Raw genomic sequence first — 141,430 nt, 5'->3', positions numbered from 1 at the left:
ACCTCCTGTCGTCTTCATTTTTGATTGAATCACTGCACTTTCTGGTTCAGGTTACAATCCTGTTACAGAAACAGGGGAGTCCAAAAACAAACCCCAGAGTTTGCGGCTGGGAGATAGGCAACAGGAAGCAGCTTTCAGAATGCCCTTGCATGCCTGGGGCTAGTGGCTAGAAACATTGTTGCACAAAGATCCGCTTTACTTCCAAGGCTCAGGAAGATGGGAGGGATCTTGGACTGTGGGATGGCACGGAAGAAGCCTACAGAGCCTGCGTAGGGTTCTGTGAATGGTGAGAACTGTTTGCAACACCCACTAGGTCAGAGGACACAGTGAGGGATAGAGAAGCAGCTGTGGACATTTTTGGCTGGCGCTCTGGGGCTGGCTCTCTCTCTCGCTGGGGCTGGCTCTCTCTCTCTCTGGCTCTGGCTCTCTGGCTCTCGTGTGCTCCCTCCATGTGGGTTGGAGAAGGGGTCTCCAGGCTGCTTTAAGAGGCTCTTGCCATGCGGTTTTGAGAAGGAGAGGAGATCCATGTGGTTTGCAGGAAGAAGGCAGTTTACAAGGAGGCTGAGAATCTCGGCGGTTCTGCATTGAGAGCTGCAGGGCATCATAGCACAGGAAGGACCTCCCCAATCAGAATTGAGTGATTGGCAGCTGCTGGTAAAGCTGAACTGTGTTTGGAAAGTAGGGAAACAGTGTTTCTGACTTTCCTAAGACTGGCCAGGTTTGGTAGGGGGGAGGCAAGGATATGTGTTTATAGGTGTTTTAAAGAACATAAGACAACTGCAGAAATCCTCAAATATCTAAATCTATATAACTGTTAAATAATTCTTTTTCTTTTCACTAAACTCTGGTATTGAGAATTATAATTCTGGCGGTGGGCAATCGGACCCCTAACTAAAGACCCTGTGGGTTTGTTTTCAATTGGAGCAACCCAGGGGTTCTGTAACAATCGCAGGTCATGACTTAGAATGTTAGGAATTAAGGTGCCATCTGATTTACAGAGGTCTGTCTGGTAGAAAGGCATCTTAAGGTGCTGTCTGGTATTTGTGATACTACAGAGCTCTGTCTGGTAGAATGGGGGGAGAAGCCTCCATTCCAGGAAACAGAACTTTGGGGCAAATTTTGGCTGTCTGGTCAACCTATGCTTATAAACCCATGACTAAAAAGAAAGTTATTTTTATTATAATGCTGTTTGGCTTATATATTATATAATCTAGACTCAGGAGAGTGCTGGATACTGAATGGGTCTTTAAATTACTATATTATACTGTATCTAGAGTTGTTTTTGTCAAAGATCGGGGAAGTGGGACAAAATGTCAGGGTCAGAGTTCCCATGGCCCCTCTAGCCCGGGGGGACCTTCCTCCTTACTTAGCTGAAGGAACTGAGTAAAGTGAGCCTGAACTGGTCTTGCCATCTCAAACCCATTAGGAAACCAAATTCAGGGGAGGAAGAGCCCCTACCAAGTCAGGGCAATACCTTTTGTGAAAACTTCCAGTGGCAATAGGGCCAGAGAGCAGCCCCCTGGATATTATTGGGCACATACTTTGTTTTGTAAATCAGATCTGTTAAACTGGAAAAACTCTAAAAGGACACTAGTATATCCTTTTAGAATAGATGAAGGCAGGCACCCAGGCTTTTGAGTCCCTGAAGGTGCACCTGACTTCTACAACAGCCTTGGGGCTTCCAAATGTATGAAAGCCCTCTGTTATACCTTCATGAAAGGCAGAGAATTCCCTAGAAGTCCTCACCCAAATGCCTAGTGACATTTTTCAACCCATTACTTGTCAAAGAACTAGATCACATTGTCCAGGGGTAGCCAGCCTACTTGAGAGCTGTAACTGCCACCTGCAAGCTCTTACAGGAAGCTGAAAATCTTCCTTGGGACAGCCTATTACTCCACCAAGTGAGGTGGATGTGCCTCGTACACCCTAGGCTCAGTTGGAAGTCGCTCTGTCCAGCAGAGGCTTCGTGACCACAGCGAAACAAACTTTTGCCCAGGACATTTCATTATGTCTGGGGGAAGGAAGGTGGCTGCCTCTCTAGTGGAGAACAGCCATTAGACCTTCCCTCATGCCTTTTATTGAGGAGCATACACATGAGAGATACAAGGTCAAGATTCATGAATCATCAATAGTTTGGAGGCGTTAGGATTACAGTTGACAGTAACAGATTACATGTACTAGTACAGAGGGTACAGTGACCAGTCTGCGTCAGGGTCTATTAAACATCTTGATGCCACACTGGCATTAGGTGCAAGGTTTCATACATTCCAATCTAGAGACTGTTTATGTTATACTACAGATAAAGAAAGCAGAGCAAGTTCTAAAGCATAAAAATATAATAAGCATTTTTCAAATCTAATTCCCATGGCAACCCTCTGGGTGGTTTTTAGTCATATTCCACACACAGCCTTATGTTGAGACTTAAAGACAGGCATGGCCAGAATGCTGGTGGCAGTCATGCTCAGGCCGGGGCTACAATTCCCTAAACCACAAGGAGCAGTTCCCTATAACCAAGTGTTGAGACTACTGGAACAAAAGGGAAATTTGTGGCTCACTGCAGGAAGAATGGGCACATACCGAGCCATTCTTCTTGACCTTCACAACGTCTCCCTGAAAATAGTGAGTTAAATCCTGCCTCTCTTCTCCCAGAGCCTGATTTGGCTGCACTCATACATGACTGTGTTGAGAAAATTGATGAAGTTTATTCTAGCAGAATTGATTTATAGGACCATCCTGTAGGAGAGGCGGATTGGACTCTACATGCAGATGGAAGCAGTTATATGGATGAAGGAAACAAAAAGGCTGGGTATACAGTTGTGATTCTTGAAGGAGTAGTAGAGGTCAAGGCCTTGCCACCAGGAACCTCTGCTCGGAAAACTGAACTGATTGCACTGTCAAGGGCATTGAAATTGTCACATAAAAGAAAGGGGATGTGTATATTGACTCAAGATAAGCTTTCCTAATTTTGCAATTACGTGGTTCTGTCTGGAAAAAAGAACTGATAACCTTCAATAAAAAGGAGATTAAGTATGCCTCAGAAATTTTAAAATTATTAAAAGCTGTTCAGATACCTTTACAGGTGGAAGGCATTCACTGCCCCAGGCATCAGAAAAAGGACACTAAAGTGACTAGGGAAAATAATCTGTCTGATCGAGTAGCAAAAGAGGCTGCTAGAAGAATGTTTATAATGCCTTTGGTTCCTGTTCTAGACTTGTCACAATTTGAACCTGAATATTTAACTGTAGACTTAGAGAAAGCTGAGAGCTGGGGTTTTGATGAAGAAGGAGCTGATAGTGGAGAGAGAAAGAATAAGAAAGGAGTTATACTGCTCCCTGAACATTTAGTAGAGTCAGTCATGGATCATTTGTACGAGGCCATTCACTATGGAAGGGATTCCTTAACCACATATATTAAACTGTGGCTCACAGGTCCTGGAATTTCTACAGCCATATGAAAAGTAATTCCTAAATGTGTTGTGTGCCAGGAGAATGACCCCAAAACAGATCCCCATCAAAACAAAAAAGGGAAATAATACCAAGGGCAGTGCCCACTTGAGGACTGGCAAGTAGACTTTACTCACAGGCCAAGGGACCAAGGGTGGAAATAGTTGCTAGTCTTTGTCGACACCTTTTCAGGATGGGTAGAAGCCTATCCTACTAGAACTGAGAAATCCTAAGAGATAGTGAAAGCCATACTAAAGGAAATAATCCTTCGCTTTGGCCTACCCAGCAGCATCCAGAGTGATAATGAACCTGCTTTTGTTTCAGATATTACACAGGTTGGTAAATTTTTAGGAATCAAGTGGAGACTCCACACAACATGGATACCTCAGGCTTCTGGGAGAGTAGAGATGAATTACGCCTTGAAGAAAAATATAGCCAAGGTTTTCCAAGAAACTCTTCTCCATTGGGATCAAATTTTACCTATTGCCCTGCTCAGGATAAGGGTAGCACCTCAAAGTGGGTATCAATTGAGATGTTATGAATTTGAGTATGGGTGACCATTTCAGGCTATGACTGGGGTGGGAGACATGTATACATATAGATCAAGAAGTGAATGTAGGGATTTCCGGCCAAGATCGAAGCCTAGACAGACAGGCTGTGTCTCCCTCCACAACTAAGAAGGAATACAACTACCTCAAAACTAGAGACAACCAGAAGTTCCAGAAAATCAAGCTGTATGGTAGTCCAACAAACAAAGATATAAAGAAGAAATACTAATCCAGACAGGTAGGAGGGGTGGAGCCGGGGTGGAAAAAATGTGGTGTGGCAGCAGCAGTGGCAGCAGCGGCAGCAGTGGCAGGCCAGCAGAAAGCACAGTCCACCTGCGGAGCGTTCCCGGCTCGTGACCAGAGCACGCAGCTCACAGTTCCAGTGCAAGGGGAAATCAAGCCTTGTTGCTTCTGACTGTGCAAAATAGTGGGGGTTGGGGCAGAGGAAGAAACTGCCGGTCTCTCAGCAGAGACCGCACATTTAAAGGGCCCTCAGAGCCCTAGAATGTCCACAGACCCTCCCACTCTGGGAACGACGGCCAGGGCAACAGCTAGAGAGGTACCAATCCCATACAAAAGTGGGAGAAGTGCCTGGAAAAGGGGCAAGTGCTGAGCAAGTGACATTGTTCCCTCTCTGACCCCTCCCCCACATCCAGCACCACAACCTGGTGAAACGGGTTGCCCTGTACTGACGAATGCCTAAGTCTCTGCCCCTTCCAATATAACAGGTGCAACAGCTCTACCTAAGACACAGAGGCAAACAAACACAGGAGCCTGTCAATATGAGGATACAGAGAAGTATGGCCCGAAGTGGGTAACAGATCAAGGTTCCAGTGGGAGAACTAAGTGACGAGGAGATAGCCAACCTAACAGACACAGAGTTCAAAACACTGGTGATAAGGATGCTCACAGACTTAAGTATGGCAAACACATAAGGGAAGAAGCGAAGGCTATGCTAAGTGAAATGAAGGAAAATCCACATGAAACAGTGATGGAAGGAAGAAAACTGGGGTTCAAATCAATGATTTAGAACATAAGGAAGAAAAAAGTCAACAGTACAGAATGAGGAAACAAGAATTGAAAAAAATGAGGAGAGGTTTAGGAACCTCTGGGATAACTTTAAATATACCAACATCTGAAACATAAGGGTGCCAGAAGGAGAAGAGGAAGAGCAAAAATTGCAAGTTTATATGAAAAAATAATGAAAGAAAACTTCCCATATTTGGTGAAGGAAATAGACATACAAGTCCAGGAAGCACAGAGAGTCCCAAACAAGCTAGACCCCAAAAATACCACACCAAGACACTTCATAATTAAAATGTCAAAGGATCAAAATAAAGAGAATCTTAAAAGCAGCAAGAGAAAAGCAGAGAGTTATGTACAAAGGGATGCCTATAAGACTATCAGCTGAATTCTCAAAAGAAACTTTGCAGGCAAGAAGGGACTGGCAAGAAATATTCAATGTGATGAAAAATAAGGGCCTACAACCAAGATTACCCTATCCAGCAAAGTTATCATTTAGAATGGAAAGGCAGATGATGTGCTTCCCAGAAAAGGTAAAGCTAAAAGAATTCATCATCACCAAGCCATTATTATGTAAAATGTTAAAGGGACTTATTTAAGAAAAAGAAGATCAAAACTCTGAACACTAAAATGACAACAAACTCATGACTATCAACGACTGAATCTGAAAAATAAAATGAAAGTCCAACTAAGCAAATCAGAATAGGAACAGAATCATAGGTATAAGGATCATTTTGGAGGGTTATCAGCTGGAGGAGAAATGGGGAAATGGTGCAAGGGTTAAGAAGCATATTGGTAAATACAAAGTGGACAGGGGGCAGTTAAGAATAATATAAGAAAGGGTGAAGCCAAAGAACTTATATGGATGACCCATGGACATGAACTAAGGGGGGTGGGATTGCTGGAGGTAGCGGGGTACTGGACAGAGGGGAGCAAAGGGGAAAAAAATGGGACTACTGCAACAAGATAATCAATAAAGTATACTTTTTAAAAAAAAAGAAGAGAAGGTAAAGAAAATATACAATATTTAAGTCAGACCTAAGCTGTAATTGATGACCTTGCTTGTATTAAAGGCCTCTCCCCTATAGGTTTGCTGTATTCCTTTGAACCTGGAGATAAGGTGCTACTCAAGACTTGGAAGACAGGATATTCAGAAAGCCAACTAGAAGAAAAGTGGACTGAATCTTGGAACATACTCCTCATCACCCCCACCATGGTGAAGTTGGCAAAAATAAAACCTTGAATTCATCACACCAGAGTAAAGAAAGCACCGGAGGAACAATGGACGACCGAGCCTCAAGAAGACCTTAAAAGTCATCTTTCAAAAACAACAATATAGTCTCATTTTTTAAATTGTTTTTCCATTGCAGTTGTCCCTTTTCCCCCCATTGCTCTCCCCTACCCTGACATATTTTTTTCATCACTTTTGTTCAACCTCATGTTATGGAGAACTTGTTCCTTTCAAATGTGTTGAAAATATTTTGGCATATTTAGCAAAAATGTTCTAAACATCTCTGAATTTTGTCTTGCAGGATAAACTCAGTTGAATAAACTTTCACTACATGTTGTTAGGGATAAAGAAGCAAGCCAGTGACTCTCAAACCAGAAGGAGATAATTAACAGATGAATCATGGAAAAGGGGTGAGGAAATGACATTCCGCAGCTCCTCACACATATCTCTGGGATCAAAAGGAGGAAGATTGTCATCACCAAACACAGAGAAATGGGAAGATGTAGCTAGATAACTCTGCAAATAAGTTGGAGATAGACCTATAACTAGATTAGCCTTAGTTAATCACACCCTGAGTTAAGTAGTTAATCATGTTAGATTGTGAACCCGGATTAAACAGTAATGGAGAAACAGGGGAGAAGGAGAGGGGAGGGGGAGCTAATCAGGTTAGGGAGGGGGAGCTAATCGCATTACTATAAACCAGTTTTCTTTGTCTAGTTCTTGTGCACATGTTCCTAGATGGTGGTGCGCCCAACTCTGCAGACTCGTGAATAAACACCTCATTTTGCTGCTCAAGTCCTGTGTCCCAGTGTTTTGTTGCGAGCGTTTCTCACAATCTGGGGGCTCCTTCAGGATCCTCCACCTGTGTGTGGGAATGGGATCTGAGGTCAGGTGGGGAGATGCATCCTACCCGCTTTTGGGTAGCCCACTCAACCCAGGGCCCACCTGCCTCACATTGTCTGGAAACAGACCTGATACCTCTTGTTGGAACAGCAGTGGAACCGACGCAGGGGGGAAACAAAAGCAAACACTGTAGTAACCAGGCAAACTTGTGCATGGGCCAATGTAAGAAAATTGAGTTAATTACTGCCTTGGTGGTTGGGCATCCTCGGAGATTGAATGTGTGTGTGTGGCTCAGGGCTGTGAGCAAGAAACTTCCAATACAGGGGGTGTTGAGCTTACAGGTTTGTGTGCAAGAAATCTCTAGTACAGGGGGTTGAGCACACAAGGCATGGACAAGAAACCTCCAATAAGGGAGTTGAGTTCACGGGCTGTAGGCAAGAAACCTCCAATAAGGGGGGGGGGGGGTGTTGAGCTCATGGCGTTTCCGTACACAAGAAATCTCCAGTAAGGGGGTTCAGTATTTGGGGGTCTGTATACAAGAAACTTCCAGTATGGGGGGTTGAGTATACAAGGTATAAGCAAGAAACTTCCAATATGGGGGTGAGGTTTGATCTCACGGGTTCATGTTCAAGAAATCTCCAGTAAGGGGGGTTGAGGACACAACCAGATTCAGCCACAGCCACAGGAATAGAATGAGCATGGGAAATAAAAATTCTAAGCCTAGGGAAACTAAAGAATTAGGGGAAATGTTAGAGCATTGGGGAGAAGATCCCCGGACCCAGAATAAGAAAAAACAGAAAATGGTAAAATATTGCTATCTCCTTTGGCCAAAGGAACCCAATAAGGGGCAATCTGTTTTCTGGCCCCAATTTGGGTCTGATGAAACTTGGGTTTGTCAAGCTCTGATCTTATATGTGAGTGATCAGGAATCAGCTAAGGAAGAGAAGGAATATGCTCTCTGCTGGTTATAACCCACCAGCAGGTCTACAGGTCTCTTCCCTCTAAAAGAAAAAGAAGATAAAGCCTGGGACCCTCTGTCCTGTCTCCCGCTGCCTTACAGCCCTGGCCAGCCGGCGGCCAACTGGGCACAGGCACCGAGGACAAACAGTATAGATGGATCAGGCCAAGGATACCTCACAGCTGCCCAACTGGTAGCCGTGCCCACGACACCCACAGCACTGGTGGGAACTTACTCTAGATTAAGAAAAGAACTAGAACAATGTAAAAAAGACATGAAGAACTTTCCCATCCCCTCAGAGGAGCTGACGTTTCCCCTTAGGGAGGTCTCCATGGCCCCAGGACAAATTGGATATGTCAAATGCTCCTTTAACAAGCACTGAAGTTAGAAACTTCAAGTGCGATATGAAGAGCTTGGTTGAGGACCTCTTTGTATTGGCAGAACAATTAGATTGGTTCCTTGGACCCAGCATATACACATGGACAGAATTAATGTCTATACTAGACATCTTCAGATGGGAAGAGAGGGGAATGATCAGACGGGCTGCTATGAGGATATGGGAAAGGGGACATCCTCTTGGTCAGGGAATTGTCCTGGCCGAACAGAAGTTTCCCAATATAGACCCTGAATGGGATAATAACAGGCTAGAAGATAGGGCTCAGATGAGAGACCTTAGGAGCCTCATCATCAGGGGAATCAAGGAGTCTGTTCCCCAAGCACAGAATGTCTCCAAGGCATTCGTGATACAGCAAGAAATAGGCGAAACTCCATCAGCATTCCTACAGAAGCTCAAGTACCAGATGGGAAAGTATTCTGGTCAAAATCCAAAGAATACTGTAGGGCAGGGACTCTTAAAAGTCACTGTTGTAACAGAAGCTAGCCAGATATTTGTAAGAAATTGCAGAAAGTAGATGAATGGGCCAGATAGAACAATTGAAAAACTCCTCGGGAATGCTCAGAAAGTGTGCATTAGAAAAGAGGAGGAGAAGCAGGAACTTCAAAAACTGCAGGTTATCTCTGCAAATCTAGGAACTTTTAGCTGCCAGATAACTGAGTTTGAGTATAGTCCTTCACAGTATGGAAAAGAACAAGGATTGGAAGCATGTTATGGTAAAATCTAAAGAAGTAAAGAGTATTTAGAAAGTTTGTGAATGTTGCAGAAGGTCTGTGGAAAGTCATAATGATAAAAAAGAAACAGTTATGGAATTTCAAACCCTGGAAAAGGAAACCTCAGCTGCTTGTGTTCTGATTTTGTAAAAGTGTGCTTTGGTCTGTTGTGGAATTCTCTGTATCTGTTTTTGACCAGTGAGACCTAGGAAAGGTCATCTGTAAACTGGTTAGCAAAAATTTCTTTTGCCACCCAGGACCCAGGAAGGATCATTCAGGGCTGATGAGCGTTCCAGCCTGGGCAAGTGAACATGTCCCTGCTAAGGGCATGTCTCTCTAGGAGGCCAGTGGATATACTGGAGAGAGAGGGCCTAGCTATCTGTATTTTGAATTATTGCTCTGTTTATGCTCTGAAAGGAAAAATTGAGGTTTCCCAGGGAAAGTTAAAATTTCACATGAAAGAAAGGGAACCAAGGAAAGTGTAAGGCATGAAAATGAAAAGATTTGTTAGAAGTTTATAAAGGTTTTGAAAAGAAATTGCATGGTTTTAGTAATGGAAGGTATAAATGCATGGAAATGCAGTTTTGAAGGACAAGGATTTTCCTTCACACTTTTATATTTTTCTCCCTACCTGAACCCTCCAATATTTGACATTCTATAGAAGTAAGCAATGACGTAATGTTTTTTTGCATAAAACTAATAAGACTAGTTGCTAATGGTGGTTTTGTCAGCTGAGGCTTTGACAGGGATGTCATGCCTGAAGGAGGCATGCCTAGGCTCTGGTTGTTACCAATAAGCCCTGAGGAATGGGAGTTGACTTTCATGGCTAATGAAAGCCAAAGAGGAAAAAGCCCAATACCTTGGCTGGTTGTGCGGTTCGTGGCAATCTTTCTAGGGAAGGAACAAAGGTTGCTTTCCTGATAGATGGCTAGAAGAAACCTTAAGGCACAATGAAAAACCTGAAGGACTTGTAAAAAGCATGGGTTTTACAGGCAAGGCCTGATGGCAGGTGTGTGGCTCAGCTTCTGTGCCCAGAGGTCAGACTGAAGGTCAACCTGGAGGTTCTTTGTGTGAGTTCCAGCAAAGCAGACTTAAAAGATTATATGTGATCAATTGCTGCTTTTTTCGTGTCTATGGAAATGAACAGGATAAGTTAAAACTGGACTTAATGCAGTCCCTTTAAGAACAAGGAGGGTAATCTTAAGTAGAAAAATCATGATTTGAGGAAAATCAGAATGCTCAGTGGTAGACTATAAACTAGTGCAGTTAATGTCTTTAAAAGTTTGTTTTCATTTAGAAGTTAAAAGTAGGTTTGTAACATCATTAAAAATGTTCAATCTACAGGCAAGGAGGACCTGTCAAATTGCCACTGTTAAATATCATTCTAGCAAAGGCCCTGTGGCTGGATGTCTCTACAGTCTTACAGATTCAGAGACTGGTTTGTGGCTTATGTTGTGTGAATTAACATGTATACTCTTCCTCCTGTTTGCATAGGGCCTAAGCCTATAATCTCATCACCTGAGTAATTGTCTGTACATATAGGCCTCACTTAAGAAGCCCATCTGCATGCTGCCTCCTGAAACTCAATGGTTTGGAAGCACTAAGTGGTTGGGTTGGTAAAGTGTGGGGCAGTCTGTGGGATTCACATTAAAACTGGTTTCTCTTTTTCTGTCCCACAGCTTGGACAGAAAGGGCCCAGCCTTCTGAGAAAGGGGAAATCCTAAAATATTCCCCTCGGCCCAAACTAAGTTTGGTGCGCAAAAGGGCTTTGAACACGTGTGACATGCCTTGCACACCTTCTGTCAAAGAAGCCAATTTTTTTTCCTAATGTAGGACATTAAACATTAATCCTTGCCTGTTGTCATCTAGTGGTTATAGTTTTAGTTACGCCTTTTAACTCTGTTGCCAAATCTGTTGCCCCCAGAACACGACAAAGATGCCAGTTTGTTCAGCAGTGCCAGCCCGTGGAAACCAACCATGCTGCTGCCCAGGAACAGCCAATTGACCTGACCTGGACTTTACAAAATCCTTACCCATGTGGGAAGGCCACCCCCGCTCCTCATTCTCATTCTATTAGGGATGTTTAGGCCCAAGGGTAGGTAGGACGATGGCCATGTCCAGCTCGAAGCAGCTAGAGGAGCATGAGACCTTCGCCCATTGCCCTTTATAAGATTATAAAAGGTCTTAAGTCTGAGAGGAAGGAATTGTTACAGAGTAAGATCCCAGAATAATTTCCCAGAGCCTGCAGTTGGAGGGTGGTAGAAGAAGACAGCTTTCAAGATGCCATTGTATGGCTATGGCTGATAGCTAGTAACTCAGTTATACAAATGGATTTGGTTCTTCCAAGGCCCCAAGGAGGCGGAAGGGATTTTAACTATAAAATGGTGATGAAAAAGAGGTCAATGGCCCCTGGTGGATCATTTGATCCTCACATCTCTATAGATGCCACTGGGGTCCCTAAAGGAGTTCCAAATTAGTTTAAGGCTAGAAATCAAATAACGGCAGGTTTTGAGTCAGTCCTCTTCTGGTGGTCAACAATTAATAAGAATGTTGATTGGGTAAACTATATTTATTATAATCAGCAGAGATTTATTAATTATACCAGGGATGTTATAGAAGAAAGAGCTCAACAGTTAGATGCCACCAGTTGAATGAACTTGGAGAATAGGATGGCACTGGATATGATGCTAGCAGGAAAAGGAGGTGTATATATAACCCTGGCTGGTTTGGCTCAGTGGATTGAGCGTCAGCCTGCGAGCTAAGTGTCGCTGGTTCGATCTTCCAGTCAGGGCACATCAGAGAAGGAAAACTCTGACTCCAAAAAACCTCCGCTGCCTTGCGGCATACCTCTTCAGGGGAAAGGCTAAGGGAGTAAACCCCGACAGAAAATCCGGAGCCGGAGTCCCTAAGGCGGTTTGACGTTGTAGTCAACACCGGCAACTCCTGCGGCGCACCTGAAGCCAAGCTGTATTGACTCCGTCTTTCCCTTGGACCCTTCAGCTGCGAAGAGAGGGGGGGTCTGCTGCATGGGCAACAGCAGACCCTCCATATTACCCTGCCCAGGCTCTGTAGCTTCAGCTTCACTGGAGAGGACACTCCAGCGTCATCGCAAGATGTCGATTCAACACGGGAGGAGACAGATACCGTGTCACTCCCGAGTCGGACTGCACAGCCATTCTCGGCGGTGCAGATAGACTCTTAAGAAGCTACACCATCGTCTCTCGAGACGGACGGCTGCCGACGACGGATATAATGCTTGGGGGACAGTGTTGCACTTTTATCCCCAATAATACAGCTCCTGATGGGACTATCACTGAGGCTCTACAGGGACTGACCACCCTCACAAATGAAATAGCAGAAAACTCAGGCATCAACAATCCTATAACAGGATGGTTAGAAAACTGTTTTGGCAATTAGGCAGGAATGATCACGTCATCTCTTGTCTCCCCTCCCTCATTGTAGTAGCAGGCGTCCTTACTGCATTAGGCTGTTTTATTATTCCCTGCATCAGGGGTTTAGTTCAGAGACTAATTGAGACTGTACTAACTAAACAGATGCCAGTAATTTACCAACAGGATAATCTCCTCCTCCTGGAGGCTGAAGAAAATCCTTGCTATGAGACAGAGAATCTAGAATCCTCATGAGTTTTGAAGGAACAAATTAGAGGTTTGAGTAGTCAATTTTCCAAAAGAGACAGAAGGAATTGTTAGGGATAAAGAAGCAAGCCAGTGACTCTCAAACCAGTAGGAGCTGATTAACAGATGAATCATGAAAAAGAGGCCAGAAAATGACATTCCACAACTCCTTACACACATCTCTGGGATCAAAAGGAGGAAGATTGTTGTCACCAAACACAGAGAAATGGAAAGATGTAGCTAGATAACTTTGCAAATAAGTTAGAGATAGACCAATAACTAGATTAGCCTTAGTTAATCACACCCTGAGTTAAGTAGTTAATCGTGTTAGATTGTGAACCCAGATTAACCAGTAATGGAGAAATAGGGGAGAAGGAGAGGGGAGGGGGAGCTAATCAGGTTAGATGGGGGGGAGCTAATTGCATTACTATAAAACCAGTTTACTTTGTCTGCTTTGTACGCACATTCTCCTGGCTGGAGGTGCGCCTGACTCTGCAGACTTGTGAATAAACACCTGGCTTTGCTGCTCAAGTCCTGTGTCTTGGTTTTTATTGCGAGCGTTTCACACCCTAATATAGCCCCAGATGGAGAGTGTGAAGCTTTTGTCAACTGCTAAAAACTGTTTTGTGTCCTATCATAGTTTGTTGTTGCATACAATGTGCCCCCATGTGTGGATCTGCAATTAAATGTATTCTTAATCGTAAGATATGTGCTCAACAACAAAATGAGCACTTCCATATGAAACTGATCTCATAGAAATAAAATAGTTTAAACTCGTCGTCATCGGCAGCCGTCCATCTCGAGAGACGATGGCGTAGCTTCTCAAGAAGCTACTCTCAAGAAGCTAGTTTAAACTAACAGTGAGGGAATGATGGAGGACTCAAATGTGGAAAATTTTTAGTTTCAGGTAATATCTAATATGCTTAGTAATACATTTATGTAAACAGCTATTGTTTCAGGAACTGAAGGTATGACCCACCTTGATTCAAGACCATAAGCAGTTCCACTTTTGTGCCTCAGGAGGACTGCAAGCAACCAAGTAGGTATCTGAGCCGTTGTACTCCAGGGTGGGACCACTAACCATCACCCAAGGCACAGATGAAAGAATGCTGCAGCTTTTATCTGATTAACTTTTTCCCTGAATTCCAAACCCCTTACCTACACTTTTCTTCTCCTTATAGAAAGGGTCAGTTAAAAAAATGGAATTTATGATGGTGTGATAGGGTACAAACTAGCCATCTTCTCAGATCTCAGACCATCTGAAGAAAGTGCCCATAAAGATTCAACCCCTGTCTCTGCTTACTGGGTCTGGTAGATGACAGGCAGCACAGACACCAGCTTTTCCAGTTTCATAATAATGCATTTCTCAGAACATATCCCTAGTTAAGTGGTACATGACTGTAATATTTTCAGAGTGATTACATGTTGAAATGATACCATATGATCTCGCCTAATACAAGAACCTAATGAATAAAACAAACAAATGAACAAAATAGAACCAGAGGCATGGAAACAAGGAACAGACTGATAGTGACCAGAGGGGAGGGGGAGAAGGGGGTAAGAAGGGGAAGGGTCTAGTCAAGAAACTAGTATAAATGACCCATAGACATGGACAGTAAGGTGGTGGGGATTCTCAAAAACAGGACCTAGAAGTCTAATTGGCTCCAGCCAGACTGATATGTCAAAATTAAGCAGAACAGTCAGAAACCCAGAGGCACTGACAATAGGGTGTGCAGATCTTGACACTCAGCATTGGTTATGGGAGCAACAAGAAAACAAAGTACATGCTGCTCAATGGCTTTTGGAAGTTCCTTATCCACAATGTCAAGGGACTTGAAGTGCTCCTAATGTGTGACAAACCTTATTGTGCTGAGATTGCTCACAATATCTCCTCAAAGAAGTACAAAGCCATTGTGGAAAGAGCTACCCAGCTATCCATCAGAGTCATCAATCCCAAGCCAGACTGCACAGTGAAGAAAATGAATGAACAAATTCTGTATACATTGTATTTGTGTTAATAAAACCATAATATTCTGCCAAAAAATAAACCCACTGTTATTTTCCAGAGCATTTGAGAGATCTTGCTGTTACTGTACAGTGTCTGGGCCCACAGTGGGTCTGCCTCGGGTCCACCAGTAGTATGTGGGTTCTTGACTTCATGCAGGAAAGATTTCACAATGCAAATCCAGGTGACTTTGAAAGTATGTTTATTAAAGCTGGAGACAGTGAAATAAAGGAAGGGCTTCAGGTAGAGGAAACAACAGGAGAGGGAAAGAGCTAAAGAGGGCCTTGGAGACTGGTTCAGGTGATAAGCCCAGGACAAGCTGCTGATGCCTGCTGCTCTTCCTGTTGCAGGTCTCCTAGGGACCCTTAGAGTTTATGAGGAAGAGAGCAGATATACAAGGCATAGGCAGGCATGCTGTAGTGAGAGCAATGCATGAATCCTTTGTCTTGAGGCTTTTTATCTTTCTTTAGACAGCTGGAATCCAGGAGGAGGCTTCAGGGGAGGGCCTTAACAGAATATTTATTAGTTTGTCAGGTTTTTCCTTTAATATATTGATTCACTAAGATGTGCATAGAGAGGGTTCAGGGGTTATTTTCTGATGAGTTTTACTTGTATTGACAAAGAACATCATCAAGAATGTCATTGAAGAGGGACCAGATCTGAGGCAGTTCTGTCCTGGGACAGTCTGGAATGTGTAACCCATTTGTTCCCAAGTGTTCTTGCTTAGGGAAGATAAAACCTTGTAATTTGTTAGCTGGCTGTAAATTGCTCAAATAATTTGGCCTTGTTTAATTATTTTGCCTCAGTTTCCCTTACTCCACCTCCCAAGAAATTTCCCTAGCTTCTTACTATCCTGCCTCATTGCTCCCTGGCATATGTTGTCAGTTTGGCTCAAATAAACTCATCAAAATCCTCTACAGGTTTGGATGTTTCTTCCATCAATAGAAATATATGTATTTGCACTAACTGGCACCCCCTGCAGCTTCTGGTCCCCACCATTATACTTTTTGTTTTTATCAAATGAATATATTCTTTTCTTCAAAGATTTTATTTATTTTTAGAGTGAGGAAAAATGAGGGAGAGAGAGAGGGAGAGAGACATCAATCAGTTGCCTCTCTCATGCTCCCAACCGGGGACCTGGCCCATAACCCAGGCATGTGCCCTGACCAGGGATTGAACTGGCAACCTTTAAGTCTGTAGGCCAGGGCTCAGATGAATATATTCTTAAAAATAATTTCACTTGTTTCCTTTTTACTTTTTATAAAGAAATTTTTTTTTTTACAAGAACATTTAAAATTACTTATATGGCTTGCATCATGTTTCTATTGGATGGTGCTGATAGTGTGGCCTGAAGCAGGTTAAAAATAGTCATGGTTTATAAAATTCTAAGTCCAGCCCTGGCTGGTAGGACTCAGTGGATTGAGTGCTGGCCTGTGAACTGAAAGGTCACCAGTTTGATTCCCAGTCAGGGCACATGCCTGGGTTGTAGACCAGGTCCCCAGCTGGGGATGTGGGAGAGGCAAGTGATTGATGTATCTCTTGTACACCGATGTTTCTCTCCCTCTCTTTCTCCCTTCCTTTCACTTAAAAAATTAAATAAATAAACCTTAAAAAATTATAAATCCAGTTATAAAATCAAATGTCAAATTTGATAAAAATATAGTGTATTGATAACTATATGAACCATAAGCCTTAAATTATATTTTTAAAAAGAAAGAAATGGGGAAGGGCATAACAATGATGAAATATATGTTAGATTCTTTCTAACAGATGAGGCTCAAAAATGCCATTTCAATCTTAACTTAGACAATTTGAAAAGTACTATCAGTTTTTGATTTCAAGATACATGTTTCACAACCTAATATTCTGGATCAGAATTTGATGTACAGTGGATGGGGTGGGGACAGAGGTCCTGGCAGGGTCTGGAACAGTGGTGTTAAGTGTCAGGTCAACCTGGGACACAGGGCAGAAATACCAGCCAAAGTGAGTTGGGAAGAGGAGGGAAAATTACCGAAGTTGACTCTTGATCACTGGGTCCCCTTCTCCCAGCCACCTGTCTAGCAGCTGAAGGCAGGGGTCAAATCTGTAACAGGAAATGTCAGAGCCAGAGTTCCAGCCCTTCTCTTCCAGCTCCTCCATCAGTGCCAAGTACTGACTCATCCTTCCATTTATTCCAGTCACAGTAACAAATTGGAAGAGACACGTCAAGTGCAGAGAACACAGGAGCAGAGGATATGACTAAGGAGAAAGGAAGTGAGGGGAATGGAATAAGAGTGGCTTCTGTTTCTCACCTCCACTCATCCAGTTTATTTTACCCCATTCCCCAAGGAGCACAGGCTTAGTAGGCAGGAGTGCTCTGGGAAAAATGGTGGCTCTTTTAGCAGCTTGGTCAAAACCTATGTCTCAGTCCCCCTGTAGCCAGAGCTATAAATCAGGTCCCATGCACAGCATGAGACCACTCGCTGCCTGCTCCATTGGGTTGGAAGGATGAAGACAGAGTGCCCGTTCCTACTTCGAAAAAGATGCCAAGTTTGTCCTCCCACACCCACTTGGGGAGCATTGGGTCCAAGCTGAATTCAAATTCCTCACCTGCCATCCTGGGCCCGATATACTCAAGTGGAATTAATTTCACAGGGTCATAGCCTGAGCAGTGCCTGCACAAAACTATAAACTATATTATACACTTTGAAATTTTAAAATGTCTTTTAAAATATGGCTTATTAAAAAAACTTCCTTGTCAGTTTGACTATATTTTAACTTAGACTGGTGGCCATTTAGTGTGTATTGTAGTCCCCAAAGATGTATCAAACACAAGATGTGTACCCAGCACATGTTACCTGTTTGTTTTTTTTTTTTGGTTTTTTTTTTTGTTTTGTTTTTTTAACCTCAATCTCATCTATTACGCCAAAGCCTCTGAGCCCACAGTGACACACCAGGTGCTCTGCACTCCCTATTAGGGCTCAGGCACACAGATTGCCCTCAACAGCATCAGCAATGTGAGGAGGATTTGGGAATGGAAAGTTGCCTTGTTTGTCTGATACATAAACCTATGGGAAAAATTACAGTTACCGGGAAACTGTAAAATGAGGCCAAGATATCTATGCTTCTAATGCCGCCAGGCATGGATAGATTCCTTCGATTCATTGGAGCAGTTGAGAGATTCTTAAGTATTTTGAGCAGAGAAATATTAAGAGATTATTTCAAGAAGCCTATGGAGTAAGAATTGGGGTTTGGTGTATGTGTGTGTGGTGAGGGATCTTAGGGATAAGGAATATCTGGGAACAGGGGGAGGGGAGCAGAGAACTTCAGGTTTCAGAGATGTGTAGGATCTACACTCAAAAGAGCCTGGGAAACTGCTGATATGGTGTCACTGATGAGCACTTGTGTGCCCAACTCAAGCCCTGAGCAGACTCCCCCTCCTGCCCAGCCACAGCCCCCAGTGCAGCTTGCTTCTTTTAGTTGTAGAAAGAGAAGGCTGCATTTCATTTTAGAACGAATGTATACATACCATATAAATGTGAAAGGTATGGAAAAGCATCGCCATACCTGTAGAGAACCATGATTCATAAGGGTAGTTTTTGTTGTCATTCCTTTTCTGTGTGTAGTTAACATTTTTACATAGAGATCCATGTGTAGCTTGCATTTTTCACTTCATTATTATGTGAAAATCATTTCCCATGACGTCACACTGTCTTGATAAACCATATTTTAAATGGTTTCATATTTCTAGAGAGACCATCTACTCTGGTTTCCTTAATTTATTATTCCCCAACTGGTATTTCCAATGCTTCCTTTTTCACAAATTAAGCTTGGATAAATATCTTTAACATACACACACACCCTCTATCATCCAGCAAATGGTGAATATGGACAAGAAAATGGTGAACACAGACGAGAAGATGGAGGATGTTGGGCAGGAGCGGGTTGAAGGGAGGAGGGCTACTCTTCCACGTTAAGGACAGCTCCGAGCCGGGGTAGGGGGCGGAGCCTAGAGTGAGTAGAGCTGTCACCAATGCAGTGGTTGTGGAACGGGGCGGAGCAGCCCCCAATCGGAAGGTGAAGGCCAGCCCTCCATACTGCGGAGAACCTGATAGCTGCTTTACTGCCGTGGCGCTGGGCCTTGGCCTCAAGCGGTCTCTGGTGCCTCCTGCCGTTCACACTGTAAACCTACAAGGAGCGGCTGCTCTTAGTTCTCTTCCCCCTCGCCGCCGCTTCCTGTATCTTGCTTGTTCGTTGCTTTTCCCTCACCCTTCCCTCCCCAGTCCCTTTCTAGTCGTCAGTTTAGGGGTCTCAGCCGGAGAAGCCCCTTCCAGAACTAGCAGCTGTCATTAGACCCAGGGAAATGAGCAGGTCGAAGGGGGGCCTGGACGGGCGGGGACGGCTGGCGACTTGGCCAGGGTCCAGAGCCCTCTTGGCGCTGCGATACGAGAGGGGCTAATCTTGCGCTGGGACCGCTTGCCGCACAGGCTCCGAGCCCCTTCTTGCAGTTATTGGTCTCTCATTCTCTGGTCCTAGGAGGAGGTGCCAGAAAGGACTGAACTTGAGGTGCGATGGAGACTGCAAATCCACGGCGTCTTGTAGTCCCCTCCTGCGGGCACAGGGCAGAGGAAGTGAGACGAGGTACTGGGCCTGGGGTTTCTGGGACTGAGACCTGACATTGTCAAAGAAAATCGGAGCTCAGCAGTAGCTAAAGTGGTAAACCAGATTTTATTCAGGACTATTGCAATAGGGGAAAACAGACCTCAGTATAGAACAGAGTTCAATTCTGAATACAACATGGGAAGGTGGTAATTTATAGCGGGGCGTAGGTGGTAATTTATAGCGGGACGTGGGAAGGCAGTGTCAGTGGATGGAAAATTACAAAGAGGGAACATCAGGGTTAAAGGAGATTCTGGCTAAACCGACTAAAAGGGATTCTTGCTGAAGACAGGCCAGGGTAATCAGACATCACCTGAGGTTGTGGAGAAGAAACCCAATCAAATATGGAGGATGGGGGTTCTAGCTAAACTGACTTAGCAGGATTCTTGCCAAAATTGGGCAATGCAGAGAGGAACTCAGAAGCTCAAAAGTCAAGACCTAGTTGAGAAGTTCAGGGGAGCCGGAGTAGAGCTTGGTCAAGGAGAGAATCTTTGTCACTACACCCTAGCCAAGGATTCTAGGAATGGCTAATGGTGACACTTTAAGACAACAGGACAGTTGTTCAGAAGTGGGCAGAGGGGCTTGTGGAGTCCAGTAAGCAGCCAACTCTCTGTGCTGTTTGCAGTTCTCTAGAACTCGGGCTGCCTGGGATCAACACTCCCCTTCCCTAATTCAGAATCACCTCAGATCTGACCCTGGCTCCTGGCCTGAGGGCCTTCTCTTGGTTCAGCTCTCAGGCTGTCATTGCAAGTGGGGCCATGAAGGACCTCAGTGACCTTACACAAACCCAGTGTCAAATCACCCCAAATGGGGTTCATTTAGCATCCTCTTTCTGAGAATCCCCACTTACATGTTTCTGTGCACCTTTTGTGGTTAGACCAAGCTATCTGTCCTGCTGTCCCAGACCAGGGACCAGATAGCCTCACCCAAGACACCTAGGAATAGTTTCCAGGCAAGGGATGACTCCAATCACCCAGACATGAAGATTTATTCCAGAATCTAGCCAGCTGCTGCCCCAAGAACTCCAAAAGACTGCCCAAATGCAGATAGTTCATCAGGAGGGCTGCCTGGAGGAGAAGGAGAGCTACAAACACTAGAACCCAGTGATCCTAGTCTGGACACTGATTCATTCACACAACACATATCTTACAGCTTAGATATGTAACATAAATCTCACCTTTGTCCATTTATTCTTCTATCTGCACATTCACCAAGTATAAGTAGAGCTCTCAGGCAGTTGGGGTGCAAAGGGGAATAAGAAGGAGCTCAGGGTGACCCAAAGGTAGGTAGGATGACGACCATGCCCAGCTTGAAGCAGCTAGAGGAGCACTACCCCTTTGCCCATTGTCCTTTAGATTATAAAGGGTCTTAAGTCTGAGGGAGGGGGTTGTTATTTTTTATTGTTATAAAAATTAATTAATTAATTAATTATTTAAAAAATACTATGGGAAAGGGTGAAGTTGGAGAGCTTGCATGCACAACCCATGGACATGAACTGGGGGTGGGTGGGTTTGCTGGAGGAAGGGGGTACTGGGCAGAGGGGAGCAAAGGGGAAAAATTTAAACTATTGTAACAATATAATCAATAAAATATACTTAAAAAAAAAAGAAGGAGCTCAGGGGAGCAAAGAAGAAAGGTGGCATTATGGCCAAGTGCAGTCAGGGAGTATGTGGAGGGGGAGCTGGGAAGAATTGCTCAGGAAGGGGCCAGAAAATGCTTCTCCCATGAAGTTACCTTAGAACTAAGCTGTGGGAGGTAAGAAAGAATTTATCAAGTTGACAAAGAAGGTGCGGGCTCTCTTGGCAAAGAGAACAGGTGCCCAGTGGACCCAAGTTCCAGCTCTTACAGCCCAAGGCTGCCCCACAGCAGGGTAGGTGGCTGAGGCAGGCAGCAGCCACAGTATGGAAGACAATGTGAGGAGAGGAATTGTGTCAGACTATTGTTGGACACATGTCTGACCACTGGCAGTGTGGAGGGGGTATCTGGGGGGAGCAAGAATGGAAGCAGGGAGTTAGGAATGGTATTGGGCCCTGAACCCAGTGACCTGAGAAACAGAGATATTTTTGCCTTTAAAAGACTGGTTTTCATCAAGTTTCCCCCTTCACTGCAACCAACGACAATTTTTAAGTATTCCAGCGCTCCCGGAATCTGAGGATGAGTCATTTGCTAGGGTTTCTGAAGAAGTATTTGACTCAAGCCATGTGTGAATCAAGTTGATGTTCTTTCTTTAAAAATGTCTTTCTCCAGAACAGGCTGGTAACTCTTCAGAATTCTGCCTGTTGGTTTGGGGGTCTCATTTGGTCAGTGACCCACAATCTCTCCAGCTTCCCAATACTGCTAAATGGAGAGTATCTTCCTCACTTTTTCTCTGCCCCCAGGTCCCAGCCAGGTCCTGGGTAACTTGGACTGCAGATGGGGCAGGCAAGTGTAGGGAACAAGGTGACATCTCCAGTCTCTGCTTTTCCTCAGAACTGGAGGCACTTCTTGGTAATGAGATGGAGCCCAGTTTTATTGAAAGTCACTTCCTTTCCTGCATGTGTTTAGCTGATGTCGAAGGTCACAGCAAGCCCTAACTGGTATGGTCCCTTGACTGGTGTGGCTCAGTAGGTTGGGCGTCATCCTGCAAACTGGAAGGTTGCAGGTTCAATTCCCAGTCAGGGCACATACCTGTTGGGGGCATGTGAGAGGTGAGCTCATCAATGTTTGTGTCACATTGATGTTTCTCTCCCTCTCTTTCTCCCTCCCTTCCCTTATCGCTAAAAATAAATCAATAAAATATTTTTAAAAGATGACAGCAAGGTTTAAGGGACGAAGGAATAGTAATACTGAAGGAGCAGGGACTGACAGGCACTCAAGAGCTCCCTCATGGCCTTAGATCTAGATGTTAGATACCATGCCTGTCACATGTCAGTGGTTTTTGTTATCATTGCTGTGTTTGACTAAAGTTTGAAATATTTTTACTTTGTCTATACAGACAATTAAACAAAATAAAACAAGTCTGGAAGCATAGAGAATAGTTTAGGAAGTGAAAATCATAATCCAGGTGAGAGGGGATGAAGACTTGAATTAAGGCAAGAAGTCTGCGGAGGCAGATATACATACTCCCTTTGCAAGCTTCCTGTGAAGTTGAAATTAGATTAGCTAGATTAAAATAGCCAGCATGTAGCTTGGTATACAGCATGTAGCTTGGTATAAATGCTGGGTTGCTACCCTTTCCCTCCTTGGGGCATATTCTGTCAAAAAGCAGGCCTGGGAGTGCTCTCTGCAGGTGCAGGCCAGGACATAAGCCTGGTTTTGGTTCCTGATACTTCAGCAAGGCTTCAGAAGGGTGCCATGCTCTTGTCAGCCTCTGGAAGAGAGGGAAAACAAGAGGTGAACTAGTTAGCCAGGCTGACACATCCTTCCCAAGAAGCCTTCCTTTCAAGCTAGTCATGTCATTTGTCTCTGCCATTCAAAGGCTCCTTCTTAAGGTGAGGATTGATGTGAGGACCTCTTCCTGTCCTCTGAGAGGTTTTCGGATTCCCACCATCCTGTGCCCATGGCCCCTCACCCTACCTTGGCAACTTCCCAACCACTCGTTCATCTTGAATTCAGTCAACCAACCACCTGGTCTTCCCAGAAAAAGTCTTGCTTTGGTCTCAGGGTTTACAACACAGAGTGAAGTGAACATCAGGAAGGAGGCAGAGACTGTAATATCCCACAAGTCAAGCATTGTCCTCCCAACCTGGCTATGGTCTTTCACACAGCAACTCAACCTTGAGCTATTTATAGGGAATAAGGAGAGATGTATCTCTTCATTTAGAAAGGACAGAAGGAGGGAAGGAAGGAAGGAAAGGATAAAGAAGGGGAAAGAATGAGACCTAAAGTCAAGATTTGGAAGGAAGAGAGAGAGAAGAAGGAGGAGAAGAAGGAGGAGGAAAGGGGGGAAGTGGGAAGATGAAAAGTGGGGAGGAGGAGAGGAAAGGGAGGGGAAAGGGAGGGTAGAGAAAGTGAAAGAATGAGGTTTAGAGACAAAGTATAAAAGGAATGAAGAAACAGAAAGGGGAGAGAAAGGAAAGAGAGAGAGATGGAGGGAAGAAGGGGGATAGAGAATGAGGGACAAGAGGAATCAGAGAAGGAGGAGGGAAGACAAAGAGAGGGAGATATTTCAGGGAGTTCCCAGAGGAGAGAGAGGCTGACCGTGGTTCTTAGGTCTTTGACCCAACTCTCCCTTTTGAACTTACCCACATGCCTCAGTAACCTCAGCATCTCTTCAGTGAGGTGTAAGTGCAGGAGTACCAGAAATTGTCTGAGACCCACCATAATGCCCCCCCACCCCACGCACACACACTTTCCAGTCCAGGGCATCTACCACTTCAAAATTATAGCTTACAATGTAAGAGGGAATGTTCAAGGGTCAAGGTGCATATCTCAGAGATATTTTTAAAAATCTTCCCCCCATGATATGTTTATTGATTTTAGAGACAGAGGAAGGGAGGGGGGAATAGAGAGAGAGAGAAGGATTGATGTGAAATAGAAACATCAGTTGGGTGCCTCTTGTATGTGCCCCGACCAGGGATCAAACCCCGCAACCTAGGTATGTGCCCTGACCAGGAATTGAACCCACAATGCTTTGGTACACAGAATGCCACTCCAACCAACTGAGCCACCGAGCCAGGGCTAAACTACTCATCTCTTATAAACTTAAGATGAAGCCAATGAAAGCACTTTTCTGCCTCACCAGCTTGGAGATTTTAATTCCAAAATAGCATGTATCAGAATTTCCAAGTGCTGTGGCTTTTCCCTATTCAAGTAACATCCTGACACAACTCTATTTTTGGTAGTGATTAGTTTAATTGCTTGTTCTATGGTGCTTTCTTCCTCTATATCTCACTACTTATAAAACGTAGAGATTTAAATTTTTCTTCCATTAAACGTTCTTACCATTTTCCTGACAAACCCACATAATTTTCAAATATTTCTGAGCCATCCAGTAGGTATTTTGGGGAAAAAAACCTTACTCCTTACACCAAAACAAAATTAATCTGGATAGAAGCTTTAAATGTTAAAAAATAAATAAACTAAAAAACAAACAAACAAAAAAAACAACAAAAAAACAAAAAAAAAAAACACCTTGGAAGTATGAAATTAAAACAAGGGTGAATATTTTTATTTATTTCTAAACATTTAAAAAAATTTATTTTTAGAGTGAGAGGAAGGGAGGGAGAAAGAGAAGGAAAGAAACATTGATGTGAGAGGGTAACATCACTTGCTCACCTCTCCTTGCATGGGCCCCGACTGGGACCAAATCCGCAACCTAGGCATGTGCCTTAACGGGGAACAAAACTGTTACCATTCTCTTTGCAGGATGACACCCAACCAACTGAGCCACACCGGTCAGGGCAAGGGTGAATATTTTTATAAGTAACAAATCAGATGTCATTAAAGAAAAAAAAAACATTGGTAGCTTATGCCTCTGAAAATATAATTATGTGTACTTCTGAACATTTTTCTATTCTTATAACAACAAAATTTTTAACAAAAAGATAAGTGAATGCTTATTATTCTGCAACTTAATTGTATTCACTTGTCAATAAAATAATGGCATCTTTCCAAGTCAGTCTCTTCATTTTAATGGACATATAAGTATCTCATTATTTGCAAATCCTTTGTAGTCTTCTCTTTTGCTAATATTTTAACTAAGTGGAAGAAGCAGAGAGTAAGCCTACACCAAAACTTATAATGCCTAGAGATTCTTATCAAAGGATTTCCAAGCACCTAATCCAATGGTTTCTTTGTCACTGCTCCATTGTGTGGCTGGAGCTAAGTGATTTTGAAAAAAAACCCCACTGAGTCATAGGTTGATATGAAGTTTAATATATTTTTTAATAATAGTAATTAAGATTATGAAGACAATAAAGTTATGGATATTGAAAATTACATAGTTTTGCTTCCCAGAGTGATGATAAAAATGCATCATTTTAGTAATTAACTATATTTATTTATTGATTATTTTTTGTAATTAATTTGAAAAATTAAGCTTAGCAGATCAGATATTGCTAATAAAGGGGAGAGGAAACATAAGCTTTCTATTGTCATGATCTAAGTATTGTTTCTTCCAAGCAGTTTCCAGATTGTATACAAAATCAAATGAATTCTTAATTATTTTCTTTGGTTCTCACATTTCCCCCCATACATTCTCCATGGGTTGTTTCTTTCCAGAAAAATTCCCTGAATGGAATTTTGCACACAGCACAGCAGAGGGCCCTGTGTTCTGAGCCACAATCAGGCATACAAAGAAGACACCACAGACACCAGTTAGGAAATGGGAACGAGGGCTCCTAACCTCCCACACTCCGCCCACAAGGCTATCAGGTTCCAGTTACAGCTGTTCAACTAACAACAGATGGTGTCTGCGCTTCCTTTTAATCTAGGAGGCAGAATAAATGGTTTCTAAGAATAATTAGCAGCTTGGGAAAATATCCCATTATGTAATTACCATGCAAGTATTTTATACTTCAGCTTTTATTCCCCTAAGATTCTATTCTCATTTAAAAGTGTATTTCAAAGATATACAGACATATAACATAAATGCTCAGGAAAAATACATTAAAAAGAAATACATCACAATATAGTAATAAACAATGGTTGTTACTAAAGAGATTATGGCTGATTTTGCTACATTCTTTTTACTTCCCAGATTTTACAGTTAGGACAGTTCTTTCGTTTTTAATATTCCTTTGTTTGTTTGTTTTATTTCCTGAGCATTCCATTTTCAAAAAAGAATCTAGAACAAAAAGGCAAGAGACAGGAAGTAAATACATGCTTATCAAAAAGTTTCAAGACATTTGGACCAACTTTTAAAAATCTTTACTAAAGGAATTTTTAGAATGGTATAGAATAACGTACATGACAATGACTCATTTTAACCTTTATATAATTGGCCATTTTTATCCTTTCTGAAAAAAAGTGGAGGAATCCACTTATGTGCAGAAGGCATGGATCTCTTTCCCAGAAACAAATTTTTAAAACTGCACCATGAAATGCTGTTGTTTTTACCTGGATTTCAAGAAGAGAGAAAAAAACCCTCTCTGATGACTTTCTGTCATTAAAGTACATTTTTAATTAAAGGATTATTACTCATTTATTCCACAAATATTTAGATTCCTTTAATGCGCCAGGTACTTTTCACACCATTAACCCTCACCCCCACCCTCACCCCCACCCCCGCTTCCCAAAAAGGTTTGCCCACCTAATCTAGATCACTAGAGGCTTCTACACTGTTACTAACTTCATCCCCTCTTAAGTAGATCTCTATTTCCCAACACCAGCTGTCACTTGGCTAAACCCCACTTCATTCTTTAGTTCTCTAGCTATTCTTCAGGGGCACCTTCTCATCTCCCCCTACCGCAACTCGCTCCTGCTCTCTGGGCATTTGCTTTTTCAGTGACCATGGATGGGCACCCTCATCAAACCCTTCGCAGACACCAGGTCTTCTGCTGAACTGTGGCACCAGGAAGGGAGGGCCAGGAAACTTTAGAGTGAAACTTGCTGGCCTAGAAGTCCCGTGTGTGCGTAAGTGGACTGTACTTCTAGAATAATCACATCCCATGCATATAACTTTTTTAGTAAAAGGGTTGTCTTTGCCTTAAGCAGCCCCTGTCCATTGTTTTTGTGCATCTAGGTTAACACACCTTTAAAATAACTATAACCAATCTCAGAAAAGCACATAATCTTGTTAACTATCCTGTAATCCAATTCCCACTTTGCTTTCCTCCACCCTCATATACTCTTCCTTACATTCCCTTCTTAATTTCAAATGCATACAAGAAACTGCAAAACTCTCATTCTTGAAAATATCTGAGATCTTTCTTCCAGGCAATTTAAATCAGTTTGGCTTAAATAAAATCTTATAAAGATTCTTTACAGGTTTGGACATTTTAAAGAGTGATTAGATAATAGGAGACCATAGGAAGAAATTTACCACCCCAAAGGTATGTGTTTACATTTCAAAGTGAGATGGAACCCAGAGCCAGTTATTTACATTCCAGAAGATTTTAAAGGACTAAGATCAAGTGCAATGAGCTCTCTCTCCCTCTCTCCCTCTCTCTCTTTCTCTCAGAAGGGAAGAAGGCAGACAGCTGTCCTATTTCAGTATAAACACCCAGAATCCTAATTTTAGCGCTCCTCTCTTGTAGTTCAACCCCTGACACACAGGCCTGTCTGGCTCTTACTGAATTGCCCCAGAAGGAGAAAGAATTGGGGGAAAGGAAAACTAATGTAGTTATTCCTATAAGTAATAATAACTTACTTTGAAATATTATGTTTACTTTTAGTACAATATGAGTAAGTACAGATATTAAAAGTTTATCAGCTAGCCTTGACTGGTGTGACTCAGTTGGTTGGGCATCGTCCCACAAAGCAAAAGATTGCCAGTTCGATTCCTGGTCAGAGCACATGCCTGGGTTGTGGGTCCTGGTAGGTAGATCGGGGCTTTAATAAGAGGCAACTGATGGAAGTTCCTCTCTCACATTGATGTTTTTCTCCCTCTCTTTCTCCTTCTCTTCCCCTTTCTCTAAAAATAATAATAAAATTAATAAAATCTTATTTTAAAAGTTTATCAACTACATCAGAGTGTATCTCCTACTAACAAGGATATCTCTCACAAAATCACGATTCAGTTATCAAATTCAAGAATTATTTTGCAGTTTTGTATGCATTTGAAATTAAGGGAATGTAAGGAAGATCACATGAGGGTGGAAGAAAGCAAGGTGGGAATTGGATTACAGGGTAGTTAACAAGATTATGTGCTTTTCTGAGATTGGTGATAGTTATTTTAAAGGTGTATTAACCTAGATGCACAAAAACAATGGATAGGGGCTGCTTAAGGCAAAGACAAACCTTTTACTAAAAGAGTTATATGCATGGGATTTCTCCCATGCACCAAGTGGAGCCCCCCCACCAAGAAGGCAGCCACTGCCACAGAGGATGATGAGGATGATGACATCGACCTGTTTGGGAGTGACAAGGAGGATGACAAAAAGGCCGTCAAGCTGCCGAAGGAGCAGCTGTGGCAGTACGCAGAGAAGGCCAAGAAGCCGGTGCTGGTGGCCAAGGTCTCCATCCTGGGATGATGAGACGGACATGGTCCAGGTGGGGGCCTTGCATGTACTCCATTCAGCTGGACGGGCTGACTTGGGGTGCCCGTGGGCTATGGCATCCCCAAGTTTCAGATCTTCAGATCCAGTGTGTGGTGGAGGATGACAAAGTAGGGATCAACCTGCTGGAAGAGGAGATTACCAAGTTCTAGGAGCACGTGCAGAGTGTCGACGTTGCTGCTTTCAACAAGGTCTAAGCCCTAGCACTGGTTCTGCGCTCAAGTCCCTGGAACCATTAAAGACTGAGATTCCCACAAAAAATAAATATTTTTATACTTCAGTTTTGTTTTATATTTCTAAGAAATAATAACACCCACCAAAGGATTTCTTCATCAGAGGATCACAGGACTGTTATCTGGTTTAATTTTTTTCCCTCTGCCCTCCTCCCTGACTCTTACTGAGAAATAACTGATAATTATATATTTTTTAAATCAGAAAAAAATCAGAATTATTATTGTGATTCTTGAGCTTGGAAGTTGGAAATGTAGAAACCTGCACATTTGTTTAATTTTTATGAAAATATGGAAGTACCATATATAGCATATAATAACCTTTAAAACAATTAATTGGAAAAAAACCCTATTTGTTGGTTTAATGGTGTGTTTTTCACCAATTTGGGTTAAGGGATAACAAATTCAAATTCCATTCAATACATTTTGTTAGAAATGACTTTAGCTCTGGCTGGTGTGGCTCAGTGGGCTGGGCATCAGACTGCAAAGCCCACATGCCTGGGCTTTGGGCCAGACCCTGATCTCTCTCATTCTCCCTCCTTTCCCTCTCTCTAAAAATAAATAAATAAATAAGTAAAATTTTTTGAACGTAATGTTTAGGGTTACTTGTAAATTTCCCACACTCTGACCCCAGGGTCGTATATTAAAAATCTCTTCAAGGAATGTTCAAGAGTGGAAACTTACACACTCTGCTGTATATGGAAAAATTATAGCTGCATTGCCACTCATTTAAAAAGTATCTTTATTTAGCCCTGGCCAGGTAGCTCAGTTGGTTATAACGCCATCCTCCATGGGTTGGATCCCCATTCCGGTCAAGGCACAAACAGGAATCAACGAATGAGTGCATAAGTAAGTGAAACAACAAATCAATGTTTATCTTTCCCTTCCTCTTTCTCTCTTTCTCCAAAATGAATAGATAAAAGTACCTTTATTTTTTCACTTACAATTTACTTTCAATATTATTTTGTTAAAAGTAACTTTCAGTTGCTGGTTTGTAGCTAGTCTCAGGCTCACACAGCCTCCCATTGGCTGGGACCGCCTGAAACCCACCTCCTGTGCGTAGCTATTGATCTGTCAGTGGTCCCTGTGAATCTGAAGTCCGCTCTCTTCTCACTCTAACGCAGGGATCAATTAAAGCCTATCAGTGCGCAGTGGTATTCCAAAGCTCGCCCTCCACTGCATTTCCATCGGCTGATCTCGCTGCCTGTTGGGGGCCTGGAGCATAGAGTGGCGCCGGGCAGACCGCATCCGGTGGCCTAGCGGAGCGGGGTACTTGAGACCGATGAGTCAGGCCAGTGGGGCCCGCAGCTTTTTTCGGTCTGTGCGGGCCCGTTTCTCCCAAAATGAGTACCTGAGAGGGAGTCTATGTGATGGGTTCTCAGAGGGGGCGCTCTCCAGGCGGCGGCAGGAGCGGGCGAGGGCGGTGGCTTTGGGGAAATAGGAGTGGTAGGTTTTACAGGAGAGCCTCAGGCACACGGGACTGCCGGGGTGGATCCAAGATTTCTTAAGGAGGTGCCCTTGGCCTGCACCCTGTTCGGACTTCTTTTTTTTTAAAGCAAACTTACATTGCCAGAACTCTTTCTTCTTTGTCCCTCCGGTTAGAGGAGCCTGAACCTCAGTTTGCTCAGCTGTAAAATGGATGGGATTACAACCAAAGTCGGCAAACACTTCAGATCTTGTTTGTTTTCCAGATATGTTTCTAAGAATTTAAAATCGACAATAATAAAAGCTAACAACCACTTCAAAATCTTTTGAAACTTCTAGAAGCATAATTTCTAAGGGGATGTCAGAAAATAATTAACTAGTTCAGGTTTTAATATTTTTTATGATTTTATTTATTTATTTTTAGAGAGAGGGGAAGGGAGAGAGAAAGAGAGAGAGAGAAACAGCAATGTGTGGTTGCCTCTAGCTTGTCCCCAACCGGGGACCTGGCCTACAACCAAGGTATGTACCCTAACTGGGAATCAAACTGACGACCCTTTGGTTCGCAGGCTGGCGCTCAAATCCACTGAGCCACACCAGCCAGGACTAATTTTTGTTTTAATTTTTTTTTAAATGTATTCATTTTAGAGAGAGAGAAACTGATTTGTTGTTCCACTTATTTTTGCATTCATTGGTTGATTCCTTTTTCTTTCTTTTTTTTTTTTGGTTTTATTTATTTTTAGGGAGAGTGGAAGGGAGGGAGAAAGAGAGCAAGGGAAACATTGATGTGTGAGATACGTTGATCAGTTGCCTCTCACACACCTCCCAGCCAGGGACCTGGCCTGCAACCCAGGCATGTGTCCCAACTGGGAATTGAACCAGCAACCTTTTGGTTCACAGCTCAGCACTCAACTCCCTGTGACACACCAGCCAGGGCTGTTCTAATTTTTGGTGTGCCTGATGGTTTTAATGTGATGATGATGATGATGATGATGATGATGATGATAAAAACCCAGATCACTTTAACAACCTTCATGGCTTATCAGGTACCCGTAAGGAACTACGTGGCTGAAGTTGTGCCAGTTGGATGGGTTTGGAGGGAGTCTTTGAGAGAGAAAGCATTGCCCTTCAGTGATCCCTGCCCCCTCTTCTGTTCAGGACATTGAAGTTTGTTCATCTTTTTCTTAAAAAATATTTAATTTATTTTTTAGAGAGAGTGGAAGGGAGGAGAAAGAGAGAGAGGGAGAGAAACATTCATGTGGGAGAGAAATATTGATCAGTTGATTCTCCTACGCCCCCAGCAGAGCACCTGGCCCCCAACTCAGGCATGTGCCCTGAACGGGAATTGATCAGGCGACCTTTTAGTTCACAGGCTGGCGCTCACACCACCGAGCCATACCAACCAGGGCAGCTTATCTTCTTGTAAACATTGTGCAACAGAGCCTGAAATCTATCTTCAAACACTGTCTAGAATTGAAGTTTTTAAACAAATTAATATTTAAATGAATTGAAATTTAAAATGCACTATGCTGACCCCAAAATTAATCTTCCTTTTGGTAAGCATTTTGGAGCCCCTCACTGAGCTCTAACTGGAGTTATTCCTGACCCCATGTGGTGCCATGGTTCTTGCACTGGAAGATGGCGTGAGGTCCAGGGATTCAATTTCAGAAGATAATTTTTTAAAATTATCTAGCCAATAAGAATTTGTAAGCAATCAAAATGTTTAGAATTATGTTTGAAGCAAAATTTTTGCCATGCACTTTTAAATTGAGGTATATTTTTACATACAATGAAATGTACCTATTTCTACTGTAGAGTTTGATGAATTTTGACAAATGCGTACTGGACTATCTAGTCACCTCCCATAATTCCTTCATATCCTTCTAAGTCATTCTCCTGCAATACAACTAGTCTGATTTCTTTCACTATAGATTAGTTTTGCCTGGCTTAGAATTTCATACAAATGGAATAATACAGTATTTCTCTTTTGTGTCTGGTTTCTTTCACTCGACCTTATGCCTATAAGATTCACAGATACATGAAGTAGTTTGTTCCCTTTTGTTGCTCAGTAGTGTGAAAAAAATAATATAAATGGAGCCACCTTAAAATGGAGTCAGAGCTGCCATCCTGGAGGAACTGTCTTGCATGTCTTATTCCTCAAACCCTTGGAATGTGTAAACTGGGAAAAACAGCCTTTGGACTAGACCTAAAGCAGCATTGTATCCGAAACAACCATTTGCAAGGATAACAAGAAAGCAAATATTATGACTAATGGACTGAAAATTAAAAACATTCTTTAGAATTAACATCACTATGTTAGCTTATCTGCACTTATAAAAATGCCTTCTTTGATTGATGTAATTGTTCCCCTTCCCTTTCTCATAAATACCCCTTGCCTCCTAATCTGAATATTATTTGAGTTTCTGCCTGAATCAGTGCTTTCTAAAGAGCTATTCTTTGGATCTCAAATAAATGCTTGTTGCCTCTCACTTTGGCCTTTTAATTTTAGGTTAACACTAGTATTCCATGACCCCACTCACATTAGCAATCCACAAAAGTTCCAGTTGCTCCACATTCTCATCAATATGTGCTATTTATTGTCAGTCTTTTTAATTTTAGCCATTGAATGGTGAAGATCTGAATAGAAAAGGGGCGATGGGAAATTGAGGTTATATGGCAGCCCAGTAAGCAGAACTTTCGTCTCCCTCCTTACAGGCAAAGAAAGCACTTTATAAATACAAGTTGAAGCATGTTGAGGCCCCCTCACCTAGTGAATTTTCTCTAATCCTTCCCACTTTATCACAGAGGGATGCTGAGGCTCCAAACAGGAGACTGTAGTTCTTCTTCAAACACAACAGGCCATTCATACTTTTGGGTAAAGAATTAAAATCTAGTGCTAACCTGGTGAATCCTCTCCACAGAGGTAGAAAGAATGAAATAGTTTTATTATTGAAAAGCGTTAAAACAGACTGTGATGCACATCATACGCAATTCGCTAAAGAGATTGTGAAGACAGAACACCTCCACCTTTTTATACAGCCAGGGAGATACATACAACCCATTATATGCATGTTCTCAATAACTTGTCCTTAAGTAAGAGAACTTTACAGCACCATTTGCTGCACATAGTTCATCTCAAATTCACCTGGTAATTGGGGTGGCCATCTGCCTTTATCCAAAGAAAAAATAAAATACCTGTTTTAGACAAGCAGCTAACTTGGAGCCAGCCTCCTAGATCAAATTCCCACTGAGACTTAGATAGGGACGGTATCTTCTTGATGTTTACATTTCAAACGAGATTACTTCTAGGCCCTTAAGAACAATACCTTTGGGTCATAAAACTGTCAGGAGGCTTACTTAGATTTTCAAAAGATTTACTTACGTCTTAAAGGGGCAGGAAAGACTATTTCAAATTGTTTTCTCTTTTTTTTTTTTTTTAAGGAAATGCTCTAAGAAAAGGGAGGGTGAAAAGTCTGTTCCACTTTGACACCAGGTAAGTCATCCTTTAAAACATTGTATTTACCTTTCAATTCCTCCACACATTTCCCTGTGCTTGTGCCCTATTCCAGGTCCACAGTTTTCTCCCCTCTTCACCTAGCCATCTATGACTACGCTTTCAAAATCCTTATCAACTTCATTCCTAATGGAAACTTCTCAGAACAGCAGGCTGCCCCTTCTAGGTAGGGCCAGATCCTCAGCCTGGCCACACTAGAGAACAGCTATTATGAAAGACTATTACTGTCAGAATTGGAAAACGTTGCAGATATTTGGTCTTTTTCCCCACCCGTTTCAAAGACCGTAAAACTGAGATTCAGGAAAATCCCAAATGGCTGCTTAGGGCTCCGAGTCACTGGAGCAAAAAGGGCACTTAAGGATTCCCCGCCCAGACTCAGGAACTCCTAAAGTCAGCCCCAAAGTGACCAAAAAACAGGCTTGCTTTACTCTGCCACAGCATGATTGGGGTTAAAGCCCGTGGCACTCATGACTCCTCCTCACTGAGCCTGCACAAGTCAGAACCTGTGCATTTACCCCACATCCTGACGTTTCAGGCAGCCGCTCCTAATCCGGAACACGAGCTACATCCCGTTGGTCCTGCCTTGACAGGCGTGACCCTGCTCCAATAAGGATAGAGGGCTGAGTCCTGTGGCGCCAATGGTGAAAGTCTGAGGGGCGGTGGAGGCGGGGTTTACGAGGAAACAAGAAGACAGGCTCAAGATGGAGGCGGTGGCGGCCGTTGCGGCCTGACAGGTGAGGGCGGGCCCGGTAGGGTTAGGTTTCTGGACCGACCGCCGGGCTGGGGCAGAGAACTGGGACTGAAAGTTTACCCACGGGGTGGTGGCGCCTGGGACTCAGCGCCCCTAGCCCGGAACCGGAGGAGTGGTTTGACCTGGGGCAAGACCATCGTCGACAGCGGGGGTAGTGGTGGGTAGACAGCAGTACGGGTCTAAAGCTTCAGGGGATGGTTTCGCCCGCCGCAGGTGGTAGCACGCCTGCGCAGAGCTGTAAGGCCCTCGGTAGGCGGGGCCGGGCCGAATGATTCTTGGGCTGTACGTGTTGTACGGGGAACCCTGTAAATCTCTTTAAGGTATTTGCTGACCCTTCCTCACCGACAACGGGAAGTGCCTGGAGATGCGTCTCACTGCTTGCTTTCTTGTTCTGGATCCGTGCCTGACCCACTAGGAAAATGTTTGAGGATTCCCCCCATTACTCTTCCTTAACCTTCTCTAGCTTCCTTCCATTATCAGCAGAAATAGGTGTATGGCCCCTTCATTAGTTGACATGGATAATTTGGGAGTCTCCCAGCTTTACCCCAATTCATTTCACCTCAACAATGACTGGGGATGCATAATTACCCTCCTTTTCCACCTAACAGTGTCTGGTGACCACCATTATTCAGTCTTCTCCCCATTACAGTCTCCAGTTGCATCTCCCTTTGTTACATCTCCCTTCAGCACAATGTCTGCTGAGCCTCTACAAAACCCCCCATCACAGTCTAGTGACTCCCTTTAGTCACCCAACAGTGTCTGTGAATCTACCATCATGACAGTCCAGGGCTTACGGTTGCCCACATGGCCCTTAAGAACACACTGGTACAATTCCCATTTCTCCCAAATTAAGGACAATAGCTGATGATCATCCATTTGTTCCCCTTCACTCTGTCTGTGACTCTTCGTTCCGCATGGCATCTGGTAACCTCTTTGTCCATTAAAAAGGCAGGACAGCCTTTTCATGTACATTACGTACCTGACACACCCCAGTGCAATGTGTGCTGACTTCCCCATTAGCCCCGAGCAGAAACTTGTGTACTCCTGTGCCCTCCAGGACAGTGTGTGTTGTCTCTCATTGTGTTATCACACCCCTACCTAACCCCATGTGGAGATCCAGGCAGAGCTGAGAAGAGGAACTGAATCTACTTCAAGGTGTTAACAAGTTCCCTTGGACTGCTGTGTGGAAATTAGGCTACTGAGGGTGACGTGGAGCCTGGAGATTGAACTTCTTTTTGGTCTCTTGCCACTGTGATTCCAGATTATCATTACTGGACCTCTGAATTCCTCCTTTGTCTTTTAGGAGCCCCATGGCACCTTCCCAGCCCCACTTCAGCCCATCTTGACAAAGTACTAGGCTCCATGGAGCCATCACGGGGCCCCCCTGCCAACGGGGCCGAGCCGTACCGGGCAGTGGGCACTGTTAAAGTGTACCTGCCAAACAAGCAACGTACAGTGGTGAGTCTGATGGGAGCAAAACTGGCAGGGGTATGGATGGGCCTAGTTGTAAATTTTGATCAGAAGGGTATCTGTGCTGGGAGGAGGCTTTTGCCGAGGGATGGGAGAATCGGGTGGGGCCCCTGTTGTGCTCTGAACCCCCCTCCCACATCTGCACAGGTGACTGTCCGCGATGGCATGAGTGTCTACGACTCTCTAGACAAGGCTCTCAAAGTGCGGGGTCTCAATCAGGATTGCTGCGTGGTCTACCGGCTCATCAAGGGGTAAATGTGACATACACCTCGTTCCCCGCTTCCTTTCCCCCACCTGGTTGCCTAGTCCCCTCCTCAGAGTCTTCTGACTCCTACATCCTGTTGTGGAATCTCCATTAGTCTTCCCTTAGTTCAGGGAATCCATGAGTCCAACCACCTTTTGTTTCATTATTTTGTTAGTTCATTGTTCTGTAAGGTCAGCAACACTCTCTCTCCTTGGTCCCCCAGTCTCCACTCTGCTCCATCTGTTTTGTTCATTTATTTTGTTCTTTCACTATTCCATCAATTTGTCAGCTCTCTCCTACCTCTGCTTTCCCCATTCTCTGTCTGCTGAGTTGGGACTTGCTAACTTTCCATTTATTCTTTTTATATAGGGCTCTTTAATATTTGATTCAATTCACATGTTGCTTTTAATTTGTTGTTTCAGTGCCTTATCAGCTGTTTTTTTCAGGGGCTTGCTTAGCACTTCTGAGATTTAGTTATCTATTCACCATCTCATTTGCTCCTCACCTTGTGGTTGAGAGCATGGACTCTTCACACTGTCCTGCCACCCACAATCCCTTGTGGCCTTGGACAAGTAAGTCACTCTATCCGTCTGAGCCCCAGCTTCCCCATCTGTAAAGTGGGACAATGACTGTTTCTAGTTCCTAGGGTTGCCATGGTGAGAATGAAACATGCCAGATGTTACTCCATGAATGGAAGACTTGGAGGGACTTTCAAGGGTTCCTGCCTTCGCAGGGCCCCTGTCTACCCTCCCACTCACTCCTTTCCATGCCTCCTGCAGGCGAAAGACAGTCACTGCCTGGGATACAGCCATTGCCCCCCTGGATGGTGAGGAGCTCATTGTGGAGGTCCTCGAAGATGTGCCACTGACCATGCATAATTTTGTGAGTGCAGGGTAGATAGCGGGGGCAGACCCTGGGTGTGGGAGGAGGGTCCTTGACCAGTCCTCAATTTTCTCTGCTCTGTGGCAGCAGGTACGGAAGACGTTCTTCAGCTTGGCGTTCTGTGACTTCTGCCTTAAGTTTCTGTTCCATGGCTTCCGCTGCCAAACCTGTGGCTACAAGTTCCACCAGCATTGTTCCTCTAAGGTCCCCACAGTCTGTGTTGACATGAGTACCAACTGCCGACAGTGAGCCTGGCCTGGGGTGGGTGGGGGTATGGCGAGGACAGATACCCAGCCACAAGACTCTTATAGACAACTGACCCTTGTCCCCTCGCTCTATACTCTTAATGCCCTCAAGGTTCTACCATAGTGTCCAGGATTTGTCCGGAGGCTCCAGACAGCATGAGGCTCCCTCAAACCGCCATCCAAATGAGCCACTAACCCCTCAGGGTTCCAGGTAGGGGATTCCTGGGCTGAAGGGCTGCTGTCCGGAGAAAAAGATGTGGACCCCTGTAGACCACAAGCCATTCTTTTTTCCAAATACAAGGGAATGTTTATTTAGAAAGTCACAGAGATAGAGAAAGCGAGGCAGGTGGGCTGCATGGGCTCAGGAAACAAGCACTCCAGAGAGAGAGCATGCCTTGGGGAAAGAGGGGCTTGGAGAAGGTTCAGGTGTGTGTGTGTGTGTGTGTGTGAGTGTGTGAGTGAGAGAGAAAGAGAGAGAGAGAGAGAGAGCACGCCTACCACACGCCATTCTTCATTCATTTACTTGACAAACATTTATTGAGCACCTACAAGTGTGAGTAAGGGCATAGAGCTGTGGGACCTTGAGCGAGACATATAATCTTTCTGTGCCTCAGTTTTCTCATCTGTAAAGAGGCGATAATGATACTTTTTAGCACATAGGGTTCTGGTGAGGATTAAATGAATTAAGACATGTCCAGTGTTTAGAGGAAGACCTGGTACAGAGTATAAGTTCTTATTAATTATAAATTGTCTGTGTGTGTGTGTGTATGTGTGTGTGTATATACATCTAACTTCTAACTACTTTATTCTTCCAGTATAATCATGCTCGAGCCTTTCCATTTTGAAATACATATTATTTTATTATAAATTCCCTTTTATTCCTCCTTTATGCTAAGTATTTAATACTATAGTATTTCTATATTAAAATACATTATTGCTTTAATATATCAAAAGTTTATAAAATATGCATTTTATATGTCTTATTACATATTTATAATGTCTACATATATGTGGTATATGTTGTTTCATGTGTTATATTTATAATATATATATATATTTTTTATCCTGACCCTGACCCTGTCAGATTTATAATGTTTTTATATAATGTAGAACATTTTTACATATAAAATTAAATAAAGTTAGGGCATTATGTTATTTTTAATTATGGGTGTATATGGATGAATTATATATGAATTTCATTTCAGGATAGTGGAAGGGAACATTAAGAAATACTTTCTTGCCCTGGCCAGGTGGCTCAGTTAATTAGAGCATTGTACCATACACCAGAAAGGTTGTGAGTTTGATCCTTGGTCGGGGCACATACAAAAGGTAGCTGATTGATGTTTCTCTCTCACATCCATGTTTTTCTCCCTTTCTCCCTCCTTTTTTTTTCTCTTTAAAATCAATAAACATATCCTCAGGTGAGGATTTAAAATATATGTGTATTTTTTGTAATATAATTTATATAACATATATGTATAATGTATACATAACATATATGACATAATTTGTATATTTTGAAACCTTGCCATTTTAATATAGATAATCTATATTATATAACACATGATATATTTGAGTAGTACATATAGTTATAAAGTATTATATATTATTCTTTCCCTCACTATCTGTGTGGCTCACTGTCCCTTTTTTTAAAAGGTTTTATTTATTTATTTTATAGAGGGGGAAGGAAAGGAGAAAGAGAAGGAGAGAAACATGAATGTGTGGTTGCCTCTTACATGCCCCCAACTGGGGACCCGGCCCACAACCCAGGCATGTGCCCTGACTGGGAATTGAAGTGGCAACCCTTTGGTTCACAGGCCAGCACTCAACCCACTGAGTCACACCAGCCAGGGCTCACTATTCCTTCTTTAGGTCTTTCCTCAAATGTCACCTCCTCAGAGAAGCATTTCCTGACATCACCAGTGATACTTTCTGTCTCTCTGCTTTATTTTTTCTTATTGCACCTATTACCATCAGATAGATTAAGTATACTTTTTTTATTTTCTCTCTCCCTACGGGAACATCAGCCTCATGAGGGCAAAAACTTTTGTTTGTTTTGCCCACAGTTTTATTTTCACCACCTAGCATGGTATCTGGCACATGGCAGGCACTCCATAAATGTTTCTTGAACAAATGAATAATAGTACTAACTGGACATTTACTCTGTGTGAGCTTATGCACATGTTTACGATGGGACAGGGCGGGGGCAGCTTGACTTGTTCTCCCACTCATTTGACAGTGATTTCACAGACTTTCCCCTGGCAGCTCCTGCACCCAGCACCGAGACCCTGAGCACTTCCCTTTTCCTGCCCCGACCAATGCACCCCTCCAGCGCATCCGCTCTACATCTACCCCCAACGTCCATATGGTCAGCACCACACCCCCCATGGACTCTAGCCTCATTCAGGTTGGTATGAAGGGGGCAGTCACAGGGGACCATCAGGCAGAGGGGAGAGCCATTCCTGTTGGCCTCCACACCCTCTCTCTGACTCCTGTCCCTCTTCTTCCAGCTCACTGCCCAGAGTTTCAGCACTGATGGTGAGCCCCCACTACCTGCACCCTGAGCGCCCCCTTCACCCTACTTGCCTCCACTCACATCCTCTTCACAACCACAGCTGCTGGTAGTAGAGGTGGTGGTGATGGAGCCCCCCGGGGGAGCCCCAGCCTGACCAGTGTGTCCTCGGGGAGGAAGTCCCCACATTCCAAGTCCCTGTCAGAACAGCGGGAGAGGAAGTCCTTGGCTGATGACAAGAAGAAAGTGGTAAGCTCCAGGGGAAGCCTGTGGGGGGCACCACAGGCTGAGTGATAAGGGATGTGGGCAGGCCCCTAAGATGCTGCCTGTGTGGCCCACAGAAGAATCTGGGGTACCGGGACTCGAGCTATTACTGGGAGGTGCCACCCAGTGAGGTGCAGCTGCTGAAGAGGATCGGGACGGGCTCATTTGGCACCGTGTTTCGCGGGCGGTGGCATGGCGATGTGGCTGTGAAGGTGCTCAAGGTGGCCCAACCCACAGCTGAGCAGGCCCAGGCCTTCAAGAACGAGATGCAGGTGCTCAGGTGAGATTGCATGTGTGTGTGGAAGTGGGGAGAGGGCAGTGGGCACGGCCTTGGCGCCTCTGGGGAAAGGCCATGCTCAGGTGCTTCTGCGCATCACCTGTGTTTATGTCATTACAACCATAAACATTAGGTTGTATCAAAAGTGTCCTTTTCCCCTCTGGGAAACAGGTATGTTTAGAGGACCTCTGATGATGTTATTGTTTGTGTTTGGGTTAATATTGACATTAATTAACCACTCTGGCTCTGAAATGTGGGACTTGTTTGCCTGCTGTGAAATGGGTATGGCTGTACGACATCATTAACGTCATCTTGTGCACTTACATTAATAGCATAATGCTAGTCAACTGCATTGCCAGGAAGGCTTGCATCCTTCCTTCTCCTCTGTTATGTACTGTGTCGTTAGTATTATGTTTATTGTGTTGCATTCTTGTCATTAATTAATTATAATAATTCCATTGTTTAATGAACAGTATTACAGTTGACCCTTGAACAGCATGGGTCCACTTATATGTGGATTTTGTTTAATAATACTGTGAATGTATTTTCTCTTATGATTTTCTTTTTTTTTAAAAAATAAGATATTATTTACTTTTTTTTTTTTTTTTAGAGAGAAGGGAAGGGAGAGAGAAAGGGAGAGAGAGAAATATCATTATGTTTGAGATACATTGATTGGTTGCCTCTTGCATGCTCCCAGTTGGGGACCTGGCCTGCAGCTCAGGCATGTGCCCTGACCGGAAATCGAACCAGCGACCCTTCGGCTGGTTCGCAGGTCGGTGCTCAATCCACTGAGTTACAGCAGTCAGGGCTCTCATGGTTTTCTTAATAACATTTTCTCTAGCTTATTTTATTGTAAGAATACAGTATATGATAATGTAACATAAAATACGTATTAATCAACTGTTTATGTTATCACCAAGGCTTCTGGTCAACAGCAGGCTATTAGTAGTTAAGTTTTGGGGGAGTTGGAATTGTATGTGAACTTTCAACTGTATAGGGGATCAGCGCCCCTAACTCATGTGTTGTTCAGAGGTCAACTGTCTTAATTATAATCCTAACCATGATTTAATCATTGTTTAATTAATGACTGTAGTTGCTCTACTTAATATATCATTAATACTATATTAATTCATTTGTGCTGAGAAACAAATGTGGTGTTCCCTTTTTGCCATTCTGATTACTACCACTTCTAGGGTTGCTATCATGTGCTTTCCTGTCTGACAGATGGACACAATTATGATACAGAGTTGATGTTATCATAACTCCTTATGCTATTTTAATATTTATCCTCATAATGGATGCCACAGTAAGAGAACTTTCTCTGTGAAAATAGCAATGATTTGAGCATGTTGTTCATTTGCATTATATTACTATTTCAGCCATAACACAACTGCTGTGAAGAATGCTTATGTGATGTGTTACCCGCTGCAACATGGGAAAATTGTAGAGCATCATTGATGTTACAGTTGACCCCTGTACAATGTGGGGGTAGAGAGTGGCCATGTCCCTGCACAGTCAAAAATTTGTATGTAACTTTTGACTCCCCCCAAACCTAGTTGTCCCTCCATATCTACTGGGGATCGGTTCCAGGACACCCCCCATCACAGATCTGCAGATGGTCAACTCCCTTATATAAAATGGTACAGATCAGTACATGGAGTCAGACCTCAGTCCACAGACTCCCAGTCTCAGATAGAAAACCGTATAGGTATTTATTGAAAAAAATTCATGTATAAGTGGACCCATGCAGCTCAAACCCATGTTGTTCAAGGGTCAGCTGTGTTTGCATTTGTGTTACCATAGCTGTAGTTGGTACTTCTATAAGGAATGAACAAGGTTTTCATCTAAATTAGGGCTGATCTATTCATATGTGACAGAGTTTCCATGAGGTAGAGCCAGGTACCTAGGAGCAGTAACAACAAGGATAGTGGAATTTTCAGAGGGCTTACGTGTGTTCAGTGCTGTTCTGTGTACCTTACAGATTTTTAATCACTCCTCCCAGTATCTCCATAAGGTAGCTAATATAATTATCACAGTTGAGGAAAATGAGACACAAGTTAAGTGTCCTCCCGAGGTTGCACAGTGAGTATCTGGGGAAGCCTGGATTGGAACATAAGCTCAAACTTGAGTCTAGACCTCTAAGCCTCTTGTGGTGATTAACAGGATATAATAACATCCCTAATATTTTTACATGGCATTATTACACTGATATAGTGTAATATTGATAAATTGCCATTCTACTTTCCAATCTGTAAAATGGTCACAGGACCAGGTAATGGTCAGGGTCAGAGGTATGGCAGGTGCTGATAATTAAGACACTACTGGATGACAGAGGGGTGGGGGCAGTAATACTCCCTCTTGCTTTTGTTGGGAGACTGGGATGAAGAAGCTCAAAACATAAGCTGCAGCTCCAGATAAGCCCAGCAAAGATATCTCACAAATTTATTGACTCTAGCTACAGTCTGGCCCTGAGCTTCCTGAAAGGTGAAGTAGAAATGATGACAGGAGGCGGCAGTGAACGGCACCATTTCTGATATTCAGAAAGTGAGTGAAAGTTGCTGTTGTTCTTCCCTTCCCTAATACTGTCCTCTCTGCCTGCAGGAAGACACGTCACGTCAATATCTTGCTGTTCATGGGCTTCATGACCCGTCCAGGGTTCGCCATCATCACCCAGTGGTGCGAGGGCTCCAGCCTCTACCACCACCTGCATGTGGCTGAAACACGCTTTGACATGGTCCAGCTCATTGACGTGGCCCGGCAGACTGCCCAGGGCATGGAGTGAGCCTCCTGGCCCGGGGACTATTAAGGGGGCTAGGGGAGGGAGATGAGGTAGCCCCCAGCCAATTTGCCGCCTACTTCCACCCCCACAGCTACCTCCATGCCAAGAACATCATCCACCGAGATCTCAAGTCTAACAGTATCTACCTGTCCCTGTCTAAGGCCTGGGGTGGGGTGAGGGACTTAGAGGGATGTCTCTTGATGGGGGCTTCTGGGGATGAATTGGGAGGGGCATGTGTCGCATGGCCTTTGCCATGTGGCAAAGCTGTGGCTGGTGTGGATCCTCTAATGGCGTCGTCTCCTGGTCGGGAGTCAGAGTTGTGGCATATTCAGATGCTATTTTTGGGGACTCTGATCAGAGTCTAAGGTCTGGTGTGGCAGTTATGGAAGGCAATACAGAGAGTTCCTGATCAGGGTCATGGGCATGGTGGGCATGGGTGCCCTTAGAAGGGCTTCCTGAGCAGGAGTCACAAGAGGGGACAAGTGTAGGGGGCATTAATTGGAGTTCCCCACCCAAGTCAAGATTGTGATTGGTTTGCGTTATACTGGAGGACTTCTGGTCAGGGTTAGAGGTGTGACTGATATGGTGGTGTTAATGAAAGCTTCCCAGTGAGTGTGAGAGGCATGGCTATTTGCAGTCCTTGTAGTGGTCCTTGACCCCAGTGGACATCTTCCTACACGAGGGACTCACAGTGAAGATCGGTGACTTTGGCCTGGCCACGGTGAAGACACGGTGGAGTGGGGCTCAGCCCTTGGAGCAACCCTCAGGTTCTGTGCTGTGGATGGTGAGTTGGGCCAGGCTGGGCCAGGCTCTGGATCCAGTGGCATATAGGGACATGGGCTGCAGGGCTGGGTCAGGGGGTGCTGAGTGCGGATGGGGATGTCTATTTGTCTGAACTCTTCATGTTTCACCTTGTGTGGGTGGCTCTGAGTTGTACCCAGTTTGGTTAGTGGGATCTGGGACTATGGGCCAGCCATTTGCTGACCTCCTTGGTTCCCTTGCCTGGTCTGGCCTATCAAAGGCGGCTGAGGTGATCCGTATGCAGGACCCGAACCCCTACAGCTTCCAGTCGGATGTCTACGCCTATGGGGTTGTGCTCTACGAGCTCATGACCGGCTCCTTGCCTTATAGCCACATTGGCAGTCGTGACCAGGTGAGCTGCACACCTTACCTGCAATCTCCCAAGCTAAGGGATCCCCTCAGCTTCTGAAGCCCAGATCTCCTTTGCACAGACCAAGAATGCCACACTTCCTCCAGAAAGCCCATATTTTCTGGGTTTAGAACTCCCAGAATCCTTTGGGTCCCCTATACCCAGAATCCCTTTCTTCCCCCATAGCCATAATCCTCTGGGTCTTCAAAGTCCAGAACCTCCTGAATCCCCTTTGCCCAGAATCTCCCTAGGCTCTCAAACACCCAGAAGCCCTCTGGACCTCTTGACAACTACTAGTCCTCTGGCCTGGGAACTCAAAATTCTGTAGGTCCCCCAAACCCAGAATCTGATTTCTCCAAGAAACAGAATCCCTTTGTGCTTCTGGAATATTCAGATACCCACAATTATTCAGGCCTTGGGTGTTTGGTAAGCTTGGGATCCTGGCACCCACACTAATCTAGGCCCCAGACTCTCACAGGTCTCCAGGTTCAAGAACTGTAATCTCCCAGGTCCTCAGAAACCAAGGATCCTCTAGACTCTGATACCAGTAGTTCTACAGGCTACATGGTCCTTAGGCCCCCTACCCCCACAGAAATACAAGCTGCAGTGGGCTAGAATCCTTTAGCTACCTTCAGACCCAGAAGTTCACATTTCCTGCAGACTCAGTACTCTCAGCCTCCGAGTCCCCTAGAAACCTATGGACCCACAATCCTGTGGGCCCCAGACACCTATAGTCTTTGACTTTCCCCAAGCTTAAATTCCAGTGTTCTGCAAGCAGAAATACTTCGAAGGCCTCAGACCCCCCAGAATCCTTGGATTCACAAAATACCACAATCTTCAGAGCCCCATTACCCAGAATACCCCAGTTCCTCAAAAGGAACCTCCCAAGTTTTGAGACACAAAATTTCCTGGGCCTCATAATCCAGATCCCCAGATCATCCATTCCTGTACCCCCTCCCACAGATTATCTTTATGGTGGGCCGTGGCTATCTGTCCCCGGACCTCAGCAAAATCTCCAGCAACTGCCCCAAGGCCATGCGGCGCCTGCTGTCTGACTGCCTCAAGTTCCAGCGGGAGGAGCGGCCCCTCTTCCCCCAGGTGGGTTGGGTAGCAGGGCTGGATACCCTGGGGAGGGGACTCTGAGAAGGAAGACTCCAAGCTGTGAATGTGAACCATGTGTTTTCAAGGCTCAGAGGTGTACAATGAGTGTATATGCTTCCCTGTAAGGCTGGGGTCTGGTGGTGGTTTGGGTGTCTGTGTCGCCCTGGACACCCTTCCTCATGCAACCCTGCCCCCAGATCCTGGCCACGATTGAGCTGCTGCAGCGGTCACTCCCCAAGATTGAGCGGAGTGCCTCCGAACCCTCCTTGCACCGCACCCAGGCTGATGAGTTACCTGCCTGTCTACTCAGCGCAGCCCGCCTTGTGCCTTAGGCCCCACCCCCAGCCACCAGGGAACCAATCTCAGCCTTCTGCATCAAGGATCCCTGCCCACCAACCAGTCGATGTTCCATCTCTGCCCTGATACTGCCTTGGGATACCCCATCCCTACCCTGGGAGATGAGGGTGTTCCCATGTACTTTCTCAGTTTTTCTGGAATTGGGGGACCCTCCAAGACAGACCACAGCCGCCTCCGTAGTTTGGTTTCCTCTTGCCTTTGGTGATGCTTCTAAATTTGGGACCGCCCCCTCCATCTCCAATGGCTGGGATTTGTAGCAGGGATTTCACTCAGAACCTCTCTGGAATTTGTGCCTGATGTACCTTCCACTGGATTTTGGGGTTCCCAGCACCCAATGTGGATTTGGGGGTCCCTTCTGTGTCTCCCCTGCCATTCAAGGACTCCCCTCTTTCTTTACCAAGAAGCACAGAATTCTGCTGGGCCTTTGCTTGTTTATTTTGCTTCCCGACTCTTCTCACGGGGTTCGGAGCTGCTGAGGGGTGGGGGTGAGTCCAGGCAAGGAGTGGAGGTTGTGGGGAGGTGCGGACCACATAAACAGCGCCACTGCACGCATCACCACAGGCGGCACGATGAACGAGTACCACATATGCCAAGCACGGCACAAGAGGAGGCCACATCAGTCACAGACACAGACATCACGCAAAGGTGGGGAAGTGGAGGACCACTGGCCTTCCATGTGCAAAGGATTCTGGGAAGATGGGTGGAGTTTGCATATTTAAAGACAGCTGTCAGAGGCAGGAAAGTGGGGCAGGGGTCCCTGGGGAACTGAGGGGTCCTAGCAGTGGGAGGAGCTCCCAATGTATTAAATGGAGTTGGGGGTAAAGGTGAAGAAATCTTTGTGGGGCTAGGTGGTGGCATTTGAAGAGGTGGATCTCCAGAAATGGGAGATCCATGTAAGGGGACTCAAAGGTAGGTTTTTTTTTTTTTTTTTTTAAGGATTTCGGAAATTTTGGTGGGGAACAAAGTGTGCTTGAGAGATCTGGGATCAGGAGTACGTTTACCATGAGTTTTGGGTCTCTAGGAGGGGACTCCGTGGTGTTAGGGCCAGAATGGGCTACCTGATGTTTGGGAGCTTATGGGAAGGAAAACACACTCTGGGGGACCAGGAGTGGAGGTCTTCAGGAACTGGTCCAGGCTGGGATCACTTTGGGGAACCAGGAGTGGAGGTTCTAAAACTGAGAAGTAGGTCCTGAGGTGACCAGGAGTAGGCTTCCCATGGACTTGGGAATTCCAAACATGAGAAATGGGTTTAAGACCAGGAGCAAAGTTTCTCTAGGGACTTGGGCATTCTGAGGAGTGAGAAGAGGAATCTTGGTGAATCAGAAGAGGGCTTCTCAAGGAGTTGGAGATTTCAGAAGTGGGAAGTGGATTCAGGGCCCAGAGAGGGGTTGCCCAGGGATTTTGGGGGTTCTCAGGGTAGGGTGTCAGTCGGAGAAGAGGCTGGCGAAAGACTTCCTCAGGCTGCGGATGGTCTCAGCTTTCACCTCGTCCTGGCTAAGGCTGGGCCTGGGCGGGGCTGGCTCTGGAAGGTTGAAGGCATTGGTCAGAGACTGGGATTTGCTAGAGAGAGACAAGGTGGAGGCGTGGGAGGAAGAGGGGAGAGGAAGGGAGGAGGAGGAGAGAAACACATCGTTACCCCAGGCCCGGCCCCAGCCCTGCCCCTCTGGTCCTGGGGCGTGCCTGTAACCCTCCCACCCATCAGCATGGGCCTGGACCCTGATGGGTTCTCAGGTGGGATTTGGGGAGCCCTGGTCCAGGCTGGGAGCACTTGGATCCAAGGTGAAGAAGACTGGGATTAATGGGAAGAGCCCTGGGCTGAATCTTCTTCAAATCTGGGCTAAACTGGAAGGAGTTTGATAGAAAGGTGATACGCAGGGAGGTTTCCAGTCTAAAGGTAAGGAGTCTAGGAGGGAGTAGGGGGAAGCTTGGACCATGGACAGGCTGGGAGGAGCAAATCTAAGGGGCAGCAGTTGGGTGGGGGCAGTGAGGACTTTTAAACTGAGACAGGGGCAGGTCTGGAATGGGCCAGAAAAGGCAGAGAGGATGCTGTGATGATTTGGGAGGAGACTAGAGATGGACAAGAAGGATTTGGGGATAGACCAGAAAGGAGCCTAGAATAGCAATTTTCAACCGTGTGCTGCAAAAAGCACAGTGGTGTGCCGCAAGAATGTTTAAAACATGCAATACCTGACTATTTAGTGAGGGGCACTTGACCTCCTTTCCCTTAGGTTGTCAAATTAAAAAATGACTGGCAAACACAACAGTAGCTGTCCTGTGTGAATGAATCAAAGTTATACCCATGTTTTTGTCAGATTAGCAAACTATAGTTTTTGGTGTGCCTCAGAATTTTAGTAATTTATGTGTGCCATGAGATGAAAAAGGTTGAAAGTCGCGGGCCTAGGCTGTAAGGGAAGTATGAGGATGACTGGAAGGAGTATGAAATGACAAAGGACTGAATTGGGGGTGGAGTTTGGGGCACTGGCTGGGAGGAGTCAGGGAGGATGAGTTAGGGCAGGCTCTGAGATGTGAGGAGGACTTGGTGGGTGGGGAGATACTGAAGGAGGGTCAGCAAGTTTCCTGGGCTGTAGGAGGGGACTTTCCCAGACTGAGAGGGGTGATGGTTTGGAGGAGGGGTCTGGACTAGACTGGAGAGAGAGCTTTCAGGATCCCTGGATAGGATATGGATCTGAGGAGCTCAGGAGCTGGGGCTGCCCTCCTCGCGCAGGAGCATGTTTTGTAAGGAGCAAGGCAAAGGCCGCTGTGGGGTCCCCTTACTTGAGCTGGGGGTGTGGGGGTCCCCCGACAGCAGTGGTGGCAGGTGGCGGCACATCCTGGCTAGGTTTCTGGGCTAGCTGCGGCTTGGTAGGACGTCCAGCAGGGCCGGGGCCACTGGGCCGTGGTTGCTGTGTGGTGGGTGGCCCAGTGCGGGGCATGGGACCTGCCTGGCTGGCCTGGCGGGTGGGGCCAGCAGGGCCTGGTGGTTTCTGGGGTGGACCCTGGCGCTGCTGACCACCTGGTGGAGCCCCTGAGGCCTTTGGCGGAGCCTGACCAGAGACAGATGTCTGACGGGTAGCCTGTGGGGGGCCTGCCTGGCGCTGAGGAGATGGGGAGGCAGGTGGGCGGGCTGCTGGAGGTGCCCCAGGTCCTCCTGCCACTGGCCGGGACTGGCGACCTTGACCCTGGGTCAGTGGTGGGGCCTGGGACACGGGCTGCTGGGATGCTGATGTGGGACTTGGTAGGCGCTGGGGCAGGGGGCTGCCAGCTGGGGGTCCAAGGCCTGAAAGGTGCTGCTGGCCCTGTGGGGGCGGGCGCTGCTGCAATGGGGGTCCCTGGCGTTGTGGGCCTGGGCCCGGCTGTGGAGGGCCACCTGAGGGACAGAGAGAAAGAGTTCACATATGAGAGGTGGGGAGGGGGGGCTGCCAGATGCCAGGTGCCCAAGAAGTTGGCCCCTCACTTACCCTGTGGTGGGGGTCGTTGCTGAGCTGGGGGCCCTGAGGGCTGCTGTAAGGTCTGGCGGCTCAAGGGCAGGGATCCTGGGGATGGAGTCTGTGGCGGAGGAGTGGAGCAGGAGAGGTTAAAAATAGTTACCAGCCAGTGGAGCATCAGCCAGTCAGAATAACACAGGTTCCCTGTGTGCTGGGTGTTGCCTGTGTTTGTGGCTGAGCTGAGGGGGTGTCTGGTTTCTGGGTGGGGACCCCCAGTGGAGGGGTCAGGAGGCACTCAGGGAAGTCAGGGTAGCAGCTATTTGTCAATTTTTAAGACAACTGGTTGATTGCCACCACATGTATAATGGTAACGCCCTTAGCCTGCTGACAATTAGCTCTATGGCACACAGCAGGACCAAGGGCTGCCCTGCCCAGCACCAGCTGACCTGGCTGTGGGAACCCCTGCCAGGGGACGCATCCCGCTGCCGCGGCAGGGCCTGGGCCATCTTGTTGACCACGAGCTCGACGATGAGCTGCTTGTCTTCATCCTGGTGGTCACCAATGAGTGGCATGGAGGAGCCCACCACCTGGGGGAGGAAAACAGACCCAGTGAGGAGAGAGGCAGAAAGTGCATATGAGTGTGACAGTGACAAAGTGCTTTAAGTTGGCAGAAGGCATGGTGACTGCCAAGGAAATCAGCTTCAGTTTGAGAGGCACTGATTTGCTGTGTGAGGAAGGCTTGTCTCCTACAAGGTAATGAGCAACTTATGAGGTACTAGGAAATTAGGACCCGTGGGCCAAATCTGGTCCAGCACCTGTTTTTGTACAGCCCCTGAACTAAGGATGGGTTTGACATTTTTTAATGGTTGAAAAAAGTCAAAAGAAGACTTCATGACGGGTGAAAATTATGTCAATAAACAAAGTTTTATTGGAACACAGCCACACATATTTTTTAACATGTTGTCTATGGCTGCTTTTGCAGAGTTGTTGTAGCTTCAATGATATTATATATAGCCCACAAAGCCTAAAATGTGCACTGTCTGGCCCTTGACACAAAACGCTTGCTGATCTCTGCTTTATAGTTTGCTAGGAACTCTGTCCTTTACAAAGAACTTTGTGGTTTACGTGGTACTTCACAGTTTACAAAGCCCCTTGCTCTTTACAAAGGACTATGGGGTATATGGTGTGTTTGGACTTTAGAAAGTGCTTTGGAAATGGCACCAGTGTTTACAAAATGCTTTATCATGTATGAGGTGCTACTGTTTACCAAGCACTCCAAATTTTCAAGGCATTTTACAGTTTACAAATTACTTCACTGTTTACCAGGGGCACCACTGTTTACCAAGAGCTTTAGAATTTTGGAAGTGTTTTGCTTCAATAACAAGGACTTCCCAGTTTACAGAGCTCCTTTCTATAGTGTTATAAAGCACTTTGCTATTCACCAAGCACATCCTAATTTATAAGGTACTTCCCAGTGTACAGAATGCTGTAGTATCAACCAGTACTCTTTACAAAGTTCTTTATAGTTTACAAAGTGCTTTGCTGTTTGCCAAGGACCTGTCAGTTCACAGAACACTTTAAAAGTTAAGTGCTTTGTCATTCACCAAGAAGGCTCAGTTCACAGAGCACTTTATAGTGTAACAAGTGTTTTGTTATTCACTAAGGATGTCCAAGTTCACAAAGCAGTTGAGAGTTTACTAAGTATTTTGCCATTTGCCAGAGTGTCCCAGTTCACAAACACTTTACAGTTTACTAAACATTTTGCCATTTGCTGAGGACTTTCTGGGCCATGGAGTGCTTCACAGTTTATGGAGTGTTGCTGTCGTGCACCTGCTCCTCCCTCTGTGCCCCCACCAATCCCTGGGTGCTCCCACCTCAATGATGTGATCCCTTCCGTCCTTGCCATGCAGCGCTTCCACTGCGCAGATGTCCAGTCCCCCAAAAATCTCTGAGCATGTATCCACCCACAGCTTGTACCTGGCCACACATGGGGCAAGAAAGCCTGTCAGTGCCTTGCCTGGGCAGCCACGCTCCCACCCTCACTTCAAGTCCCCCATGAGTTCAGGCCACCTACCTGTCAGACATGGCAATCTGCTCAAGCATTGCAGAGCCGGTATTGGTCTTCCAGTTTCCTGATACTGATGTCCTCCTGAGAGACGAGAGAGGAGAGATTCTCGGGGACCTGAACTGCATAGAGCAGAGCAGACGACCCCTACCTAGGCCTCGATTTTTCCACTCACATATAGGCCTTGTAGTTCTGCCCAATCTTCTGGACACGCACATCATATTTGGCATCAATGAAGGGTTCGGCAGTGGCATACGTCTTGGTCAGTGCCACAACACTTGCAATGTCCTGGAAGTCATGCTGGTTGTCCACCTTGACCTGTGGGTGGGGTAGGGATCAGGGCTTTGGCAGGATGGGGCAGCAATGGAGGTGCCTCGGGAGGGCACGCACACAAATGACACAGGTGAACTGAGTACACAAAAATTCGGTGCACATACCAAGGTACTCATGCATGCATAATTCTGGGCCTCCTGGCTTTTACATGTACAGACAGACACGAAGTTGGGTGTATATGACTCTGAACATACTAAAAATTATTGAATTGTCCACCTTAAATGTGCAAGTTGTATGGTATGTGAATTATATCTCAATAAAGCTATGGGAAAGTTGTGTGTATATACCATATATGTGTACAGACACAAAATCAGCTGTATACATAATATACAAACAAAAGCACAGACACACTCCAACATACAAGTTACAAATCTTATTTCTACATATACAAAGAAGTCAGATGGATGGAAAGCATGCAGGGCCTCCCAAACCCCTGAATGTAAAAGATTATGTACTGTGGGTTCAACACAGAGGCATGCAAACACACAGATACAATGCTGTAAAAATAACAGGACACATACAACTAGCTGAGTGCATGATAGAAAACTGGGCCAACAAAATCTAAGAATGTGGGGGAAAAGATACAAATAGATTAAAAAACAACCCAGGACATACAATCATACAGAATTTCTGGTGTGCGCTGAATACAGAATATACATCTACATACATAAGCACAGTGCCAGGAGTGTACACCATTTACAGACACACACAACCCAGAGACTCACCTTGCCCATCCCAGAGTGTGCATGCCCCATCTTCACAACCACAGGGTACGTTGTGCTGCTGAGCTGGTAGGGTGGAAAGCAGAGCATGGTCAGGGCAGGAGGGCTGATTGCCAGGGATAGGGGTGGTGCTGAGGGGAGCCCATCCAGCAGGAGCCACATGAGGAGCCATTTCTCAGAAGAGGCTGGTCAGAGACAGGCAGCAGCTGGGGGTCACACAGCACCTCTGAGCTCACAATCGAACCCAGAGCCCTGTCTGCCTGTCCCTCCCTCCCCCACACCCAGACTTCCCGCCTCTGCTTTCCCAGGCAGAGGCAAGGGTGGGGGCCTTTTCCGGAAAAGGGAAAGTTTGTTTATACAGTGACTGGATGATAGAGAAGTGAGTGTGTGCATGTGCGTGCATAGGGGTGTGGTGGTGAGCATGTAGCAACTGGACCCCTCAGCCAGGCCTTGTATGTAAGCCTTGTCCACACACATTTACAACCTAGAAACACACACACACACTCTCAAAATTCAGATCTACACAACCAAACCCAGAGATGCCTACGCATGTTGAGACCCACAAGATGGAGAGACCTGCAACCAACACAGGCTCTGGAGCGCATTCCACTCCAACTGCATAGACACCCAGTCAGTCATTCAGCTAGCCCGGTGTTCACCATGTGGGAAAAGAACCAACTGGCACTTCTGACCAGCCTCCTTGCCCAGCAGCAAGCATTCAACATTCCTGAGTGAAGACACACAGAGCCCCCTCCCATCACCCAAATCTACACAACAGTTAGAGGGACACACACACAACACAGAATATTACCCATGCAATTAATACAAAGACAACCCTAAGGGCACAATCATAGAAGGCAGAGGCATACACACCCTGAGAGGCACACACGACAGAACTGGGCACATAGTCATCAGACACACATGCAACACTCCTACGCATACCCATAACAAACAGAAAGACACACCACATATGAAAAAAGCTAAACACACATTTAGGTACTCACAGAAACCACTGAGACCTATAACACAGACCTACACCACACTCCTGGGCACACAAGTGTATCTAGGGACACAACATGCCTTGCCATATGTATAAAAAGAGAGGCACACACACAACCAGAGACACCACAACCCTTCTAAGCATCCAGACAACACTCCTGAGTGTGTACATGCATGCACACACACAACTCACATGCTCACACATTCAGGTGCAGGCATACATCAAGTTTCCCCGACCCTGAGTAGGATCCAAGGGACCAGGTTGGGCGACCCCAGCCCCACCATAGTATGGATGCATGCCGGGCCACACCCTCCATCTGCTGTGCAGACAGCTGCCCCACAGGGTAGAGACAGCATTCCCGGAGGGGTGGCTGGGACAGGCAGTGGTTCCGGTTCCCGACAGGCACAGGAAGCCTGTAGGCTAGGGTGACCGACTGACCTTCAGGCATTGCCCTCCCTCTGCACTCCCACCTTCCTCATTTCCCAAATGACTGGCGTCATTTCGAGGCACTGAGAGGCACCGTGTTGGACGGGGCTTATGGGGATCCTGTAGGTAGAGTTACAGGGAAACACTGCAGAGGCGGCGGGTGATGTAACACTCAGGCACACTCACAGCTCACAGGGGGCAGAAACATCCACAATTACATGTGCAACCTACACCTGCTTTACAGAGGCAGACACACAACTCCCAGAAACATCACAAAACACTCAGGCCCGCACATACACCACACATACACAGCAACCTGAAAGGCACACAGGCAACTGTGAGGGACAAAGTGCAGCGGAGAGCTGTTTAAGCACACACACACACCCCAGATTTTCTAGGCTCCTCTTTTTATAAACCCTGCTTATTTCCTCTGGACCTGGGCTTGGACACAACACTCTGGACATGTGTATGTGTGCCTGCACATGTGTGCATGAGTGGCGCTCTGTACTCTGGGACTCTCTGGAGAGACTCAGCTTTGAATCTTGGCCTCTCCTCTTTCTAAAACCATGTGGAACCTCAGGCAGTTCACTTAACCCTCCCTGGGCCTTAGTTTCCTGATCTGTACAAAAGGCACAATCAGGCCCAAGCACTTGGTGTGCTGTGGAGATTGCTAGGTGTCTGTTCTGCACACCCAGTTGGTCCCCATGGCCCCCTACCATCAACCAGCTCCCCAGATGGTCAGACACCCAGACACCCTTCCAATGAAACCCCACCAGTTTTTCAAAACCTGCACAATAAGTCAGATCTACACAACCCCTTATATGTAGACAGTCAGCAAAACTGTGTGCTGACTCAGGTTTCAGAGTCACAGAGCTGGCATGAGAAGTGAGGGGCTGCAGCAGAACTTTCCCTTCCCTCACTTCTCCCTTTGGCCCCCGCCACTAACTTACTCAGTCTGTCTCATTCACTTTCACTCCCCCACTTTCACAATCAACGTCTCCAAATTTCTGGTTTACGTCTCCCCCCTTTTTTGTCTCCCCAGAAGTCATTTCATCACTCTCATTCCTGGGCAGGTCACTCAATCCTTTGTGCGTCTCAGTTTCCTCATCTGCATAATCAGAATATGAACAGTCTCTAACTCACAGGGATATTGTGAGGAACAGATCAGTTATGTCGGGAAAAATGCTTAGCACAATATCTGTAGCACAGGAAGTCTGCATCCTCCAAAAGTGTTGGGTACTATTAAATTATTGGTTTAACATCTCTTGGTTAGCCAACATTAACAAGAAGGCAATCTGGAGTGACTGAGAGATAAAGTACTTACAAAGATTTTAGAATAGTGCTTGATGCCCATTAAGCACTCCATAAGTGCTGGTAGTTTTTGTTGTGGTGATGGTGTTGATTAGGCTAACCTTCCTGAGTTAATCCATCTTAATTAGAAAGAGGGCAATGGGGAGTGAATAAGAGAATTTACACAAAGACTTCAGAGCACAATACACAGTAAGTGCTCAGTAAGTGACTGCTATCATCACTACCATCATTATTATTATTGGTCTGTCCTCCCTGAACTGAAGGACGTTAATCAGTCCTCAGAGCCCTTTCCCAGGACCCTAGGGAAGATTAAGGTAGCATCCGGAAGCTGGCAGGCAGGGACTATCTCACCCCACCCCCAACCAGGGGCATCGTAGGGGAGGGGTTGGCAGGAAAGGGGCAAGGCAGGATGGGAGGGTATCAGTTTTCTCCTGACTCACTGGTCTCTTTCACCACCATTTAACTCCCCCACCCCAATGCTCATTAATCCAACAGCACCTTTCCCAGTCTGCCAAGCCTGGGTTAAGATCCTGAGGTCCGGATGGCCTAAATTCAAATCCCAGTCATGCCCTGTGATCCTGGGAAAGTTCTTCAATTCCTCTATCTATGCTTCATATTTCCTCATCTGTAAAATGGGAAAAAAACTGATACCCATTTCAGAGGCTTATAATGAGTTTTTTAATTGAATTATAGTTGACATACAATAAATATTACTTTTGGGTGTACAAAATAGTGGTTCGGTATTTTTATACATTATAAAATGGTCACCATGATAATTTTAGTTAACATTTGCAACCAAAGTTATTACAATATTATCGACTATAGGCCCTGTGCTGTACATTGCATCTCCATGACTTATTTATTTTATAACTGTAAGTCTTTACTTTTTAATCCCCTTCACCTATTTTACCCACCCCATCCTCCCCTCTGGCAACCACCAGTTTGTTCTCTGTATCTATGAGTATATGTGTTTTGTTTTTGTTTGGTTGGTGTTTTAGATTCCACATATAAGTGAAATCATACAGTATCTGTCTCTCTAGCTTATTTCACTTAGCATTAATACCCTCTAGATCCACCCATGTTGCAAAAATTGTGAGCTTTAAGTGAGATAAGTTATGCTGAGTGACTGGTACCCAGTTGGCGCTATATAAATGCTATTTGCTTGTTTTGGGGAGCAGGGTTAATATCCTGGCTCTGTCTCCAGGCCACTGAATTCAAATCCCAGTTCTGCCGGTTATTAATTGTGATCTTGAAAAAGTCAGTTAATCTCTCAGTGCCTCAGTTACCCCACATTATATTCCTCCTCCGTTCATCTGCTTTATCTCCCTCCACTGCTTCTACTTAGTCTCCTCTCTGCCTCCCCACCCTTCACCAGAATGTCAGGATCTATCGGACAGGAATTTTTGTGTGTTCTTGGTATACAGTAGGTGCACAAGAAATGTTTACTGACGAAATGAACTAATTCAGGCTTCAGCCATGGGTAGTTTGCGGGCACGGGTGATTGGATAGACTAGGAAGAGTTTGGAGACTTGAGGGAATTGCACTTGGGGAATCCTGACTCTAAACCCTTCATTGAGGCCGCCCGCAAGGACTGGGACCGGACTTGGAGATGGGGGAGGGGGATGACCAGGGCGAGGCGCAGGGGGTGGGAGAGGAGAAAGCTGAAGCTTCTTTTCGGCAGCCCTCAGCCCGCCCCTTGGCCACCACTGACGGTGGGCGGATGAGTAATGCATCCAGGAAGCCTGGAGGCCTGTGGTTTCCGCACGGCTGCCACCCCCGCCCCTCGCCTGGACATTTATCCCGCGCCGCTCAGGCCCTGCCGCCATCGCCGCAGACCCAGCGTCTAGACGCTACACCAGAGGTAGGCAAGGGCCTGGGAGGCCTCAGGGCTGGGCTGGAGCTTTGCTGCCGACGGATACCCAGCTTCTCAGCCAGAAAGGCAGCCACCAGGATCCCGGGCTAGTCTAGGGGGAGAGGACAGGGCGGAGTTGGGGGTGGGGTGGGGCTGGAACTGCTTCAAAACTCCTTCCAACCCCTGATATCCATCCCAACTCCCCCAAGCTCATGAGCCTTTACTACCACAGATGTCCCCCAAACGGCTAACTCCCCTAAATTCCCTCATTGCCTGTCCCCCATCCCCCATACCCAAACCCCTAAAGCTTCCCAAACTCCCCAGCTACCCCAATACCCCAGACTCTTAAATCCTCAACTCTCTAGAAACCTCAAAACTTCCCTCTGGTCCCAAATCCCTCCAGAACCCCCTTAAGCCCCCAGTCCCTCAACTCCCTAAACCCCCAACCTCCTCCAAATTCCTAAGCCTCCTTCATTCCCCAGCCTCCTCCATCTCAATATGCACAACCCCGAAACTCCCAAACACTCCCCAAATTCCTACAGTTTTCCAAACCCCAAATTCCTCACCCCAACTCCTCCACTTTCTGATTTCCCTACCCCCCCCAGCCACCCTTTCAAACTCCCTCAGCCCCCTTTTTCCCAAACACCACAACCTCATAATCTACCCACTTACCCAGTCCCCTAAATTGCTCAAACTCCACAACTCTGAAATTCTCCCAATCCCCTAGTCCCCTAAAATCCTCTGGGCTCTCAAATGCCCACCCCCTTTAAATCCCCAGACTCCCCAAGGCCTCTAGCCCAAGGGTGGCAGACTTATCCCCATCTGCTGCTAGGGGGCAGGCAGGATGGGGTGGGAGGCATTGCCTGGGTTCTTGGATCAGCTGGGCTGGACGTTTCCTGACCCCTCCTCCCCACTCTTGCAGAACCCACCATGGCCCACTTTGTGCCCCTCGCCTCTGGCATCCTGCTGTTGCTGTGTCTGACAGCCCCCAGCAGGGCCTGTACCTGTGCCCCACCCCACCCGCAGATGGCCTTCTGCAGCTCTGACGTCGGTGAGTGTAGCCCACTCTGCTCACATACTTTGCTTCAGTTTCCCTCTCAATCCCATGGGGTTCAGGATGGAGCTCACCTCTAGAACAATTTCACTAAGCCCTGCCCTGACTCTGCTTTTGCCACACTGGTAATTTTCACTGGCTTCCTTCGATTACTCCAAGCCTAGTCCCTCCTCAGGGCCTTTGCACTGGCTGCTCCCTCTGCCTGGTACACCCTTCCCCCCAGGTCCATATGGGTTGCTGCCTCAAATGTTATCTTCCCAAAACTTAACCCCTGTTCCCTAGTACTCCTGATCCCCCTTACCCAGTTCTGCAGTTCCCCATCACAGTTGATACCCTCTAACATTCCATACACTTACCTATTTTGCTTGTGTTTTGCCTTTGTCTTGCTGGCTAGAATGTGAGTTCCACAGGGGAAGAAATTTCTGTGTTTTGTTCACTGTTGTGTCCCTAACACCCAGAACAGTGCCTGGCACACAGCAGGCATTCCAAAATATTTGTTGAGTGGATGAACACATGATGAATATATGAAAAAGGCTTAAAGCAGTGCCTAGCAAAAAGTAGGCACTCAACGGATGGGTGAATTGTTTAACAAATGTGAAAATCTGTGTGTTGTGTGGCATCCAGCGATCCCTATTTAAGTATGTGCTTTGTTAGTATGACTATTGTGATTGTTTTATTTTTACTGCCTCACTCAGTCCATTTGACTTGTTTCTCCCTCCCCTCTCCTGCAGTCATCAGGGCCAAGTTCATGGGGACAGCAGAAGTCAACCAGACAACCTTATATCAGCGTTATGAGATCAAGATGACCAAGGTATCCCTCCTGCCCCTTCCTTGGCAGTTCCTCACATCTTCCTCCCTGTCCAAAAAAAAAAAAAAAACAACAAAAAAAACAAACAAACAAAGAAACAAAAAAACCCTCCGCCCATTGGTTGGGAGGAACTTAGCTGTGATCTCAGGATGCTATATGAAGAAAGTGGAGTGGGAGGATCATGTCAATAAAAGAGACTCTTATCCATCCACAGATGTTCAAAGGGTTCGACACCTTGGGGGATGCCACTGACATCCAGTTTGTCTACACCCCGGCCATAGAGAGTGTCTGTGGATACTTCCACCAGTCCAAGAACCGCAGTGAAGAGTTTCTCATCGCTGGTGAGGCTGTGCTCCCTTGTCCTGGGCCATGCCATCTATCCCTCAGACACTGCAGGGCAACCCTGACTGGGCAAGGCTCTGAGAGAGGGTCCCAGTTGAAAATGGAAACCAACCTAGCCCTGGCTGGTGTGGTTCAGTGGATTGAGTGCTCACCTGTGAACCCAAAGGTCGCCAGTTCAATTCCAAGTCAGGGCATATGCCTGGATTGCAGGTCAGGTCCCCATTTGGGGGCGCTCTAGAGGTAACTGATAAACCTCTCACACATTGATGTTCTTCTCCCTCTCTCTCTCCCTTCCTTCCCTTCTTTCCAAAAAAAAAAAGAAAAATCTTTGAAAGAATTAAAACAAATGGGTACTGCCTCTGTTTCAACCTATCAGCGGGGGTGGGGTGGAGTGGGGTGTCTGTGCTCCAGTGACACCAAGCAGGCGCCACCCTGCCTGCCCCAGCCAATCGGTTGTCCCTTTCCCAGGAAAACTGTGGAATGGGCACCTGCACATCACCACCTGCAGTTTCGTGGCTCCCTGGAACAGTTTGAGCTCTGCTCAGCGCCGGGGCTTCACCAAGCTCTACACTGCTGGTTGTGAGGAATGCACAGTGAGTGCTTGGGCCCTGCCTGTCACCTGGGGAGGGCTCCTTAGGCTCTTCCCTAAACCATGGTTTGTTTCTTGCTCCCTCTGGCTATTCCTTGTCCCTATGGCTGCTACCCAATCCCTTGAGCTGTCTCTGATCGTCCTTGCTGTTCTCTTAAACCTGAGACTGTTCTCCTGGAAATTCTGGTTGTTCCTTTGCCCTGTGCCTCATATCTGGGGATTCACTGTTCTAGTTGCTTCCTGTCCCTCTAACTCTCCCTTGTGACTATTCTGTAATCTTGACGTTTTTTCCTGACCCCCCCCTGGTATTATTTCTTGGTTCCCTAGAATATTCTCCAAAAACCCAAAATGCTTTTCCATAATACCTGACTCTTCCCCAGCACATCTGATTGTTGCTCTTCAGCTGTGACTGTTCCACACACGAGGGCAAATTACAGTGCCCTTCTGACTATTCCAGGACTGTTCCCTGATGTCCCTGAATGTCCTCTGACCCAGTGACTATCTGAGCCCCACAGCTCCTTCCTATGCTTAAGTTCTCCATCACCAGCTGTCCCCTATTACTGCCAGTTGTTCCTATCCTATGGAACAGTTCTCAGGAGACCCACCTGACTGATCCCCACAACTGTCCCCAACCATCAAGAAGCTGATCCTTTCACTGGATTACTGTTACCTCATCGAGTCCAACGACTGTTCCCCCAATCGCAGGGACTGTTCTTGAGTCTGTATCCAGGTGGATAAGGCTCAATGTTGAATGCTGAGGAGGGCAAAGTTCTGCTGTGTAGGGGAGGCAGGGGTAGGAGAAGCCCTCAGAGATGTGTCTCCCTCCCGTTCTCCAGGTGTTTCCCTGCTCATCCATTCCCTGCAAACTGCAGAGTAACACTCACTGCTTGTGGACGGACCAGCTGCTCACAGGCTCTGACAAAGGTTTCCAGAGCCGCCACCTTGCCTGCCTGCCACAGAAGCCAGGGATGTGCAACTGGCAGTCCCTGCGCCTCCGGGTTGCCTGAATCCTGCCCCCAGCAGAAGCCAAAACCTACACAGTATTCACCCCCTTTCCCACTCCTGTCTTTGTTTCTTAAAGACAATGAAATAAAGACCTACCACTCAGCAGGCAGTGTCTTCGTGTAGTGTCTGGGAAAAAACCCGTGTCACTGATGACCTGGTGGGAGCACCCTGGGACCAATGCTAAGAGGATGAGGGGTGCGAAGTGTTGGCTTTTTATATTAAAAAAAAAAAAAAAGCCTCTGCCCATTGGTTGGAAGTTAGCTGTGATCTCGGGATGCTGTTATGAAGAAGGTGGAATGGGAGGATCACATCAGTAAAAGAGACTCTTCTCAACCATCAACGGATGTTCAAAGGGGTCACTGCCTTGGGAGATGCCCCCACACCCAGTTGTCTACATCCCAGCCATGGAGAGCATCTGTGGATATTTTCACCAGTCCCAGAAATGCATAATTCTCTCCATGGACATTAGCACTGGTGATCTGCAATGTTAGTAATTTAACTTGTTATCAACCATAACTTATTGAATAATCTCTTTACTCAATACTTGAAAACATTTTACTAACTTATAAATCCTATTTGCACAGGGATCTCTAGTTCATAAATTACCCACTGCTGACAAATCACTACTTCATTGGCAAAGTTCCCTGTTCACAAATCCCTCACTGACAAATGCCCTATCAATCGGCCTACAGCTCTCCTCCACCCCTTGGGCATTGTCCTAATGGCATCCAGTGAGGATGTCCTGCCCTGTCCAAACCTGTGGGTGTTATTGTCCCAACCCTTAGGTGTTGAACTGTAAATCTGACTTGAGCAAAAGGGGGAAAGCCCCAGGGGTCCCAGGTGCCCCCAACATAACCAAGCCAGGGACTCTGGGAGAAGGGGCAGATTGGCCCCCCACCATGGCCTATGGGAAATTCCTTGGAAGTAGTTGTTTGGGGAATAGAAAAAATGGGCAGAAGGTATGATCTGGAAGTTCCCTTCTCCCCCTTCTCCTACCTCTCCTCTCCTCACTCCTCTGACCAATTTCGGTAGCAGTGAAGTGCAGGTAAGGTTTCAAAATCAAAACCAACCAAGTACATCAGCCTACACCTCTCCCCATACTACCGCCTACACAGCCGCCCCCTCACCAAAACTGGGGCCTTTAGACCAGAGCCTCACATTTCTCGTTCATCTTCCTCCATAAGACCTGAGCAAGGGATTCTCCCAACACTTCCTTCCTTAGGCCTTCCTGCTCTCACAGCTGAGCCCAGGCCCCTCCAGGCCCTTCCCAGTCCCTGGCTCTTGCCTCTTAAACTCCAAAGGTCTTGACTCAAGTGAGTCCCATGAAAACCAAAAATTCTGATTGGTACAAACATTCGGTGGAACACGCAAGTGACCTGTTGACCCGAGTCTGCTCGAAAAAAGGCTCCACTATATATATTTTTTGTAAAGGAAAGGACTCCCAAATTCCTTCCCCTTGGACTACCCACTTATCCTGCCAATAAGAACCCAGGTCTCCTCGAGGATATTCTGGATCTCCAAGCATAACCCTCTGGATCCTCTTTGGCCTTGCCCTTTTGCACTCCTGGAGGTTTCTCCCAGGGATCAAGAGATGTCCTAGATCGAGATGGGTGGATTTTAAGAACTCAGTGCTTATCTGCTTGAGCAGGGGACACCCATTGCAGTAACAATTTCTATGTCAACATCTACACCTTGGTAATGCCCTGTGGGGTTCTGAACCCCGGCTACCAAAAGGGGTAAATGGCAGCCTTCATTGATGGGTACAACTGTAAGGGAAGGGCTGTGTCACTATTGCCTCAGCTGCCTGCAAGAGTCTGGCAGTTCCTGACAGTTCATCAAACCCTAGTACCAAAAACTGCTTGCACTCTTATGCTGTTTGTTCCCTGACCCCAGTGCCAGTTCTCTGAACCCTCAGCTATTTCAACCACTGGGAGGAAGATGACATAGAAAGTGGTAGTGGAAGGATGGAGCCCAGTGTGAAAGCCATTGCCTTGTTGACCTGCCCACTTGCAGGTGGTGTCCTGGATCAAAACACTAATGCTTCAAGGACAGTGTTGACCACCAGGCTGTACTCTACTGCAGCCCCTTTCACAGTCCAGAGCAACATACAAGGCCACCTCCCCCACACTCCGGCTGGAGCTCCTGGCAGGATATCTGTAGTCCTGAGGTCACTATATCTCCCCATCACGCTTATAGAAAATCCACTGAAGTGAGTAAAGTGAGTTACCCCAACCCCACCCCAGCATTCAGTGTCTCTGTGAATCTCTGCTTGGGCGAGACTCTGATGGCTGAGAGGAAGCAGTGGGGGTAACAGCTCTGTGAGGTGTGCAGCATGGGGTCCAGCTCAGTCGGTTGTCTGGGGGTTGGCCCTTCCCTCACTCAGGACTCAACACTTCTCCCTAAAAAATGGGCTTCACAGTCCCTACCCAGAATCCTTCTAAGATCTGTGCTAGAGATCGAGGATGATCCATGGGTGTATTCACACCTTGGTAATTTTTTTGGGTCAAAGCAGATGAAACCCTCCTAACAACAACTTTATGCATAATATTATTAAACAGTGATTTAATTTCTAGATAGGTAGTGTAGTATAATGATTAAGAGCATGAATGCTGGAACCAGGTCCCCTGCATTCAAATCCTGCCCCTTTCATGTATTAGCTCTGTGTTCTTGTGGGAAATCACATTGCTTTGTCGTGCTTCAGTTTCCACATCTTTAAAATAAGGATAAAAATGCCTAACTCATAGGGACAATGTGAGCATTAAATGAGGTCATACATGTAAATTTCCTGGAACAGTGGTAGGTACATAGCATTATGAGCATTAATTATTAGTAGTAGTATGATAAATATAATATATTTTTGCAAAGAAAGCAAAATACCATATATCACCTAATACAGGAAACTAAAGAACAACACAAACAAAAGAACTAAATAGGCAAAGAGTAGAATAGTAGTCAATAGGGGGGAGGGGGGAGGGAGAGAAGGGGGATAAGTAAGGGAAGGGTCTAGTCAAGGAACGTGTATGGATGGCTCATGGACATGGACAACGGGGAGGGATATGATTGCGGGAGAAGGGGTGGGCTGAGTGGGGGAGAGCAATGGGGGAAAAATGGGACAACTGTAATTGAAAAACCAAATAATAAAAAAAATAAAAATTATTAAAAAAAAAAGAAATAACAGATAATATCAGTAGTAATAATTTAATGCACCCTGGAAACCTTTATGTAACTCATGATTCTGATAATCTCCCCCAGAGATCTTACAAATATTTATTATGCTCATTTGTTGTTTTTCTTATTTTGATACTTGTACACTGTTTCCCAGTGTGCAAATCCTGCCACTGAAAAATACCAACATTTTCAAAGACTTCTGATAACAACCCCTTCCCCTGTGAAAATATTCTCACTATGCAATCTTCACTGTGGATGAAAAACCACATTTATAAAGCTCTACTGTCACCAAGATTACAGGTGACAAATCTTTAATGCTTTGGCAAATCTTTCCTTTATACAAGTTTCCTCCCCACTATACAAACGCCTTCTTTCAAAAATATCCCACTAACAAATACCTCTGTTGAGCTATCTCCGTATTCATAAATACCCCTTTGACATATCCATATTGATAACCCCCACTGACAAATCTCCTTATTCACAAATACCCAGCAGCAATATATCACCCACTGGTGGACCCCAGTGACAAATACCTCTCTTCACAGTTACTCATCCACTGGCATATCCCCTAGTGACTAAGTAGTTGACAAATTTCCCTATTCATAACTGTCTTTCTATGACATAATTCCCATTGACAACCTCTATTGATGAATCTCCTCATTCATGTATCTTGACCCACTGGCATATCTCCTCACTCAGATATGCCCATCAAAGTGATCCTATTGATGAGCTAACTTGTCAAATCTTCCAATTCAGAAATACCCACGGTTGCTGTCTATTTCATTGATAAGACTGTTTACAGTTTTTCCCATTCATAAAACCCCATCCACCCATTCATATAGCCCTTATTGACTGATATGTTCTCCCATCCTTAGATCTCTCTAATTAGAAAATCTCCTTGCTGGAAAAACTCCCAATATATTACCCCATATGTTGAAACATCTCTCCCCTACTCCCAATAACTGATGAAGAGGTAGATTTCTATAATAAGACCAGCTCTTTATTTTATTATTATTATTTTTTTATTTTTTAAATTGATTTGAGGGTGCAAGGGAGGGAGAGAGAGAGAGAAAGAGGTGGGGGAGGATAAACATCCATTTGTTGTTCTTCTTATTTATGCACTCGTTGGTTGCTTTTGTATGTGCCCTGACTGGAGATCGAACCCGCGACCTTGGAGTAATCGGGACAATGCTCTAACCAACTGACCTACCTGGCCACGTCAGACCAGCCCTTTCTTTTTATGAATAGTGACTGACATCTATATCTCACTATCCAGTCCTGAATACCCCCTATGCCAGTATTGGTAAAATCTGAGGATCAAACCCAATTACATTGTAGAGCCCAAACCAAAGGAAATTATTAGAGCACAAGTTCTCTCTGGATGTGGGGGTGAAGGTGGAGCTTAAAAAATAGATTAGTCAAAAGTCTGCATAAGAAGCTGTTAGAACCTCAGACACACTCCCCAACTACCAATCCCTACTTCGGTAGAAGGCTAAAAGTTTGATCTCTTGAAAGAGTAAAATAGAAGATTCACGTGGGTAGAAATGCCCAGGATGCACCTACCCGCTGTTGACTAATTATCTGCCACTGAGCTTGGGTCTCCTGCTGAACTTTTGTGGAGAGCAACAGCTCCTATGGATGGAGGTGAAGCCACTGGTACCAGAGGCCCAGATTCAGTGTCTTTTGCCCCCACCACACACCAAGGGGGCCTTCCCCTGACCCTAGGACCCTTGAAAGAAGCAGTGTTAGATGGATGCTTCCTGAATTCTCTCCTGGTTGGGGGTGAGCTATCATACCACCACCATATCCCTTAGGCCTCTGCCATGAATCTTGCTGGTCTCTGCTTTGCTCCTGGCTCTGTCTATGACCACCCTTAGGCAGGCCTTTGGGTGCTAGCTACCCCATCCCATGCTGTAACTCAGACACGGGTAAGTCTGGGCAGACCTCGGAGAGGCCTACAACAGAGGGGCTCACAGTGATGTTCCAGGAGGGCAGATAAAACCCACTGAAGCAGTACAGCCTGGTGGGGAGGTGCTTTGAAAACCCTTTTTTTTCCCCCAGGACTCTTGGGTATGGAGAAAAATCTTGAATACCTGAACTCCAGAGGACCTACTGACATATTTCTCCCACCCCTAGTCCTTGGGGCTTAATTCCTGGGGCTCATCTCCTAACTGAAACCATGAGGCATTACGAGTTGAAATCACCAGGGTACTCTACATATCCCTTCCCCATACCTGTCTCCCCATCAAAATATAAGCCCTTGACCTTGTTCTTGCTGAGGGAATGAGGTGGGTCTCTGAGATTCAAAGGCTACTGATGTGATATGATACGCAGACCCCAGACCCTCACCCCATAAACATTCCTTAGTTTCAGTGTCCCTCTCCCTTTCCCCCTCTCACAGACAATCAAGGTTCCTAAAGGGGTTCTGAACTTCTGGTTCATGAAGTACCCAAATATAAAGAACAATGTAACCCTGGCCGGGTGGCTCAGTTGGTTGGAGCATCATCCCATATACCAAAAAATTGTGGGTTCGATCCCCAGTCAGGGCACATATCTAAGGTTGCAGGTTTGATCCCCGGTTGGCACACGTATGCAAGGCAACCAGCAGATCCATGTTTCTCTCTCACTTTGATGTCTCTCTCTCTTTCTCTTCCTCTCTCTCTAAAACCAATTTAAAAAACATATACTTGGGTGATGATTTTTAAAAAGTTTCTTGTTTTTTAAAAAAGTACAACGTGGTTATGTCTACATGCCCACCAAAACAGCTGTGATGACATTATGAGGAGAGGTTCCCATTTAGGAATTTCTCACCACAGGTCAGCCAGCCTGTTCTTACCTTGCATGAACTCCTCATCCTCAGGCCTCCTTCTGTCCCAGCCCCAGAATAAAGTGTCTCCTTTCTCGAGCATTATCCCACAAAGTGCCGCCCACCCCAGGATACTGTGCTTCCCAATTTCAGTCAACAACAGCTCATTCTGTCCCTAATCCACAGTGTCCTAATCTTTCATACTGACCACTTGGGGGAGATCACAGTCTGTCCTAGCCAAAGAACATCTAGTCACATTTAACTATCAGGGCATGGCATCTCTCCCCTCTAGGCTCTTTGAAGGATAGGAAGCTGCACTTCAGGGAATGAATGGTGTATCTTTAGAAATGGCTCAGGGAGGAGCACATTGAAGAGGCTTCTAAATATCTAAAGGAAAGGATATTTCTGGGTCTTGAGTGTGCCCCTCAGGTAATCTTGCAGCCACAGTGCCAGCTCTTCCTTGTTCTTTCTGCTCTCTGCTCGTTTGCCAGTCCCTACTCCCACTCCTTGTCCCCTGCTCCTTTGCCTTGCTCCCTATTCCCTGCCTCCTGCGCTTTCTCCTAGTTCTATATCACTCTCTCCTCCTGCTCCCCCATCCTTGTTGTCTTCTTTCCTCCCTGCTCCCCACTCCTCCCTGTTTCACCATTTGCTGTTTCCTTCCACTGTTCCCTGGCCCCTCTGCCCTTCCTTAGTCCATGCTGCCCTTCTCTTCTAAGAGCAGAAAACTATGAGAAGCTTGTGGAGAGCAGTGCTCTGCTCAAACACTTCCAGGTGCTTCCCTGGCACCCTCGCAAAGCCACATACCTGAATCTAACTTTGCAGTATCCATGGAGGGATATCTGCTTGGCTGAGTACTAGTGAGAAGAACATGAAGCCATGAACTTCGCTATATTCCCTAGTGACCCAATATCTGCTACTGAATCTTCAGGTACAATAGCCTCCTCCCCTGGACCCTGACTTCTACTTAGTCAGTGAGCTGGAGACTCTCTACCTTCCTCAAACTCCTAAACCTCCCTAAGTCTACTAACTTTCCCCAATTTCCCCCTCAAGCATCCCAAAGACCACCAACTTCTAATGTGCTGAGGAGTCTATCTGGTCATGTTCTGTTTCTTGATCTGGGTGCAGGCAACAGGAGTATGTTCACTTTCTGAAAACTCAATGAGCTGCAAGCTTATGATATGTCTCTTTTTCTGGACTTATTATATCTCAATGAAAATGGCCCCTCAAAAGTAAGCTTCCCACCCTATAAAATCTCTCTCTTGCTCCTCCTTCCTTCAATTCCTCACTCACTCCTGTCCTCTCTCTTTCACACAATCTTGGCATCCCTGACCCAATTCTGACCCCAAAGCACCCTCTCTTTCCTCATTGCACAGGACCATGAATCTTAGGAACAGAGAAGGAACTGGATCCAGGAGGACCCTGGCATTGGACTCTACCTGTTACATTGTTGAACCCTCTTTAAATATTTGCTGAGCCATAAATCATCTGGACTGCAGGCAGCAAGGGAGGTGAAGTCCCTATTCCAATAGCACCCTCTACCCCTAGGGCAGCAGTTCTCAACTTGTGGGTCACGACCCCTTTGGGGGTTGAATGACCCTTTCACAGGGGTCGCCTAAGACCACTGGAAAACACATGTATAATTACATATTGTTTTTGTGATTAATCACTATGCTTTAGTTATGGTTGGGGGTCACCATAACATGAGGAACTGTATTAAAGGGTCGCGGCATTAGGAAGGTTGAGAACCACTGCCCTAGGGGGAGGGGTCAAAGATGAAGTAGGGGTGGCAAGCTGGTTTTCAGGAAGTCTAATGCCTCTGCCATCACCTGCCACCATTACCCACCATTAACTCTGTCTTCCTCCTGGCCTCTGAAGTTCTGTTCTTTCTGTTACTGACAAAAATAGCCTCTATACAGCTACAGAACATCCAGCAGCTGCAACTGCCCCACTAGACATCAGGAATTAATGAGAAAATATAGTTATTAAGATAGTACTGAATTGGTACACGTATAGAGAAAGTGACCAGTGGATTAGAACAGAGTCTAGAACCTGCCCCACATATATATGAGATTTCAGTATATGACAGAGGGGGCATAGCAAATCAGTGGGGGGAAAAGGTTGCCTACAAGGAAAAAGATGAAGCTGGATCCCTACTTACCTCACACTGTATATGAAAGTCAATTCCAATGAACATATGCAATAAAGATATTTGTTAAGAGTGCTACTTGTTTGCTGTGTTGAAAACAGTATTAAGTAAGTGAATGGATGTAATGGCCATTCTGTAATGCATGTAGGAAAATGTTAAAGAACACAGATAACAAAGATGTTTGTAAGAGTACTAAAAAAAAAGAAAATCATTTTCAGATGGATGAAGAATTTAAATGTTAAAAACAAAGCTGGCCACTTTTATCAACTACTAAATTTCTATATGCAAATGGATCTATATCTGGACTTTTAATTTTTCTTCCTTTAGTCTGTCAGTCTGTCTATTCCTGTGTCAGCAACATATTGTTTAAATTAGAAAGCTTCAACCCTAGCTGGTATGGCTCAGTGGATTGAGCACCAGCCTGTGAACCAAAGGGTCACTGGTTCGATTCCCAGTCGGGGCACATGCCTGAGTTGTGGGCCAGGTCCCCAGCTGGGGTTCCACAAGAGGCAACCACACATTGACATTTCTCTCTCTCTCTTTATCCCTCCCTTCCCTTCTCTCTATAAATAAAATATTTAAAATATATTTTTTAAAAGCTTGGAGACATTGATTCTATGTGTTTAAAGAAATATCTGTCCAATCATTAGCTGACCACTAAACTAATGGAGCAGAGAGTTCAGGGGCCATATATGACAAAGAATACACTCTACATAATCAGTTCAGGAACATCACTAATAAAACAAAGAACAACAAAAACAAACCCTAGGGATGGAGGAAAATCTCATTTCCAGAGCTGCCACATTATATTATTTAGAATGTTAAGTTTTCAACAAAAATTTATGAGACGTGAAAAGAAGCAATAAAATATGCTCCAAACAACACAGAAAAATAAAGCAGTCAATAGACACTGGGCTTCCCTGAGGAAGCCCAGATGTTGGAATTAATAGACAGACTATAAATCAACTATTTAGAATATTTTCAAATAACTAAAAAAATCCTGTCTAAAAAACTGAAGTATAAGAATGGTGTTTTAACAAATAGAGACTATCAATAAAGAGATAGAAATTGTAAATAATAGAATTTTGGAATTGAAAAATACAGTAACTGAGATGAAAAATGAGGGGCTCAACAGTAGAGTTGAGTTGGTAGAGGAAAGAATCAATGAATTTGGAGATAGGACAACTGAGATTATCCAATCTGAGGAACAGAAAGAAAAAAAGAAACAAACTAAACAGAGCCTCAGTGGCCTGTGGAATACCATAAAACATATCAATACACACATATTGGGAGTCCCGAAAGGTGAGAGGAGAGAAAAAGTGCAATAAAGAATCTTGGATGGAATAAATGACTGAAAATCTCCTAAATTTTATAAATTTATAAATCTAATACATCTAAGAAGCTCTCTGAACTTCAAGTTGGATAAACTCATAGAGATCTACATCTACATGCATCATAAAGAAACTTATAGCCCTGGCTGCTGTGGTTCAGTGGATTGAGCGTCGGCCTGCGAGCCAAGTGTCGCTGGTTCGATTCCCAGTCAGGGCACATTGCTAGGTTGCATGTCAGGCCCCCAGTTGGGGGCGCGAGTGAGAGGCAACCACACAGTGATGTTCCTCTCCCTCTCCTTCTCCTTTCCCCTCTCTCTAAAAATAAATAAACAAATTAATTAATTTTAAAATTAAAAAAAATAAAAAAGAAACTTATAGCCCTGGCTGGTGTGGCCCAGTGGATTGAGTGCTGGCCTGTGAAACAAAAGGTCACTGGTTCGATGCCCAGTCAGGGCACATGCCCGGGTTGCAGGCCAGTTCCCCATTTGGGGGGTGTTCAAGAGGCAACCACACATTGATATTTCCCTCCCTCTCTTTCTTCCTCCCTTCCTCTCTCTCTAAAAATAAAAATAAATAAAAAAGAAACTTATAAAGGCCAAAGACAAAGAGCGAAGTGATTCATCACAGTCAAGGATCCCTCAGTAAGAACAAAAACCTTAGAGGCCAGAAGGCAGTGGAACATATTCAAAGCACTGAAAGAAAAAGACTGTCAACTAAGAATTCTATATCTTTCAAAACTATACCTGAAAAATGAAGGAGAGGGATTGAGAAGCATAGACTGGTAGTTACAAATAGTCATGGGAATGTAAAGTCGTCGTCGTCGTCGGCAGCCGTCCGTCTCGAGAGACGATGGTGTAGCTTCTTCAGAGTCTATCTGCACCGCCAAGAATGGCTGTGCAGTCCGACTCGGGAGTGACATGGTATCTGTCTCCTCCCGTGTTGAATCGACATCTTGCGATGACGCTGAAGCTACAGAGCCTGGGCAGGGTAATATGGAGGGTCTGCTGTTGCCCATGCAGCAGACCCCCCCTCTCTTCGCAGCTGAAGGGTCCAAGGGAAAGACGGAGTCGATACAGCTTGGGTTCAGGTGCGCCGCAGGAGTTGCCGGTGTTGACTACAACGTCAAACCGCCTTAGGGACTCCGGCTCCGGATTTTCTGTCGGGGTTTACTCCCTTAGCCTTTCCCCTGAAGAGGTATGCCGCAAGGCAGCGGAGGTTTTTTGGAGTCAGAGTTTTCCTTCTCTGATGTACCCTGACTGGAAGATCGAACCAGCGACACTTAGCTCGCAGGCCGACGCTCAATCCACTGAGCTAAACCAGCCAGGGCAATGGGAATGTAAAGTACAGCACAGGAAATATAGTCAGTAATATTGTATAACTGACTATATTGTATGTATGGTGCCAGTTGGGTGCTGAAAATATCAGGGGAAACACTTTGTAGGGTATATAATTGTCTAACCACTATGCTGTACACCTGAAACTAATCCAAAATAATATTAAATGTAAACTATAATTGAAAAAAGTTAATGTAAAAAATAAGGAGAAATTAAGACATTCACAGATAAACAAAAACTGAGATAATTCATCACCAGCACATGTCTACAAGAAATACTAAGAGTTCTTCAGGCTGAAATGAAATGACACTAGATTGTAACTCTCAAATTCACACGAAGAAATAAAAAGCACCTGTAATATATAGGTAAATATAACAAACAGTATGAATGCATTTTTGTTTGTAATAATTATTTCCTCTATCTAATTTAAAAGCCTACTGCATCAAGCAATAATTATAAGTCTATATACATGGATATATGTTGTGTAAAGATGTAATTTGTATGACAATAATAGCACAAAGGAGGGGTGAGGAAATACAGCTATAAAAAGGAAGTTCTGAAATACAATTAAAATTAAATTAGTATTAATTCAAATGAGAGTGGTATAAATTAGAATTTTAACTGTAATCCCCAGGGAAACTATTAAGGAAATAATTTTTTTTTAATGTGGAAAATATCTACTCAGCCCCAAAGTATATATTAATGGAGGAATACCAAAAAAGACATAAGAAATATAGAAAGCAAATAGCAAAATTACGAACATAAATTCTACCTTATCACTAATTACATTAAATGTAAAGCAATTAAATACTCCAATGAAAAGGCTGAAATAGGCAGAATAGATGAAAAATATGACCCCATTATATGCTGTCTACAAGAGATACATTTTAGATTCAAAAACACAAAGAAGTTGAAGGTAAGTGGTTGGAAAAATATTTACCATACAAATAGTAACCAAAAGAGAGCTGGAATAATTATTAACATCAGATATAATAGACTTTAAAGAGAAATTGTTACCAAAGATAAAGAAGGCCATATTATACTGATAAAAGAGTTAATCTCTCAAAAAACAAAAACAAAAACAAAAAAAACAATGATAAACACATATCCTCCTAACAACAAAGCTTTGAAATACATTAAACAAAAACAGGCAGGGCCCTGGCTGGGTAGCTCAGGTAACAGTGTTGTCTTTATATACCAAGGTTGTGGGTTCAATCCCAGTCATGGAACATATAAGAATCAACCACTGAATGCATAAATAAGTGGAACAACAAATTGTTGTCTCTTCCTCCCTCTCTCTCTTCCCTTCTTTTCTATCTAAAATCAAGCAGTCAACAAAAATTAAATAACAAGTAGAACTGAAGGGAGAAATAAAAAACTCAGCGATAATGGTTGGAGACTTCAATATCTCACTTTAGATAAGGGATAAAATAACCAGAGAGATCAATAAGGAAAGAGAAAACTTGAACAACACTATAAAGCAACTACACATAACAGACATCTGTAGCACACTCCACCTTACAACAGCAGAATACACAGTTTTCTCAAGTGCACATGGAACAATCTCCAGGACCAAGTATATGTTAAGCCACAAAACAAATCTTAATAAGTGTAAAAAGACCGAAATCATACAAGTTTTCTCTGACCACAATTGAATAAAATTAGAAACCAATAACAGAAGAAATTTTTGAAAATTCACAAATATGTGGAAAGTAAACAACATGCTCCTAAGTAATCAAATGGGTCAAAGAAGAAATCACTAGGGAAATTAGAAGATACTTTGAAATGAGTGAAAAAGAAAACCCAACATACTAAGATTTAAAGGATAAAGCTAAAGTGGTGCCAATAGGGAAATTCATAGTTGTAAATGTGAATATTTAAAAAGAAGAGAGACATGAACAGATGTTGGAGGGGAGGGAATTTGTGGAGCTGGGTGAAAAAAGGGGAAGGGAACAAGTTTAATAAAATCCCCTAGACAGAAAACATATGAACAGCATGGTGATTACCAGAGGAAAAGAGGGGAGGGGGAAATAGAAGAAGGTATTTGGGGGATAAATGGTGACAGAAGGAGACTTGACTTGTTGTGGTGAACACACAATACAATGTACAGATGCCATATTATAGAATTGTACGATATAATTTTATTAACCAATGTCACTTCAATACATCAATAAAAAATACTATGAAGAAAAAAATAAATATTAAATCAGTAATATAATCTTCCATCTTAAGAAATTAGAAAAATAAGAGCAAATTAAGCCCAGAGCAAGCAGGAGAAAAGAAGTATAAAGATTAGCGTGGAGCCCTGACTGTGTGGCTCAGTGGATTGAGCATCGCCCCGCAAACTAAAAGGTCGCCAGTTGGATTTCCAGTCAGGCCACATGCCTGGGTTGCAGGTCAGGTTCCTGTTTGGGGGTGTGCAAGAGGCAACCGATCAATGATTCTCTCGCACATTGATGTTTCTCTACCTCTTTTCTCCCTCCCTTCTCTTTTCTCTTAAAATAAATAAATAAATAAAACCTTAAAAAAATTAGTATGGCCCCGGCTGGTGTGGCTCAGTGGATTGAGTGCCAGTCTGCGAACCAATGGGTTGCTGGTGTGATCCCCAATCAGGGCACATGCCTGGGTTGTAGGCCAGGTCCCCAGTTGGGGGCACATGAGAGTCAACCACACATTGATGTTTTTCTCTCTCTCTTTATCCCTCTCTTCCTCTCTCTCTAAAAATAAATAAATAAAATCTAAAAAAACAAAACAAAACATTAGTGTGGAAATAAATGAAAGAAGAGAATAGGAAAACAATAGAGAAAATCAATGAAACCAAAAAGTTGGCTATTTGAAAAAACCAACAAAGTTGGCAAACCTTTAGACTAGAAAGAAAGAAAGAAAGAAAGAAAGAAAGAAAGAAAGAAAAAGAAAAGAAAAGAAAACTCATTATTAAAATCACAAATGAAAGGGGGGACATAACTACTAACCTTACAGAAATAAAAAGGCTTATAAAACAGTACTACAAACAACTACATGCCAACAAATTAGAAAATCTAGATGGACAAATTCCTAGAAAGACACAAACTATTAAGATTTACTCAAGAAGAAATAGACAATCTGAATAGTCTTATAATAAGTGAAGAGATTGAATTAGTAATAATAGTATTAAAAATGCTTTCTACAAAGAAAGGCCCAGGACCACATTGGTGAATTATAAAAACACTTAAGGAGCATTAAAACCAGTCTTTCACAAATTCTTCCTAAAAGCAGAAGAAAAGGGAATACTGTTCCTCTCATTCTATGAAGCTACTAATACCTTTATACCAAAACCAGACAAAGACAGCATAAGAAAACTACAGATTATAGAAACCATAATTCTCAACAAAATACTAAAAAGATCATGTATCAGGACTTCCTGTTAAGATGGAGGTGTAGGTAAACATGCTTCACCTCTGTGCACAACTACAGCAAAAATTACAACTGGACTACAAAATAAATATCAACCAGATTCATAAGAAAATTGAGCTGTATGGAGGTCCAACAACCAAGGATTTAAAGAAGCCACATTCATCCAGATGGGTAGGAGGAGCAGGGATGCAGAGTGGTGCAGAGAGATGGCAGAACAGGTGGTCCTACATTCACATGTGGTGGATAAAAATTGGGAGGGATACCTTGGGAGTGATTGATCCCAGCCCCAGACCAGACCACCGAGCCCAAGGTTCCAGGGCCAGGAATACAGGTCCCCATAACTTCTGGCTGTAAAAACCAGTGAGGGTTGGGGTGGTGGAAGAAACTGCGGGGTTCTCAAGAGACTCCTTTTCAAGTGCCCACAATGGACATAGGACTCATACAGACCTACCCCCTCTGGTATTCAGCACCAGGGCAACAGCTGGAAGGACACAAGTGGCATCTGGGGAGAAGGGGAAAAAGTGAAGTGACTGGCAACACAGTGAATGCTGGGAGACAGCCTCCTCCCAAGCAATCTCCAGAGGCCAGACAGCAGCATTGTCCCCTCTCTGAACCCTCCCCTGCACAGAGCCACAAAGAAGTAAGATGGGTTGGCCTGCCCACGTGATTACCTAAGGTTCCCCCACGCACTCTTTTCAGGTGCCTTTTCCACAACAGCCCATGCTACTAAGACAGGGAGTCAAAGCAGCTCTACATAATACACAGAAACAAACACAGGGAGGCTGCCAAATTGAGGAGACAAAGAAATATGGTCCAAATGGAAAAACAGAACAAAACTCCAGGAAAATGACTAAACAAAATGGAAATAAGCAACCTATCAGATGCAGAGTTCAAAACACTGGTTTATCAGGATTCTCAAAGAAATCATTGGGTACTGCAACAGCAGAAAAAGACCTAGGCATAAATGAAATAAAGAAAAATCTACATGCAACCAATAGTAGTGGGGATGAAGCCAATAATCCAATCAATGATTTGGAACATGAGGAAGAAAAAAGCATTCAATCAGAACAGTAAGAAGAAAAAAAGACTTCAAAAAAATGAGGATAGCCCTGGCTGGTGTGGCTCAGTGGTTTGAGCACTGGCCTGTGAAGCAAAGGGCTGCTGGTTCGATTCCCAGTCAGGGCACATGCCTGGGTTGCAGGCCAGGTCCCTGGTTGGGGGCACGCAAGAGGTAACCACACACTGATGTTTCTCTCCCTCTCTTTATCTCTCCCTTCCCCTCTCTCTAAAAATAAATAAATAAAATCTTTAAAAAAAAATGAGGATAGAGTAAGAAGACTCTGGGACATCTTTAAATATACCAACATCCGAATCATAGGGGTGCCAGAAGGAGAAGAGGAAGAGCAAGAAATTGAAAAATTACTTGAAAAAAATAATTTAAAAAAATTCCCTAATTTGGTGAAGGAAATAGACATACACATCCAGGAAGCACAGAGAGTCCCAATTAATTTGGACCCAAAGAAGACCACATCAAGACACATCATAATTAAAATGCCAAAGGTTAAAGATAGAGAATCTTAAAAGCAGCAAGAGAAAAGAAGAGTTACCTACAAAGGAGTTCCCATAAGACTGTCAGCTGATTTTCAAAAGATACTTTGCAGGCTATAAGGGACTGCCAAGAAGTATTCAAAGCGATGAAAAGCAAGGACCTACAGCCAAGATTACTCGATTCAGCAAAGGTATCATTTAGAATGGAAGAGCAGATGGAGTGCTTCCCAGACAAGGTAAAACTAAAGGAGTTCATCAGCACTAAACCATTATTTTATGAAATGTTAAAGGGAACTATAAAAGAAAAAGATCAAAACTATGAATATTAAAATGGCAACAAATTCACAACTATCAACAACTGAATCTAAAAAGAAACTAAGCAAACAAGCAGAACAGGAACAGAATCATAGATATGGAGATCATTTGGAGAGTTATCAGCTGGGAGAGAAAAGGGGGAGAATGGGGGGAAAAGTGGAGGGATTAAGAAGTACAAATTGGTAGGTACAAAATAGACAGGGGAATGTTAAGAACAGTATAGTAAATGGAATAGCCAAAGAACTTATATGCATGACCCATGGACATGAACTAAGGGAGCAGATTGCTGAAGGGAATGGGGGTACCAGGCAGAGAGGGGCAAAGGGGGAAAATTGGGACTACTGTAATAGCATAATCAGTAAAATATATATTTTTAAAAAGATCATGTATCAGATCAAGTGGGATTTGGCCCAGGAATGTGTGGCTCAACTTGCTTGAAAATCAATTAATGCAAATATCAAATTTATAGAATGAAGGACAAAATGCACATGATCATATCAATAAACACAAAAAAAAGCATTTAACAAAGTTCAATGTCCTTTCATGATAAAAGCATTCAACAAACTAGAAATAAAAGGCAACCTTGTCAACACTGAGGTAGCAGTTAATACATGACAGATGCACTGTCCTAATCACTTTCACTCTTTAAATAATTTAATTCTCACACCAACTCTATGATGCAGGAACCACATTTTGCAGATGAACTAACTGAGGCACAAAGCATTTAAATGATGTTTCATGTGTTAGGAAGCTAATAAATCATGGAGCTAGGTTTTCCATACAGAAAATCTAGCTACAGAATCCATGTTCTTTTTTTTTTTCTTTTTTTGTCCCCAAGGGGGTGCACCATTCCCAGAGGTACTGCAATACTGGGTCGATGAGCAGCATGGACAAAGTGAGATCCTTGGCCATCTCCCTTCTCCAAAAAATCCATTTAACATGCTGCCTTTGGATAGAGGACATAGCAGATGTTAAACTGATAAGAACATATTTCTACTCTTGATCTTAGCCAAACGGCCGAGAAATAGAGTCTACATTCTTATTCGCAGTCACCTATACTCTCTTAAAGAATTTGTTTATAACAAATTGAGTTTCCTTAGTACTAATGATTTGATCTTTATCTGTAAGTAAACTTGTAACACTGTGAATTTATATCAGTGACCATAATTTGTAATACTGATAAGAATTTTTAATAATAGTACCAATATTATTTAACCAAATTGATAATGTTGGGAAATTCTGGTATTTAATTGTAATTTAATTCATAAAACTAGTGATGATTATTTATATAAGCAAACATAATTTGTAATATTGTTAAATTTTTTAAAAATTAGTTTTAAAGTTTGACAGCATTAGTAACGGTTATTCAATTTTCATTTGTAACTAAAATTTGATTCATAACTGTGGTAGTCATAATTTATATTAGTAATCATAACTTTAATATGAGTAATTACTTATTAACAATTAGAATGTTGACCATGTTAATTATTTCTATTAGAAACTATAATTTAATCAAAAACATAGTTACTCATAATGTATATTACTAATCTTAGTTTGTAACACTGACAATAATCTGTAACAATTTTACAATGTCTTACTAATAGTTTGTTTTAGTAATTATAACTTAATTCACAACATAGTACTAATTGCTTACTTTGATAATTTGTAACACTGGTAATAAATTATAATGTTAGTTATAATATTTGATATTGGTAATGATAATATAGTTTCTATCATTAAGTATAATATAATTCAAAACAGGGACTTATAATTTATATTAAGAGCATAATTTATAATATTGAGAATTGTAATAATAGTTATAATCTTTGATTATAGTAGTTATAATTATTCAATTTCTATTTGGAGCTATAATTTAATTCGTAACATTAGTATTCATAATTTATATCAGTAACAAAAATTTGCATTATTGGTGATAAATTGTAATATTAGTGATTATACTTTATGATAACAATAACCAACAATTCAGTTGCTACTTGTAAGCAATTTAGTTTATAATATTGCTACTGATAATTTTTACTGCCAATCCTAATTTGGACCCTAATTTGAAACATTGGTAACATTTCTATCAAGAGGAATATTTGATAATGTTAGTAACAATGACTTAATTTCTATTGTAATATAATCAGATTCATATATTAGTTTTGTTAATTTACATTAGAAATCAATATTTAGTACTCATGAGAGTAGATACTTATATGTAACAGGATCACTTATTTAAATCACACTTTTATTCACGTAAGTAAATTCATGGTATCGATAAACACTTCCCAAAGCAACTTTACTCTTCATAAGCATATGCCACCTGTACTCTGATAGGGTACCGTTGGTAACACACCCATTGGTAATACTGTTGCAGTAGGCATGACTCTTTTTGCTCCTGCCCACTCTATTTTCCCCAGACTCACCATCTCTTTGTGATTGGGGTAGAAGGTCTGATCGATTAGAGGGAATTCCTCTGTCCCCAGTTTCTTGTGCAGTCGAACCATCTGGGCAAACTATGAGACCCAAGAGAGACAGGTCAGCAAGTCCTTCACCAGGAGGGAGTCCCCAAGATGGGAGTTCAAGCTTTCAAACTTCCTCATCTTCCCAAAATCACAGTGATTGTGAGCTCTCTCACATGCATGCATGAGACACTCCCGCTGCCAATAACACCGTTCTTGTCACTTACCACCCACGGCTTGTCACAGAAGTTGTAGACAGAATGCAAAGAATTAACGCTGGGAATTCCAGCATACTGCAGCCCAATGACCAAACTGCGGTAGTCTCCATTCCGAGCCATGCTGAAGGCATGTTGACGAATCAGCACAAAGTCCGGCTTCAGAGACCTGGGGTGCAGGGGGTGGAGTGCTAAGGATCCCCCCACAGAAGCTTCCCACCACCCTTAAAACAAAGAGCAAGATTCCATATCTCCACAGCACCTAGAAATTGTAAAGTGGTTTCTCACCTCAGCACACAAGCACAGGTGTTCCCTCCCCCACAAGCACTCTTTCTAACCTTTCCCCATCTGGTGACCTCCTTAAGCTTTTCCTACTTGCTCCTCTCCTAACCAAGGTCAGCTTCCAGCTTACCTATTCAGCTCTGACAATTCCCTAGTCACAACTCTCAGACTACTAGCTGTCCTTAAAGGATGCTACCCAGAATTAATTCCAACCTCAGGGCCTTTACACAGGCTGTTTCCTCTGCCTAAAACATTTTCCCCCTAGATCCCTGAATGTAGCTCTCCTTCACCACCTTCAGGTCTTTCCTCAAATGTCTCTTACACTAATGATCTACCTTATCCAAATTGCAGATTCCTCCACCAGTCAACAATCTGTTTGCTATATATTTTTTCTTAGCACTTCTACATTTTATAATTTATTTGCTTATTGTGTGTATCCCACAGTAGAATGTAAGCTTCATGAGGGCAGAGGGATTTTCGTTGAAGGTAAAATGTGGAGCAGCACCTGGTATACAGGAGATGCTCAGGAAATATTTGTTGAATTAATAACTGAAAAGTTTGGTTTATGGTCTGCTGGGATCCTTGACTCTTCTTCAGAAAAGAATATATCTCCCACATTCTGTGACTAAGTTTTTTTTTAATGAAATATATTTGACAGATAACATTGTGTAAGTTTAAGGTGTATGATTGATATGATGATTTGATACATTTATTTATTGTAATATGATTGCCATTGTATCATTAGTTAGCATGTCCATTATGTCACAAAATTATTTAGTTTTGGGGGCAGAATAGTTGAGATCTAGTCTCTTAGCATGTTTGATGATTATGATACAACATTGTTGCCTATATTCACTATGCTATACATTAGATTTCCAGGTCATATTTATCTACCAGTTGCAAGTTTGTACACTTAAACAACATCTCTCCTATTCTTTCAGCTCCAAGCCCCTGGTAATCACCATTTTACTCTCTGTTTTTATGAGTTTGGCTTTTTTAAATTCCACATATAAGTGATATCATACAGTACTTGTCTTTTTCTGTCTGATTTATCTCACTTAGCATAATGTCCTCAAGGTCCAACCATGTTGTCACAAATGGCAAGATTTCCTTCTCTCTCATGGCTGAATAATATTCGTGTGTGTGTGTGTGTGTGTTTATACATATATTCTGTCCGGAAAAAGTCCAACCATTGTTAATATACTGAGAATGGTTTGCACGACATCAATGTAACCTGGCAGCCAAGGAGAGTGAACGGGAATGCACATGCGTGAATAATGATGACTTTACTGTGCTAGTCAGTGGGGGTGGTAGACACCATTGAGTGAGCATGTGTATACTGTGTGGCTGTCGCATTCAAAATGACTGAGCGAGTGGAGCAATGAATCTGCACCAAATGCTGTGTTAAGCTTGAACATTCCTCTGCAAAAACTATTTGGATGACTCAGAAGGCCGCATCTATGGGCAACTGGTAATTGGCAGCCTCATCACAACAACGCGCCCGCTCATGCATCACTTTTTTTGTTGAAACACCAAATCACCCAGGTGACTCAGCTCCCCTACAGCCCAGATGTGGCACTCTGTGACTTCTGGCTTTTCCGAAAATTAAAATCACCTATGAAAGGGATTAGGTTTCAGACCATCGATTCAGGAAAATAGGACGGGGCAGCTGATGGTGATTGCGAGAACTGTGTGACATCCCGAGGTGCCTACTTTGAAGGGGACTGAGGTGTCATGTCCTATGTACAATGTTCCTTGTATCTTGTATCTTCTTCAATAAACGTCTCTATTTTCATATTACATGCCTGGATACCTTCTGGACAGACCATACACACACACACACACACACACACACACACACGTATATGTGTGTATACGTATATGTATATACATATACACACATGTATATATACATATACACACACATATATATATGTATATATATCACATCTTCTTTATTTGTCCATCGATGGACACTTAGGTTGCTAGCTATTGTTATGGGCCTAAGTTCTTACTCATAGAAAGATGTGTGCAGAGGTGCAGAGTCTTCCTCAGATCTAAGGGAGTCCTTATGCCTCTCCCATAACACCAAGTTACCCTTTTAATACTCACCGCACAACCTTCACCCCATTCCGAAGAACTTCCATGTCCACAGAGAATCCACCATTGGCATGAGCCACAAGGTTGAGATCCGAGAATTCAGCCTAGAAAGGAAAAAAATCAGCAATTCACTCATATCACAAAAATGACCACTCAGTCTGCAATCTGGACAGTTGATCCCCAGGTCCACTTGCTCCAACTAACCTGTTCTACTTTAATGTCAATTTCTCCATGGATCTTTTTCCCTTTGAAGTATTTTGCCCTGTAGAGAAAAAGCAGAGAACATCCATTAATGCTCAGCTCTCAGAAAGACAAAACCCAGGCCAGTCCTTTGACCCTTTTGCCCATAAAGTGATTTATGATCGTTAAAATACTTTGAGAACTCAGTGTTTTGTGAACAGTAAGGAAACAATAAAGTAATCCTCATGGAGGTGTACAAATGTCAAATAATATTGCAAACTTTAAAATAATTCCTTAAACCCCAGAAAGCAGGTATTTCCTAGAGTATCGTCTGTCACACTGCTACTATAAATGTTTTTGGAAAGCTCTGAAAAATGAGGAGTGGGACAACTGTAACAGCATAATCAACAAAATATACTTTAAAATGTATCTAAGGACGAGTGGAAACCATAGGAGGGAAGAGTTAGGAGTAGCAGTAAGCACATCATAAACTGCTGTCCCTGTCCCTAGGTCCATCCCCATCTGGGCTAGGTATCCAGTGGCGTCTTCCTCCAGACCTAGGATTTCCTACCTGACAAACTTCTCCGGAGACAGAAGCTTATCCCCAGCTTTCTCATAAAAGGGGGATGAGGGGAGAAGCCACTCTTGAGGTCACCTATATGCACACAATCAAGGTCTGACACATACACATAGCACAAACAGGCCTGTGTGAGTTGACTGATATATTCCAAAGACCTCAAATACAGTTATTTTCTTCTCTCTCTTCCTCTCCCTCTCTCTCTCTCTCTCTCTCTCTCTCACACACACACACACACACACTCCATTACTGACACTGAACCCTTACAAGTGTTGGAAGAGAATCTTCTTAAGACCTGTGCATTTTTTATTTATAAAATGATGGTAAGTACAGACTATATCACTATTTTTCAAACTTTTTGGACCATAGATGTAGTTGGTACTCTGGTCAGGTCTTCTCTTCACGGCCAATGCACACTGAATATTAGCTGTTCACAGTTCACCGCTGTGTCCCACTGGGAATTGTTTTATGTCACAGGAAACTGCCTTAGCCAAGGTTAGACCTACTTTGGGCAGCCCATGACTTACTTATACCTGCCTGGTCTGAGTGAGTACAAAGGCCAGCCTCTTTGCCTCAATAAAGGCTGACTCTAAAGGACCATCCCAGCTCCAGAGCTCCCCCTACAGTTAGCTTAGGCCTCTGATGCAACCACTGGACCAGTTTCTCCCTCTGTCCAATCCTGCCCTCCTTACAGGTGTTGATCCCAAAGGAACTCCCAAATAAGCCTCCTATATGCAAATTTCTGCTTCCAAAACTATTTCCAGAGAACTCAACCTAAAACAGTGGGTCAGAGAAGTCAAACTACAAAGACTAATGCCATTCTGAAGCTGAGTCATCCAGCAGCTAGCAGGCAACGAGGAACAGGGGTGGAGTACAGATAGCTCGTGACATGCTGTGTTGACTCAAAGTGCTCTGAAGCAGGTTGGGGCTGTGATACAAGCAGCCCTGACACTCAGGTCATATGATTCAGCAGATCCTATGATGCTGGAGGTGTGAAAAGATGCAGTATGCAGCTTAAGAGAAGCTTGAGTGGGAGGCCCATGGGGTTCTGGAATAAGGCCATGCCATCTGCAACAGAGAATTACATGCCTTTTGAGAAACAAATCTTGGTGTAGCACTGGGCCCCAACAGAGACAGAATGTTTGACCATGGGGTACCAAGTAACCACACATCCAGAAGTGTCCATTACAAGCTAGGTCCTGCTAGGCATGCCAGTTAATAAACTCAGACAGGTCCTGCAGCCAGGATTGACCCCAAGTAGGAACAACCAAGGTGCCTGAGCAGGTAGCTCAGATGTCCATGTCATCCACACTGTTGCACTAGTGGCTCCTTCGGTTCACTAATGGCCTTACAACCAGCGGATAAAGGGGGAAAAAAGCCTAAGCTTGCTTCATAAATGGACTGCCTTGGTATGTGGGTGGAAGCCAAAAATGGACAGTGGCTACACTATAGCCCTACTCAGAGAGGCCTTGAAAACAGTGGCAGAGCTTCCAATGGGCAAAGCTTTGAGCTGTACATCTGGCCACCTATTTTGTGGGGAAAGAGAAGTGGCCCATGATTAGAATATGTATTCACTGATGGGCAGTGGCAAATGGCTTGGCTGATTTGTCAGAGATGTTGAAAGGGAAATATTGGAAGATTAGAACAAGGAGGTCTAGAGCACAAAAATGTGGGTGGACATATAGGAGTGGAAATGAAGTAGAATGAGGAGCAAAGATCTTTGTATTGTATGTTAACACCCACCAGACATCATCCACCATGAAAGTGGCACTAAGCAACCAGGTAGACAGGATGAGTCAGCCAGATGTCAGCCAGGCCCTTGATTCAGTCACCCCAGAGTTGGCAGACAGGCACATGTATGAAGTGGCAAGAGTAACAGAGATAGAGGCTATAGGTAGGGGCTGACAGAATTATTGCAGAATGTTCAACCTGCCAGCAACAGATACCAATATTGAGTCCCTGACATGGACCATTTCTCAAGAAGACCAACCAGCTACTTTGTGGCCTCTTCCACCATGGAAAGAGTAATAATTAATTTTGACTGGAATATTCTATGTATGGGTTTGCCTTTCTTGACTGCAGGACCTTAGTCAGCATCACTGTCCAAGGGCTTATACAGTGTTTGTTCCACCAGTATGGGCGCCCACATAACATTGCATCAAACAGCAAAAGAAGTGCAAAAGTAGGACCATGACCATGGAATCAACAGATGACCTTATATACCACACCACCCAGAAGTTTCTGGCCTGAAAGAGCTATGGAACTTCTTGTATCCACAGCTAAGATCGCAACCTAGAGGTAATACCATGCCAGAATGGAGCACCATCCTCCAAAACCCAGTACTGTATACACTCTAAATCAATGACCATCATTTGTGCTGTTTCTTTTTTTAATTTTTATTTATTGATTTGAGAAAGAGAGAGAGAAACATCGATTCTGCTTACTTATGCATTCATTGGTTGATTCTCGTATGATTCTTGTATGTGCCCTGACCAGGGGTTGAACCCACAACCTTGGTGTATCACAATGATGCTCTAACCAATTGAGCTACCAGGCCAGGGCTGTGCTGTTTCTAATATGTAAAATACATGGGTCTGGGAACCCAGAAGTGAAAGTAGGAGTGGCCCAGCTTACCATCAATCCCAGTGCTTCACTTTTGGAATGTACGCTTCCTGCTTCCTCAGAGCTCTACAGGGTTAGAGGTCCTGGTTCTCCAAGGTGGGGGGGCACTGCTAGCATGGGACACAGTGAGAATCCCATTACATTCTGAGCTTTGAGTGCTACCTGGACACTTCAGGGTTTGCATGTCAATGGACATGAAGAAGATTCACTGTGTAGGTAGGCATACATGACCCTGATCATGAGGAGGAGGCAGGGCTGCTGTTACACAGTGTGGGGGCAAGGAGGTACCCAGGTGTTCTGCCTGGGCATCTGTTGGTACTCCTTGTTCAACTTTGATGACAAATGGACAAGTACACTAGCCACAGCATGAGGACAGAATAGGGACCAAGGGCTAAGGGATCTCTCAAGAATGAGGGAATGGATCAGGCACCAGGTAAGCCACTGAGACCAAGAGAGGTGCTAGCTGAGGGTGAGGGGAATCTAGAATGTATAGAAGACAATGCATATCATTTATTTATGCCATATTTATTAACTGTGGCAGTGGAAGCTGCAGTTCATCCCACTAACCATGTTCTTTCGAGTTTCCACCAGAAGACAAGGCCAATTACAATCCTGGAAATGTTGTTCCCAGATGGGATGAACTTACTCTAAGAAGCAAGTGAATCTGAGCAGGAAAAGGTGTGGACTGAGATCCTCACCCCCCTCCTGTCAGGCCTTTACATCTATCCCCCAACTTCTGGGAACAGCTGTTGCTGAAGTTTCACAGTGCTGTCCCACCCTGGGAACTGCCCTCTATACCACAAACTTGCCTTCCCCAAGATTGGTTCTCCTCCCAGGGGGAAGCCTGCGGTCAATAACTGATGCAGGAATTCAGAAGCGTGGCTCCCCCAACTCCATTGGGATAACCCTGGAGGGTCCTACCAGCTCCAGAGCTCCCCAGAGGATTGGCTGAGGCCTCTGTTGTGGCTGCATCATAGCTCAACCTTTCCTTCTGCCAACTCCTGCTTCTCCCACTCCTCCCCCACAACAGGTGTTGTTCCCCAGAGCTCTGACCAAGACATCTGCATGCAAATCTCAGTCTCAAGGTCTGCTTCCAGGGAAGTCCCAGAGAAAAAGCCACGATAAGAAATATAGTTTATATAACCCACTACATATATGTTTACACAATAATCCATCACATATATGTAATATATATTATATAAGACACATATTATATGTTATAAAGCAAATATAATATGGGCTGTCTTATATAATAGGCAACATGATATATGGTATATTACATATTATGTGTAGCTGTATCTACAATGTATAGAATTTAAATATACATATATTAGGATGAAAGTATCAGTAAATAATTATCTTTGTCATGTGTGATAGAGTCTGAGATTTCCTATTTTATTTTATTTCATTTCATGAAGAAAAGCACACAAATATATAATATACACTATTAAACCATTATATAACAAGTGGATTATATAGTATATGCCATTATTGATTATATTTCTTACTGGAGTAAGAGTTTTCCTAAATAATAATTCCACTTACTAGTGCAATATACTCTATTATTTTCTATTTTCATTTATTCTACTTCATGAAGCAAATGAAATGCTGGTCACAAGCCAACAGGTGGCCCACAGTTTGGAAAATATTGGACTAAATTATGTCTAAAAAGGAAAGATGAATCTCAACTCGGAGCTTGCAACCTTAAATCAGGGAGGACACAATACCCAAAAAGGAATGAGAGTGGTGAAGTTTGGTGGAAAGGTGTCGGATTATACTTAGGTGTATAATCCATTAGAGTCTGCACAAATCCTCCTTCATTCCAGGCTGAGATCCCTAAAACTTGCATAGTTCTGAATGTCTACAAGTTGGTGATGCAAAGGTCTCTGTTCCCCACATTGAGCCTGGTGTACAAGGCATTTATCCATTATACTCCACCTGTGGTAGGTACTAAATAAATATTTGCTAGATTGACTGGAAGAAGATTGAAGCATAGAACCAGAGGCATGGAAACAAGGAACAGACTGACAGTGACCAGAGGGGGGGGGAGAAATAAGGGGGACTAGCCAAGGAACACGTATAAATGACCCATGGATGGACATGGACAAGAGGGTGGGATTGACTGTGGGAGTAGGGCATTGGCAAGGCAGGGGAGAGCAACAAGGGGAAAATTGGGACAACTGTAATGGAACAACAATAAAAATAAATAATTTTTTAAAAGGCTGGAGCAGCTGCTGGGATAAAGGGGGAGCTGTTTCTGGGATGCCAAAGGGGAAAAGAACAATCTTTCACTGAATTCAGCAGGTTCTCAAGAAATGCTTGCTGGACAAATTAGAAGAAAAATGGAAAACACTGGAGTTGCAATTATGGAAAGGGGAAGGGTGTTGTCAATATTCAGTAGGTAATTAATAAACTTTTCTGGAATGAAGGAAAAAGCAGCAAAGCACTTGCTTGGAGGGTCAGAGTGGGGAAGGAAAATCTAAAAGAGGGCAGTTACCAATATTCAGAAGGGGCCTTTTGAAGGTTTGTTGACGTCAATGGAGCAAATTTAGCCAGGAAGATGGCATCTGTGTGAGTGGGTGTTGGTGAAGGAATTGTAGCATGTGTGCAACAAATGCTTTATGGATTGTTGGAGAAAAGACTAGAAGGGCCTGCTGCAGGGATGGGAATGTGGTTGTTTGAACAGAATACAATAAAAGATTAATACATGCTTTTGGATTATTTGGGGAAAGGGGCAGTTGGGAAGATGGCTGTAAGTGGGGGAGGAAACCTGGCCAGAATATAGCAGGTGCACATTAAGAGCTTTCAGAATTGGGTAGTATGGAGGGCAGGATGAAGATTGTTGAAGGGGGAATTAGGGCTACAAGAGGGGGAGGAGAAGAGGCAATGAATAGAGGGTTCTTAGTAGGATACAATAAGTGCTCATTAAAGAACTGTGGCGTTAAATGGAGGAAAAGATATAGAGAATCCAGCTTGTGGTTAAGATTAGAGGGAAGAAGAACTGAAGGAGGGGTTGTCCTAGTATATAGTAGTGCTTAATAAATGCCTCCCACAGTCTGACACATGAAAAGTATGCAATTAATACCTACAGAAAAAATAAATGGCTCTGAATAGAAAGGCTGCTGGGTTAGGGTTCCTGGGGTGGGGCATGGTTATCTGCCCAGTAAAGAAATGGTACTCAATATATTTAGGCTGAAGTAGACCCCTGGGGAGGGAGCTCTTGAGACAGGTGCAGAACTTCCAGACTTGGAATAGCTTTTACATAGTAGGTGCTCAATAAATGTTTAGTGGCTTAAAATAGAAGGAAAGTCCTTTGGGGTGTAGACTTAAGAATGGGAGAGGGAATCCTAAAGACACCAAAGGGGGTAAGCCTTATAAATTGGGCTCTAGACTTATCAAAGGAAGGACCCTGGAGAGAGGCTTTATGATTGATGCACATTCTCCTGGGGTAGTGAAGGTATGTTCACTGGCACCACTAAAAGAAAAGGACTTTGGGGATGAGGTGTGAACATAGAGCACACAGAAGTCACTCCATACATGCTCACAGGAGGCACTGGAGAAAAAAGCCTTTGGGGGAACGTGATTAGAATTGGCCACCTAGCAGACAGGAGATAAATGCACACTGAATACATTCAGAGAAAATATATTTGGGGAGAGAGAGCTAGGGATGAGCATACAAACAACTGGAGAAAAATCTTTTGGGGAAGGGGATTGAAGATGCAGAAATTTGACCTATGCAAGCTTGATCCTCCAGCCATGGAGAGGAAAGACTTGTGGAGAAGGCGCTGAATCAGGTGCACAGCAGGTGCTCCACAAATACTCCAAGGAGTGATTCAAAAGATAAGGTCTTTGGAAAGAGGGATTGAAATGGTGCACACAGTGCTGAATATCTGGTTACTGTATTAATCTCCAATTAATAGGGAGAGGGTTTAGTTTGGATCATGCAGAAGGTGTTCAATATATAAGACTGAAGCCACTCAAGGAAAGGCATTGGGGAAAGGGTTTGGGGATGGGGTAAACAGTAGATACTCAATAAATGCTTGCTGAATACACTGGAGGAAAGAGTCTTTAGAGAAAGCTCACAGAGTAGGTGGTGGGTAAGTGCTAGGTGGGTCTACCAAAGGAAGAGTCTTTGAAGGAGTAACTTGAGAACAGGGGATAAAGGAGGCACTCAATAAATGCCTTCTAGATCCATTGTAGGAAAAGGATTTGGGGGAGAGAGTCTGAAGATCAGTCATGCAGAGAAGGTTCAGAAATGTTCACGGGACTTATTTGAGGAAAATTATACATTTGAGAAAGGGGTTTGGGGATGGGACATATGTCAAACATTTAATAAATGCTTTCTATATTTTTTGGAGAAATAGGTCCTTGGAGAGAGGGCCTGGGGTTGGGACACCCAGACAGCATTGAGTGAAGGCTCACAGGACCCGTTAAAGGCAACATCTTTGGTGAGAAGCTGGGGTGGGATACACAGCAGGCACTCAATCAATGTTCACTGAATAGTTCAAATGGTCTTTGAGGAGAGGACTGGGATGGGGCACATAGCTCACTCTGGATATATACTCATAAGATCTATTAGAGAGAAGGCCTTAGGGCAAGGGTTGAGGGGGACAAAACACATGTCAAGCTCTCAAGGTATGTCCCCAAAATTCATGGGAAGCCAAAGGCCTTGGGGAAGGGCTCCCACTGAGACACACTGCAGGTACTTGATAAATGCTCACGAGATACATTAAAGGACAAGGCCTTTGGTGAGAAGGTTGGGCAAGGAAGGCGACAGGCACATTAGGCCCTCAAATGCTCACAGGATACATGGTAGTCAAGGCTTTTGGGAAGGAGGTACACAGTAGGAGCCCGATAACTGCTCCTTGTATGGATCGAGGAAGACTTGGTGGTGGTGGGGTTAAAGACAGGGCACACAGAGAGCGCCCGGCATAATAATTTAAAGGAAAAGGGTTTGGGTGAAGGAGTCAGGTTCTGGACACACAAGTGGTGCTGGATAGTTGCTCATCACGGAACCATCTGGGGACCCAGGCCCGTGGGGAGATGTCCGCGACAGTGGCTTACCAGTCGGTGTGGGGCTCGTCGATGACCAGCAGCACCCTGGCGGCGGCGCCCCCACGGCCTGTGCCCCCAGAGCCGCCGCCCACCTGCTCGCTGAAGGTGGCGGCTGCGGCCGCAGTGGTCTGCTTGACCGCGTTGGACAGCGACGAGAAGAAGCCACCGCCCCCTGAGGACCCAGGGCTAGGGGCGGCCGGAGAGGCCACGGGGGCAGCCGAGGAGACCCTCTCGTTAGTGGTAGTCGCGGGGCCGGGCGTGGCTCCAGGGCTAGGGGCAGCAGGTGGCGGCGGGGGCGGCTGCGGGCGCTGCAGGTCTGTCATGTACCCATTTGGCAGATTGGCCATGAAGTTGCTGTCCGACAGGCGGCGCCGCAGGTAGTTCATGGCTGCGGAGCCGGGCAGGGGGTCTTAGGAGCTGTCTGATCAGGAGTCGCCCGGGCAGACTGCGCGGGGTCCAGGAGCACAGCTGCGCTCTAGTGCACGACGCTACTCTTCCGCTGCCCGCTGCAGACTGAGGCAGCGCTGAGTCGCCACCGCCGCAGCGCGGATGGTCGCGCCCGTGCCCCCCTATCTAGCACCCCGCGTGGTGCAGTCCGGCTGGGCCAGCGGCGGCGCGGACGCGACCAAGGCTACCGGGAAGGGGAGTTTGAGGAGGAATGGCGAGTGACGTCAGCGCGCCTTCAGTGCTGGGGCGGCGATGGCGCGCGCTGGCAGGCGGGGGCGAAGGCGCTGTCCGCGGTGCTGAAGGGGGCCGTGCGCACGCGCCACGCCGCATCCTGTTCCCTTCCCCCTCCGATTGGGGATGCGCAATTTGGGGAGTGGGGGCGGGGTGGGTGCTTGTCCCGAGGGTCGGAGTAGGTGGTCACGCAAGCCCCCCACCCCGTCTCATTCTGCTCTTCACATCCAGTCGCACCCACACACAAGACCCTCCGCAGATACTCGGTTTCCAGTGTTGATATTCACCACAGAAGGCGTGTGGGGGTGGGAATGGAGGCACATCCGGAGACACAAAAGTAGAGAACGCCCTCACGGCTAGGGGTGGGGGTCACACGCAGTACCCTCGCAAGGAGATCAGTTTCCCACGTACATACAGGCTCAGTTAGGCAGAGAGGTGCGGGGCAGACAGCATTAGGCGGAGATGGGGACTTGAGCGAGGTACACATCCTTGCCCTGGGCGGGGAGTAGGCGCTGGAGGCACATAAGGAGTAACATACACGTGGAAATACATGTAGACACAAAAAAAAAAGTAAGGAAACACACGAAGGCATGTACAGAGAACACACACCAACCTAGGTATTTAAACACACACACAAAGCCAGGGTAACACACAAGGGCATGTGTGCATGTATGTATGCACGCATATACACTTACACATGCAGAGGCACCACACCAACACACAGAGAACCAGGGAAACTCACACGAGTATGCACGTTCAGACAAAACACATATCCAAAGACAATGATGGACAGACCTAGATCAGCCACACAGCCATATTCCCTTAACTCTAGCCCTGAAGTAACTACAGCTATCTCCCTCTACGCACACACCAGGACTGTACGCCCCCAAATCATTTGCCCTGGGCACAAAATCCACAATAACCACCAAGTATCATCAGTGCCCATGGCTGTCTCCCTCTGCAGCACAAAACTTTCCACAGAGGCAGACCCATCTTAAGGTATGCACAGAGTAGGAGCCAAGTGTTTGCCACATTAGCGAATGACCTTTATAGTCTAGATAGTGGGGGGCTGTGAAAGCCATTGTCAACTCCTATTAAGATCCTGACTACAATGACAGCACAAGTCCATTTAAAAATACCCAATGTTTAGCTGAGCTGTTTACATGTATTGTTTCATCCAGCCCCCACAACAATCCTATGGGGTGGTTAATATCATTTCCATTTTACAGATGAAGAGACCAAAGAATTCCAATTCATTCCTAACAGGTCATATTCACTATGTGATCCCTACATTTTAAAAATTATTTTAAGAATGTGCCAGAAAGAGGTGCCAGTATGCCTGAAACAAATTGATCAAGAGGGCTTGTGGCAGAAGGGGTCAGAGAGGTTAGCAGGGACCAGATGCTCAGGGTTTTGTGGGCCTTAGTGAATGATGACGGTGGACCAAGTGGGGTAGAAAATATGGCAAGAAGTAGGCAGAGTTGGAGTCTCTTCTGCCTGCAGGATTCTCAAATGAATCATCCACTTATTCATGTGTCCATTCTTTATTCATTAAGTCATTGGCCTATTTAAACAATGTAGTAATTAACGGTGGGTCTGGAGTCCAGAGTGCTTGCCTTCAAACTAAAAATGATCACTTGGCTCACCTCCAAGGGTCGGGGGTGGGGGAGAGAACCTCCATTTTTGTATGTGCTGTGTCTTCCATCAAGAATGTCCTCCCTCCCCCCTCCCAACGATCATCTTTGACCAATGTCTTCAGGAAGTCCCCTATCCCAGCTCTCAGATTCCATCTTCTCTTCCCCTAGGCTCTCAGTCCTCAAGTCAAATACCCACAAACCGTCCTTTACTTTCTCCCGCACCCCCAAGCCAGCTTCAGTCTCACCTCCAGGCCTTTGCTTTGGCCATTCCTTCCCCCTCTCTCCTGGATGCCTTCTCTGGCATTTCATATCCCAGTTTTCCCCACACTGGGGTACTCTCCAAGAATCAGGTATTTCCCAATATTTCAAAGTATGTGTTCCCGTTATTTGCTCAATAACTGAAGCAAGCAAGTTGTGCTGGACCTATGGTGCCCTCTCTGGGGGACAGGAGCAGTTGCAGATCTAGACGTTTCTGGATCCTTAGGAATTTGTTGCTAGACTGCTTCTTCTTAGGGGTCCTATTTCCAGGTTCCTAATACTTATGGACCTCGGCATCATTTCCTTTATCCAGGTGGTTCAATTTCTAAAAATTAATTATGTGTAGATTGTTTTGCAGAAGAATGAGGATTCCCCCCAGGAGCGTTTCAACTCCTTGAGGCAGAGGTAAGTCTCCTCTGCGTTGTCTCCGTTTTCTCCAGTAGGAATTTAAAAGAAGGGGCTCCACGAATGCTTTTCTTCATTGTCTGTACATATGTTAATAACTGACACAAACATATCCATGTTGCCTTAATGTGCATGTCTGCACATACATAGCCCTATAACTCATGTTGTTATGGTGCACACATGGTTGTAACTTCACACTCACTGCACATACACTCAATATACATCCTTAATTTTTGTACAGGCCCATAGCACCTTATACTGCACACAAACTTCCATTTTCTTGTAAACACATACCTCTCTCATACTCTGTATTAGCAACTAGAACCCCTCACTTCGGTTTATTCCTCCCAAGATGACCAAATATTTATCAACTTTGTCCTCATCTCAACCCATCAACTGGCCCATTTTACACAAGGGGATATCCATCCAGAAAACTGAGTGCCCTGATAGACTTTGGGTGTCACAAATCTTCTATCCAAACCCTCCCACACAGAGGTGCCCCTCTACTCACAGCACCAAGTCCTAAACTCTGCTCCTGACATGGAGCTTCAGAAATGTCCAGCCCACTCTTTCATGTTTGTTTCTTCCTTGGTAAATGGGGATAATATTGACCCTTATACGTTTATTGTAGATTAAATGAATTCAGGCTATGGAGACTTAAAACACTACCAGGCACATGGCAAGTACTCTCTAAGTACTAGCTATTCCCACAATTACAAGGGGCCCATCATTCATAAGTGCTCAGTGCATTAGTGTCTGGGTTTGTTCCCTTCACTGTGGAGACACATACCACTTTGACTCTTCTTCTCTATCCTCCATGATGTCCAGGACTATTGTTAGTATACAGTATGCATTGATAAGTGTTGAAAAGTTGTTCAAAGGAAAGGATCACCTATTCTGAGTCTGTTCCCTTGTCCAGATGTCCTCTTCTTCTACCAGCCCTTCTCCACCCAAAATGCCTAGACTTAGTTCTAGTATACAGTAGATGCTAGTAAGTGTTGAAAGAATGAACAAATGCTAACAGGAATCTGTGTCTGGGTTTGGGTTTCTTTTGGCAGATGCTGACTCTAGCTTCTCTTTGTCCCTGCCCCAGCTTAGAGCACCTCATAGATACTTCCTTGCCGCCCCTCACCCTCCGGGGCTATTTGTCTCTGCTAATTGCAGCATTGGAGCTGGGCTGTTGAGTGGGTGGGTGCACGTGCTGGTGCAGCAGGAAGCCCACCCCAGCCACGCCTCTGCTGCCTACTGCTGTTCACTCATGATTGACTGGGAATCTGCCAGCCCATGACTGACTGGGAATCTGCCAGCCCAGAGACTCCCATGGGTGGGAACCTAGGAGCCTTAGGAGGTGGGAGACAGATAACAAGCACTCCAGCCAATCAGAAAGTGCCTGGCAGGGCAGGTAGCCAAACAGGAAACCCATAACTGAGCTCTGCAGATGACTTGCTGGGTGGCCCCAGGCACTAGGGGGTGGGTGTGGGGGCAGACACTGAGGCTCTGGCAGCAGCTAAAAGGTGAAAGGGGTGGATACTCGCCTTCATTCCTACCAAACTGTGGCCATAGTGGAAAATACAGTTTTCCACAACAGGCCACTGCAACTTTGCCTGTGCTGTGACTTTTGGCCTAGAAGATGCTATTGTCCCACTCTTGGGGAAGAGGCTACTTTATTAAGGTATGGAGGTCAGGGCATCAGAGTGGAAGAGAGGTGTTAGAGCTTCTCATCCTCAGGGTCTTTGCAGGCAGGCACGTGTAGACATGGCTGTTTCTCTTCCACCACCACCTTCTGCCCCTGTAGCATCTCGCACACTGTAAATGGTTTCCCCCAGAAGGTGATATTCTTCTTACCTTGACCTTCAACAATGGTAACAGTGGGCCTGAAGCATTAAGGGAAGAATGGAAAGGAGAAGCTCAGGGAAGGCAAGAATGCAATTCAGCAAACCCTTATTGAGTGCCTACTATGTGCCCAACACTATTTTTAAACTGTGAGATACTGGGCAATTTCTTTATCTTCCTTCTGCCTCACTTTCCCTCACCTGAAAAATAAGAATGGAAGTAGTAATAATAATAATAATAATACCCACCTCACTGGGCTGAGTGAGGATAAATGAGTTAATTCAGTTAAACTACTCAGAGTGGTGTCTTGTACACAGTAAGTACTCAACAAATGCAGATGATTGTTACTAGTTGACACGAGTTACATCCAATACTCTTTACACCTCTCTCTCCATTGCCCACTGGAAAAAAAACAAATGCTCTGCACTGACATTCAAGGCCTTGTTGTTGTATCCAAATCTCTGACCCAAGGCAATCTCTATCTCTCTTCCACTTTATCCAGACCCAGTGCCATGTCTAGAATGGGCTTTGCCTGGGTTATTTCTCCCACTAGGCAAGCCCTCCATTCACTCACATTCTGATTTTCTCAATCACCCCTTTCTCCATTCATTCCCTTACTCTATCAAGTCCTTCATGCCTCCATTCAACATCCTTAACTCATCTTCAGGACCCCTCAAAACCCCATAGCTGGAGAACATTTTGCAGGTTGTAGGCTTTCCATGAGATGGGAACAAGCCATTTAATCTAGTAGCTTGATGTACATTATGTGGAAATAAGAAGGAATGAGTGGGTGTTTTAACCCTCACCCACACCTGGGCTACCCTGGCCATGGAAACACATTGAGTGGCTGATCACCTGTGTCCAGGACTCTGCTCACACAGTCTTGAGACTCTCCTGTCAGAGGAGGTCCGATCAGTTTCTTAGACCCAGGCTGAGGTGGCAGTTCCTTTTCCACATACCAACCATTCCTCATATGCCTTCTGTCACGGCTCTGCCTACCTGGATCTCTTGGGAGATCCATGGGATCTGGGTTGTGTTTGTCTGCAACTTGCTGAAAAGGCCTTAGAGTGCCTGGGTATAGTTAGATGTTGAGTGAGACACTGAATCAACCATGGAGGCATGAGTGATTGAAGCAATGAGTAAGTGAATAGGGGCTTGAGTGACTGACTGTACAAGCCAATCAAAGCATGGGTAATAGGGAGAGAGCAAACAGACACATGCGGGACTGAGTGAATGGGCTGAGTAACTGAATAAGTGACTTGAGGGCACAGAGGCTACTAACTCTCCCTTCAATATCTTCTTTCTCAACTTCTTCTTTAGCTCCCCCCACTTCCCGCAGCTGGGAAATAACACTCAGCAAGGCAGGCACCTTAGGCCTAGTGGTGGAAGCACTGGTTGGGAACAGCCAACTCTTCCACCCTAAACACTGACACAGCAATATCATTGCCCCCTTTTAGGCACACTCTGCCTCCTTACTCACTCGAAGTTGGGGAGATGGGCCTTGCAGAGGCGCTGGCGGGTGCGCATGGGGTTGGGTCCACACGGGGGCATGCACAGCCCCCAGGTACTCCACTCTGACCATGAGCCTTCCCCTGCAATGAGAGGGGGGAGTTACTGAGTCACAATTAGTAGTCTCAGGGGGTTAGTGAGACAGAGGCTACAGGGACATGGGATCCATGGCAAACAGTCAGAAACCCCCATTACTTAGTGGGCTGCCCACCCTCACAGCCATCTGGGGAGCACTCACAGGTGCAGCGCTGGATGTTATAGCAGTGCCGGATATCCTGTTGTTCCCCAGGGCATCGACGTCCATTAAACTTGCGGCCCTTGCAGCTTCTTGAGCGTGTCTGCTGGCCTGGGATCTCCTTACAGCTGATATGTTGCATCTTTGGGCGGATGCAGGTGCTCCATTCCTCCCACGGCCCCCACTCCCCATCCACTGAAGAGAAAGGGGTAGCAGGGGCTTGTACCAAAGAAGAGAGCCAGCAAGGGGGTTGAAAGGAAGGAATGAGTGCTGAGGGAGGAACTGGGGGTGATCAGATGTGGGAATGGGGAATCAAAAGTGGAACCAAGGCATCGGGGCTGGGAATGGAGGAATTTGAGGCAAGAACAAGGTATTAAAATCAGGGACTGGGCAGCAGAGAAGGGTGGAGGCTTAGGCATGGAAATGGTGCATCTTGAGGTGCTGACCAGGGCAGGGCAAGGCCGTGTTACAGATGTGGGTCCGGATGGCTTCACCAGCACAGAAGGGGCCCCCATGCTGGGGCACAGGGTGATCACAGGTCCGTTGTTCTGTGGTCTTGCCTAGGCCACAGGTCACTGGGCAGGGGCTCACTGGGCCCCATGGCCCCCAGCCTCCAGCCACTGTAGGGGGGAACAGGAGTGAGGGAAAGGCCACCTCAATATCCCCCTTTCACCCCCTAGACCGTTGAGGCAGACCATCCGCAAGTGAAGACCTCCATAGCCACATGGTCTAAGATCTATCCCATGAAATGGCAAAGCATCTGTGCCCAAATCAAGAGCAGAGTCAGAGGCATTATCCCTATGTACCTGGGCAGGGTGACAGACCACTGCAGTCCCTCTGCTCATAGGCTGAACCAGGGCATGGCTTCCCAGGAGGCTTCGTGGAGGGCTCAGGTGTAGAACATGTGCGGTGTCGTCTTTCCACAGGCATGTTGGGTCCACTGTGGCAGGAGCTTGGGCAAGGGCCCCAGGGGCCCCAAGCAGCCCAGGCCCCATGTGCTATGGTGGGGTGGAGTGGGGGGAGGCCAAGTGTGGTCATGCACGCTGAAGTCCCCCCATCCTGGCAGTTCCCTGCTCTAACCCTCAGACCCACACTGGGTGCCTGCATCAGTGCCCCGTGGTTGCCCTCACTCACTGGGGCAGATCTGCTTCGTGTCACAGGCCTCTGACTCCTGTGCCTCTCCTGGGCAGTGGCCCCCACACTTGGGGGTGGGCTGATCACATGTTCGACGACGAGTCCGGGTCCCTTTGGCACAGGTGACAGAGCAAGGTGCCCAGGGCCCCCAGTCGGACCAGCCACCATTCTCTGTGGGGGAGAAGAGGAAAGGATGGAGTTGGGGATGTCATTCAGGGGTCGTTTCCTCATGTACCCCACATTAGCTAATCCTGTGCCAACATCCTCTGTCACACTTGGTCCACCATCATTGCTCATCTGGACTATTGCAGTAACCTGCACACCGATCCCTCTGCTTCACCCCTCAACACATAGTCTGTCTTCCTCCTGACAGCAGGAAGGTCACGACCCAAGTCAGAGCACCCTTCTCTGCCCATAACTCATATCACTCAAAATAAAAGCCAACGTCCTCACCATGGCCCACAAGGATCAGGCCACACTTGCCTCCTCCTTAGAACCTCACAAATATCAGGCACAGTCCCACCCTCAGGGCCTCTGTCCCAGTTATTCCCAGTGCTGGGTAACATGCAGTGCATGCCTGCCTTGCTGATCCTCCTCACCAGGACAACACGGCTTGTCCTCACAGGTCTGCAGCTGCCACTCGAGGGTCCCAGGCTGCACCTTCTCAGGGCACTGTCCATTCCAGCCTATGCAGCGCCGGTGCCGCAGCTGGGAACCCTCCGTGCAGGTCACTGAGCAGGGAGTCCAACTAGACCACAGTGACCATTGTGGGGGCCTGCAGAGAGAAGTGTATGTGTGTGTGTAAATATGTGTGAAATAATGAGAGCACCTACCTCTTAAGGATGTTGGGGCACTGAATGGGAAGAGATAGGCACACAGTAAGTACTTAGTAACTATCATTGATCTTCATAATCAGGGACCTGGGGTTACCCTTTGGAGTCCCCCAGGGATAGTACCAGGCATGCAGTAAGCAAGTGTAAGGACTAGGGGTCCAGAATTCCTGTCAGGAACCCACTGGGCCACCACTGTGCAAACAGACAGTGCTTAATAAATAGCAGCCATCATCCTGATGAACTCGGAGAACCTGTCAGAAATACCCCAGGTCTATCCTCAAACACCTGCACAGCATAATGTTAAGTAGATGTGAACTGTTGACTAACTAGGGGCCCAGAGCTACCTTCACAAAACCCTAAGCTCCCCGTCCCCGAAGTGTACCTGGGATATATAGTAAGCAGTTAGAAAATATGTCTGGCCTATGGCAAATGCTCATTACATACATGCTACCATCATGATTAGACTAGAGCTATCCTCAGAAATCCTCCAGCTGCCCCTGACCTCTGCAATGCATCTGGTGTTCTGGAAGTACTCAATGAATGTGAAGTGTCATCAGAATTAGGAGCCTGGAGTTGCCCTCAGAATTCCCCAAACTCTCTTGCCTCCATAATGCATCTGTATACAGTAAGCACGCAATATGAGTTGTCATCACAATTATGGGACTCAAGTCACCTTCAGAGATACCTGAGTTAGCCCTGAGTGGTGTGGCTCAGTTGGTTGGGTGTCATCCCACAAAGCGAAAGGTCATCAGTTCCATTCCCAGTCAGGGCACATGCCTAGGTTGTGGCCCGGTTCCCGGTTGGGGTGCTTGTAAGAAGTAACTGATTGATATTTCTCTCACATATGGATGTTTATCTCCCCTTTTCCCTCCCTTCCCCTCTCTCTAAAAAGCACCTGAATTGCTCTGCCCTCACAATGCTACCAGTATGCAGGAAGTGCTCAATATATGTAAGTTATAGCAGTAGATTCAACAATGTCTAGAGACATTTTGGGTATTGCAACTGGTGTGGCGAGCTGCTACTGACATCTAATTAGAGGCCAGAGATGCTACAAAACACCCTGCAATGCACAGGTCAGTCCCCCACTCCAACAATAATTTTCTGGCCCCAAATGTCAATAGAAGCAAGGCTGAGCTATGGTCATTATCAGGACCTCGGAACCATCCTTGGGAAACCCAGAGAAGTAGAGTCCAGTACTGGGTTGCCCTGCAGACAGTCCTTTCTGCCTCCCCCCGCTCAGCCCCCCCCTCAACCTGCATGTCTGACAGAGCTTGCGGCCGGGCTCCTGAAAGGCATAGTCAGGGTTGAGACAGCAGTCTTCCACACGGACCCCTCCCCCCAGGAGGCTCTTGCAATTGCCTGAGGATTCCTCATACTGGGTGAAGCAGAGTACAGGGTCTGAGCCTGTAACGGGGTGGGAGAAGGGGGTATGGTCAGGGACATAGTGGCTTGGGTGGGCCCCCCTGCGGGCAAGCTGGGCTCACTCACTCACCTGTTGCTGGCAGGGTAAGTAGTAGCAGCAGTAGTGGTTGCAGCAGCAGCAACCAGGAGTCCTGTGCTGCGGTGGGCATGCTGAGCACTGTACTCCTGCAGCCCTGCCTGACTTTATGTGAGCTGACCTTCTCTGGGTGTCAGTGGGAAAGAGGAACCAGGGGCAGGAGGAACTGGGAGGGCAAAGAGCAGCAGTGGTGGTGGGGGGCAGGTCTTTTCAGCTCCCACCTCTCCCTTGTCACTTCTGTCCCCGAGCCACCTTCTCTACTCACCCCTCCCTATTTCCTGTCTCATTCTTGATCCTGTTTTGTTACCGTATCCCTAGCACCCCACGCCCTGCCCAGCAACCCTTCAGCACTCAATCAATGGTCTTTGAACACATTCTTACTGAAGGGAAATGGAATATAGGAGTTTGGAGCAAGATGAACTTCCTAGCTGTGTAATCTTGGGCAAGTCACTTGAACCTCTCTGAGACTGTTTCTTCACCTGCAAAATGCATACTCTCTACCATAACAGGATTAACCTCATGGGGATGGTGAACAGGCTGAAAGGAGTGTGGCATGCTCAGTGTGTCCCTCCTCTTGGGGTGAAGTTAAGCATAGAGGTAATTGCTTCATTTTCTATCCTGACTTAGCCAACCCTTCTCTTTCCTGAAAGGGAGGCTCCCTGTGGTCAGCATGGGGAAGGGAGGTCAGCACAAGGGAAGTGAGAAGGGGAAGTGAGAAGAATGTGGGGAGGATTCAGAAGGAGTGAATTAGGAATAGTCACTGTCCCAGGAGCCCAGCTGGGGACAACTTTAGGGCCTGTGGAGGGTGTGGTTGGGAGGGAACTGGACTGGTCATGTTTCATGAGAGTAACTTGGGTAGGTGACACTGCCCTTCCTGAGCCTACATCATAGGGTTTGTTGCAAAGATTGGGAGCTAAGGTTTTTTTTAAAACTCCTTAGCACAGGTTCTGGCATATAGCAGATGCTGTGTGTTTATGTTAAATACATTTATCCAACATTTATTGGGCACTTATTGGGAGCCAGATGCTATTCTCAGCATTGGATGGAGCAGAGAATAAGAGCCCCAGATCCTGGTCTTCAAGTGGCTTACACTCCAAAAGAACACACAGATAATAAATGTCACCTCCTTCACAGAGGCCTTCTCCAGATACCCTTCTTATATGGCACCCCTGACACTCTGTAGCCCAGTGGCTCTCAAACCTCAGTGTACATCAGAATCATTTGGAAAGTTGGTTAAATCATAGATTTCTGGAATGTACCCCCGTTTCTGATTCTGTGGGTCGGGGGGTGGGGTAGTCAAGAACATGCATTTTTAAGAGGCTCCTAGGTGACAATGCTGCTGCTGGTCTGGGAACCACACTTAAAAGGACCATCATTCTAGTCCCTGACCACTCTTTGCCTTGTAGGTCTCATCTAGAAAAACTATTCTATGTACTTATTTTACTATTAATAATCAATTCCTCTTCAACCCATTTTCCATGAAGGTAAAAACTAAGCTCCACTAACTTGCTATCTTTTTATAACCCTTAATGAGCCATTTTATAAACAAGAATCTTTTAAAATAATAAGGATTCTAAGAAAGGTAGGAAGGCAATGTCCCCTGCATTCAGAGGGAGAAATGCCATTCTGCAAATTAAAACCAAGTAAAAGAATTTGGTCAGGTTTAATGTTAAAACATAACTTTCTCAAGAATATTAATCTTGTTTTATGGGCGATAAGGTATGCTGACACTGAGATGTACTATGTTTCCTGATAATATAAGTCTAGCTCAAGAAGGTTGCTCTGAACAAAGAGGTCTTGTTAGAATTCCAAGACTTCAGACTTTAGCACTGTGTTATCTTGTGAAAACAAATCTGAGAAACCTGTACTTCTGGTTGGCTCCTTTATCTAATCAACCATTGCCCTGGTAATAATGTTATAAATGATATTTCTTTTGTTCCTAAACTGTGTAAGTACTCACAGGATTCACTGTGGAAGAGGATTGTCAGCACTTTCATGTTCTCCCACATATTTGGGCAACAGAATGACTCTGCAGATTTCTTATTTAAACAAAGAGTGAGAGTCTCGCAATTATTGCCCTGCCACCTCGTGTGATGTATTTACAGTAGTCCCTCTCTATATCACGGTTCACTTATCGCGGCCTTCTGTATTGCGGGATTTTAAAAAATACTATATTTAATTATTTATTGCAGATTTTCACTATATCGTGGGATTTTGCAGTACTGTATACGTATGTTGTTAGTTACGTAGGTTTAAGAGTGTACAATATGTTTAAGAACAGAAGTAGTGTTTATAAAAGTGTGGCAAAGGTTAATAAGGGAGTGGCAAAGGTTTATAAGGGACCGGGAACAGTTTATAAGTGTGTGGGAAGGGTTTATAAAGCCTTAAAATATATGTAAATACTAAAATAAATGTAAGGTTCCTACTTCGTGGATTTTCACCTATCGTTGGGGGTGGTGGTGTCTAGAACGTAATACCCATGATAAGTGAGGGAATACTGTATCTGTTTCTTGTCTGTTGCCCTCACTCAAAAACCAGCTTCACAAAGGTAGGAGTTTTGTCTGGTGTGTTCATCGCTGTGTCTGTGGGACTCAATAAAGATATGCTGAATGCAGAAATAAATGAAATAGACAAAACTTGAGAGATTTCTGTAAAGTGCTAAGAGGAAGAGTCTGGGTTAGAGAAAAATGTGGGCATCACGGGGCTTGGGGGAATAGTGTCTCAAGTGCCTGGACTGGACCCAAGTTCCTAAAAAGAGGGAAGGGAACCAAGGCAAAGTCTCGGGGAAGTCCAGCATTTCAAGTTTTGGAGAACTGAGGGGAAATGGAGCATAGGGGCTGAGGAGGAGGGGCCTGGGGAGGACAGCGACAAACAAGAGAGCTTCTCATAGGCCTGGCATATTGGGACCATGGTCTCTCATGTACTCTCACTCGGTCTGAATCATTTTCTCTCTTTTTAAACATAGTTAAACACACAGTTCTGGATTTACAGCCTCTACTGTGGTCTCATACGAACAGGCTCACATGTATACAGGATCACACGGCTTCTCACATTCTCTCACTCACTCAAGGAGTCATTTTCTCTGTCACAGATTCCCAGTCCTATGTCTGTCTCATATTAACAATTCACACACAATCATGTCCTTTAGCCTGTCTCATTTGGGCCATATGACCAATATTTACTCGCAACAGTTTTCCACATGCACAGTCACAGCTTTTGGTGTTTCAAGTACTTAGGCCGCCATCTTCTCACATGCACAAATAATCACTGATTTACAGCCGCCACTAGCTTCTCATGCAGTCTTTTGCACACACACAAAATCACCATCTCTCCTACCTCTTCATAGTTAAGGCCGTTTCATGTATCCACAGTTTCTGATTATAAATAAGAATTCGCGCACACTACATAATCACACAGTATCTCAGACGTCGTGATACTCACCTAGTCTCATATTTCTTCTCAAGCAGCTTCCGACATACCAGTATTTGATTTATAGCCTTTAATAAAGTCTCTTGCAAGGAGTTTCACAGATACCCACACAATCAGTTTCTCAGACCCATACAGTGTCATGATCATTTTCTCTCAGTTTCTGAAATCTGAGGTCACTAATTTACAATTAGTACTAGGCTCTCAATAAGCCTTATACAAAGTCTCTCATGGCCCATCTTAGTCATTTACACCATCATTTTCATCAATTAGCTTATCACGTACACTCAAGCACAATTATAAGCTTTGCTGGTTTCTCATACAAACCAATCAAATGGTCTCTCAGTGTCCTGCAGTCTGTTTTTCATAAAAATATAGTCTGATTTACACTCTTATGAAATGTTTCACAGACCCACACACTCACACAACTGCTCAATTTTCTTTCACACCATGCTGACTTTGTCATTACTTATCGTCTCTTACTCACGGTTATGTGGCCTCTTGCACTGTTTCAGACACACTCAGTCTCATCATCATTTTCTCTCTCCTTCTCACAGTCCCTGAACCTGTAGGTTGGTCTGGAGTAATAACTGTCAATTAATTTGCTACTAGTTTTATGTATACACTCATACACACAATTGCAGCCTCTCATACTCTCTCAGTCCCAGCCATTTTTTCTCAGTTTCTCATAAGTCTTTGCTAGTCTTATATGAACAACATTCATACACATAGTCACAGATTCTCGTATTTTGTGTCTCAGGCACCCAACTGGCTGCATAGCCATTTTCTTTTATACAACTTCTCACCATATGCTCCCATGACTTTAGCTGATAGAATGGTCTTGAATGAACAGTTTCACACACAATCCATCTCCCAACACTGAGTCACCTGCTTACATACAGTGAAGTTTTTCACCTACACACTGTCTCTGACAAGCTCACAGGCTCTCACACCTTGTTTTGATCACTCAGTTCATCTTGCTCACCATCAGCCTGTGAAACAGTGACTGGTATGCAGTCTCTACTACCTTCTCGTAAGTATTACTTCACATGTAATTACCAGTTTCTTGTACAGTACTTTAATCACCCATTCATTCATACAGTGATTTCCTGAAACAGAAACAATTTCTCATAGAAACACAAGGTCAAGTTTGCGGTTACAACTTCTACTCTCACACATGGCTTCACACACATATACACACAATCACAACTTTCTACAGTTTCCTTTTCACACCTGGTTACCAAGCTACAGTCTCTACTACTGTTTCTGACACAGAATATCACTCTCTCTCTCACAATCAATCTCACATCCTCACTGCCTTTTATACACAGTAATGCCAGTCACATTCAGTCCCCACAGTTTCAGGAAAAAAAATACTAGCAGCCTCCAACATCACCTTTAAAAATATATATTTACAGGAACAATTCCCCATTCTCTGGGACTCTTAGAAAAAAGTGATCCACTTTGGGGGAAGTAAAATGAACAGTGGAGACAGGTGTAGCACCGTCCCCCAAATCACCAACCCCCAGGTCCCCAGGCCTGGGCTGGGCAGGTGCTGACAGGTGGTAATCCCAGGAGTCCTTTGAACCCACCCTCTCCAGCCTGGAATTCAGATAGGACAGGCATTATGTCCCTCTTTTCCTCCCTCCCAACTCCAGGGACGCTTAAAGGGTCCTTTGTACCCGCCCGCAGGAAATTGGGGGGCTGGGAGGGAGGGAGCTGAAAATACACATTTGGTATCAAAAATAAACACTTGGGAGGGGCAGGAAGATACCCCCCCAAATCCTTTCCTTCCCACCCACCCCATCTCAGATATAGGAAGAGAAGACCCCTCTCCCCTATTGAAAAGCCCTGTTTAAAAATAGATTATACTATCAAAATGGCAGAGGGTAGGGGACAGGGAGACCTGGAGTACTGGCTGGAGGGGTCCCCCAGACGGGGACCACTCCCCCAAAAAACCCTCCATTGGGAGGTAAGAGGCAGGACCCCAGGAGTTTGGCAGACACAGGAATGGCTTCTCAGGGGAAGAAGAACAAAAGGGGCATTCGTCCCTGGCCAAAAAGGAGGCTGATAAAGGATAGGCTGTCTGAGAAAAAGGGTCAGGGGTGGTGAGAATTCCTAATCCAAGGGTGTGGGTCTGACTTGGTCAAGACTCCCAAACCATTTAATGGCACACATTCTTCCTGGACCCTTGGGGATAGCCAGGAATAAAAAACTACAACATGCTAGCTCTTTTACCCACACCCCAAAATGGAGACAGGACTCCCTCAGCTTCCCAAGGGCAGGCTGAGAAATAAATAAAGAAAGGTTCTTTTCAAGCCAGACCCCGATGGTCTCATCTTGGGAAAAAAATGTGGAGCTGGAGGAGATGTCCTCACCACTCCCCCAAAAAGGGTTGGGCCAGGCTCCTCCCAGCGGCCTTCAAAAAATAAATAAATAAACCGCCCCCACAACTGTGGTAGGAGACGCATAAGGGCGGCCACTGGGAGACTGACCAAGAATAGAGAATAGAGAATTTTTCTGTGGAAAAATTATTGAGAGCTCTTTCCTCCTAAGAATCCCCACCCCACCATGACCATAGCCCGAGTCTGTCAGCTGAACTATGTTTCTTCTTAAGATAGCTGGCTGGAGAAAAGTTCAGGGCATGAGTAACCCCAGAAAAGGTGGTGGTGGTGGTGGTGGTAGTCATGGCTTCTGGGGCCCTGGGGAGAGCACCACGGGGGTTGAGAGGCCATCCACGCTGATGGAAGGGATGTGCACCTGGGCGCTGCCACTGGATGGAAACTGGGGACAGAAATAGGGAGAGGTCATAGATGGGGGCCATGCTGGGTTCTCTCACCCACTCTGAGATGGGGGGAAAGGAGCCTACCTGGAAGGAGAGCTTGGCCGGGCTACGGGGAGCAATGGGACTCAGGGTGCTCCAGAAGTGAATGCTGGGGGGCAGCGAGCTGGGCGTCAGCAGCACCGGGGTCTGTGGGGAAGGGGTGGTCGGAGCTCAAGTGAGCAGAGGGCAGGTGTGGGAAAAGGAAAGAAACTTGATAGACGCCCCACCAGATTTTCTACTCAGACTTCCGAGGTCACTCCCCGAAAGTTCAGACCTAGGCCATAACTACTAAGGCTGTGCCCATGACAGCTCTCCAACTATACATTGACAACCCCTCCCAACTCTTTAAAGTCCACTCCAGTCTCACTGGGTAATATCACCTAGAAGACCCTGTCCACATGCCCATTTCAAACCTCACAAGTCATTATCACAATCGCTCAGGCTCAACCTCCAACTCTTACATCCCACCTTTGTACTTCACAGAAAGCCCATTAAACAAATCCCATACCAAAAAGCCCCGCTGAGGTTCCTCATTCCATGCCCCAAATCAGAAACAGTTCCCACATGGCTTCTCATTCCTTCAGTGCCCGCCCACAAAACTTCCCAGACTTGCCCTTCATTCACACCAAGATTCCCGAGCCTTCGAGCTCTAGCCCTTCTTTCATGAATCCAGCCCTAGCCTAGCGCAGCCAATCGCACTCAAGGCTGCACCCTCCCACTCACTCAGGTAAGATAACCACATTGGCCCTTGGGGTCAGTCTAATGCCAATCTCATTCGTCCAGGGAGCCAGCCCCGCCGCTCTTCAGGCACTCACCAATGTGTGCGTAGGTAGCAGGGATGGCGTTAGCGCCAGCCCAGGTGCCTGCAGACTGGAGCCAGTTCCCGAACCCGGAGTCCGTTCGGGTCCTGGCCCACCTAGCAGGCTAGGGCTGAGTGGAAGCTCCAGGTCCCGGGGTTTCCGGCCCTTCTGAGGTTGGACGATCTCTGTGCTGGAAGATGTGGAAGCCCCAAGGCCGCCCACAGGGGCTGCAGTCTCCATAACAACTGCAGGAGGGACTTCCCGCCCAGCCCTAGGGACTTCCGGCACAAACCCCGCCTCCCCACTGGCAGCCGCATCAAACTCTTCCTTGGGTTCTTCCACTTTGACTTCTGGCAACCCGGGCTCCATATTCAGCTCTTCTGATTTAAGGTTCGGGGCCTCAGGCGGGGTCAGAATGACCTGGGAGAGGAGGAAGTATGTATGGACTGCTGGGGTAGCGAAGCAACGACTTCCCTCGGAAAATGGGACTTTGTACTGGGGGCATTAACTGCACATAGAGAACATGACGGGGACTTTGCCAAGGACGTAGGGCTACTTCTGGGGCAGCTTCTCCTATCAGGGGGCAGAGGTGCCCCCTAGAGGGGCGGGGCAGGGCAGGCCTGGACTCCTGGGGATATTGCCCCAAGCCTTGAAAGCAGTTCTAAAAAAATTTCTTTAAGAACTAGCAGCATCTGCCACATCTAAAGGTTGGTTAAAAATGCAAATTCTCGGGCCCATCCCAGCAACCTGTGGGTTAAAAAGCCCTGCAGTTGATTACAGGAATGGAATGAAAGGAACAGTGCATTAAGCAAATATGTACATTCAGGGAACCTAATACAAGTTGGGTGCAGTACTAATTGTGCACTTAATCTAGCTTCCTTCTCAGTACTAGCATAGCTCATCTCCCCAACCCTTTCTCCAAGGGCACCTGCGTCCCTCCTTCCACTATATCTCCTTTAATAGAATGTTTATGTCCCTTCTCTTACCCCTCCTCATTTGGAAATTGCACATCCCTCCTCTTACTGAATTTCAATATTCCAGCCCTTACCTGCAGAGGCAGGCCAGCCTCCTCAGCCTCTAGGCAGGCCTCCAAGGGGCTTGGACTGGTGCTCCTGCTCCCCGAGGGGGGCACTGCTGCTCCTGCTGGGGCTGTGTTGGAAAGCACTGAGATGGACCTCGGATGCAGGGGCAGCTGTAGCTGTGGCTGCAGGGACTGGATGGTGAAGGTGGAATAGAGGCCTGAGCGCATGTACTCGTTCCGGCTGCTTCGCGCCAAGCCACCTGGGCCTGCCATTCCTGCACCCTTGGGTGTTCCTGGCTTCCCGGGGGCAGAATCCCCAGGGACGGCATGTACAGCAGCGGGGGCCACATTTGCCATAGTGGAGGTGACAGACACCTCAGGCTGGGGCGGACAGTCCTCAGTGGAGCACCCTGCAACCTCGGGATAGGACACAAACTTGTAGACGAACTTCTGGCCACTCACTTTGCGGATGATGTTCTGGGAAAGGAGGAGACAGGATAGGGGGCCTTAGAAGAAAGGGCCAGGGTGGAAGGAGGGTGTGGATGGGGGGCTGTGGAGGGGTGTGTCTCGTAGTGTCTTCTCTCATGCCCCTGTCCTGTCTTTTTACATATACTATCCCGCCTCTGTGTCTGCCTCCCCATGTCCCCCTTCCCAGCCCATTTGACATCTCACCCATCTTTCAGTTTTGCAGTCCTCCCTTCCCCTCCTTCAGTTTCTCCCTCTCTTCCCCATCCCGATTCCCCCTCTATATTTTCCCCCAGTTTCTCCTGTTTCTCAATTCTCCCCTCCACAATTCTTCCTTTAGTCTACTGCTCTTCTCCCCATTCCCTGTCTCCCCTCCATGTTTCCCCCCCGCCCATCCCCCTCCAAGTCTCCCTCTGTCACTTCTCATCTTCGTCAGTCTGATTCCCCTTACCCCCATCTCAGAACCCCCCCCCCACACCTAGTGGCTCCTCTCCAAGATGAGGCCCACTTTAGGGAAGTAGGTGCAGGAGCAAGCTTTCCTCCTGGCTCCAAGAACCAGGGGTGTCTTGGGTTAACAGAGTCAGGCCTTGGGGGTGGCTGCCAGGACACAGTTTTGGAGTCTAGCTAATGTAGTAAGACAGGAACATGAAGTAATTGATACAAATGTTGAAAGAGACTAAAGTAATATAGAAGAATATGGTGATGAATTACTAACAGAGGATTATTTAAAACTATTGACAGAGACGTTGAACAGGGCAAGGTCGCTAGGGAGGACAGGGTGAGGAGCTACATTCTTAATACTTTTGTGTAGGTTTAAGCTAAGACAAATAGAAAATGAAATAATTGATAGCAACTAGACAAGAAGATTAAAATACTGATAATACATTTAGGGGAGAATCTCAAGTCTTGCTTGGGTGGGTCACAGAGCATGTTTAGGATATTTCAGGATAGGTTTGGAGGGTCTCAGGGATGTTCTGGTCTCAGAGCACAGAGAGGTTGCCTCATTATTAATATTGTTTGGGTGGTTTGAGCAAAAGGAAAAAATATGAAAAATGGCATAAATGCTATAAATGATTATGGGTGTACACATAGGTCCAGTGCTGTTCTGGAGGAAAAGAAGCTTCTGGGAGGGGACACTATGGTACCCTGTAGACATCTTAATGCTGGTCAGGTATGTCACAGGGTGGGCTTGTGTTCTCAGAAAAAGAATGAGAAGGGATACTCATTAACATTGTTTTAGAAGTTTCAGGTAAAGAAATAAAATTAAATAACTTGTATAAATATTGGGGGAGAAGGAAAACTCAGCACTGGTGTGGGAGTCAGAGGATTAGATGAGGAAAATTTCAAATTGTAGCTATAGGAATAAGATGCTAAAATAAAAGAACTGATATAAATATTGAAGTGGGCCAGTGTTGCTCTGGGAACACAAGAGGATGGGGTGTGGACCTGGCACTATATATGTTGTTTGGGAGCTTTCAGCTAAAGGAATAAGGAAAGAAAATAATTGATGAAAATGTTAAGGGTCTCAGATGATGAGATAAGGAAAAGTTAGTATGATACTGTCATGGGGGTTTTGATTCTAGGAATAAGAATCTTTTAGATTTCTTATTCTAGATAACAGCAGATTATGGAAAAACTGGGGGAGTCTAGGACTGGTCCAGGGGTTCCAAAGCACAGGATAAGAAAAAGTCATTATTAATAGTGCTTTCAAAAGTTTTGGCTGTAAGAATAAGGTAAGAAAATGAAATGTTGTGCAGGGCACGGTGGGACAGCATGACCTTTAATGTTTCAACCAAAGCAGTAAGACAAGAAAATAACTGAGATAAAATGTTTGGGTGAGCCCAACATTGGTCTGAGAGTACCAGAGGATAGAGTAAGAAATGGTCAAGTTTAATATTGGTTTCAAAGTTATAGCTATAGTGATTAAGAAAATGAAATAACTGATATAAATTTTGGGGTTCCTAGCCCTATTCTTACCTTATCATAGTAGTACCGCAAGGCCCGGCTGAGCTTGTCATAATTCATGTTGGTCTTGTTCTTGCGCAGTCCCCACAGCCGGGCCACCTCCTCGGCATCCACCAGCTTAAACTCACCACCATCCCGTGAGGTCCAGGAGATGATGTGGCCATTGCCTTGTTCTCTCAGCAGCTGCAGCAGAAACTGCCACAGCGTCACAGAGGGGTCCATCGCTGGGGTAGTGTTCACGCCATCCCAGGGGTACCTGGAGAGCAGATGGCTCAGAGCCAGGAGGCTGTGGACACAGGATAGGGCCAAGGTCAGCAGGAGGAGGATTCTTTTTTTGCCATCTTGCTTCCACCTGTCTCCAAAGCCCATCATCATTCCCTAAACAACCTCAGATTAAATTTTAAGCTCCTCAGCCTGGCTTTGGATGACCCCTGTAATGGGATAAGACTTTTGAGGACATTAGGAGAGTATGAATACATTTTGCACTTGCGACAAATACGAATCTTTGGAGGCCAGAGGGCAGACTGTAGTAGACAGAGTAATGTCCCTCCAAAGATGTCCATATCTTAATCTCTGGAGCTTGTGAGAATGTTATGTTCCATGTCAAAAGGAACTCTGTAGATGAATTTAAGGTTACAGACCTTAAAATAGGGAGGTTATTCTGGATTATTTGGGTGAGCTCAATCTAATCACGTAAAGTCTTTTAATAAAAGCAGAAGAAGAAAGGCAGCTCAGAGAGATGCAATGACAGAAGAGGCAGGAGAGATTCAAAGCACAAGAGGGACTCAACCTGCCACTGTTGGTTTTGAAGATGAATGGGTTCTGAGTTCAGGAATGTAGTGGCATGTGTAATTCAAAATTTGGATCAACATGAGAAAAAGTTATACCAATATATAACCTGAGGTACAAAAAAAGAGAACAAAACATAAAATATGAATTATTCCATGGTTATTTACATTTATAGCCATTGAAAAGAGTCGCTGGGAGTGACGCTGGCACTTTTGGGAAAATCTGTCAGCGTAGCTCACAGCAACATTGGCACTCAAAGGGTTAAACCTGGGAATAGTACTTGGCTGACAGCCAGGACTGTTCTGACAACCCCAATCCTACAACCTCAGGGAACTGAATTCTGTCAACAACCTGAATAAGCAGGAAACAGATCCTCCCCTGGAGCCTCCAGAAAGTAATGCAGCCCTGCTGACACCTGGATTTGGCCTGGTGAGACCTGTGCTGGGCCTCTGACTTACATAATAAACTTGTTGTTTTAAGCAGCTAAATTTATGATAAGTTGTTACAGCAGTAATAGAAAACTAGTATAATGCCTTTCGCCTAAACATTTTCATTTGCATTTTCTACCATATCAAACGTCAAGTTTTCCAGGAGGTTCCATCTGCCAGTTCCTCCTAAAGGCTGTTTACTCCATAAAGGGCTCCCTTCCTCTGTCTAGAAGTCTTCCTCATCGTTCAAGTCTCAGCCTCAGAGGTCTTGCCTTTATGAAGCCTTTCTGGAATTGAAGGCCTGCTTTCTTCTGTCCCTCTACCCATGCCCCTTAGACCCGATACTGTCTCTGTACATTCTCCTTGATAACAGCCATAATTACCATACACGCCAGGCATTGTTCCTATCAGGCAATATGGCCTACTGGACAATTACGCAGGCTCTACAACCGGACTGCCAGGGTTGGAATCCTGCCTGGTTCTGCAACTTGTTAGCGGTGTGATCCCTGGGCATGTTCTTTAAACTCTTTGTGCCTCAACTTCCCTATCTGTAAAATAGGGATAATAATAATATCACCTATTCCTAGGGTTATTGCACAGGATAAATATAATATGCCTCAGGTATGATAAACTCTAAACAAATATTAGTTTCTGATTTGCTCATAATCCCTTATCCACTATTCCAAAAAGCTCTAAGAACAGAAGGCTTCTTTGTAACTGTTTTGGCAGAAAAACCTGATCTGAAACAGAATAGGGCCCTTTGTGGTCTTTATTGATCCTTACTTAGTGTGGCTATTCATACATTTTGCTGCAGAAATCTGAATGTGGCTATTTTGGAGCCCACTAAGGGTGTTATGTAATATCTTGTATGTGCACCTCATTACCTTTCTAAAATCTGAAGATTTTGAAATTATGAAACATCTGGCCCCAAGGGTTTTAGATAAGGGCATATAGACCTATACTATTATTTTTATAGGTATTGACTCATTTCTCCCTTGTCACAACTCTGGGAAGAAGGTACTTTTACCACTGCTAATTTATAGAGGGGGAAGCCAAGGCACAAAATGTCTAAATGATGCCTACAGGCCACCCAGCTCTAGGTGGCAGAGCCAGGATTTGGACCCAGGCAGTCAGGTTCAAGTTGTCTGAGCTTTCAAACCCTTAGACTAAATTGCCCTTCACACTAACTGCTCCACACTGACTGCTCCCTTAGCCATACTGCAGAGAACAGGACCTTCCCTGTCCCCCCAGTAACTGCTCTCTTTGCTGAGTTTCCTAGTCCTTACAGAATGAGCTTTCATCAATCAACTGTTCACTGGCTGGGATTATTGGGATAAGAATAAGACCTTCCAAATCAGGTTTCAAAGAACCTCTCTATTACTTATAGCTTGATTCTTCAATCTGTAATTAAATATACAGTACGATCCTCTTATGTCTGAGCTGTTTCAAAGTTCATTCGGCAGACACAATTTTGGGCAATTACACAAGCCACAAAGCCATGAAGTGTCCAGATTAAAGAGTTCTGGCATTGGAGCCATCACTGTGTTTATTTCCAATGCCTGCTTGTTTCAGATGCACAAAGAGTTTAGTGTGACTCCTGGTGGCAAAGACAGGCAATTGTAGCGGTTCCTCCTTCAGTGGCAACAGAACCTATCAATTCAGGTAAAATCTGAGTTTGTTTCAAGCCTCAATAGCACACAGGGTTTTATGTTTTGTCACTTTACCCCTTACAGGAGTTCTAGTAATTTGTCTTATTCTAATGTGTTTACCTTTCTTCATCTCATTTATTTAGCAAGCATTTATTGAGTGCCTACTGTGGGCCAGGTGCTCCAGTGCAAGTGACATTTTAGTGGGGAAGCAGACAAGAAACAAGTAAAGAATGTCAGATGATAATAGAGCTATAGGGAAAAATGAAATAGGAAAAGTTTTTATTTTTTTTTTTAAAGATTGACAGGGAAGGGTAGTCACTGAGGAGGTGACATTTTAGCAAAGACCTAAAAAAGGGGAAGGAGTCAGGTTTGTGGTGACCCAGGGAGGAGTGATTCAGGTAGAGGAAACAGCCAGGGTGAAAAGTCCTGTGGCTGGAAGATGCCGGGGAGGCTGCAGGAAGAGAAAGGAGTCTGGCATGGCTGGACAGGAGGGAGAGAGGGGACAGTAACAGGACATGAGAACAGAGGGGCAATGGGGGCCTGACTGAGTGAGCCTTTTTCAGGCCCTGCAAGGACTTTGACTCTGAAACAGGAGCCATGAGAGGGTTGTGAACAAAGGGGTGGCAGGCTGTGACTTGGATTTAACAGGATCCCTCTGGTTCTTGTGCAGAGAACCAACTAGTGGCTGAAGAGGCTACTGCAATGGTCCAAGTGAGGGGTGGTGGTGGCAGCAGCGAGATTTGCTGACATATAAAACGGGGGTGAGAGAGGAACCAAGGGTGATTCTATGTTTGTGGCCTGATCACCTGGAAGGATGGAGCTTGGATCAACTAAGATGGGAGCACTGCAGGAGAGAGGTTTTACAAGGAGATGAGGAGGTCAGTTTTGGAGATGGTCAATCTCAGAGGCCTATTAGACTCTTATCTGCATGCTATGTATAATAACATTAATTTAAAAAAATAGGAACCAGTCATACAGTCCTTATTAAGTGCTGTAACCATTTTACTCATTTAATCCTCAAAATAACACTATGGAGTGGGTGGGCATTTTATTACCCTCCCATTTTCCGAATGAGGGAATGGAAGCACAGTGAAGTTCAGCAACTTGACCAAGGCCACATAGCTGGATGTTGGCAGAGCCAGGGTTCAAACCCAGTCAGTGATCCTAGCCACCTTACAACAGCAGCTCTCTATGAAGGGCTTTCCTGAGGAAGTGACTTTTGAGCAGACACCTGAAGAAGGGGAGGTGGTAAGCCATGCTGACATCTGTGGGAAGGGTGCCTTGGGCAGAGGCAACAGCATGTACAAAAGCTCCAATGTGGGCACGAGCACACTGTGAGTTCATCCAGCTCCCATCTGAGGATATGTATGTACTGTTCTCTCTGCCAGGAGTGCCCTTCTCCCTTCCAGTATTTGATGAACCCTTTATCACACAATCAAGTTCTGGTATCTCCCAGGAAGAATTAATTCTTCCTCTTATGATCCCATGCACCAAATAACCTGTCTGCCCTTAGTAAAACTGTTCTTCTCTCTGGGTCTTCAGCCTCCTACTTCTCTGCCCTTTTCTACTTGTGTGACCTTGAGCAAGTTACTCAACCTCTGAGTCTGTTTCTGCATCTTTAAAATGGGGATATTACATTTTCAAAGTAAATTACTTTCAAAATACACCTACTCTCAAAAAGCTTTTGTAAGGATTCAATGTCAATATACGCAAAGGACTTAGAAAAGTATCTCTAGCACATGGTAGACAATAAATGTTAGCTATTCCATAGTGTGTCATTTTCTCCCTTCCCCCAGCCTTCTGTATCACCATGATCTATCCCACCTGGCTCCCATTATGTCTCAGATCTTGCCTGCTATCCCTCCCTCTAATCTGCTTCAGCTACAATGTCCTCTTTTGTGTGCCTTGAACATGCCAGGCACAATCTCACCTCAGGGCCTTTGCATCAGTTGTTCCTTCTGCCCAGAGTACTCTTCCATTAGACATTATGGTTCCCTCCCTGAGTTCCTTCAGGTCTTAAGACAAGAGTCATCTTCTGAGTGAGCCCTGCCCTGTGCCTAAGATTTCAACCACCCCAATACTCTATTCCTGCCTTCCCTACTTCACTTTTCTTCCTTGGCACTTGTCTAACATACTAATTTTATTTCTTTTATTTATGTAGTCTGTCTCCTCCACTTTCAACAAATGTATGCCCACAAGGGCAGGAATTTCTGCCTGTTTTGTTCCCTCCCACATCCCCAGCACCTAGAAGAGTGCCTGGTATTTAGTAGGTGTTCAGTAACTGTTTGTTGACTTAACAGTCCCAACTAACTAGCCTTGTAATTAGCTCCGATATGCCCTCTTCATCCCCATCTGCCCCCCCTGATTTGTCTGAAATTATTTTTCCCATTCATTTATGCAATAAATTTGTATTAAGTACCTACTATATACTAGGTATATTTTTAGGTGCTGGAAACCCAGCAGTGACTAAGCAGACAAAAACTGTAAGTCCTCATGGGACTTCTAATGGGGGAAGAGAACAGAATAAATTGGTAAACTATACAGTGTGATTGATAGTAATAAAGGGCAGAGGGAGAAATAAAGCAGAGAAGGGGTCTGAGTCTTGTTAGGTGTGGAAGTTCAGATGGTCAGGGATGAGGTGACATTTTAACAAAGCCCCAAAAGGAACCATGCAGAGATCCAGGGTGAAGTGTTCTGGGCAGAAAAAATGGCCTTGAGGCTGGACCCCTGGTGTGTTTGAGGCCAAGTGAGGAGGTGAGTGTGGCTGGAACAGAGTTGAGAGTGTAGGAGGTAGGGCCAGAGAGGTTACCTGTTTCATTATTAACTCTCAGGTATCCTTTATTTACACTGGATAGGATTTTAGTTCTGATTCCATTTTATAAATGAGGAAACAGGTGCAGAGAGAAAGTGGTTAAATCACTAAGGTCACACATCTTCTAGGATTGGGGTTCGAGAGCTGCCGAGACAAGGTGTGCAATGGAGACAGCTCTGCAGATGGAGGGAACAGCAAAAAGCCTGGAGATGGAACTAATTTGGTTTTTAAGGGGTGGGGCCTCATATGGGATAGGATGATGTGAGAAAGGGGAGTCTCAAAAATTATCCTGTGTTCTCAGGGTCACCCTAACCTGGTACTTACTGGGTCACCTTTGAGTAAGGTATTTAGCCTCCCTGTGCTGAAGTTTCCTCAGTACCTGTCTAGTAGGGTTACAGTGAGGATTAAATGAGCTCACTAATATAAAGCACTTTGCCTGGAACTCAAATTAATGTTAGTAGCTGTTCAATAAATGTTATCTGCTACTAGCATTGTCACTAATATATTCATTTACTGTAGTGAGGAAGAATGTCTTAATGGTTAACAGTGTGCATGAGTGGGTATGTTTTAGGGTAAAAAAGTGGGTTCAACAAGCACAAAAGCTGATCCACTATTAAGAAGGAGGGAGGTGGTCGGAGAAGGCTATGACCGAGCCATCACAAGGAAAGGAAGGGGGGCAGGGAATAAAAGTGCATAGGCTGACCTGGAGGAGGGATTACAAAGCACTGGACTCAAGAAAGGGGAGTGGGTGTGAATGCAAGCACACGGGTAGCAGAAAGGCTAATGAACAATCCACTGCAAAGGTGGGGTTGTAGTGGTGTAAAGGCTTATCTTATTTACTGGGCAAGGGGTGCAGAAAAGTATACCAAGTGCTGTATAATAGTGAAAGAGGCAGATAAGTCATCACATAGGGACTGATTAAAAGGAGAGGGGGACAAGGCCATGTACTGGGCTACTGATTATGGGGAGATATGAAGTGCTAAAAGCACTAAACTAACCCAGTATTAAAATGAAGGGAGAAGCCCAAAGTCTGGAGGAGTAACAGTCTACAAAAGCGGGAGGATAGGGCAATGACTGATAACTAGGGGGATGTGTATATAAGTATATAATAGAGACCGATTTGTGGTGTGTGCACTCACGTGTGTGTGATAAAAGACATGGACTGATGCACTGGGGGATTGCAGGAGGATAGGAATACAGATTCACAGATTAATTTACTGTTAAAGAGCAGTGGAGGGGGTACAACGCCAGGGACTGATTCACTACAAGAAACAGGAGAGGTGGAGCAAACAAGGCCACAGACGGGGTCCCTGAAAGTTGAGGACAGAATACACTCAGACGGACCTACTGTCAAAGAGTTGGAGAGTGCCAAAGACGGGTCCCCTATAAGTAGGGATTGGGGGGGGGGGGACGCCATGGATGAGTCCACTGTAAAGTGAGGTGGGAAGAAATATAAGCACGCAGACTGATCCACTATTAAACACGAAGGAGGATTAGGCCAAGGTCAGATCCATTACCAGAGGCTAAGGGAAGGGACGATGCCACAGGCAGGTCCACAAGCCGTGGTGGTGGCAGTGGGGAGTCGAACACCAGCAGGCCACGGGCCAAGCCACATCCTTCGCGCGGGGGCGGGAAGGATATGTAGGGTCACGGACCAGGCCCTCCACCCTCCAGGCCCCAGCTCACCTGTGCGTAGGGCAGTGGCAGTGTTGGCAGCTCCGGGGGGCGGGGGCTCCATGCGCGGCCCCACCGCCCCCCAGGCCCGGGTTCCAAGGCGGCGGTGGCGGCGGTGACGGTGGTGGTGGCTGTGGCAGCAGCGGCAGCGGCAGCGGCAACACCTAGAAGCCGCCCCTGCGTTTCCCCACCGCTCACGTGGGCCCGTGGAGGAGGTGCCGAGCTTTCCGCGGCTCACTGATTGGCCAAGAGCCATAGATTGACCGCGACATCCAGCGTTGGGGGGGCGGGCCCGGCCTCACGGAGCTATGCTGTGACTGGCCCGAGGGGAGCTGATGGAACGCAGATGGCGGGTTCCAAGGGGGCGTCCTCGGCCCCGCCGGTGCTACACGCTGATTGGATCAAGAAAGACTGATAGACCGTGGGCGATATACAAGGTTCGGGGGGGCACCTGCCTCACACTGATTAGCCTGTGCGGGATTGACGGAAGACAACCTTGGAGGATTGGGGTGGGTGGATCCTGCTTTTTGCTGATTGGAGCATGAGGGACTCCTAGACAGCTGCCAAAACCGAACAGGGCGGTGAGGCCCTCCATGCTGCTCAGCGGAAGCAGGACTTATTTGGAAGTGGGCGTAGCAGCCAGCAGGAAAGGGGTCGGGCCAGGGCTCTGCGTAGGCGGGCAGAGTAACTCTATAATGATTGGCTAGAGAAGACGAATTTAGAACTGAGCCGAGGTAGGAGTGCAGGACAGCTGCCAAGCATTCAAAGGAGCAGAGTGGCCGAAACTAAATGCCGAGGGCAGGGTCAAGCTGCAGTCAGTTTTAAAGGGGTTGAACTTGGCTCTGCATTTATTGGATGCTGGACTATACGGGCCAGACCAAGGAGGGCGGGATGTGGCTCTGTGCCCATTGGTGGAAGCTGTAACTATTCAGAAGCAGTAGGGAGGCCAGTTTGGGCCAAGCTGGACATGGGTGTAATTTAAGGTACCTGAGGAATGATTAGGGTGTAGGAGAGGGATAAACCTTAGGGCTAGGAGTGAAAGGCTGAGTGCCTTGGGAACAAACCTCCATCCTGAATTGGCCCATTCTCTATAGTAATTAAAAGAGTGGTGTCCAAGAAAAGAAATGGAAGGGTCAGGTGGGGGCCCAGGTTGTCAAGACAACAGAAGAGAGGGCAGAACAGTAAATCTAGTAGCAAATGGTGCCAAGTAACAGGCTGGAGGCAGGACTTCAAGGGCAGTTTAAAGGTTCCACACACACCCGAGACTGGATCTCTGGGCCTCCTAGTAACTTTGTGCTTTAGAGACAGGGCACCTTAGCAAACAGCAGGGGTTAAGGGAAAAAAGAAGGGCTGTGTGACTAAAACAGGCATTCAGGTTCTTTAATATCTGGGGAGGGGGAAAGAAGTTAATGGTGAGGCTCCTCTGGGATATTCTGCAGGCCTTGTAGTTCTCTAAGGCCCTGAAAAAGAAAACAGAAGAGAATGAACAGAGACTAGGTCCAGGCCTTGCCCCAGGCCTGCTCTGACCTCCCCTCCCTCAGAGCTACCCTGGCTCCATCTAGCTTCCAGTTTCTGGCTCTCTCCCTTCCTCAGGTCACCACCATAAATGCACTTGGAGACAGAGTCTGGGAGTGTGGTGAGCTGCTCTCACCTCTAGCAACATGTGGATATGGGCCTTGATATTCATTGAGTCCTTGGTGAGGCTGTCGCTGAGCCTGGAGAAAAGAAACAAGAAAGGGCAAAGTGGGCCCCATGATCATGAGGATGAGGCCTCCTCATCACTTCCAGAACTATCTACGTCCAGGATGACTTCCACACAGCAGGTGGTAGGACATACCATCTGACCTGCTCCTATGCAGAGAGATGCCTGCCCACCATCTGGATTGCACTAGTTCAAAGACATTTATTGAACCCCTACTCTATGCCAGATGGTTTTAGGTAATGGGGAGACAGCAGAAAACACAACAAAAATCTTGGCCTCATGAAGCTCAAATTCTCATTGAGAGGGACAAATGATCATATAAAATACAGTGTTTCAGATGGTTCTAAGTATGATGAAAAAAATTAGATAAGAGGATAAGGAGTATAGGAGTGGAGGCTGCAATTCTAATTAAGAGTGCTTAGGGATGGCTTCACTGAGAAGTATTTGAGTAAAGACTTAAAATGAAGAAGTGAATCATCTGGATATATGGAGAATGAGTGTTCCAGACCCAAGGGGCAGCAAATGCAAAGGTGCTAAGGTGGGGGTATACCTGGCATGTTTGAGGCACAGCAGAGAGGCCAGTATGGCTGGAGAAAACTAAACAAAAGTGGATTGTAGGAGGTGAGGTCAGGGAGGTAAGTGGGGGAGGCTGATCATGTAAAACCTACAAGGTCATGATAAAGGCTTTGGCTTTTACTATAAGTGGGATGGGAGCCAGGCTGTGATCACAGCAGGGACGTAAACTGACTAGGGTTTTAGAGGCTCCATCTGGCTGCTGTTTGGAGAATTGACTAGGGATAAGAAGATCTGGCATGGAAGCAAGAAGTCCAGTGAGGGAACTACTGCAAGAGTCGGGTGAGAGATGGAGACTTAGGCCACAGTAGCAGCAGTTGAGGTAATGAAAAATCATTGGATTTGAGATATATTTTGAAGGTAGAGTCAATAGGATTTACCAAAAAGTTAAATGTCAAGTGTAAGAGACTGGGTTCAAGAAAGGCCTAAGCAAGTGGGAAGCTAGAGTTGCCTGAAACCACTCTGGAATGTTGAGTTACATAAACCAGTCTCACCCAAAAGAATCCTCATTGACACTAAGGGTCAAGGGAGGCTTTTCTGAAGAATGAAGAATGAGGAAGAGTTAAACAGTAGGAAGGTCTTTTCCACAAAGAAGGCCAAGAGGCAGGAACAAACTTTTTGAGGAGCAGTCAAGGCCAGAGTATTAGAAATTAAGTGAATGATGGAAGAAAATTGGTATAAGATAAGGTCCAAGAATTAGGGAGGGGCTAGATCATGCAGGATCGTGATATCATGATAAGGAATGTGGATTGTGCTGAGCTATCTGTAAATGTAAGAGTCAGTTTTGGGGAAACTAAATACTGTTAAGAAAGTAGAAGGCAACAACATGGATGATAAATTAGAAAGAAGTAGTAAGGGCCTATTTATATATCAATATCTCCCAAATTTATATTTTCAGTCCAGACCTCTCTCCTAACTCCAGCCTTGGGATTTTTAACTACATCTTCAAAAACTCAATTTCAAGGTTTAACGAGCACCTCACACTTAACAGATCCTAGATTGAACTCCTGATCTTCTCCAAATCTGCTCCCTCTATCTTCTCCATCTCAGTTGACAACTCCATCCGTCCAGTGTTCAGCCAAAACCCTGGACTCCACTTTCTCTCATGCCCCATATCCAATCAAGCACTCTATTTAAAATTGCAACTGCAATTTTTTCATATCTGCATTCCGTGCTGTTCTCTGTAGCATTGTTAACCTGTGACATGCTATATCATTTACTTTTTTTTTTGTCTGTCTCCCCGACCAGAATGTAAACTGTGTAAGATTTGGCAGATATTTGGTCTGCTTTGTTTCCTGTTGTAGCCCCAGGAATCAAAACAGTACATGGCACATAGTAAGCACCCAATGGACGTTGAAGGAATAACTGAATGACTACTCCAGTCAAAGGAATCTGAAGTCCTCAAAAGACTGGTTTATGTTTAAAGACAAAAAATAGAGGATGGTGTTGTTGCCAGAAAGGAAGAATGTTTTTAAGACTGTCTATGGTAGTGATCAAAGAGCTGAGGAACAACCTTGATCAGCTCGATCCCTTAATCAGAAACAATCTGAACATCAAAGAAGAGAACAAAATTCCTTACTGGTACAAGCTTACTCTATGAAAGGCTATGAGTTCAACACTTAAAAAGGAGAAAAGCCCTGGCTGATGTGGCTCAATGGATTGAGCGCTGGCCTGTGAACCAAAGGGTTGCCAGTTCAATTCCCAGTCAGGGCGCATACCTGAGTTGCAGCCCAGGTTCCCATTTGGAGGTGCACTAGAGACAACCACACATTGATGTTTCTCTCCCTTTCTTTCTCCCTCCCTTCCCCACACTGTAAAAATAAATAAAAAGTCTTTTTTTAAAAAAGGAGAAAAGTATAGTCACCAAATGCTAGTTGTAACACAAAAAGGATATATTTAACTTACTGCTACTGATTTAATATGTATGACAATGCTAATAGTCATATGGTTATTCTGCTCCTTCTATAATATATGTCTGTTTATGGGTGTGAATGCATACTTCTGTGTAATCAGGAAAGAATATACAAAGAGACCTGCTCCTCCCACTCCCCAAAGAGATATACTAAGAACAGGAAGGACCAACAGGCCATTTTGACTTCATAAAATAACCTGAAAGAAAGTTCAAAGTTTGCCATAAGTAACCAAGCATTTTAAAAGGGGAGTGGACTACACAGACTCAAATCATCATTTTTCTAGAAGGATTAAACTTCCAGGGAGCCTTATTAATTATAATTAAATAATAAGAGAGTCAACATTTCTCATCACACTGATAGAACATGCCAGTATATCAAAAAGACCAGACAAGGGAGCAGGCACTGACAACTTAAATTCCTTATTTTAGGGAAAGACAAGTCTCATACAATGAAAATCTATTTGAAAGGTTCATGAATCCTGTGATATAACAGGGAGAGCTCTGTTATAAGAAATGGTCTTGATCTAAATGACCACTAGTTCAGAATTGTTTTGGCTTGTGAGAGCAAACTGTTCAGCAACTGGTCTGATCACTAAGATTTAGAAATCTCAGCAGGTCTGAGGCTCTTTTTGGTCTACTAACACTGACACCCAGGAAAGGTTTGAAAAAAGAAGTACTGGAACCCTAAGGGAGGCAACTCTGGAAGAAATGTATATAGAAATAAAGACAAATATAACCCAGAAGGAATTTTAGATCAGTGGTATCCACTTCAGTGAGGTGTTGTTAATCTAACTATATTGCTCAGCCTCCATGCACTCATTCCACCTGAGCCACGCTTGCCTCTCCTGGCAGTTCCTCTAACACCATAAGCACACAGATCCCTTGCCAGGAATGCTCTTCCCCAGACAGCCTCCTGTCTTGTTCACTCAAACAAATGACTCAAATGTCAGTTCCTTTGGGAAGCTTTCCCTAGCTACATTTCAAACCTCTCATCCACACTCCCAATTCCCCTTCCCTGCATGAAACCTTAAAAGCAAGCAGAGCCCATACTTTCCTATCACATTACCTCCCCATCACCACCAACAGAGATCTGCTTCAATCCCCACTTCATCCTATTTCCATCACACACAAACACCTACTACATGCTATGTACTATTCTAGTCACTTAGGTATAGACAAAACACCTTCCTTTGTAAACCTTATATCCAAATGGGAGAAGGCAATGAACATTAGAAAGAAGTAAATATTGGGTCATAGTCGTCGTCGTCGGCAGCCATCCGTCTCGAGAGACGATGGTGTAGCTTCTTAAGAGTCTATCTGCACTCTCCAGTGAAGCTGAAGCCACAGAGCCTCGATGAAGCTACAGAGCCTGGGCAGGGTGATATGGAGGGTCTGCTGTTAGGGAAAAAAGAAAAAGTAGAACAAGGGAAGGGAATCAGGAGTGCCAGGGGTTGCAATTTTAAAGTTAGGTTACAGAAGACATTGTTGAGAAAGTGACATTCAAGTAAGACTTACACGGAGGAGAAAGGAGCCATGCAGGTACCTGGGAAGGAGTACTACAGGCAGAGAGAACAGCCATTGCAATCACTCTGAAGTGGGATCATTCTGGGGTGTTTAAAGAAGCCTGTGTAGGTCAGTGTGGTGAGAGCACTGAACAAGCAAAAAAAAAAGTTGGCAGGAGGTGACATCAGAGGTAACTTTATTAGCGGTTTGTAGGCTGAGACGCCATGGGTCTGGTTAAAATTGTGGTCATGTGTAACAGTATTGTTCTTCTAGAATGTAAGTCTTCAAGAAGCCCTCTGTCTCATTCACTGCTGCCTCCCCACCATCAAGCACAGAGTCTGGCATACAGCAGATACTCAATGTTTGTGCGAATGAGAAATACTGGGTTGGCAAAAAGTTCACTTGTTTTTTTCCATAAGATCGCTCTTAGTTGTCTTTTACTTCATTCTAAACAATTTTGTTAGATTGTGTTGTGACAGCTGTCATATCAGCGTGCATTTAAAATATCATCATGCATTTAAAAAACTTATCAAAATTGGTGGATTTTTGTGTAGCCATTTTAATATTGAAGATGGAAGAAAATACACATTTTCAGCATATTATGCTTTATTATTTCAAGAAAGGTAAAAACACAACTGAAATGCAAAAAAAGATTCATGCAGTGTATGGAGAAGGTGCTGTGACTGATCAAACATGTCAAAAGTGGTTTGTAAAGTTTTGTGCCGGAGATTTCTCGCTGGACGATGATGCTGCATGGTCAGGTAGACCGGTTGAAGTTGACAGTGATCAAATCAAGACATTAATTGAGAACAATCAATGTTATACAATGCAGGAGATAGCCAACATATTAAAAATATCCAAATCAATAAAGTTATTGGTGAAAATGAAAAAAATGTGTCTTGTTTTACAGAAAAAACTAAACGGACTTTTTAGCCAACCCAATACAAATACCATTGAGTGCTTAATATGTGCTACACCTGGGGCTGAGCTTTGCAGCCCCACTTTCCTCAGCCCTAGCCCTGAGGAGGGGAGATGGGTCCCTAAGTATCCCAGGAAGTCATGGGTAAAAGGAGAGGGGTACTGCAAATGGTGGTGTTTTTAGACACTGTCCTCATGGAATAGACTTACTCTGTGAGGAGATTGCTCTTACGATCAATAAACTTGAGAGCTTCTGCCAGTGTCAACTCCAGAAAAAAACCATATCCAAGGGCCACGTAGATCCGTGAAGTGTCTGAGCTAAGGAAACCATGGTTAGAGAAAGTGAGGCAAGTTCTCACTCCTGTTTAGCATACCATACAGTATATTTAAGATTTTCTTACTCCCCTCCCTTGCCTTCCCCAAATTGAAACTCTGGAACGACAGGGACTTTGTCCTGTTTTATTCATTGTCACATCTCCAGCAACTAGCACAGTACCTGATATACAGCAAATACTCAAAAAATATTTGTGGAACAAAGGAAGGGGAAAGCTGAACCTTGTGGACTTAAGAGGGCTGGGCAGACACTCACACCACTGTGTCAACGAAGAAGTTACAGCCCAAATCCACCTGCATATATAATTCCGAGTGCTTCGCTTCCTGTGGTATCAGGGAAAAAGAGGTAGGAGTTAGTAATCAATTTTTAGGTCAGGTGATAGGTTTTAGTCTGAGGTATCTCCTCCCATGCCCCTCCCTGCCCCCCCCACAGGTACCCAACCCTGGCATCTTTACCTGGAGATGCTCAATGACATTTCTCAGTTGAAGGTATTTGGACAGCTGCTCATAAACCTTGTCACGATGGTCCAGTACCTTTCTGGTGGGACATGATGGGACAAGAATAAAATGGTGACCAAGGGGAAGCCCTGTCCTGCTTGGAATACCTCATATCATGATCCTCTGAGACCCTCAAGTCACTGTGCCCTAAAGAGAGGTTTTAGTGCAGAAGTTAAGATTTGGACTCTGGGTCAGACTGCTTCGGTTTGAACTCAGGCTCTCCTTTTTACTAGCTGTGTGACTCTGGTTAAGTAAATAAACTCTTTAGATTCGGTGTCCCCATCTATAAAGTACGGATGACAAGTATTATCTCATAGTTATTAGATGGATTAAATAAGTGTTTACTTATTAAAGTACTTAGAATAGTGCCTGTCAAATAGTAAGCTCCATATATGTGTTAACTATTATTTATTAGTGTTATATACTACTGCCAATCTCTCTCTCCAATCAGAATGTCCATTTCTCACCCTAGAAAAGTCCCCCGTCCCTTTTAGGATGCTCTATAATCCTAGTTCTGACCACTCTACTTCCTACTCACATTAATAGTAATAATTTTCCATACTCTTTGACCCTCGTATATATATATTAACTCCTTTACAAGAACCGAAAACTCAAAACCACCCCAGTTGGAAGGTTCCATCAACTTCAACTTCCCCATTTCACAGATAAGGAAACTGAGGCGCAGAAAGGCGAGGCAATGCACTACGTGCTCAAACGGGTGCCTAAATAGCCAAAACCGGTTTAGATCCCGAGAACTCCGGCCTAGGAAAGCGAACTATTAACCATTCGGAAACCTCAGAGGCTGCGCATGCGCGGACAAACCCTCTATTAAGACGCCACGTCCTGGTCTAGCTGCACCCCAACTGTCGCCCCTCCTTCCCTCTCGAGTGGCGCTTAGGCCTAGGCTCCGCACGCCTTGCTCACCAATCGGCTAGGCCCTGACTCCTATCGCCCAGCTCACCACGTGGAACTTTCCTAACGCCCCGCCCCCCGCGCTGTCACTCACTGCAGGTCCCGCTGCAGCACGTCAGAGATGAAGGCCTCGTAGCGCAGCACTTTCTCCCCGGTGGCATCCAGCGCCCGTCGTTTAGGGGGCGTCGCCATGATGGGCTGCTTAGAAATGGGGAGGGGGAAGACCACGTTGACCACTCAGTGTGGCCTCATGCACGGTATATTTGCACCCTCTCAACGTTGGGAGTGGGCACGTCCGTCTAACGTTTGAGGGGGGAGTCCGCCTTCTTCCCCTTTCAACTCTTGGACCCCGCCACCCAGAGACACCCAAACGCAGCCCTCACCTTAGAGCCGCCGGCAATAAAAACGGCTGATATGAACCACGGCTTCCGGGTGGCGCGGCTAAATGACGTACGACGAGGGTGCAGGCCAACCAAATAGCTGGGTGGGGAAGGGACGGTCCTGAACGGAAGAAAACGCCAGAAGCGGAGAAGAGGTGGGCGGGGCTTTAAGGAATCCCAGGAGGTTGCGGAAGACTGCAGAGCGTGGGAACAAGGAGTTCGAGCGCGGAATCTCTGGGGACCGTGGGAAGCTGAAGGGGTGGAATTTAATAGGATTTGGCGGGTTCTGGGACAGGTGGGACGAACAGGTGGAGGTAGAGTAAAAAGCATATAGGATTTATATGTCAGAGTTTTGGGAGCATGGGGGCAGGAATTGTTTATGGTACTGGTCTGTAAAAGGGGAGTACCTGCCTGTGATCTATCGCCCTGGATTTTTTTTTTAAAGGGAATTTTGGCTTTGACTTTCGGTAATGGGAATGAACGTGAGCATTTAAAAAGTGTCAAACATACAGTTTTTCAAAAATTAATCCTTGATAATTCCAGTTCAGTGGCCCTAAACAGCCCTCTGATTGGGTGTTTTTTCTTCTTTATGTTCCAAATCACTGATTTGATTATCACCTTCATCTACTCTACTGTTGATTCCCTGTAAATTACTCTTCATTTCAGTTAGTGTATTATTCATTTCTATTTATTTTTCATAGTTTCCATGTACTTTTTTATACTGTTGAAGTTCTCTCTAGGTTCAACTAATGTTCCCCGAAGTTCATTGAGCATCCTTATGACCAGTGTTTCTTTGTCTCTTTTTCATATGTTACTTTTGTTTAATATTCTTTTCTCACTTCTAGGAAAAAATTTTCTCCCTTAATGTCCCTCATAGCAGATGAAATATTGCCTCCTTGCCGTGGATTTATGTGGTTAATACATTGACACACTCAAGCAGATGTCTCCTCAAACAGATCCCTGTGATGTCTAGTTTCTTTATGTAAATATAATCACAGGGATCTACTCTTCATAAGTTGGTAGCATAACCACAGAGAAAGGAATTTTTAAGTGATTAAAACTTTATATCCCAGTTAGAGTATATTCTAAACAACAACAACAAAAAAAAAAACCTGCAAAATTTTAAACTATTTCTAGTAATTGTATTTTTATAGTAGCATTGGGATTCTTATTTTGATTTATATGGCCTTATAGAACAGTTTGATATTAGGTAGTGTGATTTCTCCAACTTGTTCTTAGTTCTCGGGATTGTTGTTGCTGTTCGGGGCCTTTTGTGGTTCCAAATAAATTTTTGAAATATTTGTTCTAGTTACATGAAATACATAACTGGAATCTTGATAGGAAGTGCATTGAATGTATGGACTGCTTTGGGTAGTATGGACATTTTGGTGATGTTAATTTTTCCTACCCATGAACATGGTTTGTGCTTCCACATATTTATATCTTCTTCAATTTTTTTCTTCAGTGTCTTATAATTTTCTGAGTACAGGTCTTTTGAATCTTTGGTTAGGTTTATTCCTAGGTATTTTATTCTTTTTGTAGCAATTGTGAATGGGATTGCTTTCTTAATTACCTTTTCTGTTAGTTCATTATTGGCATATAAAAATGCAATAATTATGGATTTTAATTTTATATCCTGCTACTATGCTGAATTCATTTATCAGTTCTAGCAGTTTCTTGGTGGAATCTTTGGGGTTCTGTATGTACAGTATCATGTCATCTGCAAATAACCATGGTTTTACTTCTTCCTTTCCAATTTGGATGCCTTTTATTTCTTTTTCTTGTCTGATTACTGTGTAGGACTTTGAGTACTATGTTGAATAAGAGAGGTGAAAGCGGACATCACTGTTTTGTTCCTGATCTTAAGGGGAACATTTGTAGTTTTTGCCCGTTGAGTATGATGCCGGCAGTGGGTTTGTCATATATGGCCTTTATTATGTTTATGTATGTTCCCTCTATTCCCACTTTGCTGAGAGTTTTCATCATAAACAAGTGCTGGATTTTATCAAATGCTTTTCATGAATCTATTGATATGATCATGTGGTTTTTACCCTTCATTTTGTTTATGTGCTGAATTACATTTATTGATTGGAGAATGTTGTACCACCTTGCATTTCCAGAATGAATCCCACTTGATCATTATGTATGATCTTTTTGATGCATTGCTGCATTCATTTTGCTACTATTTTGTTGAGGATCTTAGTGTCTATGTTCATCAGGTATTCTTATTTTGAGACTTCTGTGTGTATTTGGTGGTGAGGGGGTGGGTTATTCAGCCAATAACACAGAAAGAAGATAGATTACAATGTATAAAAATATGTTAAGTAACCTAAATTTGAATCAGAAGTATCAGCGTGACTAATGATGTCTTTTATGATTAAAATATTTATTTTTTTAGCTCTGTGTACTAAAAAGTCTTAAAAGCAATGGTCAGTGCAGTGGCAATGGGCAGTACTACTGTTTGAATGGGAGTCTATACATACCTTTACCCACTAAAAGCAGTCAGGGCTCCTTTGCAAAATGAATGATTTTAGAACTGTAGAAGGAAGTATATAAAATGATGTTGGAATATCTTGTCATTCCAGCTAGCTAGGAAGCTTTCAAAGACTACTATATACATGTTAAAAGAACTCAGGACAAATTGAAGAAGCTTCCACTGGCAAAAGATGGGACAATTTGAGCATCAGCAGGGATGTCTGCGATGGATTGAAGTACATGAAATATGTTCAAATCCAAGAGTTCATATAGAAACAAAACAACTCATAGGTCACATTTGGAGGTACTAGTAAACACCTTTGTTAATCTGAAATCTGCTTAAATAAAGAGAAAGAATCAAACATTTATTCTGCCTGTTTTATTTGACTTGTGACTCAGTATAACCACATTTTTTAATTGTTTTCTATTACAGTTGTCCCACTTTTTCCCCCTTTGCTTACCCAGAACCCAGCCCACCCCTCCTCCCACAGTCAACCCCTCACCCCATTGTCCATGTCCATGGGTCATTTATACTAGTTCCTTCACTAGACTCTTCTCCTTCTTTTCCCCCTTCACCCCTTTCCCCCTCCCCCCTTGTTTTTATCATAAATGAGTGTTGTACTTTATCAAATGCTTTTTCAGCATCTATTGATATGATCATGTGATTTTTGTCTTTCATTTTGTTTATGTGGTGTATTATGTTTATTGATTTGCAAATATTAAACCATCCTTGCATCCCTGGGATGAATCCCACTTGATTGTGGTGTATGATTTTTTTAAAAGTATATTTTATTGATTATCTTGTTACAGTAGTTCCAATTTTGCCCCTTTGCTCCCCTTTGCCCAGTAACCCCTTCCCTCCAGCAATCCCACCCCCTTAGTTCATGTCCACGGGTCATGAATATAAGTTCTTTGGCTTCACCCTTTCCTATGTTATTCTTAACACCCCCCTGTCTATTTTGTACCAACCGATTATGCTTTTTAGTCCCTGCAACATTTCCCCATTTCTCCCCCACCCCTTCCAGCTGATAACCCTCCAAATGATCCCCTCCCCATACCTATGATTCTGTTCCTATTCTGGTTTGCTTAGTTGGATTTTTTTAGATTCAGTTGTCGATAGTTGTGAGTTCATTGTCATTTTAGTGTTCATAGTTTTGATCTTCTTTTTTCTTAAGTAAGTCCCTTTGACATTTCATATGATAATGGCTTGGTAATGATGAACTCCTTTAGCTCCACCTTGTCTGGGAAGCACTTCATCTGCCCTTGCATTCCAAATGATAGCTTTGCTGGATAGAGTAGTCTTGGTTGTAGGTTGCTTTTCATCACATTGAATACTGCTTGCCAGTCCCTTCCTGCCTTCAAAGTGTCCTCTGAGAAATCAGCTGGTAGTCCTATAGGTACCCCCCTGTAGGAAACTCTCCACCTCTCTCTTGCTGCCCCCAGACTCTGTCTTTATCTTTCACCTTTGGCATCTCAATCATGATGCGTCCTGGTGTGGTCCCCTCTGGGTCCAGCTCACCCAGGAGCCTCCGTGCTTCCCGGACCTGTATGTCCATCTCCTTCACAAAATTTGGAAAGCTTTCCTCATTTTTTTTCAATTCTTGCTTCCTCATTCTGCACTGGTTGACTGTTTTTTTTCTTCCTTATATTCCAAGTCATTGATTTGAACCCCTGTTTTCTTCCCTCCACCATTGGTTTTGTGTGAATTTTCCATCGTTTCACTTAGCAGAGCCTTCTCTTATGCGTTTGCCGTACTCAAGCATATCTGTCAAGCCTGTGAGCATCTTTATCACCAGTGTTTTGAATTCTGTGTCTGTTTTGTTGTCTATCTCCTCATCCGTTAGGTTGGATATCTCCTTGTTGCTTAGTTCTCCCACTGGAACCTTGATTTGTTCCCCCTTTTGGGCCATACTTCTTTGTCTCCTCCTTCTGACAGGCTCCTGTGTTTGTTTGCCTCCGCATCCCAGGTAGAACTGTCAGCTCCTGTTCCATTGTAAGGGGCGGAGCCTTAGGGATTCATCAGTACAGGGTGACCTGTTTCACCACGTTGTGGCGCTGTATGTGGGGGAGGGGTGCGAGAAGGGACAGTGCCGCCTGCCCAGCACTCACCCTTTTTCCAGGCACGTCTTCCACTTCTGCACTGGACTGGTGCCCCTCTAGCTGCTGCCCTGGCCATCGTTCCCAGAATGGGTGGGTCTGCGGACATTCTAGGATCATGGGGGCCCTTTGAACAAGCGGGCTCTGCTGAGACTGGCAGTTTCTGCCTGCACCTCAACCCCCACTGGTCTGCACAGTCAGAAGCAATGAGGCTTAATCTTCTCCGGTGCTGGGACCGTGAGCTGCGAGGTTCGGTGAGGAGCTGGGAACGCTCCCCACGTGTCCCTCCTGACTTTTTAAAACGTGTGACTGCGCTTTCTGCCGGCTTGCTGCCGCCACTGCTGCTGCCATCACTGCTGCCGCCCCCACACCGAGTCCTTTCCACCCCGGCTCCACCCCTCCTACCTGTCTGGATGAGTATTTCTTCTTTATATCTTTGTTTGCTGGACTTCCATGCAGTTTGATTTTCCGTAACTTCTGGTTTTTTCTAGTTTTGAGGTAGTCGTATTCCTTCTTAGTTGTGGAGGGAGACAGCGCCTCCATCTTGGCTGGAAGTCTCCGGTGTATGATATTTTTAATGTGTTGCTGGGTCCAGTTTGCCAATATATTGTTGAGGATTTTTAACATCTATGTTCATCAGCGTTATTGGCCTGTAGTTTTCTTTCTTTCTTGTGTCTTGACCTGGTTTTGGAATAAGGATAATACTTGCTTCATAGAAAGTTTGGGAGACTTCCCTCTTCTTGGATTTTTTGGAGTAGTTTGAGAAGGATAGAAGTTACTACTTACGTAAATGTTTGTAAAATTCGCCTGTGAAGCCATCTGCTCCAGGGCTTTTGTGTCCCAGGAGTTATTTGACTACTACTTCAATTCCACTAGCTGTTATTGGTTTATTCAGGCTTTCTGCTTCTTGATTCAGTTTTGGAAGAGTATATGTTTCTAGAAATTTGTCCATTTCTTCTAGGTTGTCAGATTTCTTGTCATACAGTTGTTCGTAGTAATTTCTTACAATCCTTTGTAGTTCTGTGGTATTAGCTGTGATTTCTCCTCTTTCTTTTCTGATTTTGTTTATTTGGGTCCTCTCTCATTCTTGATGAGCCTGGTTAAAGGTCTGTCAATTTTGTTTATCTTTTCAAAGAACCATCTCCTGGTTTTATTCCTCTTTTGAATTGTTTGTTTAGTCTCTGTGTCATTTAATTCTGCTCTGCTCTTGATGATTTCCTTCCTTCTACTCATTCTGGGGTTTTTGTTTTTGTTCTTCTAGTTCTTGTAGCTGTAGGGTTAGGTTTTTTATTTGAGATTCTTCTATCCCTTTTAGGTAGGCCTGTTTTGCTATGAACTTTCCTCTCAGGACTGTTTTTGCTGTGTCCCATAGTTTTTGGGTTGTTGTGTGTTCATTACCATTTGTTTCCAGAAACTTTTTGATTTCCTCTTTGATGTCATTGTTAACTCATTCACTATTTAATAACATGTTATTCATTCTTCATGAGTTTGAATGTCTTTGAGTTTTTCCCTTGAGGTTGATTTCCAGTTTCAGGCCATTGTGATCTGAAAAGATGGTTGATATAATTTCAATTTTCTTGAATTTGTTGAGGCTTGTTTTGTGTCATACCATGTGGTCTATCTTTGAAAATATTCCACGTGCATTTGAAAAGAATGTATATTTTGCTTCTTTGGGGTAAAAACTTCTATATATATCAACTAAGTCCATTTGATCTAGAGTGTTGTTCAATGCTTCAATATCCTTGGTGTTTCTTTGCTTTGAAGATCTGTCCATTGTTGACAGTGGGGTGGTAAAAAACCCCTACTATGAATGTGTTGCTGTAGATATCCTTCTTGTAGTCTTCTCGTATTTTCCTTATATATTGGGGTGCTCCTTTGTTGGATGCATATATGTTTACCAGGGTAGTATCTTCTTGATGGATTGTTCCCTTAATTATTACACTGGGGAACACAATTTTCATTGAGTTATATCTGACATTTGCTTTTGACTAACTTTTAGCATCTGAATCCAAAATGACCCCAGTTTTTCTCTACCATGTCAACTTTTTAAAGTACAGGATACCTTCCCTTTGTCCCCAAAATCGTACAAAATGTACATACAAAGGAAAATAAAGAAAAAAATTACCTGAATATACTGTTTATTCAGAGTTATATTTTATTCATATAAATGCTATATATTGTTACTGTAAATCAAATTGTGTACAAGTAGTCAAGTTCTGCTAATAAACATACATATTAAGGTATTTTATCTTTTCAAACGACAGGCTAGGAAATGCCAAAGTGAGATACTTGAAACAGTCTACTTCAGTTGGCAAAGCTTGAACAAATTGCTTCATGAGACCCAGTTTTTTGTGCAGAGGTGGGAATAAAATGTTCTTTCTGTCAACAAGTGGCTCATGTAGGATGTTTGGATCACCAGGTTTGAGGTCAGATCTTGGAGGCCAATTCGACTCCACCCAATGCTTCTCATGAGCTCTGCTGTCCCACATACACAGTATCCGTGTTACTGACCAAGAAGGAAGCAGACCATGTGAAGGTCAACACAGATGATCCAGTTGTGCTTGTGATATTGCAACAGGTCCATGACTCTCTTTATGTCTTCATAGTCCTCATGAAAACAAACTGAACAGCCAATTGGGACTGCACCAAATAAATTGCCATTGTGCAGGAGGACACACTTCAAGCTCTGCTTTGAGCTATCGATTAACCGTCACCATTCAGTTGTGTTATAGATTGGAATTCCCAATTCCTCCATTAAACCACGTATGTTATGGCAATACACAAAGCCACCGTCACCTCGAAAGTACTGCAGATATGCATTTTCTCTTGATCTAAAGTAGGATGCCTTGGTTCCTTTTTCAAGCAAGTTTTTCTCATGCAGTCTTGATGCTAGGAGTTCTGAAGCCTTTTTGAATAGTCTCAAATCTTATGCCAAATTATTCAACTCATGCTGATCAAATCCCTTATGAACTGAGTCATCTTCAATTTTAAAATCTTCATCGTTGCTGTCACTTAGTTCTTCACCATACTCCTATTTTTCGAAAGAGGGTAGTTCAGTGAAAACTGGCACTGGGATTTCAGCTGAATGAGGCACTGGGCACATAACTGATGATAGACTAGGATACTCTATTTTACATTTATTTTTCACTATACAAAAGTAACAGTCACTCGAATGATCTCTGGGCTCTTGCCAAACCATAGATATACCGAATGGCAATTTATCATGTGTCCCTTCGTCCACATCCATAAACTCTTGACACACTGCTTCCCCACCTTGTGGGGGGGCCTAAGAGTTATCTTGATCACCAAGTTTTACTTTAAAATATGCAAAATAAGCTTGCCTGACAAATGCGCTGATGTTTGTCCTTTGGGAATGGTGAAACTGCCACAGATACAACAAAATGAATCAGGGTTGTTTAGGCACTTACAACAAGAAATAGCAGAGGCAGACATGATCTGAAGGAAAGGAAATAAGTACATATGTAAATAAAATAATAAATTCTTCTAACTCCTTGTATACAGACAAGAACTTGGACTACACTCAGAATATGATTCACTATATAGAGCGGCACACAACCTCTCACCACACTGTCTCATGAGTAACTGAATAGCCTGGACAAGTATGAACCTGTCGCTGGTCTCCAAGGTCATCCCCCACCCCTCCCCACTCGAGGAAGGTTTGCTCTCAGCCAATAAGAAAGCACTAGTGCTTCCCTCGATCCAGGTTCGATCCAGCCTAGAGTGGTCACATTAAGATAAGCTGTACAAAAAAAAAAAAAAATTGATGTGATAGAAGAAAACTAACTGCAGTTTTGAAATCAGCATGCCTGTTTAAGTCAAAAAGAGCTGAAAAATCCAACTAAACCGCAATTATGTTAAAAATTGTTCCCCTGTGTTATGAAATGTTCTTTTTTGTCTCTTTTTATGGCTTTGCTGTGAACTCTGTTTTGTCTGATATAAGTATTGCTACTCCAGCTTTTTTTTTCATGTCTATTTGCTTGGAATACTTTTTTTCCATCCCTTCACTTTCAGTCTGTGTAGATCTTTTGTTTTGAGATGTCTGTTGTAGACAGCATATATGTGGGTCATGATTTCTAATCCATTCAGCTACCCTATGTCTTTTGATTAGAGTATTTAATCCATTTACATTTAAGGTTATTGTTGCCAGGTATTTATTCATTTCCCTTTGTACTTGTGTTCCTCTCCCTCTCTCTTTTTGTTCTTCTTCTTAAAGCATTCCCTTTAGCATCTGTTGCAATGCTAGTTTGGTGGAGATGTATTCTTCTAGTCTTCCTTTGTCTGGGAAACTCCTTATTTCACCTTCCATTTTGAAAGAGAGCCTTGCTGGGTAGTGTAGTCTTGGTTGTAGGCCTTTGTTTTTTATTGCTTGAAATAATTTTTGCCATTCCCTTCTGGCTTGTAGTGTTTCTGTTGAGAAATCAGCTGATAGCTTTATCGGCGCTCCCTCGTATGTTATTTGCTGTTTTTCTCTTTCTGCCTTTGGAATCCTCTCTTTGTCTTCGAATGTTGCCATTTTAATTATGATGTGCCTTGGAGTGGGCCTCCTTGGGTTCATCTTCATTGGGACCCTTTGTGCTTCCTATACTTGTGAGACTTTTTCTCTCATCATGTTCAGGAAGTTTGCTGTCATTACTTTTTCAATCAGGTTTTCTATCCTTTGCTCCTCTTCTCCTTCTGGTATCCCTATGATACAGATATTATTACATTTCATGTTGTCCTGCAGCTCTCTTAAACCCTCTTCATTCATTTTCAGTCTTTTTTCATTTTGTTGCACTGTTTGGGAATTTTTTTCCTACGTTGTCCTCTAACTTACTGATCCGATCCTCTGCTTCATTTAACCTGCTTTTAATTCCTTCTACTGTGTTCTTCAGTTCAGAAATTGTATTACTTTATTGACAATGAAGGCCGTAGTTACCTCTCCCATCTGCCTGTCTGGCTGGCAGGGAAAGGAAATAACTTGCATGTTGGTGAAGGAAGGAGCTGGGTGGGTTGACAGTAAAATCTAGAGTAAAAACCAAGCTGGTCCAAGGTGTCCTGCAAGCTGTAAAATGCAGTTTAATCAGAGTGCCATTTTTTTGTTAAAATGATTTTAGTTATTGGAATGCACAAATTTTTAACATGCAAATAAAGTTTTAAAACCTGAAAAAATAAAATAATATAACATTCATTCCAAATATATTCATATGCAACTTCCTAAGGCTATCTCTTTTCTCAACAAATACATACAAAGAGAAATAAAAGAAGTGGATGAGGTGCATGTGATCAAGAAACATATCAACCAGTTATAATGTGTGAGCCTTATTTATATCCTGTTTCAAAATAAACTACTATTTTTCTGTTCTAGAATCTAATCTAGGCATCACATTGCATTTAGTTGTCATAGCTCTCCAATCTCTTCTGGTCCCTCTTCTCAGTCCCTCCTTATTTTTCATGATCTTGACAGTCTTAAGGAATATTGGCCAGATATCCTGTATAATGTCCCCCAAATCTGGGTTTTTCTGATGGTTTTCTCTTTATTAGACTAGAGTATGGGTATTGGGGGGTGACAGTAGAAGGTGCTTTCAGTGTGGGGCTCTTTAGATACTCATTGCCCTGCTGCTCTCCATCTTGGGAGGAGACCCAAGTTCTGCCCTCCGTAGATGGAGAGAGCCAAGAACTACCTGATTCCGGCACCTCCTGGTTAGTGTAAGTTGAAGTAGACCAATATTAGAAATCTCTCCTGAGAGTTTGTGAAGCCATGATACTCTAGTTGTTTCTAATGCTTTAGGGTTTCAATAACAATTTTTTGAGCAAGTCAGGTCTCCATTTATAATGCTCTATAAAATGGTTATTTATCTTCCTTTTCAGAAATATAATTATTTATTTGTCTTATCTGGCTCAGAATCAGTTCTGCCTCTCAATACGAATGCTCTGGGATGTGTATATGTCTTTGGCACCTCATATTCCCTCAGCCAGCTTTGTTTTTTCCAACAGAACTTACCACCACCTGATATATAATTTATTATTTAATACTTGACTTCCACCAGTAGAATGGAAGTTCTTCATTGTGCTGTGGTTTGTGACTTTTCACTGAAGAATCCTCAGTGCCTTTTTATAGCAAGTTCTGAATAAATAGCTGAATTAATCTAATAAGTGAGACGATAAGTGCCTGAAACACAGGTGTTTTGCCAACAGGAGGAGCTCCAGGATATCTGAATGAACTTGGACACTTCATTTGTTAGTGGCTTATGGTGCCCGCAGAGTTCCAGCCTAGCACTTGTGCAGTTTAGCCATGCACCTGAGACTTCTGAAGATCTTGTTTAGAATAATGCTCATTTTTATTCAGGAGGTCTGGGTTAGGGCTCAAGATTTTTCATTTTTTTTAGAAAGGTTTACATATTAGAAAATTTTCACCCTGAACTGTGTAACATGTGAAGCAATATTGTGACCCATTAAAACCGACTGAAGAAATGTGCCTGTTTCCAAAGCAGTTTCTGGTGGAACTTGTGCTCTGAACCTCTGCCCCTTGATGTTCCAAAGCATTGCACCAATGGCTATGGGTACCCATTTTACAGATGGGAAACAGAGGCACCAAGAAGCTGCTGTACCAGTGGTTACACACTGCAGTGGTTGTTAGGAGTTGCTCTTTTCTGCCCAGCCTAGGTCGAAAGTGATGGGAGAGAGAGAATGAGGCGGGGGGGGGGGGGCGTTGGGGCGGGGCAGGTCTGTGTATTGTACCCAATCCTTGAAAGAGGAGAGAAGGTGCTCAGAGAAGGATCTCAGGGTGGAATGGGAAACCTCTCAGGAGCTGTTGAAATTCTGGAAGGGAAAAAAGTCTTTGGCAGAGGCAAAGCCTGCACTGCCAGGTTGGGAGGTGGGTAGAAGGAAGGCCAATGTTGCTGGTGAGGAAGCCTGGTCTGGGGGCCTAGTCAGAGACCTCGCTGTAGTAATATTCGTGGGCAACTGAGGCCATCTTCCAGCCACTACCTGGAACTCAATGACCTCCAGCAGCAGCTGCTGGGCCAGGGAGCTGAGGCTAATTGGGAGCAGGAAGCCATCCTGTATCAGGAGAAATTGCTCATCCATTTGCTGCCAGTTCATCTTCTCCAGCTGATCCCCAATGCAGTGCAGCTGCAGCACCAGGCAGCTCACTTCCTCTTCCTTGCTCAGAATGTCTGGCTGGGCCAGCCAGAACAGGCGGTTGTAGGCAGGGTTCACCAGGGCTATCATGTTGTTCACACTCACGTATCCAAAGATGTTGCAGATAAAAGTGACATAGCAGACCCAGGCCCTGCAGGGAAAGGGCTTGCAGCTGCTCCCGAGCCTGGTATTCATGTTGCAGCCAGTTGAGGAGTCCACACCAGAACACACTCCAGCCTGCTTGTTTGCTCTCTGCCTGAATAATGTCATAGCACATGTCCTGCTTCCTTGCTGAACACATAGTCCTGCAGACAGTGGTCCACAATCACATTAGACACTGTCTCCAAGTCCACGGCAACTGGATCTTTGAGTGCTGTCTTCAGCAGCTGCTGGGTCTTTGCATCAAAAGACGGTTTTATGCTACTCTCTGCCAGGCTCCCTCCATGACCATCCAGCCCCAACAGCTCTTTACTGCGGAAGGATTAATGATAGCACCATGTGCCTGGAGCCATTTGACAGGCATGGTGCACACAACCCATGCCCATGGCACTGCTGGTGAGACCGAGATTCTTCATTTCTAACACATTCCCAAGCCATGCTACTGGTCCAACACACCACAAGATTAACAAGATTGTATGACTATCTCCTAGGTATGTTAAAGAATAACAACATCCCCAATAATTCTAAAACTTTAAGTTTCTTTTTATAGAAATGTAGTGATTAGGAGAGTGTAGGCTTTGAAGACAGACAGACCTGCATGTTAATAACCTTTTCTATCTTAGGTTAATAACCATCTTTGTGCCTAACTTTCCTTAGCTAGTAAGTGAGAAGAATACTATGTACTTGGCAGAATTATTATAAGAGTTAAATGGGTAAATTCAAGTAAAGTTATCAGAACATTTTCTAGCAAATGGCATTTAAAATATTAATATGAATATAGTAGAGCACTTTCCATTTTAAAAGGGTTTCTCATGTACAGTCTGGTCCACCGCCATGAAATAGCTAATGATTTAGGTTGCATTACTATTGGTTGATCATTGGTGATGAAACGACTCCAAATTTCACTGGATCAAGGGATAATGAGGTTGAGTTGGCCAGCTATATTCCGAAACTGAAACTACTAATCTCTTAACTCAGGGGCAGCAAGGCCCAGAGTCTTCTTTTCTGATGCTGGATGAGACACAACTACCCTGAATTCTCATGACAGCAGTGTGTGAATGCATAGGGAGAGAGGAGGAGCTCAAAATTAGTGTATGTGGAAGCATCCAGGCTGGTGGCTGTGAAATGTGGGAAGCATGGATTCTCTTGGCTTCTCTGTATTAGTAGCCAGCCTGCCTGCCTGTCTCCTAAAAGAAACACACAAGGAATTAATGGCTTCTGGGTTGATGGCAAACTTTTACAGGTGAGTAGGAATTTGATACTCCTCTTAAAGGTAGACTGTTCTCCTTTGCTTGGTTAGGAGTTTCCTAAAACAGACTGTAGGAATTTCTGCCTGGATTCCTGAACATGTTTTGTCTGATCTCTGGGCTGTTTGCGGATAGGGGAGGGCTACACAGAAATGCTCCCATTCAACACTCCCCTTCCTGAGATGACTGCCCTCCCCAGGGCATGACATTCTGTGGAGTGCTGGGGTGGAGATTCCATGAGGAGATAAGAATGTGTTTGTCTCAAGAAATCAATGTTCTCACTGGGGAACTGTTTTTTCAGTTATTAAGGGTTTTACTTATGCCTACCTTGTTTCTGGGACTATGACTAATGTTGGAGAAAGAAGGAATAAGTTTGGAAGAACTCAGAGTCTAGTATTGAAAATATAAACTAAGGCATGTGTGAAAGATGCTGTTAGAGTTATGAGACTGAATGTGGTAGATTGCCTTGGGGATAAATTTGGATGCTGAGGCTTAGGGTAGCAGATCCATGTAAATTTCCTCTGAATTAGGTCTCCACACCACAGGGCTATCACCTCTCTCACTCTCCTATGAACTTTAGGGGAGATGGTATCTCACTGAGACAGAATCTGGAATCAGTGGCCTTTAGGTATGTGGCTGTGGATTTCCCCCTGAGAGGAGTGGAATCTGTTGAACTTTGCTCAGAGGACCGCATACAGAGATATGATGTTGAAGAACTATAGCAATCTGGTGACAGTATGCACAAATGGCCTCATTCCTTCAATCAGTCATTTATGGAGCAAGTATTTTTGAAGCACCTATTGTGTTCTAGGATGTGGGGTGGGGACTGGAAAAACACCAGTAAACAAAGCAGAAATGACCCTTGCCATCATGGGGCTTGTTGTCTGATGGCTTTCCCATGAAAATGAAGACCTGTATTTTTCACTGACTTTTTGTTTCCTCCATAGTTAAAAAGGTTGGAATTCCTTAAATGTGTATCTAAGCTTGGGCATGAGTTTCAGATATCAGAGATCTTAGGTATATTGGGGGGCACAGAATAGGTGTTTTGGTTTGGGACCCTTTTGAAAGACTCATTGGAGTGATAAGAACTTTGCTAAGTTCATTTGCTGCTCTTCTAGTCATACTTGCCTGTCTTTAGAACCCCTGAAAGTGAAAATGTTCGCAGTTGTTTCATGAGAGGTCTTATTAGCCTCTGCATAATCCTCCTATATCATGTACTCTCCCCTATGAGCAGGGCATCAATCATGAAACCCTAGCTTAATCTCGGAGGAAGACCTATTTATCATTTAAGTTTAACAATTTTTGTAAGGGCTCTCAATTTCTCCTCACTGGAACTTTCTGATAATAATTTCTTTTTGTCAGCATCAGTCTCAATTGTTACAGAATCATTGTTAGTAAATTACCTAAAACATCTACGCTTTATCCCTGCAATTGTCAATATGGTCATACAGCCATGGTTCTTAAAGTTTGCCTTTG

General features: G+C 44.7%; 6 protein-coding genes, 1 non-coding gene and 2 pseudogenes across 12 annotated transcripts; 3 read left to right on the top strand and 6 right to left on the bottom strand.

The window, feature by feature from the left end:
• The first annotated feature begins 28,262 nt into the window (after positions 1-28,262).
• Positions 28,263-28,865, top strand: LOC149991480 (elongation factor 1-delta-like; annotated as a pseudogene).
• Positions 28,866-34,387: 5,522 nt separating this feature from the next.
• Positions 34,388-45,805, top strand: ARAF (A-Raf proto-oncogene, serine/threonine kinase). 2 transcript variants are annotated; one of them, XM_090264843.1, is made up of 16 exons: positions 34,388-34,468; positions 35,789-35,943; positions 36,103-36,206; positions 36,979-37,081; positions 37,172-37,326; positions 37,439-37,537; positions 39,592-39,733; positions 39,837-39,864; positions 39,942-40,087; positions 40,180-40,382; positions 42,981-43,157; positions 43,250-43,296; positions 43,824-43,942; positions 44,180-44,311; positions 45,272-45,406; positions 45,607-45,805. In XM_090264843.1, the coding sequence occupies exons 2-16, from the start codon at positions 35,848-35,850 to the stop codon at positions 45,739-45,741; spliced, it is 1,821 nt and encodes a 606-aa protein (XP_090120969.1). In that variant the 5' UTR covers positions 34,388-34,468; positions 35,789-35,847; the 3' UTR covers positions 45,742-45,805. The 2 variants fall into 2 exon arrangements, with proteins under 2 accessions (XP_090120969.1, XP_090120968.1); XM_090264842.1 differs by having other exon boundaries at positions 39,577-39,733.
• A 372-nt stretch (positions 45,806-46,177) lies between these two features.
• Positions 46,178-90,770, bottom strand: SYN1 (synapsin I). 2 transcript variants are annotated; one of them, XM_090264840.1, is made up of 13 exons: positions 90,242-90,766; positions 82,003-82,060; positions 81,811-81,902; positions 79,429-79,585; positions 79,166-79,255; positions 52,315-52,377; positions 51,432-51,574; positions 51,266-51,340; positions 51,066-51,168; positions 49,638-49,778; positions 49,225-49,312; positions 48,542-49,133; positions 46,178-47,326 (listed from the first exon to the last, which is right to left on the bottom strand). In XM_090264840.1, exons 1-13 carry the CDS (start codon positions 90,616-90,618, stop codon positions 47,191-47,193), a joined length of 2,115 nt encoding a protein of 704 aa, XP_090120966.1. In that variant the 5' UTR covers positions 90,619-90,766; the 3' UTR covers positions 46,178-47,190. The 2 variants fall into 2 exon arrangements, with proteins under 2 accessions (XP_090120966.1, XP_090120967.1); XM_090264841.1 differs by having other exon boundaries at positions 47,204-47,288; positions 90,242-90,770.
• Positions 56,849-60,800, top strand: TIMP1 (TIMP metallopeptidase inhibitor 1). The gene is made up of 6 exons (XM_090265025.1): positions 56,849-56,909; positions 57,823-57,951; positions 58,686-58,765; positions 58,977-59,103; positions 59,573-59,697; positions 60,530-60,800. Exons 2-6 carry the CDS (start codon positions 57,831-57,833, stop codon positions 60,698-60,700), a joined length of 624 nt encoding a protein of 207 aa, XP_090121151.1. The 5' UTR covers positions 56,849-56,909; positions 57,823-57,830; the 3' UTR covers positions 60,701-60,800.
• LOC149991477 (U2 spliceosomal RNA) lies at positions 77,576-77,768 on the bottom strand. Its single transcript, XR_016508763.1, has one exon. It is a non-coding gene; the product is annotated as a U2 spliceosomal RNA (small nuclear RNA).
• A 4,085-nt stretch (positions 90,771-94,855) lies between the features above and the next one.
• On the bottom strand, positions 94,856-100,393 carry CFP (complement factor properdin). The gene is made up of 9 exons (XM_090264811.1): positions 100,247-100,393; positions 100,008-100,158; positions 98,521-98,696; positions 97,922-98,092; positions 97,594-97,785; positions 97,234-97,407; positions 96,791-96,982; positions 96,524-96,635; positions 94,856-95,084 (listed from the first exon to the last, which is right to left on the bottom strand). Exons 1-9 carry the CDS (start codon positions 100,323-100,325, stop codon positions 94,919-94,921), a joined length of 1,413 nt encoding a protein of 470 aa, XP_090120937.1. The 5' UTR covers positions 100,326-100,393; the 3' UTR covers positions 94,856-94,918.
• A 3,343-nt stretch (positions 100,394-103,736) lies between these two features.
• Positions 103,737-118,259, bottom strand: ELK1 (ETS transcription factor ELK1). The gene is made up of 6 exons (XM_090265020.1): positions 118,118-118,259; positions 110,766-111,039; positions 108,351-108,800; positions 107,318-107,722; positions 106,548-106,649; positions 103,737-106,462 (listed from the first exon to the last, which is right to left on the bottom strand). The coding sequence occupies exons 2-6, from the start codon at positions 110,973-110,975 to the stop codon at positions 106,364-106,366; spliced, it is 1,266 nt and encodes a 421-aa protein (XP_090121146.1). The 5' UTR covers positions 110,976-111,039; positions 118,118-118,259; the 3' UTR covers positions 103,737-106,363.
• A 1,113-nt stretch (positions 118,260-119,372) lies between these two features.
• On the bottom strand, positions 119,373-126,911 carry UXT (ubiquitously expressed prefoldin like chaperone). Of its 4 annotated transcripts, none has more exons than XM_090264987.1 (7): positions 126,840-126,905; positions 126,551-126,657; positions 125,503-125,584; positions 125,303-125,370; positions 124,924-125,031; positions 119,757-119,820; positions 119,472-119,565 (listed from the first exon to the last, which is right to left on the bottom strand). In XM_090264987.1, exons 2-7 carry the CDS (start codon positions 126,646-126,648, stop codon positions 119,512-119,514), a joined length of 474 nt encoding a protein of 157 aa, XP_090121113.1. In that variant the 5' UTR covers positions 126,649-126,657; positions 126,840-126,905; the 3' UTR covers positions 119,472-119,511. The 4 variants fall into 4 exon arrangements, with proteins under 4 accessions (XP_090121112.1, XP_090121110.1, XP_090121113.1 ...); XM_090264985.1 differs by having other exon boundaries at positions 126,551-126,654; positions 126,840-126,892; XM_090264986.1 differs by lacking the exon at positions 119,757-119,820 and having other exon boundaries at positions 119,373-119,565; positions 126,840-126,911.
• Positions 126,912-138,333: 11,422 nt separating this feature from the next.
• LOC149991472 (MIF4G domain-containing protein pseudogene) lies at positions 138,334-139,041 on the bottom strand (annotated as a pseudogene).
• Positions 139,042-141,430: the final 2,389 nt, after the last annotated feature.

This window comes from Furipterus horrens, unplaced genomic scaffold (assembly GCF_987537825.1).
Source record: "Furipterus horrens unplaced genomic scaffold, mFurHor1.1.pri manual_scaffold_17, whole genome shotgun sequence".
Classification (NCBI taxonomy): Eukaryota; Metazoa; Chordata; class Mammalia; order Chiroptera; family Furipteridae; genus Furipterus; species Furipterus horrens.
The sequence above is the reverse complement of the archived record's forward strand: the minus strand, read 5'-3'. Positions and strand labels throughout refer to the sequence as shown.

Bases quoted from the DNA above. Each gene is read 5' to 3' on its own strand.
- TIMP1 (XM_090265025.1), top strand. From the start codon at position 57,831: ATGGCCCACTTTGTGCCCCTCGCCTCTGGCATCCTGCTGTTGCTGTGT. The intron at 58,766-58,976 runs GTATCCCTCCTG...ATCCATCCACAG, and splicing joins ATGAGATCAAGATGACCAAG to ATGTTCAAAGGGTTCGACAC. The intron at 59,698-60,529 runs GTGAGTGCTTGG...CCCGTTCTCCAG, and splicing joins CTGGTTGTGAGGAATGCACA to GTGTTTCCCTGCTCATCCAT.
- CFP (XM_090264811.1), bottom strand. From the start codon at position 100,325: ATGCCCACCGCAGCACAGGACTCCTGGTTGCTGCTGCTGCAACCACTA. The intron at 98,093-98,520 runs GTGAGGAGGATC...TCTCCCCCACAG, and splicing joins GGACAAGCCGTGTTGTCCTG to AGAATGGTGGCTGGTCCGAC. The intron at 95,085-96,523 runs GTGAGTAAGGAG...TTAATGCTTCAG, and splicing joins GCCCATCTCCCCAACTTCGA to GCCCACTGTTACCATTGTTG.
- ARAF (XM_090264842.1), top strand. From the start codon at position 35,848: ATGGAGCCATCACGGGGCCCCCCTGCCAACGGGGCCGAGCCGTACCGG. The intron at 35,944-36,102 runs GTGAGTCTGATG...ACATCTGCACAG, and splicing joins CAAACAAGCAACGTACAGTG to GTGACTGTCCGCGATGGCAT. The intron at 37,082-37,171 runs GTGAGTGCAGGG...CTGTGGCAGCAG, and splicing joins CACTGACCATGCATAATTTT to GTACGGAAGACGTTCTTCAG.
- UXT (XM_090264986.1), bottom strand. From the start codon at position 126,648: ATGGCGACGCCCCCTAAACGACGGGCGCTGGATGCCACCGGGGAGAAA. The intron at 125,371-125,502 runs GTAAAGATGCCA...CTGATACCACAG, and splicing joins ATGTCATTGAGCATCTCCAG to GAAGCGAAGCACTCGGAATT. The intron at 119,566-124,923 runs GTAAGTCTATTC...TTTCTTTTTCAG, and splicing joins AAGAGCAATCTCCTCACAGA to GGCCTTAGAGAACTACAAGG.
- SYN1 (XM_090264840.1), bottom strand. From the start codon at position 90,618: ATGAACTACCTGCGGCGCCGCCTGTCGGACAGCAACTTCATGGCCAAT. The intron at 51,575-52,314 runs GTGAGTCTCTGG...CCCCACCCACAG, and splicing joins CACACTCTGGGATGGGCAAG to GTCAAGGTGGACAACCAGCA. The intron at 49,313-49,637 runs GTCAGCTGGTGC...CCTCCGCCACAG, and splicing joins GCAGGGGTTCCCACAGCCAG to ACTCCATCCCCAGGATCCCT.
- ELK1 (XM_090265020.1), bottom strand. From the start codon at position 110,975: ATGGACCCCTCTGTGACGCTGTGGCAGTTTCTGCTGCAGCTGCTGAGA. The intron at 108,801-110,765 runs GTAAGAATAGGG...CTCCTTTCCCAG, and splicing joins TGCGGTACTACTATGATAAG to AACATCATCCGCAAAGTGAG. The intron at 106,463-106,547 runs GTAGGCTCCTTT...TTCTGTCCCCAG, and splicing joins CGGCCAAGCTCTCCTTCCAG to TTTCCATCCAGTGGCAGCGC.